Here is a 140,673-nt window from a genome sequence, read left to right as displayed (position 1 = left end):
GCACTCGGGTTTTTAATGAACACTAAGCTCGAAAGGAAGGTCGTAGTCTGAGAGCGAAGGGGAACTTGAAGCTTGGAGAGGACTGCTGCTTAGAGATGTCGTGTCCTGGAGTGAACGCGACTCGCGACTTGCTATAAAGGGCACTACAAACGCACAGACTTTCAATCAGACTTGTCTGCACAGACCAAATCTGAACAAATAAATCTGCCCACAGGTTTTGCCTCCACACTATTCAGACAAGTCTGTGTAAACAGTTCAGTTAGCTTTGGTTCAGGTTAACGGGAGCAAGTATACAACCAAGGAAGACCTCCTAGCTGGTTTGGCTGTGACATTAATAGCAAGAAAAAGAAAACTAGACAAGAAGAAATTGAAAAGAAAGTGGTGTAAACAATGGATTTTACAGAGGGATCAGTTTTCACATATAAATCTGCTGTCAGAACTACGGCTGGAGTCGAATGACTGGTTTAACTATCTACGTATGGATGAAGAAAGGTATCGGAACCTCCTGTCACTAGTTGCACCTCTCATAGAGAAGCAAGATACTTGTATGAGAAAAGCCATTAGTCCCCATGAGCGCTTACTGCAACTCTCAGGTTTTTAGCAACAGGAAGAAGCTATAAAGATATAAAGTTTTCAACAATAATTTCCCCCCAAGCATTAAGTGCTGCAATACCAGAAACATGTCAAGCAATCTACAGGACATTATATATAAACTTTATGAAGGTAAGAACTTTATTGAAGTTGCCAAAAATGCGAAACCAGTGGAATGCAGTGAAAACAAAGAATATGCGTCATTGTAGTTTTACTTTTTCGTGAACCTGTCAACTGAAAAACCATATGAAAATAGGAAACTTAAACTAGGCTTTGTTCTGAAGAATACAAACTCTTCGGTACTCCTTACAATAGGATACTTCGCTAATAGCGCAAATATTTCTACCGCTAAATTAAAATCCTCACTCTGTGGGTCTGGGCAACGCTTATCCTCAGTAAGGGGCCCTATTGGGGCAAGGGGGACCCTTGCCCTCCACCACAAGTCTCGCACACTATACTTCATTTTCTTCGCGGTAGTCAACGAGTCAACATCTCTCTACTATACCTATTTAGTTTTTATCGGTTTCCCCCTTATTGGACCGATTTTCAGTCAAAAACCCTTATTAGCACGGCAGCGAACCGTTAATTAATCAACGGTTCAATATTTACGTTGTGTGCCGAAAATCAAGCAACCCGCTTCGATTGTCGCCAGCTCACTCCCAGGACGCTAAGGAGTTAGTCGTCCTTCAATTTCATCGAGGTTTCCCTACGCCATCCTGTGTCCTGGAATTTCTTGATTGCCCTCTCCTTTTCCTGCATTATTCCCCTAACCGCCACCGGGTATCCTACCCTTCACTGTAGGTATGGAATCTGGTTCCAGTATTGTTGTTGTTCAAGATAGGTTGTGTGCCTTCGCCGAAGGGAGATACCCTTGTCTCACCCCCTTACCGCCAGCCCAAGCGGATCCTCACATTTGGTGTATCTAGTGTAGAGCTCTCAGGTGTTCACCTTCATCCTCGTGTGAGACGTGCATTCAGTGGGATGATAGTCAGTGGTCCGTGTACTTTCATGTTCACAGGAAAGTGCATGCAGGGAAAAAGGTGCGCAAGCATAGGAAATGGCTTCCACCTTCACCCCCCAAAAAACAAGAGAAGGCAGACTACGGCTTCAGAGGAGACGAGCAATTCTCTCCCTCCAAAGCGTAGTAGACAGGAAAGTTGTACAACTTCCACCTCGAGTCATTCTCAGGCCAAGTTGTCCTCTATTCCTTAACCAGGACGGTTAGCGTAGACGGACATGCGCCTCCGGCCACCTCTAGCTACCGCTCCTGTACGAGAATTTTTCCCGGGTGAGGTCGTTTGCGGCTTGCCCTCGACCCATCCCGGAAACTCGACGCCGACACGGACAAAGAACCGGGTTCGAAGACAAAGAGCCCCTCAGCCTCTTCTACGCAGGAATCCCGCAGTACGCATAAAACCCATCCTAGGAAGAGACGGGTGATCAACGGAGACCTTTCCATGCCCTTTGATCACGAGGACAGAGGTGGGCCTACGCGCACGTTACTTGCGGATAAACCCACCTCTACCAGAAGAGAGAGCCTCTCCTTAGGGTCCCCCGGACCATCTGAACCTAATCGCGACTCTCCAAGCGGGCATTTACAGGAACTTCTCCCCACTATCTATTCCCTCTTTAACACAATGAGAGAACAGATGATGGATGAACAACGCGAATTCATCCGGGCAACTCAGGAAAAGTTCCTGATGAACTTCGAAGTTCGCAAGGATTCAACGCCCACAAGAGCCCCCCTCCCCTAGAACATGTTCCAGCTGATCGGAGCCCCCCCCCCCCCCGAACCGATCAGGGACGAGGATGAAGACGCGGTGTTTCTCGCTGACCGGACAGACGCCAGCTACGACGACGATGACGTACACAGCACCGGGGATGAGAGGGCAAGTTACCAAACTTCGCAGGATTCCCAGTCGGAATCCCCGATGGTTGTTAAACCCTCCTTCTCAGAGATCCTCTCTAAAGTTAGGAGAGCTAATCAACTGAGCCCTCCACAAGAAGAGGAAGCCACGTTCGAGTCGGAAATCTTCAGGACGGGCAATTCTCAAACAACAAAACCACCTCCAATCCAACTCCCATGGAGTACACAGACGGTAAGAGCCATGAACCAGGCCTCCGACGCACTCACAAACCGGACAACCGAGAAACCGCGCTGGCGCTCTGTTCCAGTGGAACAGCAAAAACGCTTCTACATCCCATCAGGGACAAACCTTAAAGAAGCCTTGATCCCGGCTCGGTTACCAGAGCTTGTCAAAGCGGACGTGGATTCCCTGCTCAGAAGAAACGTCATCCTTTCCGGCAGAGAATCCAGGGACCTCGCTCAGGGCCTGGCTCTCTCGCGGTGAACTCCTGGCTGGAACGCGTCTTGGCTTCAGTAAGGGAGTTTTTACCCGAGCTGCAACCCCAGGAGGAATGCAACCTCCAGGCTCTATTGGAAAGCTCGAGCAGAGCCCTGAAGCATCAAGCGGCCTGCCTCTCAACGTCTTGGGCCAACATCGAGTCACGCAGGAGAGACACCATCCTAGGAGACCCCAGTGATCCCCTCCTCAGAGAAATTTATGCTCCATTGAAGAGGGTCCCCCTTCTAACCCGTATGCTGATTCCCCCGGACATGGTGGATTCAGCAATCACAAACAAAAACCAACTGATGCATAACAGAGCCATCGAGAGAGTAGCCGTCCCTACCTCGAGACCAAGGCCAACCCCTCCCTATCAGCCCCGAGGACCCCTCAGACGCAAAGATAGCCGTTTCCTCACTCGAAGAAAGAAGAATGGTCACCCCTCCACTCCAAGTCGAAAATGCAGACAGAAAAGCTCCGCCCCTTTCCGACTAGAGAACCTAGACGCAAACACAGAGGCTCCGGACCCCCCCCCCCCACCAGAAAATTCTAGGAATTCGCCAGCCCGTCCGCACAAGATAGGGGGTTGCCTCTCCCTCTACTGGAGAGCATGAGAAGAGGCCGGGGCGGAAGACTGGACCCTACAAGTCATCAAGGCAGGCTATCGTCTTCCCTTTCACACTGTCCCAAACCTCTCTCCCTATCCCATCCAAGTCAGCAGCTACCACCCAGACTCGGCTCGCGGGCGGGCCCTAGCGGAGGAAATCTCCGTTCTACTCCAGAAAGGAGCTTTAGAGGAAGTCTCGACTCCGAACCCAGGGTTCTACTCAGGCTATTCCTAGTAGAAAAGACAACAGGGGGGTGGAGACCAGTCATCGATTTGTCTACACTCAACAAGTTCCTTTCCCTGACGAAGGTCCGAATGGACACCCCAGAGTCCGTAAGGGCGTCTATCAGGGAAGGGGACTTCATGGTGTCGCTGGACCTCCAAGATGCCTATTTCCAAATACCAGTGCATCCCTCCTCCAGGAAATTCCTCAGAATCGTCCACAGGGGCAACACCTTCCAGTTCACCTGCCTATGCTTCGGACTTTCCACAGCACCCCAAGTCTTCACCAGAGTGTTCAAACTCGTTTCAGCGTGGTCCCACTCCAGGGGAATTCGCCTACTCCGTTACCTGGACGACTGGCTGATCCTTGCACATTCCGCCCAGCTATGCCAAGAACACCTGAGAATGGTCCTAACCTTCGTCCGGAAATTGGGCACCGTAGTCAACCCGGAGAAGTCAGATTTCTTACCAAGACAGAGAGTCACGTACCTGGGTATGGTCCTGGACTCCTCCCTAATGAAGTCCTTCCCAGTAGAAAAGAGGATCCAGAATCTCACTTCTCTAGTTGCACAGGCACTATCGACCGGGTTCCTGACGGCGAAACAATGCCAAATCCTCCTGGGCCATATGGCCTCCGTAGAGAGACCAATCCCCAGGAGCAGACAAAGAATGCGACCGCTACAGTGGCTCCTCAAGTTTCAGTGGGCCCCGCAAGAGGGAGAACCCCTACAACACATCTCCCTCACCGAAGAAATCAAGGAGTCTCTTCTCTGGTGGAAGGACCCGTGCAACCTGCTCGTGAAGATGCCCCTCGGCCCATCTCCCCCCGAAGTCCTCCTGTTCTCCGATGCCTCCAAGGAGGGCTGGGGAACCCACCTCAACGACGATCACATCAGCGGTTCCTGGTCCACAGTCGAGCGGACAGCCCATATCAACTGGCTAGAGTTGAAACAGTACTCCTGGCTCTCCGTCACTTTAAGGATCAAATCTCGGGGAAAGTAGTGGGCATAATGTCGGACAATTCCTCGGTAGTAGCCTACCTGAACAAGCAAGGGGGCACAGTCTCCCAGGAACTATGCCTTCTGACGATGGACATCCTCAACCTAGCCGAGAATCTCCAAGTGTCACTCAAAGCCCGCTACATCCCAGGGAAGAGGAATGTCTGGGCGGACCACCTCAGCAGGAAGAATCAGATAATCAGCACAGAATGGTCCCTCCATCAAGAAGTAGCGAACTTCATCCTCAGCAAATGGGGCTCCCCTCTAGTGGACCTTTTCGCCACGAGATGGAATCACCAACTCCCAATATATTTCAGCCCTCTCCCGGATCCTCTGGCAGCAGGAGAAGACGCTCTTCTGCAAAGTTGGGACAACCTGGACACCTACGCTTTCCCACCGTTTCCCTTGCTCCACAAGGTACTCCAGAGAGCAAGAAACGCATCCAACCTTCGGATGACTTTGATCGCTCCTTGGTGGCCCGAAGCCCCATGGTTTCCAGACGCCCTCGATCTAGCAGTAGAAGAGCCTCTGGCCCTTCAGGGAAGACCAGATCTTCTACATCAACCCATCAACGGGGCTTGGCACAAGAACCCTTCAGCACTCAATCTTCACGCGTTCAGACTATGGTCCGGATCCTCCTAAAGAAGGGTTTTCCCAGAGAAGTGGCGGAGGATATGTCCGCTCCTATTCGCTCTTCCTCAGCTAACCTTTATCAAGGGAAATGGAATGCCTTTGCAGAATGGTGCCACTCCAGGAAGATAGTCCCACATCAAGCCACCATTCCTGAGATCGCCTCCTTCTTCCACTTCCTCAGGAATTCCAAAAAGACCTCCCTCTCGGCAGTACAAGGCTATAGGGCAGCTCTAAATCAGGTGTTTTCTCTGAAGGGAATGGACCCAGCCCTTTCACCGGAAATTTCCATGCTCTCCAGGCACTTCAAAGATCATGCCCCCCCCCCAGGGAAATCAGTTCTCCTCCGTGGGATATGGCATTAGTCCTGAACCCCTCCGAGAGGCACATCTGAAGGACCTCACCTTGAAGACAGTTTTTCTGCTAGCCCTGGCATCTTCCAAGAGAGTAGGGGAGTTACACGCCATCTCTTATAGAGTCGCCCATTCCAAAGGATGGAAAGAGGTCTCCTTCACTTTCATGCCTCAATTCATTGCCAAAAACCAAGATCCTGCCAAATCCGACCCTAGATTCTGGTCCTTTAGTGTTCCGTCCTTAGACGAATTTGTAGGGGGAGAACAGACTGAAACAGTACTATGCCCGGTACGAGCCATCCGGACCTACCTCAAGAGAACCGAACATCTTAGACCAGAATTAAAGAGGTTGTTCGTCTCTACTAAAGGTAAACCGAAGCCCATCACTAAGAATTCCATTTCTTACTGGATCAAGGAAGTCATCCGCAGAGCCTACGACATGAACCACACAGATTGCCCTAAGGCGAAAGCCCATGACCTGAGGGCAGTGGGGACCTCCCTAGTCTTCAGAAAAAATCTGTCAGTCAACCAGGCTTTTCAAGCAGATATATGGAAGAGCCAGAATACGTTCACTTCCTTTTACCTCAAAGAAGTTATGTGGGAATCTTTAGGGAACTTCTCTTTGGGCCCCATAGTGGCCGCCCAAGAAGTCCTGAAATGATATGCCCCTCCCCAAGAGCACACAGCCGACCCTGACAACTCATCCAGGTTCTGGCTCGGCAACCGCAGGGATAACTTTCCAAAGTCCTTTTTATTCTCCTACATTCCCTTACCTCACCCGAGGGCTCTCAAGCATTCCAAGGGAATCAATTCAAGCCCTTCAGTGAGTATAACCTGTCTGTCTCCACTCCAGGGAACAGAAAAGGGTGCACTTCAAAGTGAGGGGAATGTATAGGGGTCTGGTCAACGTAGTCTTAGCACACTAAATTTTCCTTACGGGGGTTTTCCAGGCTATATAACAACTTCCTTCCTAAGTCCGAGTCTCCTATTGAAAGGAGTACCGAAGAGTTTGTATTCTTCGGAGCAAATGTAATTTTCGCAGGAAAATTAATTTTTCCCTGATACAAACCTGAGGTACTCCTTACCTCTAATGGCCCTCCTCAACCACCCCTCTAAACAGTTCCTTCTCCTTGCCTGACAAACCTTGTGCTTAATTTCATACCTGGCTCAGAGAATGGAGTATAGTGTGCGAGGCTTGTGGTGGAGGGCAAGGGTCCCCCTTGCCCCAATAGGGCCCATTGAGGATAAGCGTTGCCCAGACCCACCGAGTGAGGATTTTAATTTAGCGGTAGAAATATCTTCGCTAAAAAATAATTTTCCTGCGAAAATCACATTTTGCATCGAGCTTGTCTGGTCAAAAAACATGATTGATAGTCTTAAAACTACATTGGATAAAATTAACTGAAATACTCACTAGCAGACAGTGACTGAGACATCACGCCTGTTGTGAGTGACGAGTTTTGAGGAAGGTATTCAGGCTGGGGAAATGTACCTTCCAACTGTTTATTAGGCTTGGATAATGTCCAGTGCCTATTCAAGTTGCCAAGTTGAGCCTCAAACAGTACATCATTCATGATTTTCACTACATATAATCGCTGATCTTTTGCAACATGTCTAAGTGTTGTAGCAAAGTACTTCCCCATAATATCAAAATCATCTTCTGGACGGGATGATTTAAAATGTTCTCCAATCAATGACAAAATAGCATCAGTCTGATCCACTTTGCGCTTTCGTTGAGGCTTCTTGCTTTTGGTTAATACCCCAGATTCTGTACAGTTGGAGATTAATGTTAGTTCATTGGTTTGACAGCTGGTGCTAGCTTCCAGTGATGTCTTGGGTGTCTTGGGTCGACTGTCGCCTCATAGTCACTGATTTCCACTTCTTGTGAACAAGTAATGAAATTATCGTCAGTAACTTAGTACAGGACAAGTGTGGGGTTGGCCAGTACTGGCCTAATGCAATATCAGTGTATTTAGTTGTTTTTTTCTTATTGTTTCCGTTTCCCACGTCGGAAGAAGAATGGAGAGATGTTGCAAAGGGATTTGAAGACAAATGGCATTTTCCTCACTGTTTAGGAGCAGTGGATGGGAAACACGTCCAGATCATTCCACCACCAGGCTCATTTTATTACAATTACAAAGGCTACCATAGTTTGGTGTTGATGGGAATAGCAAATGCTAGTTATGAGTTTATCATGTGTGACTTTGGTACAAATTGTAGAATCTCAGATGGTGGAGTCTTGGACAACACTAAATTTTACGATAAACTTGTTGGTGGTCTCTTGTGTGTACCTGTTGCAGACAAAGTGCATAATAGTGAGAAAGTGCTACCCAATGTATTTCTTGGTGACGAAGCTTTCGCTATGAAAAAGATTTTCTTAAACCCTTTGGTCAAAAAGACTTAACGGATGAGCGCAGAGTGTTTAATGGGACCTTTCGCAGTCAGGCTCGTAGTTTCCTATTAGCGCTAGAATTTTCAATTGTCTCAGATTTCATGAGGCAAAGGGGTGACTTAGCTAATTTGGAAACCGATATTTAAAAAAAATACGACATAAATTGCTGCATAAGTGTATTTAGAATTAAAAACATGACTCTTAATGTTATAGATTTTACTTACTGGTGTGTGATAAGGCTTTGTTAATTTAATTATAAGATAAAACTAAAAATAGGTAATTATTTTTACTGTCTTCCTTGGCGTTTCACAGTTTTCTTCAGTGTTTCACAAAGAGAAAACGGACCCAGCCTAATGACGTCAGAAGCTGCGCAAAATAATTCAAACGGTCTGACCTGTATATTTAGACCTTGGCATCATGAAAGCAGTCATGGGGCGTACCGATTTCTAACAGTGTGGCCACTCCTTGGCTTTTTTTCCCAATATCTTGGCATTTTTGCCATCAACTTGGAATCTTGGAAATAAACTATAAAAAATTAACAAATCTTGGATTTTTTCGCCAAATTGTAGACAATTGCTTAAAATATTAGTTTAATAATAAAATATTCTCTTTGCCACCTAATAAAGTATGAGGTACACTATGTTAACAACAGAGGACAAATTAAGTTTTGAATTTTAATTCATGAGATTGTTGAAAAGTTAAGGCTGGAAACCACGACTTGCCAACTAAGTTGTCTTCTTTGAGTTGACGCGTCCATAACACGTTCAATACGTCTGAGACGTTTCTCTCCTAGTCCGCCAGTCTTCTCTAGCTCATAAGTCGTGCGTGTGTGGTATGTGAGACCTGTTGATAGTTATTCAACCCTACATGATTTAATTAGAAATCATTATGAGTGACTGAAGAACCAGGGTATAGTGGTGATGTTACCCCACCAAAGAGAAAAGCGAAAGTGACGTGGTATCAGCAGGCATTTAGAAAGGAATGGATGGAGGAGGATGAACTGAAAGATTGGGTACAACCAGATCCTACTGACAAATATACTGTCTTGTGTACTGTATGTAGCAGCAAACTCAAGCATTGCAATAAGTCGTCTCTGATGGCACACATAGTTTCCATTAAGCATGGAAAGTGAACCTCTTCAGGAAAAGGAAGAGCTTTTTCGATATGACTGCAAGCAGTTTCTAATAGAATTGTGCATGCAGATGAAAAAGAGATTTCCTTTTGAAGAAAATAGCCTCATTGCTATGTTAAAGGTAGCGGAACCAGCTGAAGCTCTTTCTACAAAGAGGGACTTAAAATCTCTTTGAAAACTTGCTGTACATTTTCCAACATTGATAAAGTAGGATGAGCTAGATTTGCTGCAAGAGCAATGGCGAGATCTTCTATATGCAAGAGACACACTTAAAGGCATAAATTAAGTCAGTCTGCAACTGTTTTCTGGAATTATTTACTTTCAGTGAAAGATGGGAATAATAAAGAATAGTTTAATCTTCTTGCAACATTTATGTGCATTTTATTAGCTCTGCCACACTCGACTGCATGTAATGAAAGAAATTATTCCCAAATAAACCAAGTTAAAACTAAGCAAAGCAACAGACTACACACAAATACAGTTGCAAACCGTCTATAGGCCAAGCAAGCCATCACAAGACAAGAAGTGACTTGCCAAAAGTGGGAACCATCTATTTCATTAATCAAAGATGTAAAGTTGGGTCACTGTCACAAGAAGAGATATAAAGAGAGGGAAGAGTCCAGGAAGAAGAGTAACACAGGAACTTTATATCATGGTGAAGCCGATGATGTTGATGATGAGGAATTAGAGGAGGACCCTATGCCAGTATCCTTCTTCCTGCAATAATACCATTGTCTGTAAAGTATTTGGTGAGTAGAACTTCCTCTTCTAGCTAAATTTCCTATTTTAAATAAGCCACAATCCATTTCAAGAGCCATGTCACCTTGTTTTTCGCAAGTATCTATAAAAAATAATCCTTGGATTTTCTTGGATTTTTTCGTAGGGTCATCTTGGCATTTTTACATTTTGTGAGTGGCAACACTGATTTCTAATTGCTGCGCAGTGTCAATAACAGTCGAAGGGAGAGGATATACGCGCTCTGCTTCGCTCTTCTAGTTTCATACTGTGGTAAATTGAGATTAATTGTCTTATTATTAGTTTTATATACATGTAGATGGTGTTAAAGAATTGTATACTGGTGCTGTAGAATCCTTATATATGTGATTCTCATATTACAAATTTCCTGGACAGTGGAAGGAGGAGGAGGTGGTTGAGGGGGCGTGGGGAAATACGTACCTCAAGGGAGTGAAGAATGGAGGAGGATGATAATCTCAGTGGGGAAGCCGAAGTCCAGGAGTTCGCATTACCACACGGGACCACGCGTGCTTCCTCACAGCAAGCGTGTATGTACGTAAATCAAAGAGGGGTGTGGGGACAACTCATAAAGATAACCGTCTTTGGGTAATGAAACCCAGAATTCCTATTGTGAGTTTTAATGAATTGAATAATTAAACACTAAAATTAAGCTACTTGACATTAAATAAGGGTTTTAACAGTTGGATTCACACATACATCCTATCTATCCTATCTCCCTGCGCGCCTATCTAGGGGTCCTATCTATTAAATACTCCTTGTTACTTGCTATTATCCTTAGAGGGTCTCTGCTGGTTGAGGGGATGACTTTCATGGGGTATTGTTCCTCGTTCTGGCAGGATGCTTTTGAAGTATATCATTGTTGTCGATCACGGCGGGAACCCAGGTCATCCTTTGTGATTAGCCTCGTGGAGGGGGAGCAGGATTGAACACGTAGGAGGCTTCTCGTGTACGCTATCCAGTTCCTTTCAGGTCAGCGTCCCGAGGAAAGGGGGTACAGATACGTACGTGACCCCTTGATACACAAATGTTTGGTTCACTGGAGGCTGGAGGCCTCTAGTCACTATGATAGTCGGGATGATACACACAGCACTCCACCTGATAAGTTCGGAGGGGGATTTGACCCGCTAATACTCCTTTAACGTTCACGCACTCACTTAAGGATGCAAATCCTTAATAACCACATGAGGGAGGATAGGGCGCGATTTGGCTCTCCAGGACGTGAGCGGCCCGAACCTCCCTGATCGACTTTAATGGGTAGACTGCTTGTGTCCTGCGGTAGGTCAGGTCACGATGTCCGCTAGCCGGCTTCCGACGTTGCCAATAGTACTATGTCTCCGTCCCTAGTTGCGAAGGGTACTACGAATAATGTTCATGCGGGAGGGTGACACAGTTCCAAGTGTTCTTTGAGGTAGACACTGTTCACGAGCGGGTTAAACACAATCCTAATTATTCTAATTGCCTAGCTTAAACAAATATGTGGCAGCGCGCAGGGGGGGGGAGGGGTGTGTTTGAGCGCTTTGTGTGGGCGCGAAAACCGTTGAGCATGGCTCTGAGAACACAAATCAAAAGGGGGGGGGGGTGTTTCTAGATAATTAGAAGTCTCTCCCTTCGTTAAGGCATTGAATTGATTGTCAAAAATGGCATGACAGATGAAGAGGATAACGAGGAGAAAGGACAGGATGCAGCTACTAGAAGTCTTAAGGACTGGAAATTCCCCCGTGTATGGGGAATGAAGGGCTGATACGGAGAGAAAACAGACGAGAAAATGGGAAGGGAGACAACGAGCTGGGTGTCACAATTTAAAAAATTGTGACATCTCATATGTTTTATACTTTGTAATAGTTTTAGATCCTATACAGCACCGTTAGTCGTGTGTATCTAATTGAATCCTATGTAGACATTTTTTGTTTATGTAAAATTATTGATACGAAGACGTTCTAGACGTCGCTTGTTTGTTTACATCCGCTTGCTAATAAACGCAAGAAAGCAAGACCCCGTTTTTCAACTTTCCTCACCGACACAATGCTACAGTGGCGACGAGGATTTGTGGATTAGTGTGCTAAAGGACTGATTTAAGTTTTAGAAGACAGAAATAGCTGCCTTTCCTACCGATTGTGGAGAAATCGAAGGATGAAGATATACTCGCCTATTCACTCCATCGGAACCGTCCTGGCCACTCTGGATTCGAAAATAGCCTTGGTTTAGCAGGCTACGAGTCATTAGTTTCACAAGAAAACAGGATTTAATGCAAGTAGATTTACAATGGCAAATAACTCAGGTAAGATTGACTGTTTTGACCCCAATAAGATTAGATGGGAGATATGGCTTAGTATGCTGCAAGCTCATTTTGCATACAATGGAATCACTGATGATAACAAGAAGAGAAATTCTTTATTAGTATCATTAGGAAGTGATACGTATAGCACCCTTGCCACCCTGACTTCACCTGATTTGCCACATGTGAAAACCTATAATGATTTAGTGAAGCTTTTAGCACATTACAAGGTAAAACCGAGCTATCATCGGAGTTTAATCAAATTTCAGAATAGAAAGAAAAAATCTGATGAAAGTTTAAGAGACTTGTATGCTGACTTGAAAAGTCTAGCCAAGGATTGTAGTTTTGATACCTTATTTGATGCTCAAGTGAGAGACCAACTATTCATGGCAATAGAAACTGAAGTGTATTTCCCGAACTTAGTTGCTGAGAATTTGGATTTACAAACTATGTCTTCAACGGACATTTTAGAGAAAATTCTAAATTTGGAAAAAGCTTTTGTTGGAGAAAAGCTCCCGACTACTGAAGTGAGGAAAGTGGGGGTTAGTTCTGAATATTTTAATAGTCAGAAAAAAGAAAGTTGCAAGCATTGCGGGTATCCACACAAAAGTGAGAACTGTAGGTTTAAGCACCTAACTTGTTCAGTTTGTAACACGAGAGGACACCTAAAACGAGTGTGCCGTCTTGATAAGTCTGTGTCTGCTAAACACACAGGGACTCATGGTAAGCCACACAGTGCCCAGAAAGGATCTTTTGGAAAATTTACCAACAAGAAGACGTTTGGAAAAAAGAAAACTAATATGGTTTTCGAGGGAATTTCTCAGGAAGAGAGAGATACTGGTAGTGATGATAACCAATTGTTACATTTAGTGGATCGACCTAGCCTTCCAGAAGTGGTTAGTGTTGATATTTCTCATGAACCTGTACACAGTGTTGTAGGTAAGGTTTTGCCAGTGAGAAATAAGGTTGATATTAATATTGAAGGTCATAATGTGCCGTACGAAGTTGATTGTGGTGCCAGTGTGTCTACCCTAACCTTACATTGGGTTAAGACATTAAATTTATCTTTGGAGCCTAGTGATAAAATTTTGAAGGCTTATGGTAATAATGATTTGCATGTTTTGGGTAAGGTTTATGCTAATATATTTTATAATGGTCACAATGTAATTCAAAGTTTGTATGTAGTTGAATCTAATAACTCTAACTTATGTGGAAGAGATTTAATGCCTAAAATTGGTATTGCACTCACAGGTATAGAGGAAGGAGTTAATGTTTTGGATTCCAAGGTACAATTAGATAATTTTTCAGCTGATTCTAGATTGCCAATTTCATGTCACTGTCTAAAGTTCTTTTCTGGTCAGGATGTCCCGAAAGGCGATTCTGCACACACTAAGCGCGGCCTGTTCACTGGAGGCTGACCTCGTCGTGACACCGTTCAAACCCATTCCCACGAGGGTCGGGGCGTCACTCGCATCACTGTCCTCAATTAGATAGGTCTCCGGGGGAATTTACACATGAATCACTCGTGTAGGGTCGTATGGAGGGGTAAAATCCTCGATAGCCACCCTATGGGAGGGTGGGGCGCGTTTGATCTTCCGAGAGCACGTGAGGCCCACCTCTCCCTGTGGGAACCCAGGGGTTAACTGCCGGTGCCCAGCACTGTAGGGTCAACTGCCTATGTCTATGGCATACACTGTTGCCGGTACTTCGAATTTCAAATCACTAGTTCTGAAGGGACTGCAGTGCAACGTTTACGTGGGAGTTGAATAATTTCTAGTTGTCCTTTGAGGTAGTCACTAGTCACGAGGGAGGACGATATGATTCTAACTAGCCTAAACATTAAATGGCAAGTGCGCAGGGGGGGGGGACCGTTAGAACCAATTCGAACGGTAACTGCAATTCTAATCCTAAAGTAGCAAATTACAACTGCAACATGGACAAACAGTAAAACTGAGAGGTTGTGGAATCCCACACTTAATATTAAACATTCGTGTCTTTGCTCGCAGGTATATGTAGACACCTAGAACGAAAGGGAGGGGGGAGGGTTTTCCTGAGCAGTTGGAAGTCTCTCTCAAACTCGTTAAGGCACTGTAATTGACTGCCAAATTGGCGCAACAGTTAATGAAGATAAGGAGAAGGAAAAATATCAAGAAGTAGTTGCCAGAGGCCTTAAGAGTTCCGGCAATTCCATAGAGTAAAGGGAATTGATAGTTGAAAAGGGCTGAAAGCAGACGAAAAAATGTGAAGCCTGCGGTGTCGGCGAGTCCTTTGAGCGAAAGCATTTGGTAACTGTGGTTTGAAACCAGTCGCAAGAAAATGAGAAGAAATAATAGGCCGTGTGACGTGTGTCACAACCCAAAGTTGTGACAATAAAAGGAAATAAAATAAGAATGAAACAGAAAAACAAAAAGGGGAAGAGATTATGAAAAATGTAAACAAAGAGAAAGATGAGTGAAAGAGAATGAGAAAATAAATAAGAAAAAAAATAGAGATAAACAAAATAATAGGAGACTTTAATATACCACAAATAAACTGGGAAAACAGTACCATTAACAGAGCACCAGAAAACAGACAAGTCAAGATGTTGCTAGATCTAGTAGAAGAACTAAGCCCAGCACATTCCTTCACCAACTAGCAAAGAAAACATACTAGACATAACCTTAGCGAGTTACCACGCCTTTTTTCACAGTTGCGAGATCCAAGATAGGACCACAGAATCTTGATGAGAACATACAAGCCTGGGGAGAATAATCCCTCTCCTCCATCCTGGCAGATCTTGTTGAGTAGGCTAAATAATCTGAACTTTCTCAGTGACAAAATCAACTGGAATGAGATCAAGAAGAAAATTAGAGATGAAAACTGACAGGGGCGTCTTGACGGTAAATCTAAACAGCAAATGATCCAGATCCTTCTGAAGATGTGCTACAGCATATGCAGCTTTTATGTCCCGCTCAGGGGGGGGGGGGTAAGAAGGACAACACCACAAATCCGGCAAAGCAATCAACCTTAAAAAACAAGCTAATTAAGATTGAAAGTGGGGTACTAAAGTCACACGAGGAAGAACGTAAACCTAACGAAATAAAAGTTGTTATGGCGGGATAATTCCCAAACAAACATTGTTTTTCTTAGCTTTAATCTTCACCATGTTTACATGTGCCCGCCATGGCTCAAAATCATAAGTACTGATATCTCTATGCCAGGCGTCAGTGGGTAGTAACAAAACATAAACATTCAAGTAATATAAAAGAGAATCAGAACACATATAATTTAGGATCAAACTCTAAGTAGTAAATGAAACACAAACATGAATCCTTACATCCCTTTTTCCTAAATTTTGTATGACATAACCAATTAGGGTGTCACACAATACAGCACTACAAATCAAGGCGATCTGAAGGCTTTATAAGTCTACCAGATTTGGTTCTATTCTCAGGTTCCCTGATAGGAGATTTAACCTGAGAATTGTTAATGTGAACATTGTCTTTAGCCGGGTCATCAGGAAAATTAACATCAGTGTTAGGAATATCGTATGAAGGTTTGTTATGAGTATCAGAATGGCAAGACTCATCAACAGAACTATTATCCATTACTACAGGAGTTATAGGCTTCTTAACATTCTGAGCCACTGTGGTTACATATCTTGGCATAATCTGATCAGCATGCCTTCTCCAAAATACATTTCCATGATCTGTTAATTGAATCATATAATTATGTACACCTAACTCTTCAATTACTTTTCCTGGGAACCATTTCTCTCCCTTTCCATAATTTCTTACAAACACAGCATCCTCTAACTTATATTTGGATACACCTACAACCTCTTCCTCAATCTTACTTCTCTTCTTTTCCTTTTGAAGGAAGTGCAAAGGTCCCTTAAAAGTTCTACCCATTAACATCTCTGAGGGTGTTTTGCCTGTGGAAGCACTAACAGTTCTTCTCTGATTATATAAAAATCTACATATTCTAAGATGAATATCCCCACTTTCAAATTTATGCAATCCACTTTTAAAGGTTCTCACTGCACATTCTGCTAACCCATTTGAGGAAGGATTGTATGGTGCTGGCGTCACATGTTTAACACCATTCTTAGACAAAAATTCCTCCATTTCTGCCGAACAAAAATTTGCAGCATTATCTGACAATATTTGGTCAGGTAAGCCAAAATTTGCAAATGTTCTTCGCAACAACTTAATAGTAGCTTTTGAAGAAATGGTTTCAGTAACATGCACATCCATGAATTTGAAAAATGAATCAACAATTACTAAAAAATATTGTCCATCTATAGGTCCTGCATAGTCAATGTGTAATCTTGACCATGGTATGCCCGAATCTGGCCAAGCAGACTGAGATTGGGGCTGCTGGTGATTAGAAATAGAACAAATAGAACAACTTTTGATAACTTTCAACAGATCTTGATCCAGCTTAGGCCACCATACCCATTTTCTTGCTTCAGCTTTCATCGCATTTACTCCAATATGACCTAAATGCAAATTATCCAACACTACTTTCCTTAATTCCGACGGAATTACCACTATTTCTGAACAGAACAACACAATTTCATCATGAAGGCTAAGATAATTTTTTATCTTGGAGTACTCTGACACATTTGGGTTATTTTGCCAACCAAATTTAAGGTTATTTACAACATGTTTAAGAACTGGGTCCTTTCTGGTATACAGTTTGACTTTGTCCAAAACAATATCACTATATGCCATTACCTTGATTAAATTGACATATTCAACAGGTACACTACAGTAGATTCATTGTCCGAATCTACTATGGGTAATCTACTTAAAGCATCCACAATCTGATTTTCTCTGCCTGCTCTGAACACCAGATCAAAGTTAAACTGTGATAACAACAGAGCCCAACGCTGCAATCTGGCATTGGCATGAATTGGAATTTGTTTCTGTTTACCAAATAAACCTAACAATGGTTTGTGATCTGTTTTTACAACAAATTCTCTTCCTAGTAAGAAATATTTCAACTTAACTACTCCATAAACCACCGCAAGAGCCTCTCGATCCAGCTGAGAGTAATTCTTTTCAGCGGAAGATAACTTCTTACTGGCAAAATACACAGTCTGTTCTTCCTTATTCACAACTTGTTTTAAAACACATCCAACTCCAACTGGGGATGCATCAACCTCTAAGATAAGGGGAGAACAGCCATCAAAATTTGACAAAATTCTTGAGCTACACAATTCTTTCTTAATAGTCAAAAAAGAATTTTCTTCTACCTTAGTTCACTTAAAGGTTGCATTTTTCTGTTGAATATCATACAAAGGAGCAAGAATTGTAGCAAATTGTGGAACAAACCTACAATAATAAGTTACTAAGCCAACAAATGACTTTACTTCTGCCACTGAGGTAGGAGCTGGGGCTTGAGCAATTGCTCTTATTTTACATTCAGAAGGCTTTATACCCTTCCCACTCACATCATATCCTAGATATTCAATTGAATCAGCTTTAAGTACAGATTTACTTTTATTTACCTTGACATTATTTTCTTGAAGTATGCCTAGTACTTTTAAAAGTCTTTCATCATGTTCCTGTTCAGTGGAACCAGTTACAAGAATGTCATCCAAAAATACTGCTACTCCTGGAATTTTACTCATTAACTGAACCATGAAGCGCTGAAAAATAGCAGGAGAGGAAGCAAGCCCAAAAGGTAATCTGTTGTATTTAAATAGACCTTTTGGAGTGTTAATCACTAAGTACTTCTGAGCCTCTTCATCTACTGCCATTTGCAGATAAGCATTTTTTAAGTCCAACTTGGAAAAGAGTTGTCCCTTTCCAACCACAGACAAAAGTTCATCCACTTTTGGTAATGGATACTGAACTACTAGCAAAAACTGATTGAGGTATTTAAAGTCTGCACATATGCGGGGCTGCCCATTCACTGAATTCTACAGGGGAAATGATACCCTCCTTAACTAGGTTGTCCAACTCGTCTTCCACTAACTTTCGAAAATGGAATGATACTGTACGAGTTTTGTTACACTTAGATACAGCTTCAGGTTTAAGATGTATTGCTGTTATGGGTTTTGTTGAATCAACTGTGTACTCATCTAATAAGGTACTAGCATTCACAATATTTACTCTAGACACTCTAGAGCAGTGGTTCTTAACCTTTTTTGGCAGCGACCCAAAATTTTGCACAAATCAAGCATCGCGACCCAAAATTTTGCACAAATTAAGCATCGCGACCCAAGCCTACAAATAAATTTTCTGCTTTGGAGTTTTTATTTAATCATGGTCTGCTTAGAATCCTAAAACTAGGCATCATGTATTTTAATTATTACAATATATAATTATAATATATTTGTAGTGGGAAAATAATTATTTTCTGCAAACCCTTAGCGACCCAATAAATTGGCTTGGCGACCCAAATTTGGGTCGCGACCCAGGGGTTAAGAACCACTGCTCTAGAGGCATCAGGAATACCTGTAAGAGAAATTCCTACTTTCTTCTGTAAATCTTTACCACATAAATTAATATTACCAGAAGCTACAACACAAAAGGTATGTTCCAAGACATAATTATTATATGATACTGTAACATCCACTTTTCCTAAAACATCAATGGCTGTGTGACCATAAGCACGCAACACTTTATTAACAGGTGACATGGATAGTTTTAAGGAATGTACCCAATTTTCTGATAATGTGGAAACACAAGCACCTGTATCAATCTCAAATGGTATTAAATTGTCATTAATCTTGAAGTTGACTAACTCAGATTTCACAGAAAAGACATCTGATTTAACACCAAACAAATTATTATCTGCACTGTCTGAATCTGAAGAAATTCCAGTCTGTTTGCATCTGATTTAACACCAAACAAATTGTTATCTGCACTGTCTGAATCTGAAGAATCTACCAGTCTGTTTGCAGCTGCAATTCCTTTTCCCTTACTTTTCTTTTCAAGCTTTGAATTTGTGAATCTACAGACTGCTTTCAAATGTCCCTTTTTACCACACATGTTGCAATGTCTTTCTTGAAACCTGCATTTTTCGCTTGCATGGGGAAAACCACAGTGTTTGCATGTAAGCTTAGGCTTACTATTATCTGACTGATAATAACTAGAGGTCTTAGGGTCATGTCTACTTCCTTTTTTCTTGTGGAAATTTTGACTCTCTGATACCGCTCTTATACTGTTATTTTCACCCACAAATGCCTGTTCCATATTTAATATTCTATCAAAAGTTGTCAAACTAATTAGCGAAACTACAGTCTTTGGCCAGAGCCTTTAACTCTGCATATAGATTATTCAAACTTTCACCTGGCCGTTTTTTCCTTTGTTGAAATGCTAAAAGACTTCTATGGTAGGATGGAGTGACTATATAGTACTGCTTTAACGCTTTCACTAAATGATTTTGTATGAGGGAGATCAGGAGCACAGATCCTTCCCAACTCTGCGTACACAACACTTCCAACAGACACTAATAATAAGTTTTTCTTCTTCACTAAATCTTCATCACTGGTGCCAGTTATTCCTATATATTGGAAGTGAGCTTCCAAAAGACTCAGCCATAGGTCTAGTGAAATCCTATCTGGCTCAAATCTGTCAATCTGTCTATCCTTAGACATCTTTTTGTGCAAACACTAAGAATCACTGCCGATGCAAAAGCCGGTGCCTAATCTGAGGCTAATAATGTATTGTAGACATACTTACAGTCGTGTAATTTCAATGTCCACTTAACCATAGCACTCATTATCCAATTTTTGTCCTCGTCGCCACTTGTTATGGCGGGATAATTCCCAAACAAACATTGTTTTTCTTAGCTTTAATCTTCACCATGTGTACATGTGTCCGCCATGGCTCAAAATCATAAGTACTGGTATCTCTATGCCAGGCGTCAGTGGGCAGTAACAAAACATAAACATTCAAGTAATATAAAAGAGAATCAAAACACATATAATTTAGGATCAAACTCTAAGTAGTAAATGAAACACAAACATGAATCCTTACAAAAGTAATAAACGTAATAAAACCAACAGTAAATAATTTCTACGTACGCAAAGAAAATACAGAAAATAATTTCTCAGGTTGGTCCATTAATAGATGAAAGTGGTGATATGATACAGGACCACTATCTGATAGCCGAACAACAAGGAAAACAGTACGAACCTTCCTTCAGCATACCCATCGCCAACACGGTGATAGACTCTCCAGTAATGTTCTTTGCTGAATCAAGGGAAGATACATTGTGTAACCTCGGCTTCTTCAGTAAGGACATTGAAAGGGCTATAGAGGGACTCAGATCCTCATCCTCAGTTGGGCTAAATGGCATGGTAGCGCCCCTTCTAAAAGCCTGCAAGGAAGAACTCTAGCTTATAGGCTACTGCACAGAATATGAAGACAATCCCTAGATGAAGGCATAGTCCCAGACATTATGAAACAAGGACTAATAACACCCACACAAAAGAGGTACAAGAGAGGAGAAAACACAAATTATAGACCTGTCACCTTAGCATCATTCATCTAAAAAATTTCGAAGCTGTATTTAGAAAACGCCTAGTTGATTTTTTTTAAAGAAGAAAATACTCTTCAATAATGGACGACACGGTTTCCGGAAAGGCCGTTCCCGCCTATCCCATATGCTAGCCCACCAGGAATACATATGGAAAAACTAGAAAGCAGTAAATGTTGTAAACCTGGATTTTGCTAAGGCCTTCGATAAGTAGTTTATAGCATCCTACTACATAAGCTGAAGGCCTTGGGATTAACAGGCAAATTGGGTCAATGGTTGCACAGCTTCCTTCATGACAGAGAGCAACACGTAGCCATCAATGGGGCAGCCTCAGAGCCACCAAAGAAATAAGGGGGATCGAAGATGGCAACCTCCTCCAGAAGGACCTTCCTTGAAAATGTGTACAGCTGGGCTGTTGACAACAACATGAAATTCAACGAAACCAATTTCGAACTGATGATATATGGCAAAAGCCTCACAAACAACATCCAACACTACACCGCAGCTTACGGAGAGATCGTAAACAAGGCGACTTAGAAATCTGGGAGTAAAGTTGAGTCGAGATGGCAATTTTACATTGACAACATTGTAACTGACAGCGCCAGAAAAATATCAGGTTGGATCCTTAAAACATTTACATGTGGAAGACCCTTGTATTACCTAAACTTGAATACTGCTGCCAAATGTGGAATCCAGAGTAGAGGGGAGATACAGGAATTTGAGAGTATCCAAAGAATCTTCACCAGCAAGATTCAGTGTGTAAAAGCCGAAAAAGACATAAACTACTGGAACAGACTCAATCATCTCAAACTCTATTCACTCCAAAGGCACAGAGAACGGTACTGGATTGTTTACATGTGAAAAATGTTGGAGGGTCACGTCCCCAACATTGGAATGACACTCATCCAAGAAAGAGTGAGAGGGAGATCTTGCTATGTTTAAAGAATAGCCAGCAGTACAAGAAGCACAATGTCTTCTCCAAACAAACTCCCCAACATCTTCAATAATCTTCTCAAGTACTTGAAGAACACCACATCCTGCACAGTGTAAGTATTCAAAAGATGGCTGGGTGCCTCCCTAGAAGAAATTGAAGACACATCTCCCACACCACTACAACAAGCTAGTACATCACTCCACTAGAGGCAACAAGGCCAGAGAGGAAGCAGTGGCAGTTCCTGTAGATAAGGAGGTCGGCGAGTTCGCCGAGATTTCCAAGTAACATAGTGTTACGAACACGTAAAAGTGCTTCTCGTAAACAACATAGTTCGGGTAGTTTATGATTAGCAGAGGTAGTTAGGCAGGCAGACAAGGAGGAGGAGGTGGTGGAGAAGAGGCGATGTCGTAACCAAAATACAGTGGGACAGTCAGATCGTGCTTTAAGAGGTTCAATGCTGAGAATCAACACAGCACTCCTAGAGGTCGGACGTCTCTCCACTCCAGCTCACTCAACAAGCACCCAGCAATCTTCGCCGGCCGGTAGTGGCGAGGAGATATATCTCCTTTGGTGCTGCCGGTCTGGCACAGGCCGAACTCTTCGTTGACGACGGCAGGCGGGTTTACACCAAGACAAATACACACATTTCCCAAGTCACGTAATTCTCTGTTTTCAGAGTAGTGCTTGGAAGAAAAGAGGCACACGCACATTTGCTCGCTGGCTTAGCAGAGGCCCAACCCAACTCTTAATCAGAACCCTTATCTAATCGCCGGCTGGTCGACGGAGGGGAATTGGGGAGCCTCTCTGTCCAACCGGCCCGCCACCTAACGCTGGTCTCTTCGCTGACGCTGGCGAGCGAGTTTACACTTCTGACATTTACACACAATTCCCAATCACGTAATTCTCTGCTTTCAGAGTTGTGATTGGAAGGAGAGAGATAGTACAACACCTGCCCGCCTGCCCCCCCCCCTCGCACCGCCACTGAATCAACTCTACAGACTCTCAAACCCAACCTGGGGAAAAGCAGGAACAGCTCAGGCCTTACCTGGGGCTAAACAGGAACGCGCTCTACACGCGGGAAGTGAACTCTACTCACTTCCCGTAAGATACATACACAGACCTCTCACAAACATAGCCACGACCCACGCACAAACATCTACTCTTACTTTTTCTTCGACTAAAATTCGCTTCCTTTCTAACTTTCTCTTATACTACATCTTCTCATTTCAGATTACCTCCCACTAAAGATTTTTCCGTTTTCCCGCCTTTCTCTACTACTACGCCTCCTACCATTTTCTGAACTTTTGGTGATTTTGATCCCGGCGTCGGCGCCGCCGTCCGAGTTCCCTGTCCATTTCTCCCGAGCCACGACCACCAGCAGTCCCTGAACGCTCGCTTAATCGCTCGGTGACGATAGCCCTCTTTTTTTTTTTTTTTTAAACACTACTATCTTTTCATTTTCTCACAGACATTCTTCCCCTCCCACAAAAACCGATTCCTCGCAAGCGAGTGGTCTTTCCTAGGAAATCAGAAATCAGATCGTGCTTGTAGCTTAACCGAACTGTGTCGTTAGACTGTTGTAGACATCGTCTCAAGCCGGTGGATTCTTGCACCCCCTTTGCCCACTATTGATAATCTTGTTACATTACCTGCATACGAACTGGAACAGTTGAATTGTGCTATTTATAATTACGTGAATGTGTATATTTTCATTGTGTAGAGGAATACCCAATTTGTTTGCCCTGCATTGATATAAGTGACCAAGGAAGATCGTGTGTTTTTGTTCACTCATACCATCTTTGTCGTTGCTACTGGGCTTGGCGAATCTTAGATGTTGTATTTGAACGACACTGTCCGGAGCCGTTCGAAGGAGCCCGGGTTGTTCGCAAGAAACGCAAAAATAAGAAAATAATGAGAAAAGAAAAAATAAACCAGAAGGAAGGTAAAAAAAAACTGAAAAGAATGCCAATAATAATAATAATAATAATAATAATAATAATTAATAATAATAATAATAATGATAATAATAATAATGATAATGATAATAATAATAATAATGATAATAATAATAATAATAATAATAATAATAATAATAATAATAATAATAAAAACACAGAAATTTATATATTTTTTATATACAGCGATAGGAAGGCAAAACTATCGTAGAAAAACATGTAAACCGTCCATATTTATTACACGTGACGACTGTAGTGTAAACAAACGTGGAGAAGAGGAAACTAAATGTAGAAGTTAAATAAGCACATTGTTTCAGACTAGATTTTTATTGAAAAATACACTTCATCACCAAAAGAAAAGGGAGAAATATAAATGTGAATATTCCCTTTATTACTATTTCTCAAATGTGAGGATGTTATCATGTTTTCTTTCATTTGAAAGTGTTATAATATTTCGTCCATTTGCTTTTATCATTGTTCCGAAGCATCATTTGCCGTGGGAATGAGTAATAATAATTATATAGAACCAGTTTCAAGGTATAGTTCCAAGTGGTCCTATCCAGAAACATGGGTGATGGGACCACCAGGAAACGTATTTCCAAACTTATGGCAATGCCCTAGTAACTAGTTGCGAGTGGTAGTTTAATAGTTAAACTTACTTAGTTACGAGACATGGGAGTCAGTGCTTCTAATGACTAATCTATGTGACTATGACTATGTCTATGAATTTATGTAAATGTTTGAATGATTGAAGTTATTTCGACTATTATTTTAGACGCAGCTGAGATGGATCTCCAGTGATAGCTAGGTCAACACAAAAATGGAATTCCTAATATTTGAGCTGAAGTTGTTCTCATGGGATGCAAAAAGTCGCTATGAGTACAATGCAATTTGAATTATCCATCTAGCTGTCCTAGTTCTCGAGATATTGCATTTTGAATGGAATTAAATCGGGCCTATTTTGTCCCAGGAAATCGGGCCAAAACGCGCTGTCTGACTAATCGCCGATCAAACGTAAACAATGACGGATTTTAGCGACAGGCACAATTTTATATAAAAAAATTAGCTTATGGTTGCATTACTTGACCTATTTTCTTTAAGATGTGTGATTTCCATGTAATTTGATAAAAGAATTACATTTTTATCCTCTGCAAAATTTAAATTACCCACCACAGCTACAAATACTGTCAAATTACATGAAAATCACACATTTTAAAGAAAATAGTTTGAATAATTCAACTAAATTTATATACAATCTATTACACTAATAACACAATAGTAACAAACTTAATAGTGTAGTTTGATCCATACCACCGTTCGAAGGAGCCCGGGTTGTTCGCAAGAAACGCAAAAATAAGAAAATAATGAGAAAAGAAAAAATAAACCAGAAGGAAGGTAAAAAAAAACTGAAAAGAATGCCAATAATAATAATAATAATAATAATAATAATAATAATTAATAATAATGATAATGATAATGATAATAATAATAATGATAATAATAATAATGATAATAATAATAATAATAATAATAATAATAATAATAATAATAATAATAATAATAATAATAAAAACACAGAAATTTATATATTTTTTATATACAGCGATAGGAAGGCAAAACTATCGTAGAAAAACATGTAAACCGTCCATATTTATTACACGTGACGACTGTAGTGTAAACAAACGTGGAGAAGAGGAAACTAAATGTAGAAGTTAAATAAGCACATTGTTTCAGACTAGATTTTTATTGAAAAATACACTTCATCACCAAAAGAAAAGGGAGAAATATAAATGTGAATATTCCCTTTATTACTATTTCTCAAATGTGAGGATGTTATCATGTTTTCTTTCATTTGAAAGTGTTATAATATTTCGTCCATTTGCTTTTATCATTGTTCCGAAGCATCATTTGCCGTGGGAATGAGTAATAATAATTATATAGAACCAGTTTCAAGGTATAGTTCCAAGTGGTCCTATCCAGAAACATGGGTGATGGGACCACCAGGAAACGTATTTCCAAACTTATGGCAATGCCCTAGTAACTAGTTGCGAGTGGTAGTTTAATAGTTAAACTTACTTAGTTACGAGACATGGGAGTCAGTGCTTCTAATGACTAATCTATGTGACTATGACTATGTCTATGAATTTATGTAAATGTTTGAATGATTGAAGTTATTTCGACTATTATTTTAGACGCAGCTGAGATGGATCTCCAGTGATAGCTAGGTCAACACAAAAATGGAATTCCTAATATTTGAGCTGAAGTTGTTCTCATGGGATGCAAAAAGTCGCTATGAGTACAATGCAATTTGAATTATCCATCTAGCTGTCCTAGTTCTCGAGATATTGCATTTTGAATGGAATTAAATCGGGCCTATTTTGTCCCAGGAAATCGGACCGAAACGTGCGGTCTAACTAATCGCAGATCAAACGTAAACAATGACGGTTTTTACTGACAGGCACAATTTTATATAAAAAAATTAGCTTATGGTTGCATTACTTGACCTATTTTCTTTAAGATGTGTGATTTCCATGTAATTTGATAAAAGAATTACATTTTTATCCTCTGCAAAATTTAAATTACCCACCACAGCTACAAATACTGTCAAATTACATGAAAATCACACATTTTAAAGAAAATAGTTTGAATAATTCAACTAAATTTATATACAATCTATTACACTAATAACACAATAGTAACAAACTTAATAGTGTAGTTTGATCCATACCACCAGTGATCATAGATAGCTGGCAGGACGAATCATAGCTGTGGTCCGTAATATTACGGAGGATAAAAATGTAACCTCTTTGATCAAATTACATGAAAATCACACATTTTAAAGAAAATAGTTCAAATAATTCAACTATAAGTCTATTACACTAATAACATAATAGTAAGAAACTTAATAGAGTGAAGTTTGATCCATACCACCAGGGATAGATAAGATGGCGGGATGGATGTTGATGTTGTTGTTATCCGATAATCCGACCCAATAGAAAAAAACTAATTAGTACCACCGATTTCTCAGCTCTACCGTAACACGCTGCCTTTATTTTGTTATTAGAATAATCCGCGAGACTAGTAGTTTTTGTTTATTTTGGTCAGTTGCCAAAACACTGAATTTATTTAGCTCATTTTTTACGCTGAAACATAAACCAATTTTCGATTTACTGCCATGTTTATCTTATGTTTTTATGTACCAACATGTAACTGATGATGTAATTGTTTGAAATTTACTACAATCATAGTAAATACACTCGCATAACATTTGTATGAATGAAATTTCCCGCGGTATGTAAATTTGGCCGTTTGCATGGTGTGCACATAAAATGACGCGCTATTGTGCTCGACATCGACGGCGGCGCCTCTGGTGGTGTTTGACCTACCTACCAGTGAGGACCCATGATGGACAATGTAGCCTCTGTACCTCACCACGGTGGCTTAATCCTGCTTGTAAGGTTGTATTCATGGTGAAAAGTGCATATGTGATATGTGAGATGTTGGCATAAGTGCATAACTTCAATATTTAATTACTTCAAAAGTACGCATTTGCAACGGAAATGATGTACACCATCATTCATATCTCAACATTTCTCACCAGAAACACATAAGCCACATATCAAATTCTATGGTTGGGTGAAACTATAAATTGTCTGATTTGGTCAATTTTTAGAAGTGCACACCTATGTGATATAGCAATAGAAAATTAATGATTAATTTTGTTAATTATAATTATATATATTGTAATATGCCACTTTCTTGGTGGAAATCAATAATAAAAAAGTTTTTAACCCTCTCACTACGGGGCACATCACACGTCTGGCAGCATTATCTGCCAGATGTGCGATGTTGTCATAATAATCGCATTATGAAAAATAAAGTCACTGCTCAATTGCTCGTTCTCTTTCATCTGTGAATTTTGATAACCATAGAAAATATGATGAAGCCAGTTTAGAGAGAATGAGGGTCACGCAGGTACGACTACAATAAATATAATCAAGATGCCGACGTCGGCATCATCGCATACCCGCTTGCTCCTCATGACGCCTACATAGGTGTCACCGTATGGAAGTGGTTAAAATGATTTATTAAGGAATGAAGTCACGGCGGTTGAATGATACGCCATGTTTGTTTTGATAGATGCTGAGGTCGAAGAAATAAAAGGATAAATTCATTTCTTCTAACCTAACTAAACTACGTAACCTAACCTATATTTAGTAATTCGGTACCTCAAATTCTAAAGATCATCCAGGCCGTTGTCGTCATGGATGGTGACATACATACATACATACATATACCAAGGCTTTTTCCCCCTTCCAAGGGAGGTAGCCAAAAAGGGAAAGGCATAAAAACACTCCCACCCATTTCATCCCTAAAAAAACTCCACACCCCTCCCACCCTCCCTCTCATCTGAGCACCCCCTGGATGACGGGTCATCCCTGCACCTTGCCCACGGCCCTGGGTCAGAAGCAGTGTCGCAAGACACAGCACATCCACAGCAAGGCCGCTTCATTTAATCGGTGACCCCCCTCTCCGTCCCCCCTTGCATATAAGGAGAGGATGGGGAGAAATCCCTTCGGGCTGCGTCAAAATTTACTGATGGTGACAGCTTGATTATTATTGTACCTTGGGTAATTAACCACTTCCATATGGTGACGCCTTCGTAGACAGCATGAAGAGCAAGTGAGTACTCGATGATGCCGACATTGGCATCTTGATTATATTTATTGTAGTCATACCTACGTAACCTCTATTCTCTCTAAACTGGCTTCACCATATTTTCTATGGTTATCAAAATACACAGGTGAAAGAGAACGAACAATTAAGCACTGACTTTGTTTTTTAAAATGCGATTACTATGACGCAACATTGCACGTTGGGCAGCTAATGCTGCCAGACGTGCGATGTGCCCCGGAATGAAGAGGTTAACAGATGACAGCAGAACCCAGTGTTCTTTCAAAAAGTCCAAGGAAACCGTATTGTCTTTGTAACCGGGCTTATTAATGTCACCTGTAGTTGGAGAACACCTGGTCCACAATATGAAAGCCATTGTCTAATTGACAGTGACTGGACTGGACAGATGACAACATGGTGTCTGGACTGTATCCTAGCGGCTTTGTTCTTTAATAGATTTGCTTGTGGCAAGTATTTTTTGTTATTTATTTCCACCATGAAATTTGCATATCACGTTCATGTATTATAATTTACAAAATTAATATTTAATTTTCTAATGCTATATTGCATAGGTGTGCACAACTAAATACCAAACAGTGTAATCAGCTCAATCGTACTGATTAGGTTCTAACATTTGTATGCAACACTAATCTGGGTATTTTTTTTAGAAGTGCACACTGAAGTATAGCATTAGAAGATTAAATATTATTTTTATAAGTTATAATACATTAATGTAATAGGTAATAGATATTTTTCTTGATGGAAAGCATCATCAAAAAAATTTGCTAAAACCTATGGAGAAATGAATGAAGTTGTGTAGACTTCTTTAGATCCCATCTTTGTTTTGATAGATTTGGAGGATGGAGATGAAGATGATGGCCTGACAATATCCATTATTAGATGCAGGTTAGGTTGGGTTAGAATAGATGAATTTAGCATACATTAATTTCTTTGACTTCCGCCTTTACCAAAACAAAGATGGCATCTCAAGTAGTCAAAGTGGTTTTGTTTGTTTATAGCTTTTAGCAACTGTTTCTATTATTAATTTCTGCCAAGAATAATTTATATTATATTGATGTATTATAATTTACAAAATTATCATTATTTAATTTTCTATTACTATATTGCATAGTTATGCACTTCTTAAAATTTACTATAATATGTTGCATCTCTGGAGTTTGCCATTGTGGAGGGGGGTTGGAAAGCTGTGAAAATATTTTTGCACTTACCAGGGATCAAACCTGGGCCTTCCGTGTTCTGAGGCAGGACCATTACCCACTGCTCTGTGGAGGCACAACATATGTTGCCTCTCTATTTTTCAGTCTCAATATATGGTATTATTCCAGTACCATGCAAACACATTTATCACTTATCTCGTTTTTTCCCATTTCAAAGATATATACTTCCTGTGGAATGGTTGCATTAGGAGGTATTAGACATTTTGAATATCATGTTAGATATCCATGTTTACATGATGATGTAATTTTATATAATATACTTTTCAAAATTAGTCTTAAAAAAAATCACATTTCTGCTCATGACTGCTTGTGGCAGTCTACTCCATTGATTTACTATCCTGATATTTGAAAATTCCAACCAGCCTCTTCATGGTTGTGTGGCTAGGTTTTGTAAGATTTAGGCAGTCCCCTCTGGTGTTCAGGTGATCCTCTTATTGCAAGGTATAAAGGGTTATTGTGCTTGACTGTGTCAATACTATGCATTATCTTATAAACCAGAATCATGTTAGCTAGGTCAATATGAAAATGGAATTCCTGATATTTGAGCTGAAGTAGTTCTCATGGGATGGAAAAAGTCGCTATGAGTATAATGCAATTTGATTTATCCATCTAGCTGTCCTAGTTCTCGAGATATTGCATTTTGAATGGAATTAAATCGGGCCTATTTTGTCCGAGGAAATCGGGCCGAAACGTGCGGTCTGACTGATCGCCGATCAAACGTAAACAATGACGGTTTTTACTGACAGGCACAATTTTATATAAAAAATTAGCATATGGTTGCATTATTTGACCTATTTTCTATAAGATGTGTGATTTCCATGTAATTTGATCATATAATTACGTTTTTATCCTCTGCAAAATTACCCACCACAGCTACGAATACCGTAAAATTACATGAAAATCACACATTTTAAAGAAAATAATTTGAATAATTCAATTATATGCAAGGTATTACGCTAATAACCCAATAGTAACAAACTTAATAGTGTAGTTTGATCCATACCACCAGTGATCATAGATAGCGGGCAGGACGAATCGTAGCTGTGGTCCGTAATATTACGGAGGATGAAAACGTAACTTCTCTTCGATCAAATTACATGAAAATCACACATTTTAAAGGAAATATTTAAAATAATTCAACTATAAGTCTATTACACTAATAACATAATAGTAAGAAACTTAATAGAGTGAAGTTTGGTCCATATCACCAGTGATAGATAAGATGGCGGGATGGATGTTGATGTTGTTATCCGATAATCCGACCCGATAGAAAAAAAAACTAATTTAAACAACCAATTTCTCAGCTCTACCGTAACATACTGACTTTATTTTGGTATTAGAATAATCCACGATACTAGTAGTTTTGGTTCATTATGGTCAGTTGCCCGCACGATAAATTTATTAGCTCATTTTTTACGTTGAAACATATACCAATTTTTGATCTACTGCTGAATGCAGGCCGCCATGTTTATCTAATGTTTTTATTGACCGACATGTAACTGATGATGTGAATGTTTGAAATTTATTACGATCGTAGTAAATACACTCACACAACATTTTTATTAATTAAATTTCCCGCGGTATGTAAATTTGGCCGTTTGAACGGTGTGCGCATAAAATGACGCGCTATTGTGCTCGTCATCGACGGTAGCGCCTCTGGTGGTGTTTGACCTACCTAATCATGTCAATGTAATCTCTCTTCCAGTGTAGTAAGTATGGGTCATCCTCTTTTCTTGTGATTTTTCAGCCAATTCCAGAACCAGTTTTGTAGCTTTCTATTGAACTTATAGTTTGTTGATATAAGAGCATGACAATATTGACACTGCAACCCCCCACTGTTCTCCATGGTAGATGGAAGGGCTGTAATGATCAGGGAAAATGTAGATTAAAAAATGAAATGAAGAAAAATAGGTTAATAGAACCCAATGTAATTAATCAAATAATATTAACTCAACCTAACGTAAGTGCTGTAGATTAACCTAACCTAACCATACTTAAGCTGAGCTAACTTAACATAACCTAATGTGGGTGAAAACTGAGGTTGTTGCTAAGGAGTCAGACCCCCAGTTTTATAGTGAAATATATCCCTGTGATTGACTAGCATGTCACAAAAAAATAGAAATATTAATGTAGAAAGGAATATTTATTTGCATGTTGAAAACATATAAGCATATACTGTGTAATGCTAAAAAAACAGAGAGTATAGCAGAATTGCCTAATAAAGGCAGTTTCGAGATTAGATAATACCTTGTGATTGTGTGATGTTATATACAACAGAAATATTAATAAGGAATGAAGATTCAGTTAATCAGTTAACAACTGATTCTATCTTAGTGCTTTCTGTTCTTGTGGGATGTCAATGTGAGTTCTAACAAAGGTTGCTTTCCTTCCTAGTACACTTCCAACTTCATCCAGACCCCACCATTATCATCATTGGTGCAGACCACATTTTTTTCATATGTCTTCCCCATGACTGAATAAAATGACCTCAGGCAGAAGCAGACATACTACTTTCAGTGGAATATTTTTCATTTACTTTTATTTGATTAATTTATTCATTTCTGATTTGTATTTATCCTCAGATTCAGAAATGGGGAAGCCTTCAGCACCAGTTAAAGGAAACAAACCCCACAAGAGGGGCAAATTGCCTTCCAAACAGGGTGGTAAGAAAGTGCCCCAAAGTTTTACAAATGCTGATGGTGTTAAAATAAAAGAAATGGAGATTAACAATGATGATATGAAAAGACCGGGTGGTGTGAAGAAAAAAAAGAAACTTTTCCCTGGAAGGAAACCAGTAGATCCCAAATTGGTTGAGAAGTACACAAAAGGTGAAGGAGTCAGAGTAAGTACGATATGAGTTCCTTGACAGTGTTGTGTGTATATCTCTCTGTCTTCACTCACTGTATCTCTTTTCAGTCATCTGTTTCCTCTATCTCCCATTTTTTCTGTTTTTTTCATCTGTGCACTGTATGGGGCAGAAACATGGAACATAAGAGAGGAAGAGTTTGAATGTGTTTGAGATGAAATGTCTGAGAAGTATGATAGGGGTTACTAGGCTGGATAAAGTGAGAAATGAGGAGGTGAGAAGGAGAGAGGTGGGAAAGGAGTTGGGAGATAGGGCTGATGAAAGAGTATTGTGATGGTTTGGACACATGGAAATAATGAGTGAAGAAAGATTAGTAAAAGAAGTGTGGAAGGCAGAGGTGGATGGAGTGAACATGGGGGCAACCAAGGATGAGATGGATGGATGGGAGTAAAAGGGGCATTGAGAAAGAGGGGGATGTCTATTGAAGAAGGGAAAAGACAGAAGATAGGGGTGAGTGGAGAATGGTTGTGTATGAATGATGCTGTGATGCATGGAGTGGGTAGGGGATGGGGGCTTAGGGAATTGTTATGCGTGAATGATATTTTGACACAGCCTGAAGGAATTTCTCCCTATCTTCTCGTATTCTGCATGAGGGGGATGGAGAGGGGGAGTCACTGATTAAATGAAGTGGCCTTGCTGTTGATGTGCTGTATCTTGCTGCATTGCTTCTGACCCAGGGCAATGGGGGAGATACAGGGATGAACCCTCATCCAGGAGGAGCCAAGAAAAGGGGGAGGAAGGGATAGTGAATGGTAGTGGAGTGGGTGGGGATGAAATGGGTAGGAGTGAATTTATGTCATTTGACTTTGGCTACCTCCCTTGTAAGCGGGGAAAAGCTCATTGTGTGTGTGTGTATATGTTTTTTCATTATTTACCCTGCCATCATACACCCAACATTCTCGAGTTCTTCATTCATATTTTTTTCATTGGTTATTTTGTGTTCAATTGGGAGTGTTTTTGATGGTTTTGGCATTAGAGGTATTGAAATTTATTAATATGCCTTCAGGTGATTATTTCTTTGTGTATAAGCTTGGCTTAGCAATGATTGTATGCCCTTTAACCCCCACAAATTTCAAGGGTCAGGTTTGTGTGTGTGTATTTACCTAGTTGTATTTTGTGGGAAGAGCTATGCATGTAGTGGTCTGCTATTGTATCTTTCCACATCCAGTTTTTTCTTAAAGTCATGTATAATTTTAGCACTCACTGTTTCCTCTTTCAGTTTGTTCCAGATATCTATCACTCTGTGTGGGAAACTATTCTTTTTCAGATGTCTTCTGTACCTGTCTTTCTTAAGTTTCTTCTCATCTCCTCTTGTATTCCTTCTGTCCCATTTTAGTAGGTCATCCCTATCAAGAATTTCCATCCCTTTCATAATACTATAATGGTTATCAAATCACCTCTTTCTGTTCTTTGTTCCAGGTTTGTTAAATTTAGTTTATCCAATCTTTGTATGTCAAATTGCAAAGTGTTGGTGCCATCTTTGTCATTGCTCTTTGAATTCTTTCCAATTTTTTTATTTTTTTTTTAGTGTTATTATTATTATTATTTTTTTTTTACTAGGTGTCCTTAGTGATGCTACATATTCCAATTTTGGTCTTATCAGTGTAACTAGTATTTTCTTTACCATTTCTTCATCCGTGTAATCAAAGGCTACTTTCATTGATCTTAATAAGTTAAAAGTTTCTTCAACTAATTTGTTGACATGTTTGTCTGGTGTCATGTCATTTGAGATAGTTGCTCCTAGGTCCCTTTCAGAGTTTACTTTTTTAACTTTGTACCAATTTTATATTGACCCAAGATTCTATTTTTGCTTTTACCAAATTCCATTATACTATATTTCTTAATGTTGAGGTTCACTTCACTTTTTTGACTCCATTTCCAGACTTTGTCCAAGTCTTCTTGAAAAGATTTGCAGTATTCCTCTACTTACTCTCTTCAATAGTTTCGCATCATCTGCAAGGAAGTTCATATAACATTCCATGCCTTCATCCATATCATTTATTTAAATAGCAAACATTTTTTTGAGCCAATACTGACCCTTGGGGGACTCTGCTTATCATATCTTCCCAATTTGAGTTCTTGTCTCTAAGTACCAACCCCATTTTTCTTTTGTTCAAGAAATCTTTCATCCATTCCAATAATATTCCTTGTATTCTACCTATTATTAAAAAAAAATAATAATAGCTTTTTGTGTGGTACTTTGTCAAAAGCCTTTTGTAAATCCAAGAAAGCACAATATGCCCATCTGTCTCTTTCTTGTATTATTTCTATTAATCATGAGTAAAACCAGATTGTTTAGGAATTAGTATATTGTTCTCTTCCAAGTGTTTAATCCATTTATTTTTAATAACTTTTTTGCTATTGTGCTTGTAAGGGATACCAGTTTATAGTTTGTTGGATTTTCTTTGTCTCCTTTGTATATTGGTACAATATTTGCATTTTTCTAATCTTATGGTACCTTTTCTTCTTTGAGTGAGAAGTCAATTATCTTGTGTATTATGTCCAGTTTACAATTCCATCAGGCCTGTTTGATTTTCTAACATCAAGGTTTTTTATTTGGTCCCTTATCTCTTTCTTTATCACCATTATTTCTTTCATTTTGGGAGATCTCCCTTGTTGTCCTTCATCCCAAATTTGTGAGCTTTCAATTGTAAATACAGACCTAAAATGCCTGGTCATTACTTTAGCCATTTCTACATCATCTATATATTCTTTATTTCCTTCACACAGTTTCATTTTTTCGTGTGTGTATTTTAGTTTATAATTTACATATATGTAAGATAGGTTAGGTTGGTCCTTGCATTTATCTATTATATCTTTTTTTGTAGTTTCTTTTTTTCTCCCTGTGTATATCCACATATTCATTTCTCAGTTTGATGTATGTTTGCCATTCGGTAATTTTTTTTGTCTTTTTTCCATTTTTTCCAGGCTTTGTCTCTTCTGTCTTTAATGTCACTACACTTTTTGTTATATCAACATTTTATGTAAACCCCTTTTTTGTTTCTTCTTTGGTACATGTTTATCTGTTCCCCTCTTATATTTTTCTTTAAATATGTACCACTCTTCCATCTTTGTTTCTTCATTTGAAAATTTTTCCCAGTTTGTATTTTGAATTTTTTTTCTAAGTTTTGCAAAGTCCGTTTTGTTGTATATTAATCTTCCTTCTCTGTGTTTCTCATTTCTTCTTACATTTTGTTATTTAAGTTTGAACTCTTTTAGTGCGTGGTCACTCTTCCCAATTGGTGTCTTATAATTCATTTTGTCCACGATTTCAGGCTTAGATGTGAATAATAGGTCTAGTCTTAACAGTTCTTCATTGTTTCTATATCTGGTGTGTGTGTATTTACCTAGTTGTAATATACGGGAAAGGAGCTATGCTCGTGGTGACCCATCTTTGTATCTTTCAGCATTGAGGTTTTTCTTAAAATCTTGAAAAGTGTTTGCACACACTGTTTCTTTATCAAAATTATTCCAAGTATCCAGCACTCTGTGTGGGAAACTTTTTTTTTCAGATCTATAATTATCCTTTTTTGAGTTTCTTTTTGTGTCCTCTTGTTTTTCCATTGTCTCATTTTAGTAAATCATTCCTATCAAGAATTTCCATTCCTTTCATGATTTTATAGATAGATCTCCTCTTTCTCTTCTCTGCTCTGGTGTTGGTAATTCCAATTTGGATAATCTTTGTTTATTTGGAAAGAGCTGGTGCCAACTTTGTTGTTGCTCTTTGTATTCTTTCTAATTTCTTTATATTCTTTTTTAGTACTGGGTGTCCATAATGTTGCTGCATATTCCATTTTGGTCTTATTAATGTAACTAGTATTTTTTAAAAATAATTTCTTCATCCAAATAGTCAAATGCCACTTTCATTGACCTTAATTGGTTGAAGGTTTCTCCGACTATTTTGTTGATATCTTTGTCCGGTGTCATGTCTTTGCTGATTATTACTCCAAGGTCTCTTTCCGAGTTCACTTTTTTGACTTCTTCACCAATTTTATAATTATTTGATATTCTGTTTTTACTTTTTCCAAACTTCATTATACTACATTTCTTGATATTGAAGTTCACTTCTCATTTTTGAGTCCATTTCTAGATTTTGTCCAGGTTTGACTGTAATGATTCACAATCCTCCTCTGTTCTTACTTTCTTTAGTATTTTTGTGTCATCTGCAAAGAAATTCATATAACACTCTACTCCTTCATCCATGTCATTTATATATATGGCAAACACGATTGGAGCCATCACCAAACCTTGCGGGACACCACTTATCATTTCCCGTTTCGAGTATTTATCTATAATTACTACCCTCATTTTTCTCCCAGTCAGGAAGTCTTCCATCCACTCCAATGATTTTCCTCTGATGCCACCTATTGATTCTATTTTTCTTGTTAATTTCTTGTGTGGTACCTTATCAAATGCTTTTTGTAGGTCTGGATAGGCACAGTCTGCCCATCCATCCCTCTCTTGTATTATTTCTATTAGTCTTGAATAGAAGCAGATCAGGTTTGTTGTACACAATCTTCCTTGTCTAAATCCAAATTGATTTGGATTCAGTATGGTTTTTTCTTCCATCTACTTTTGATAACTTTTTCACATTTTTGCTATTGTGCTTGTAAGGGAGACCGGTCTGTATTTAGTTGGATTTTCCTTGTTTCCTCCTCTATATATTGGTACAATATTTGCATTTTGTGGTACCTTTCCTTCTTTGAGGGAGCATTTGATTATATTGTATATTTTATCTGTTAACTCCTTTATGCATTCTTTTAGTATCCAATTTGCAATTCCCTCTGGACCATGCGATTTTCTGACATCAAGGTTTTTTATTTGGTCACTGATTTCCTTCTGAATTACAGTTATTTCCTTCATTGGGGGAGGATTTCTGTCTATTCGCTCACAGTTAGGTGAGCTCTCAATTGTGAATACCGATTTGAAATTATTGCTCATAATTTCTGCCATTTCTTGTTGTTCTGTATATTCATAGTTTCCCTGGTGCAGCTTTTCTATTTCTTGTTTGTTATTTAGTTTACCATTTACATACCTGTAAAATAGTTTAGGTTCCTTGCATTTTTCTATTATTTCTTTTTCATAGTTTCTCTTTTCATCTCTGCATATTTTTACATAATCATTTCTTAGTTTGATGTATATTTGCCATTTGCTCTTTTTTTTTTCCTATTTTTTCCAAGCTTTGTCTCTTTTAGACTTACCTTCACTACATTTTTTGTTGTACCAGTTTTTTATGTATGCTCTTTCTTGCTTTTGTTGTGGTACATATTTATTCACTCCCTCATTATAAATTTCTTTTTGTATATTCCATTTCTCTTCCATCCTTGTTTCTTCCTTTAGGAATTTTTCCCAGTTTGCATTATGAATTTTTTTTTTAAGTTTCTCGAAATTAGTTTTGTTGTACATTGGTCTTCCTATTCTATGTTTCTCATTTCTTCTTAGGTCTATTTGTTCTTTTAGCTCGAATTGTATTAGTACATGGTCACATTTTACTATTGGTGTTCTGTAATCTATTCTGTCCACAATTTCAGGTTCTGACGTAAGTATTAAATCCAGTCTTGATGGTTTCTTATTGTTTTTGTATCTGGTATTTTCCTTTATCCACTGAGTCATGGTCATATCGAACAGCATGTTGCCCCAGATGTCATTTCTTCCCAACATATTTTGAACTAAAATCACCCATAATTACTATATTTCCTCTTTCCTTCAGTATATCAGTTGGTTCAGACTTAGTATCTTCCAACAGTTTGGAATGATTGCTTTTTGTACAGGACTGTGTTTTGGGGGGCACATACACTACTATAAATTTTCTACTTTTCATGTGCTTGCTTTCAACTTTCATCATAAGTGATTCTATATTGTTTTTTCCCTCTGTTATTTTTGTCACATTTAAGTCTTTCCTAGTCAAAAATGATACTTCCCCACCCTGTTTTTCCTTTCTATTCTTCGTCCAACAGTTGTATAGACCTTGTCCCACAGTATTTGGTGGTAGATTACTTTTTAATTTAGTTTCTACTATTCCCATTATGTCTGGTTTTTCTAATGCCAGATAGTCATTTAGTTCATTCAATCCTGAAATCATTCCATCTATGTTGGTATAGGTTACCTTTAATTTTTTTTATTTGTTGTCTTTTTCTGTCTACTTTGTTTCCTTTTTCCTGATATACCATTTTCTCAGCCCCAGTTCTTCTATCAAAAAAGAAAAGAAAACAAAAATCATTCTTTTCAGTCTTTTTTTTTTTCATTTGCTTCATTTCTAAGTTCCATTTCTTTTTCTTCATTGCTCATTTCTTTCTTTATCCATACATTTTTGTGTTGTTCACTGCTTGCTAGTTTTGTTGTTCTAGATAGTACTTCCTCTGCAATAATTTGTACATACATATATCAAAGGCTTTTTCCCCCTACATGGGGGGTAGCCAAAAAGAAAAAGGCATAGAAACTACTCCCACCCATTCCATTTCCTAATTTGTGACCTAAATTTTACTTTTAGTGGCCTATATTTTTTCTTTTGAGTATCTACCTATTCTCTATGTTTCAGTTTCTTTATCTAAACTTTGTCCCTCCTCTTGAATCTCAGAATTTCTTTAGCAATCTCTTTTTCCTCTTTTTCTCTGATATCTAGGAACATTATGCTTTTCTTTGATGCCATAGATTACAATGCATCTTTTTTTGTCCACTGTGTCCCTAACCAAATTACCTTTCTCTTTAATCACTTGGATTACCATTTCTGTAGCATTCTCCTTGACCTGCTGTTCCACTATTTCTTTAAAAGATAATTTTTGCTTTCCTGTTCTACTTTCCACTGTTTCATTATTTCTTGGAAGTAATTTTCTTTCATATTTTCTTCCACTTTCTCGATCATTGCCTGCATTTGATCCTTCAGCTCTTTCTTTAATGCCTCATTCCTATTCATATCTTCATTTTTCAATCTTTCATTTTCTCCCTTTATCCTAATTTGTTCCATTTTCAACTCATCTATTTCCCTGTTATTTTTTTCATTGGCCTTTTTAATAGGGCTACTTCTTTGTATATACTTATGCATTTACTTTTAAGTTTGATTATTTCATCTAACAATTCGTTGATTTCCCTATTTCTTATTATATTTTTAAACCTGGGTTCTCTATACATATTATTATTATCCCTATCAAATTCCGAAAATACATTCCTTTCAAACCTTTGGTTTGTCTTTGATGTCTTGTTCAGGCACGTCCTTTTCTGTATAACCCCAAGCAACGACTCGATTGTACTCATGTGTAGGCATCTTTTTGCTGGTTCCTTGTCCCTATGTCCTTCATTTTTCCTTCCATTTTTAGTAACTGATCATGAAAAAGAATAAAGATACAAAGACAGTTACATTGTTAGATACTTGAATTACATATCTCCCTTCTCGTTTTGTGTGAACAAGTAGGTAGGTGTTGGTTGGTTCCAAATTTATCCGTTGGTGAATCACTAGCTAGCGGTCTGGAGCATGTTTTCAATACATCTTGCTTTAATTGCTGCTCGTGTAATGTGTGTATTTACCTAGTTGTATTTTACAGGAAGGGGAGCTATGCTCGTGGTGTCCCGTCTTCATATCTCATTTTATCAAACCTGTTTTTAGATTCATGTATCATTTTTGCACACACCACATTTTCATCTAATTTCTTATGTGGCACCTTATCAAAAGCTTTTTTCAGGTCTAGAAATGCACAATCAGCCCATCCATCTCTTTCTTGTATTACATCTATGAGTCTTGAATACGAACACATGCATGGAAGAATTAACTGACAAAATATATGATATAATTAAATCATCAATTAAAGAAGGAAAAGTACCATTGGACTGGAAAAAAGCAAACATTGTACCAATTTATAAGGGAGGTGATAAGGAAGATCCATCTAACTACAGACCGGTCTCACTAACAAGCACAATAGCAAAAATTTGTGAAAGAGTGATCAAAAACAGATGGGTTAAGTACCTGGAAGAAAAATCTATACTGAACCCAAATCAATTTGGATTTAGACAAGGGAGATCCTGTACAACAAATCTGATTTGCTTTTACTCAAGATTAGTAGACATAATAGAAGAAAGAGATGGATGGGCAGACTGTGCTTTTCTGGACCTGCAAAAGGCATTCGATAAGGTACCTCATAGGAAACTAATAAATAAGATAGAGTCAAAAGGTGGCATCAGAGGAAAATTATTGGAATGGATGAAAGACTTTCTGATTGGGAGGAAAATGAGAGTTGTAATTAGAGAAAAATTCTCCAACTGGGAAGAAGTAAAAAGCGGGGTCCCGCAAGGATCAGTACTGGCACCGATCATGTTCGCTGTATACATTAATGACATGAATGAAGGCGTGGAGTGCTATATATATTTTTTTGCAGATGATGCAAAATTACTTAAGAAGGTAAAAACGGAAGAGGACTGCAACTCATTGCAACAAGATCTGGACACAATATGGAATTGGACTCAAAAATGGGAAGTAAAATTCAATATTAAGAAATGCAGCATAATGGAATTTGGAAAGAGTAAAACTAGAATATCAAAAGATTACTGAATTGGGGAAGAAAAAATAAATAAAACAAACTATGAAAAAGATCTTGGAGTGATGATTGGAAAGGACATGAAACCAGATAAGCATATAAACAAGATGTTCGGAGAAACCTACAACTTATTGAGAGCAATCAAAGTGGCATTTACCTATATGGACGAAGAAATGATATGGAAAATACTTACTACACTAATAAGACCAAAACTCGAGTACGCAGCATCACTTTGGACACCCAGTACCAAAAAGAATATTAAGAAACTAGAAAGATTACAAAGAGCGACAACAAAACTAGCACCGACACTCGCCGAACTAACATATGAGCAAAGACTATCCAAATTGAACCTACCAACTCTGGAACAAAGAAGAGAAAGAGGAGATTTGCTAACTATCTACAGAATAATGAAAGGAATGGAAGTTTTAGACAGGAACGACCTATTAATGTGTGACAACGGTAAAACAAGAGGACATGGAAAAAAACTGAAAAAGGACAGTTATAGAAAATACTTGAAAAGGAAGAGTTTCTCACACAGAGTGATAAATACATGGAACAAATTAGACAACAAAACAGTATGTGCAAACACTACAAGATTTTATGATAAAACTTGATACAGAGAGATACAAAGACGGGTCACCACGGTCATAGCTCCTCTCCCATATATTACAACTAGGTAAATACATGATCTTCCTTGTCCAAATTCAAACTGCCTCGGATTTAGTACATTATTTTTTTCCAAATGCTTTACCCAAATTTTAGCTACCGTACTTGTAAGAGAGACTAGTCTATAGTTAGTAGGGTCTTCCTTGTTTCCCCCTTTATATATTGGTACTATATTTGCTCTTTTCCAATCTTCTGGAACTTTTCCTTCTTTCAATGAACTGCTTATTAGACTATGCATTTTTGTCTGTTAGTCCAGTTTGCCATTTCATCTGGTCCATGTGATTTTCAAACATTGAGATTACTCAAGTGATTCATTATTTCTTTCCTTGTTACTTCTATCTCTTTCATAGGGGGGACTTTCTCCTCCCACTCGACATCTCTAAGTTGTATGTTCTCCCTTGTAAACACTGATTTAAAATGCTTGTTCATAATTTCTGCCATTTCTATTTCCTCTGTGTATTCTATTCCTCCTTGTCATAGTTTCACTAATTCTTATTTGTTTTTCAATTTGTTGTTTACAAATCTATAAAATAGTTTTGGTTGCTCTTTACATTTTTCTATAACATCCTTTTTGTATTTTCTCTTTTCTTCACTGTGCACTTGTACATATTCATTTCTATAATCAGTATATATTTTCCATTTTTCAGGTTTTTTGTTTTTCCTCCATTTTGTCCAAGCTTTATCCCGTTTATCTTTTAACTCTCTACATCTTTAGTTGTACCAACATTCTACATATCCTTTTTCTTGTTTTTGTCTTGGAACATACTTTTCCACTCTTTTATAAATTTTTGTCAAAATTTTCCATTTCTACTGTTGTTTCCTCTTGTATATCCTTTCCAGTCTGTTTTTTTATATATTTTTTTCTCATCTTTTGATTTTTTTCCCATACATCATTCTTTCCTTTCTATATTGTTCGTTTTTTCTCATGTATTTTTCTTCATTTAGCTCCAGTTCTGCTAATTTGTGGTCACTTTTATTAGTGGTGTCTTATATTCAATCTTTTCCATTATTTCAGGATCAGATGTGATTATTAGATCTAGTCTCTATGGTATTTCTTCATTGTGTCATTGTATGTTCTATAATCAAATCAAGAAGTACATTTCCCCATAGGTCGTCTACACCCTTCACTGTCATTTCTTCCCAACAGATTTCTTTACAATTAAAGTCACCCATTGTAACTATTCTGCCTCCATCTTCCATGATTTTATTTTGTGTTATCCTTGTGTCTTCTAACATATTCTTGTGTTCTCTCTTTTCCCACAAAGCTGTTTTAGGAGGCACATAATTTACCACAAACTTCCTGTTCTTTCCCTGTCCTCTATTTCCCTCATAACAATTTCCACTCTATTCTTTCCATATGTAACATTCCTCATATTTATATCCTTCTTAGTCAGGAGCATAAATCCACCACCTTGTTTCACTTCTCTGTTTCTAATCAAATAATTATATACACCATGCCCTACATGTTTGGTGGTAATGGACTTTTCAATTTTCTCTCCACAATTCCCGTTATGTCGGGTTATTTTTCCATCAGGTAACCATTCAGTTCATTCAAGCCTGTTATTAATACATCCATATTTGTGAAGGACATTTTTAATTTTCTGTTATCTCCATCCTGTTTTCTGTTTCCCTTCCATTTTTTCTCCTATGAACCATTTCCTCACTTTCATATCCACTACTCATCCATAGAATTTCTCTTTGTCTGTCTCTGTTCTGTTCTCGTTTTTTTTTTCCTTAGCTTCAATTCTTTTTGTTTTCTCTTCCTCTCTTTCCTCTTTGTCCATCTCTATTTTTATCCATACCTGTTTGCACTGATCACTTTCTGCTTATTTTCCTGTTTTTGATAAGACATTCTCTGCTGTCGTTTGTGACCTGAATTTAATCTCAATTGGTCTGGTCTTGTCTATACTGTATTTACCTAGTCTATATATTCAATTTCTTTCCCTATTTCCTGTTCACCTTCTTGAAATATTTTTAGTACCTTGTTCACTCTTTTTCTTCTCTTACTCCTGTAGTCCTATTTGGATTATGTATCTCTTCCATTCCTAATATAATTATACATTTCTTTTTATCTGCTAAATCTCTTACTATATTCTCCTTCTCTCTCATCACTTTAATAACTGTGTCCTTAGTGTGTTCCTTCATCTTTTGTTTCACTATATCTCTAAATTCAGTTTTGCTATTCTCCTGAACCTTTTTCCAACCACTTACCTCTTTTGCTATGGACTCTTTATTCTCTTTATTATTCCTCTTTAATTCCTCATTCTCATCCTTTACTTCTTTTAATTGTCTTTTTAATTCTTCTATTTCTTTATTTAGGTTTTGATTCTCCTTCTTTAGTTCTTCCAATTTATCAACTCTTTGTGTTATCAGCACAAATTGACTGAACATAAGCTCCCATGATTTGTTAATTTTTGTTAGGTTTTCCTGTAGACTTGCTAATCTGGGCAGTTGTCATCTCCCTCATTAAATCCATAGAAATAATTGTCTCCACTTTCTGTTGTGCTGCTCTTATCTATATTTCTAATTTTTATGCCTTTACTGATTTATTCGACCTCACCTATGTCGTCTGCACATCTCTTGCTTACATTCCTTCTGGCATCCAGGGCCCATTTGTCCCCTTCCTCATTTTCTTCTGTTTTCCTCAATAATCCCTCCCCTTCTTTTTCTTCACCTTCCCACTACACCACGAGCTTTCCCCTTCCCTACTAATACAACACAGGTACTCCCCCATTGAAATCCACGAAAATTGTGTTTTTTCCAGAGTTCCTATCTTCGCTGTCAATTCGACGATCGTGTGTGTGTGTGTGTGTTTACCTAATTGTAGTATACAGGAAAGGAGCAGCACTTATTGGGTCCTGTCTCTTACTCTCCATTTATCACATGTGTATGTATAAAGCATGCTGAGACAGTTCCACTTAGTAATGGGTTTCTTTGGAGTCCTAACATTAAAATTGTCATAGTAGTAATTAGATTATTTTTGGCCTGCAGGTGAAAAAATTTAAGAACCCTGTAAAGCGTTACAAAATGAAGAGGAAAGAAGCCATGATCAAAGCAGGAGAGAAGGACACGGCTCGAACAGAAATTCTTTTGACAGGTATGAAGCAAGTAATTGATATGTATATATTTTTTCATATACTGTATATAAGTGGCAATTGCTGGTTACCTGAAGGCCAAGGGTCTTCTGCAAGAGAGACAAGGGGGGAATAGTTTGATTTGATACTTTCCAATTCCATTTTAAGGTAATAGTTGAAATGGACTGGATAGTAGTTTGGCAAACACCACAAAACAGCTTGAATTTATATCTTTATGGTTTCTTCTTTAATTATTAAGTGCTACATATAATTTTTCTGGTTTATATTAAGAGAGATTACTTCATTTAACTGTTTTTTATTTCCATGATCTTTGATTCTTGATCAGAATTTTGATCTTGATATTTTGATATCTTTTCTACCCTACTCCCATAAAAAAATCTATTCAACTGTGTCATTTCTCCATGCCTGATTCTGGTGGCTGTTGTACATGTATACAAATATTTTTGTCATATAGTTATGAGTACTTTATTCCATAGAATCAAGTGGTCATCTAGAAGCTGAGGAAGGGACCTATTCTTCTCGTATCACTCAGCAGGAAATTCGAGAAGCTGTTGATATCACAACAGCAGCTAAATCATTTGACCTCACACTTCATGAATTTGGACCTTACAAGTATGTACTTTTATTTAAACATTACTATATTTCTATGGAGAATTATTACAGGAACTTTAAATATGGTCTGTAGAAAGGAATTGAGACTGAAGAACATGTGGGTAAAATTTATAGTGCGGTAGTCTGCTATTTTTCTGTGTGAGGGGGCGGAGAAGGGGGGTTGCCAGTTAAATGAAGCAGCCTTGCTGTGTATGTGCTGTGTCTTGCTGCATTGCTTCTGACTCAGGATAGTGGGTGAGATACAGGGATGATCTGTCACCCATGAGGAGTTAAGATGAGAGGGAGGAAAGGGTGGTGGATGGAAGTGAAATGGGATAGCATGCATATATGCCTTTTGACTTTGGCTACCTCCCTGGTAAGGGGAAAACGACCCTTGGTGTATAGATAAATAATCTAGAGCATTATCTTTGATTATCTCTGAAAATGAGTTTTATGATTTGGAATATAGAAAAGGGTTAACACAACCAAGAAGCAATATCCTCACATTACAATGTGTTCACCCTCAGTTTATTCACAGGTAACACAAAATTCATTATCTCTTCTCTGATAACTTCCCAAAGGTTGACATCTTCCCACCATAGATTTTGCAGAGAAAAATAAACCCACCCACAAAAAGACATACATGGACTACAACAAAGAAAATAGCCAGATTATAAATGAATCAGTGCATTGCTTCAGGTCTCTCTTGCAGGGAACCCACAACTTCCCCCAAGTTCACTCCATCCACATCAGCCTTCCACTTTTTTTTTTTTTTCTTTTTTTTTTGTTGCGCTAGTCTTTCTTCATTCAGTCTTTTCATATGCTCAGACCCTTACAGTATTCTTTTATCAACCCTATGGGCCAGCTCCCTTTCCACCTCTGCTCTTCTCATCTTATTTCTCACTATATCCATCTTTATAACTCCTACCATACTTCTTCACATGACACTTCATTCCCACTAGGCATTTACTTGCTTCCCTCACTTATCCATTCCTTGTTCCATGTGATCCAAAATAATTAAAACTATCCTCCTCCTTAAGCCACTCTTTCAGACTCATCTCTAGCTCACTGCCATTCTCATCCCTTGTACATCTTTTCACTATACTTTTACCCAAAATTACCTTCAGCTTCCTATTATCACATGCCTTCCCAAATTCCATCACTAACTGCCTTAGACCATCCCCTGACCCAGCCAAAAGCATTGTCATCAGCAAACAACTGTTTCACCTCCCACTTACCTCTACTCTCACTAACCATCTCTAATACCCAGCCCATCACCCTCAAATTACCTTCCATGCCATCCCTTCCATGTACACATTGAACAACCATGTTAACCTTACACAGCTGTGGCACATCCCTACCTTCTCCTCAAACCACTCTCACTTATCATTCTCAATCCTAACACAAGCTCTATTCTATCTATTTACCAAGGGCTTCTTCCCCCTTATAAGTGAGGTAGTCAAGTCAAAGGCACGCACCCATTCCCGCCCATTTGAACACCCTTGTTTCCTGTATATCTTAGCTCCTTTTGAATAAAGGGTCATCCCTGTCTCCTGCCCGCTGCCGGGGTAGGAAGCAATGTAGCAAGACACAACACATGCACTGCAGGGCAGCTTCACTTACATGGTGGTTCCCCTTCCTATCCCCTCATGTGGAAAATTGAGAAGATAGGGAGAAATCCCTTCAGGCTTCATCAAAATATCATTCATACATAATCATCCTTCACTTGCCCCAATCCTCTGCATTCTCCCTTGCTCAATAAGACATTCCCCACTTGCTGAAAGCCTCTTTCACCCCACCCATCCATCTCATCCTCAGTTGTCCCCTCAAGTACTCCATCCATCTCTGCTTTCCACACCTCTTTTGGTAATCTTTCTTCACTCATATGTCCAACCCATCCATATAATTTTTCATCAGTTCCATCTGCCAGCTCCTTTTCCATCACTGCTCTCCTACTCACCTCCTCACCTCGTTTCTCACTCTTTCCAACCTTGTAAACTTTACCATTCGCCAGCCTCATAAACAAAGTGCCTAAGTCATTTGTCCAACTTTTCAGGAAATGGAAAAATATATATATCTATTTTGTAAATGTACGTAATGTTCCTCCTAAGGTACTTTTAACCTACTCAGACACTAAATAACACATTGGAAATTGTACCACAAGGAGCAATGAAAAATTGATTAGAAAAAAAAAAAATCCAGAAATTGATGAAGAATTACTTAGGCAATTTCTTTAGGAGGGTGATGATATACTTCTTAGACAGTTCATGTCAAACACTTCCGAGCTTCCAAGCTGTCAACACCTCTCAACTAGAGCTTCGAAGGCTGCTGAATAAGATTAAAATTCTCAATAGTGCAAGGAAAACAAGAGGCATGGTTTGTATTGGATGGGAGAGGGAGCACTTGTGGTTACCCAAAATGATTTCTCTGTAGTGTTAAATTGATCTAATGAAAAAAAATAAAAACAATGATTTTGAGCTGAATGTCTACTCAAACGCAGAGCCCTCTGAAGGGGCTACACTGAAAGTTAATGTAAACAGAAGCCTGGAGACACCAAAAGGGATGATTAGATTTTATAACAAAGACACCTTTTCTGGTTTTGGTAAGTACGAAAGAAAAAAATTGAGTTGAAGCTCAGACATGGAAAGGGAGATGAGTATTAATAGAAAATTATGGGAGAAAGAATTCATAGAACTAAGGAAGGAGATTGTGGATTTAACAAAAGGTCTTTTTGAAGCTAACGAGATATGTGAACTAAAGAAAATAAATTTCAAACTAAATAAAGAGCTAAAGGGATTAACATACATACATACATATACCAAAGCTTTTTCCCCCTTACCAGGGAGGTAGCCAAAAAGGACAAGGCATAAAATCATTCCCACCCATTCCATCCCCGAAAACACTCCACACCCCTCCACCCTCCCTCCCATCTTAGCACCTCCTAGATGACGGGTCATCCCTGCACCCTGTCCACTGCCCTGGGTCAGAAGCAGTGTCGCAGGACACAGCACATCCATAGCAAGGCCGCTTCATTAAATCGGCGACCCCCCTCTCCGTCCCCCCATATAGAGGAGAGGATGGGGAGAAATCCTTTTGGGCTGCATCAAAATTTTTGCTCACACACACTACCTCACCCCCCCATTCCCCCGTCCATTCCACCTCATGCATCACAACATTTTCCATGTACAACCATTCTCCATTCACCCCTGTCTTCTGTCCTCTCCCGTCCTTCCTCAACAGACATTCCCCTCTTCCCCAAAGCCCTCTTCACCCCATCCATCCATCTCATCCTAGGACGTCCCCTCATGTTCACTCCCTCCACGTCTGCCTTCCATACCTCCTTTACTAGTCTTTCTTCACTCATTCTTTCCATGTGTCCAAACCATCCTAATACTCTTTCATCAACCCTATCTCCCAACTCCCTTTCCACCCCTGTTCTCCTCTTCACCTCCTCATTTCTCACTCTATCAAGCCTAGTAACCCCCATCATACTTCTCAGACACGTCATATCAAACACATTCAAGTTCCTTCTCTCTACCTCTCTTATGTTCCATGTTTCTGCTCCACACAGTGCTGTTGGCACAATCACTCCTTCATACAGTCTCCTCTTAGCATCCATTCCCAAATTTCTATTCCTCATTACACTTTTTAAACCACCAAGGCATTTACTCGCTTCTCTCAATCTACATTCTACCTCCACCTTCACTCCACCTTTTCCTGCCACATTTGCACCCAAGTATCTAAAACTATCCACTTCCTCCAGTTGCTCTCCCATAATGCTCACTTCCAGATTACTGCCACTTTCACCCCTTGTACATCTCATCACCTTACTTTTACCCACATTTATCTTCAGCTTTCTTCTATCACACACTCTCCCAAACTCTGTCACCAACTTCCTCAATCCCTCCTCCGAACCTGCCACAAGCGCAGTGTCGTCCGCAAACAACAGCTGGCTCACCTCCCACTTTTGTCCATTTTCTTTAACCATCTCCAATCCCTGACCCACTACCCTTGCATTCACCTCTCGCACCACCCCATCCATGTACAGACGCTCCTCAACTTACGTTTTAGCTGTGTTCCGAACGGCCGAACGTAAGTTGAAAATGAACGTAAGTTGTTACTGTACTATACATCCGTAAATTCTATTACCGTATCTTATAAAACACCCCTAAATAATTAATTATACACATAACTTTGTAAAATACAGTAAACTTCCACTTATCCGAACTCCAAGGGGGATTAGAAATGTCCGATTAACCGAAATGTTCTGTTAATCCGACTTTGTATGTTTCATTCCCGTAGATTTTTATGTGGTAATGTATGCAATATACCTGTAAACTTAACATACACATGGAAATGCTTATAATAGTTCATAAACATATTCTATAGAGTATATACAGCCGATTAGGTGTAAACATGGAGTGTGCTGCCACCGTGTGAGCACTTAGTGAAGCTTGCGGGTGGCGGAAGAGGCGGCGGGGTGTTTGAATGCTCGGTTGAGATCCAAATACATTCGGTTGAAGTGATGGCTACCGTATTGAGAAAATATTCGGTTAATGCGATTATTCGGTTAAAATGCGTTCGGATAAGTGCGAGTTTAATGTAACATTAATTTCAAATATATTAAATTCAAGCAACATAAATTGAGATGGTGGTGGAGGAGGAGGCAAGGCACGTTCAGTCTGTCGTTTGTATCATGTAAACAATGGACGCAGCATCATGCGTAAGTATCGTTTGAACTATGGAGAGCGCGCTAAACTAAAAAATTCACTCAAAAAAAATTTACCATTTTTTTTTTACAGTCAGTTCAAATGTAAAATCGAAAAAACGTAAAACGAATGAACGTAAGTAGAGGAGCGTCTGTATAAGTTGAACAGCCAGGGTGACATAACGCATCCCTGACGAAGTCCCACCTTTACCTCAAACCACTCACTCTCTCCATTTCTAATCCTGACACAAGCTCTACTACTCTCATAAAAACTCTTGACAGCTCCGAGAAGCTTTCCTCCTATCCCATATATCCGCATAACCTCCCACAGTGCCTTTCTGTCTATCCTGTCGTAAGCCTTTTCCAGATCCATAAAGGCCCAGAAAACATCCTTCCCCTTTCCTATAGCTTTCTCACATATCTGTCTTACCACTAAAATCTGATCTACACAACCTCTACCTGTCCTAAACCCACACTGTTCCTCACCAATTACTCCCTCTGTTCCTCTCCTAATCCTCTCAATCAAGATCCTCCCATAAGCCTTCCCAACTACACTTAACAAGCTAATCCCTCTGAAACTGCTACAGACACACTTGTCCCCCTTTCCCTTGTAAAGTGGAACTATACAAGCACTCCTCCAGTCCTCTGGCACTCTACCCTCTCTCCAGCAAACATTAAATAACCTCACCAGCCAGTCCACCATCACTATACCTCCTTTTTTAAGACATTCTGCATGGCATCCATCCAGACCAGGTGGCTTACCTGCTTTCATCATCTTAACTGCTGCCTTCATCTCATCCTTCCTTATTTCTCCTCCATTTTCCTCACTCATTACGGTCATTTTCTTAGCATTTCCCACTGCAGCTATCTTTCCCTCCCTCTCCTCCTTCACATTAAGCAACTCCCTAAAATATTCTGCTCATCTTCCCCTTACTGCCTTCTCCTCCATTATCATCTCTCCATCTGCACCTTTTACCTTTTCTTCTCTACTTGATTCGCCTCCTCTTCCTCTTTTAATTTCTTTCCAAAACATCTTTTTATTACTTTCAAAATTTTCTGTCATACTCTTACCCCATTTTACATCTGCTCTCCTCTTTGCCTCCTTTACCTTTTTCTTTACTTCTCTTCTTTTCCCTGTATGTCTCATATGACTCCCTCGTCCTATTTTGTAACCAATCTGTGTAAGCTCGCTTCTTCTCTTCTACAACCTTCTTCAATTCCTCATCCCACCATTCACTACCCTTCCTATTTCCTCCTGTCCTTCTTGTTCCACACACCATCTTTGCACACTTTGTGACTCCCTCCTTGAACCATCCCCATTCCTCCTCCACAGAATGTAGAAGAAAGGGAGGCCTTTTGGATAGATTTAAATGAGTGCATAGAGGGTTTAGGGAGAAGTGTAAATGTAATAATACTGGGAGATCTTAATGCTAGGGTAGGAAAGGAGCCAATTGATGGAGTGGTTGGGAAATGTGGAGTTCCAGGAAAGAATCGTAGTGGAGAGTTGATGGTGGAAATGTGTCTAGAAAGAGAGTTGATGATAGCAAATACAGTATTTCGGAAGAAAGTCAAGCATAAGTACACATGGGAAAGGTGGTAGATAGAGCTTTAATGGACTATGTAGTGGTAAATAGGATTATGATAGGAAGAGTTAAGGATGTACATGTGCTAAGGGGAGAGGGTGGGGGAATATCAGATCATTTTCTGGTGGAAGGTAAGTTGAGAGTGGAGGAAGAGGAAAGGGACAAAAGGTATGGAGGTGCCTAGAGTGAACTCTTTAAACGAAGAGGAAAAGGAGAAGGAGTACAAGAGGAAGCTAAAGGAGGAGTGGGAGGGAGTGAAGGATAGAGAAAGGGATTAAAAAAATTATATATAATGGAGGTTAAATGTGAAAATGAAAAGATGAAAATCAATAGTGAAAGCTTAAAAAAAAGAGGTAAATCACAAAATACAGGCAATGTCTGAAAGAATTGAAGAAAACTTAGGTGAGGAAAATTTGTAGAAGATTAAGAAAAAGAATGAAAATAAAGAAAACAAAGAAATAGATTTTAAAGAAATAGTACAACAACAGATGCAGGAAAATGCAAAAGAAACAAGAGTTTTTATGAGAGTAGTAGAGCTTGTGTTAGGATTAGAAATGGAGAGAGTGAATTGTTTGAGGTAAAGGTGGGATTTCGTCAGTGATGTGTTATGTCGCCTGGCTGTTCAATCTATACATGGATGGGGTGGTGCGAGAGGTGAATGAAAAGGTGGTGGGTCAGGGGTTGGAGATGGTTAAAGAAAATGGAAAAAAGAGGGAAATAAGCCAGTTGTTTTTTGCTGACCCTTGTAGCAGGATCAGAGGAGGGATTGAGGAAGTTAGTGGCAGAGTTTGAAAAAGTATGTGAAAGAAGGAAACTGAGAATAAATGTGGGCAAAAGTAAGGTGATGAGATGTACAAGGGGAGAGAGTGACAGCAGACTGGAAGTGAGCATTAAGGGTGAAAGACTGGAGGAAGTGGATAGTGTTAGATACTTGGGTGAGAATGTGACAGGAAAGGGAGGAGTGAGGGAGGAGGTAGAATGTAGATTGAGAGAAGCGAGTAAATGCCTTGGTGGATTAAAAAGTATAATGAAAAATAGACATCTGGGAATGGAGGCTAAGAGGAGGTTATATGGAGGAGTGATTGTGCCAACAGCACTGTACATGGGAGAAACATGGAACATGAGAGAGGAAGAGAGAAGGAGTTTGAATGTGTTTGAGATGAAATGTCTGAGAAATATGATAGATGTTACTAGGGTAGATAGAGTGAGAAATAAGGAGGGGAGGAGGAGAACAGGGGTGGAAAGGGAGATGGGAGATAGGGTTGATGAAAGAGTTTTAGGGTGATTTGGACACATGGAAAGAATGAGTGAAGAAAGATTAGTAAAAGAGATGTGGAAGGCAGAGGTGGAAAGAGTGAATATGAGGGGGCATCCTAGGATGATATGGATGGATGGGGTAAAAGGGGCATTACAAAACAGAGGAATGTCTGTTGAGGAAGGATGGGAGAGGAAAGAAGATAGGGGTGAATGGAGAGGGGTTGTGTATGGATGAGGCTGTGATACATAAAGTGGGAGTGGGTGGGGGATGGGGGGGTGAGGAAGTCAGTATGAGAAATAATTTGATGCAGACCGAGGGGATTTCTCCTTGTCTTCTCCTTTTCTGCATGAGGGAACAGGGATGGGGGGTCGCCGAATTAATGAAGCGGCCTTGGTGTAGAGGTGTTGTGTTTTGCGACACTGCTTCTGACCCAGGGCAGTGGACAGGATGCAGGGATGACCCATCATCCAGGAGATGAGAGGGAGGGAGGAGGGTGGAAGGGAGTGGAATATGTAGGAGATGGAATGGGTGGGAGTGATTTCTATGCCTTTTTCTTATTGACTACCCCCTGTTTAAGGGGGAAGAGCCTTTGGTATATGAATGTATGTATTAAATGGGAAGAGAGCTATGCTAGTAGTGACCCGTCCTTGTATCTTTCAGCATCAAGTTTGTTCTTATGTTCTTTTATAGTTTTTGTACACACTTTTCTCTTCTAATTTGTGTGGGAAACTATTCTTCTTCAAATCTCTTCTATAACTATCCTTTTTGAGTTTCTTTTCATGTACTCTTTTTTATCCCCCTTTAATAAATCTTCTCTGTCGAGGACTCCATCCCTTTCATAATTCTGTAAATGGTGAGTAGATCTCCTCTTTCTCTTTATTCCATGGTTGGTAGTTCCATACATACATACATACACATACCAAAAGCTTTTTCCCCCTTACATGGGGGGGGTAGCCAAAAAAGAAAAAGGCATAGAAAACACTCCCACCCATTCCATTTCCTATATATTCCACTCCTCTCCACCCTCCTCCCTCCCTCTTATCTTGGGACCTCCTGGATGACGGGTCATCCCTGCATCCTGTCCACTGCCCTGGGTCAGAAGCAGTGTCGCAAGACACAGCACATCCACAGCAAGGCCGCTTCAGAAATTCGGCAACCCCCCTCTCCGTCCCCCCATGCAGAAAAGGAGAAGACTGGGAGAAATCCCTTTGGGCTGCGTCAGATTTTTTTCTCATACATACTTCCTCACCCCCCATCCCCCACTCACTCCCCCTCATGGATCACAGCATCATCCATACACAATCCCTTTCCATTCACCCCTATCTTCTGTCCTCTCCCATCCTTCCTCCAAAGATATTCCTCTCTTTTGTAATGCCCTTTTCACCCCATCCATCCATCTCATCCCCCCTCATATTCACCCACTCATTCTTCCCATGTGTCCAAACCATCCCAATACTCTTTCATCAACCCTATCTCCCAGCTCCCTTTCCACCCCTGTTCTCCTCCTCACCTCCTCATTTCTCACACTATCTAGCCTAGTAACCCCTATCATACTTCTCAGACATTTCATCTCAAACACATTGAAACTCCTCTATTCATCTCTCATGTTCCATGTCTCTGCCCTGTACATTGCTGTTGGCACAATCACTCCTTCATATAACTTCCTCCTAGCCTCCATTCCCAGATGTCTGTTTCTTGCACCACCCCATCCATGTAAAGATTGAACAGCCAGGGTGACATAACACATCCGTGATGAAGTCCCACCTTTACCTCAAACCATTCACTCTCTCCATTTCTAATCCTAACACAAGCTCTACTACTCTCGTAAAAACTCTTGACTGCTCTTAACAGCTTTCTTCCTATCCCATATATCTGCAGTACCTCCCACAGTGCCTTCCTGTCTACCCTGTCGTAAGCCTTTTCCAGATCCATACATACATACATATACCAAAGGCTTTTTCCCCCTTACACGGGGGGTAGCCAAAAAGAAAAAGGCATAGAAATCACTCCCACCCATTTCATTTCCCATATATTCCACTCCCCTCCACCCTCCTCCCTCTCTCCTATCTTGGCACCTCCTGGATGATGGGTCATCCCTGCATCCTGTCCACTGCCCTGGGTCAGAAGCAGTGTTGCAAGACACAGCACATCCACAGCAAGGCCGCTTCATAAATTCGGCGACCCCCCCTCTCTGTCCCCTCATGCAGAAAAGGAGAAGGTGGGGAGAAATCCCTATGGGCTGTGTCAATTTTTTTTTTTTTTTTTTCATACATACTTCCTCACCCCCCATCCCCCACCCACTCCCCCTCATGCATCACAGCCTCATCTATACACAACCCTTCTCCATTCACCCCTATCTTCTGTCTTCTCCCGTCCTTCCTCCACAGACATTCCTCTCTTTTGTAATGCCCCTTTCACCCCATCCATCCATCTCATCCTAGGACGCCTCCTCATATTCACTCCTTCCACCTCCACCTTCCACACTTCTTTTACTAATCTTCTTTTACTAATCTTTTACTAATCTTTCCATAAAAGCCCAAAAAACATCCTTACCTTTTCCTATAGCTTTCTCACATATCTGTCTTACCACAAAAATCTGATCTACACCACCCCTACCTGTCCTAAACCCACACTGTTCCTCACCAATTACTCCCTCTGTTCCTCTCCTAATCCTCTCATTCAAGACCCTCCCATAAGCTTTCCCAACTACACTGAACAAGCTAATCCCTCTGAAACTACTAAACTCACACTTGTCCCCCTTTCCCTTGTAAAACGGAACTATACAGGCACTCCTCCAGACCTCCAGCACTCTACCATCTCTTAAACAAACATTAAATAACCTCACCAGCCAGTCCACCATAACTGTACCTCCTTTCTTCAGACATTGTGCATGGCATACATCCAACCCAGGTGCCTTACCTGCTCTCATCATCTTAACAGCTGCTTTCACTTCATCCCTCCCTATTTCTCCTCCATTTTTCCTTACTCATCCAGTTTGGATAATCTTTGTTCGTATGTCAATACAGTGTTGGTGCCATCTTTGTCGTTGCTCTTTGGATTCTTTCTAACTTCTTTATATTCTTTTTTGTACTGGATGTCCATAATGTCGCAATGTACTCCAATCTTAGTCTTATCAGCACTGTATGGGGCAGAAACATGGAATGTAAGAGAGGAGTTTGAGTGTGTTTGAGATGAGGTCCCTGAGGAGTATGGTAGGCGTCACTAGGCTGGATAGAGTGAGAAATGAGGAGGTGAGGAGGAGAACAGGGGTGAAAAGGAAGTTGGGAGGTAGGGATGATGAAAGAGTATTGGGATGGTTAGGACACATGGAAAGAGTGAATGAAGAAAGACTAGTAAAAGAGGTGTGGAAGGCAGAGGTGGAAGGAGTGATGAGATGGATAGATGGGGTAAAAGGGGCATTGGGAAAGAGGGGAAGGTCTGTTGAGAAAGGACGGGAGAGGACAGAAGATAGGGGTGAATGGAGAGGGGTTGTGTATAGATGATGCTGTGATGCATGAGGGGGAATGAGTAGAGGATAGGGGGTGAGGGAGTGTGTGTGAGAAATAAATTGATGCAGCCCGAAGGGATTTCTCCCCATCTCCTTTTCTGCATGAGGGGATGGAGAAGGAGGTCGCCAATTTAATGAAGTAGCCTTGCCATAGATGTGCTGTGTCTTGCGACCCTGTTTCTGACCCAGGATAGTGGGCTAGATACAGTGAGACCTCTCATTAACGGACGTTAATTAGCTGTGTTTGTGGTGTTTTCGCTGTGTTTTTGGTGCTGTTGTTTAGTGCGTGCAATCACTGACATGTCTTCCAGGAGGTGCCAAGATAAGAGGGTGGAGGGGAGTGGAGTATGTTAGGGATGGAATTGGTTGGATTGGTTTTTATGCCTTTGTTTTATGCCCCTTGTAAGGGGGAAAAAGCCTTTGATATATGTATGTATATAGAAAGAATCCAAAGAGGAATGACAAAGATGGCCCCAACACTTTCAAAATTGACATATACGCAAAGATTGTCCAAACTGGAGCTTCCAACCCTGGAACAAAGAAGAGAAAGAGGCAATCTATTGGCCATTTACAGAATCATGAAAGGCAAGGAAGTCCTTGAGAGAGAAGACCTATTAAAGTGGGATAGAAGAAAAACAAGGGGACATGAAAAGAAACTAAAAAAAAGGACAGTTATAGAAAAAATCTGGAAAAAAAACAGCTTTCCACACAGAGTGGTGGATGTCTGGAACAAATTGGATGAAACAATAGTATGCAAGCACCATACAAGAATATAAGAACATAGCTCCCTTTTCCATATAATACAACTAGGTAAATACAAACTCCTTAGCATCCATTACCAAATGTGTTTCTCATGACACTTTTTAATCCCCCAAGGCATTTACTTGCTTCTATAGATCTGCATTCTACCTCCATCTCCACTCCTCCCTTTCCCACCACATTTACCCCCAAGTATCTAAAGTTATCCACATCCTCCAGTGTCTCTCCATTTATACTTCCAATTTGCTGCCATCCCCTTGTACATCTTGTCACCATACTTTTACCCACATTTATCTTCAACTTCCTTCTTTTGCACACCTTCCCAAACTCTGTCACTAACTTCCTTATCCCTCCTCTGATCCTGCTACAAGTGGAGTGTCATCGGCAAACAGCAACTGGATTAACGCCCATTTTTCTCCATTTTCTTTAACCATCACCAATCCCTGGCCCATTACCCTTGTATTTACCAAGGTGACATAACACATCCCTGGTGAAGTGCCACCTTTACCTCAGACCACTCACTCTCTCCATTTCAAATTCTAAAACAGGTTCTACTACTCTTGTAAAAACTTATGACTGCTCTTAACAGCTTTCCTCCTATCCCATATATCTGTAGTACCTCCCACAGTGCCTTCCTGTCATCCCAGTCATAAGCCTTTTCCAAATCCATAAAGGCCCATAAAACATCCTTACCCTTTCCTAAAGCTTTCTCATATATGTCTTACCACAAAAATCTGATCCACGCAACCCCTACCTTTCCTAAACCCACACTGTTCCTCACCAATTACTCCTGTTCCTCTCCTAATCCTCTCAGTTAAAACCCTCCCATAAGGCTATCCAACTACACTTAACAAACTGATCCTTCTGAAACCACTAGACTTGCATGTGTTTCCTTTTCTCTTGTAAACTGGAACTATACAGGCACTCCTCCAGTCCTCCAGCATTTTACCCTCTTTTAGACAAATATTAAACAACCTCACCGGTCAGCCTATCATCACTGTATCTCCCTTTTTTAGAAACTTCATGACATCCATCTAACCCAGCTGGCTTACCTGCTCTCATCATTTTAATAACTGCTTTCAACCCATCTTTCCTTATTTCTCCTCCAATTTATTCATTTATCACTGTCATTTTCTTGGAGCTTCCCACTGCAACTACCTTTCCCTACCTGTCTTTCTTCACATTTGCAACTTTCTAAAATTGCCCATCATCCTCTTACTACCTTCTCTTACATTATTATCTCTCCATCTGCACCTTTTACCTTTTCTCTACTTGATTTACCTCCTCTTCATCTATTGATTTCCTTCCAAAACATCTTTTTATTACTTAAAATTTTCTGTCATACTCTTATCCGATTTCATATCTTTTTCTTCTTCCTCTTCTTTTCAAAGGATTACAAAGGCAGAACATGCCATCAGGAGACCTTTTGGTTCATATCAAGGTTGGATGGAAAAAAATGATAATAATGATAAATAAATAAATAAACAAATGAATAAATAAAAACTATAAAAAATAAAATAATAAAATAAATGCATAGGTATAGTTAAATAATAAACAAACAGGTAAATAATGAATGACAATAAATTCACAACAAACAGACAAATGATAACTGTAGCCTTTGTTTTGAGTAGCTACATAAGGGGGACTTAATGTGGGCAAAATAAAGTCCAAGCCGGAGTTTCTTCTGTTTATTAACAATAAATCTGGGTCTTCAAACAACAAATTATCAATAGGCCCTTTGGGCAAAATACAGTAAGTGCTAGGCCTTGACCTCGGGCACACCTGCGTCTGGCAGGTACTTGACTTGGCCAGCTCTGGCTGGCAGGCGCTTGACCTGCCCAGCTCTGCTGTCTTGGTTACAAAACATTCTCATATAAAAGGGGTTAGTGGGTTGTCGTAAGTAAAGGTGTTAGTTTTGCCATTGTTAAGCATTGGAGTTAGTTTTATGTATAGGGGTTAATTGTATGGTTGTTGTTGTCGTTCCCTAGACTGTCTGTCCGAGCAGTCCTGTCTCCTCAAGGAATGCCACAGCCGATTGGTGGGTGTGGTTAGACATGTTATGTATATGTTAGCTTATGGGTAATATAATAGGGGTGTTATAATAAATGGGGTTTAATGGGTTTCTCTGGTGACATTAGGCATCTTCGTGTGGCGATATCCTGTTTGTCTGAATTAGTGCTGAGTTAAAGTGCTTGTTCTGGGAGAGCAAAGTCGGCAAATGAGGCAAGTCTCGCTCTGGATGAATGCCATGTTGCATGTCTGTGGATCACGTGTGTGGTTGGTGTGGTTAGACTAGATTACATAGCAAAACAAACAAATAATATAAAATAAATGACAGTCATTACAGCATCTTGCTTAGGTGCTTATCTAAATGATAAAGCTTTGAACTGAACTACATTGCACTGCATCTGCAGGAAGTTTATTCCATTCATTAACTACATAGTTGCCGAAGTTGTTTCTACCCACTCAGTGTGAAAATTTTGTCACTTTTGATGTTATCATTTCCCTTTAGAGTCTTAATAACCTGTATCAAGTCACCTCTGAATCTATGCTTTTTTAGGGAAAATAGTTTCATATGTTTTAGTCAATTTTCGTATGATTTATATTTTATATTTGGAATCGGTTTTGTGGCTCACCGTTGTACTTTTTCTATTCTGTCAATGTCTTTGATAAGATTTGGTAACCATACAGAAACAGCATATTCCAAATGTGGACGAACTAACGATTTATATAGCTTGTTAATGAGTGATGGACTTTTGAAGTCAAAAGATCGTGCAATCTGTCCTAGAATCTTATTTGCTTTCTCAGAGGCTGAAATACACTGCTTAGATGATATGAGATCATTATTGATAATTACACCGAGATCCTTTTCATTATTCACTTTTGCTAATGAATTTCCAAATAACTTGTAATCATACTGTTATTTTTACCTATATGCATTACCGTGCATTTACTTGTGTTAAATTTCATTAGCCACTTTTCAGACCATTGCTGTAATTTATTTAAATCTTCTTGAATAACAAATTGGTATAAGTGGTCATTTGTCATTCTGCACAGTTGTGTAACATCAGCAGATTTTGAAACAATAGATTTTAGTCCATGGTCTATTTCATATATACTATGAATAGAAGTGGCCAAAGAATGGAATCTTGATGAACTCCACTTGTAACATTTTTCCAGCTAGAAGCTTTTCCATCTAAAATAACTATCTGTTTTTGATCATTCTTCTACTTGTACCCCATTTCATATCTGCTTTTCTTTTTGCCTTCTTTATCTTATGCTTTACTTCTCTTTTCTTTGTACCTCTCATCTGCTTCATTTTTTTGTAACCAATCTACGAATGCTCATTTCTTCTCTTCTACAACCTTCTTTGCTTCATCCCACCAATCACTACTCTTGCTTCTATTTCCTCCTCTCCTTGTTCCACACACTATCTTTGCACACCTTGCAACTCCCTCCTTGAAACATCCCATTCCTCCTCCATTCCTAGTTCTACTCTATCCTTCACTCCCTCCCACTCTTCTCTCAGCTTCTTGTACTCCTCTTTTTCATTTAAGTAGTTTACTCTAAATATCTTCCTACCTTCTGTCCCTTTCCTCCTCCATCTATCCTCCACTCTCAATTTACCTTCCACCAAAAAATGATCTGATATTCTCCCACTCTTTCCCCTTAGAACATGTACATCCAAAATTCTTCCTACTCTTATCTGGTTACCACTATCCCATTAATGCCCTATCTACCACCCTTCCATCCACCACCCTCTTCCATGTGTACTTATGCTTGACTTTCTTCCTAAACACTGTATTTACTATCATCAACTCTCTTGACACACTTCCCAACCACTCTTTTGGTTTGTCTCCTACCCTAGCATTGAGATTTCCCAATACCACTACATTGACATTTATCCCTAAGCCCTCTATGCATTCATTTAAATATATCCAAAAACCTCCATTTCCTGTACACTTCTCACTACCAGGCCTACACTTAAAAACCCACATCTCCCTTCCCAGTTTCACCTTCATCCATATTAACCTTGAAGAAACCTCCTTCCATTCCACACTCTTCACTTACAAGTATAACCACCCCTTCTCTCCCTCATCCTCTCTTCACCCCTGACACCCTCCCAACCACACTCCCAAACTCAACCTTGCCCCTCCCTTTCAACTTAGTTTCACTCAATGGGAACACATTTTCTTTTCACAAACATACTGCCTATCCCCCCTTTTACTCTCATCTGTACCTCATCCATTTACATTAAAAGACCCAAACGTTAGAGTTCTGATTTTTTTTCTCTCTTTGGGGCTACAGAGAGTAGGATGTCTAGTCCTATAATGCCCTGATTTTAAGAGCAAATTAGACATGGTGAGATACAGAGATGGGACACCATGAGTGTAGCTCCTCTTCCTATAAGATACAACTAGGTAAATACTAGGTGGCAGTATCCTTTCTCCCCTACCACAGGGTTTGGCAAAAAAAGGAAAAGAATGTTCAGAAAAGTGGTACAGGACAGTATTTAACCTCTTCACTCCGGGGCACATCGCACGTGTGGCAGCATTAGCTGCCCGACGTGCGATGTTGTGTCATAATAATCACATTATAAAAAATAAAGTCAGTGCTCAATCGTTCGTTCTCTTTCACCCGTGAATTTTGATAACCATAGAAAATATAATGAAACCAGTTTAGAGAGAATGGAGGTTACGTAGATACGACTACAATAAATATAATCAAGATGGTGACGTCGGCATCATCGAGTACCCAATTGCTCCTCATGCCGCCTACGTAGGCGTCACCGTATGGAAATGGTTAAACAAACCTTGACCTCACTAGCTAGTCCACCATCAGTGTACCTCCTTTTTTCAGACATTCTGCATGACATCCATCCAGACCAGGTGCCTTACCTGCTCTCATCATCTTAACCACTTCAATACGGGACTTAAATCTCGCGGGCAGCAGCCAATGCCAGCCGTACGACGTAACGAAATAATATTCGCATCATAAAATATAGTCGCCGCTTATATCGATCGTTCTCTCTTTCACCCGCGAATTTTGAAAACCACAGAGAATGGGATTAAGGGCGCATTTGGGAGAATGTAAAAACACAGGGGCGACTACAATAAATATAATCAAGACGCCGATATGGCAGCGTCGCGAATCCACTTGCTCCTCATGACGCCTACGTGTGCGGCACCGTATGGAAGGGGTTAACAACTGCCTTCACTTCATCTTTCCTTATTTTTCCTCCATTTTCCTCACGCATCTCTCTCATTTTCTTAGCATTTGCCACTGCAATTATCTTTCCCTCCCTATCCTCCTTCACATTTAGCAACTCCCTAAAATATTCTGCCCATCTTCCCCTTACTGCCTTCTCTTCCATTATTATCTCTCCATCTGCACCTTTTACCTTTTCTTCTCTACTTAATTTGCCTCCTCTTCCTCTTGTAATTTCTTTCCAAAACATTTCTTTCCACTACATAATCCATTAACATTATTTAGTCCATTAACATTATCTACCACCCTCTCCCATGTGTACTTATGTTTGTCTTTCTTCCAAAACACTGTATTTGCTATCATCAACTCTCTAGACACATCTCCACCATCAACTCTACTGTGATTATTTCCTTGCGCTCCATATTTCCCAACCACTCCATTTATTGGTTCATTTCCTACCCTAGCATTAAGGTCTCCCAATACTACTACATTGATGTTTCTCCCTAATCCCTCCATGCACTCATTTAAATCTATCCAAAAAGCCTCCCTTTCTTCTACACTCTTCTCAATACCAGGCCCATATGCACTTACAAAGACCCACATCTCCTTTCCCAGTTTCACCTTCATCCACATAAACAGTGAAGAAACCTCCTTCCACTCCACTACACATTTACCTATCACTTTACAAAGGATTACAAAGGCGGAGCATACCGACAGGAGACCTTTTGGTCCATATCTAGGTCGGATGCAAAAAAAAAATCATAAAAAAACAATAATAATGTAAATAACAAATAAAATACATAAATAAATGCATAGGTATAGTTAAATAATAAACAGGTAAATAGTAAATAATAATAAATTGACATATAACTAATAATAAATTAAAATCAGACAGACAAATTATAACAAAACAAAAACAAATAATATAAGATAAATTATAATCATTACAGCATCTTACTTAGGTATTTATCTAAATGATTCTTAAAGCTTCGAACTGAACTACATTGCACTACCTGTGCAGGAAGTTTATTCCATTCATTAACTACACGGTTGGCACAAATTGTTTCTACCTACTTCCAAATTGAATCTATTTCCGGACAGTTTGAGACCATTGTTTCTTGTCTGATTCTTATTCAATGTGAAAATTTTGTCACTTTTGATGTTGTCAATTCCCTTTAACCCCTTCCATACGGTGCCGCACACGTAGGCGTCTTGGGGAGCGAGTGTATTCACGAGGCTGCCATATCGGCGTCTTGATTATATTTATTGTAGTCGCCCCTCCATAATGACATTCTTTCTAATTCTTTTGTAATCGCATTTTCTATGGTTATCAAAATTCACGGGTGAAGAGAGAACGATCGATATAAGCGGTGACTATATTTTATGATGCGAGTATTATTATGACACGTCGTACGGCTGGCATTGGCTGCTGCCACCGAGATCCAAGTCCATGACGCCTACGTGTGCGGCACCGTATGGAAGGGGTTAAAATCTTAAAGACCTGTATCAAGTCACCTCTGAGTCTACGCTTTTTTAGGGAAAACAGATTCATGTGTTTTAGTCGATTTTCGTATGATTTATTTTTGATATTTGGAATCAGTTTTGTGGCTCGCCATTGTACTTTTTCCAGTCTGTCAATGTCTTTAATGAGATTCGGTGACCATACGGAAACAGCATATTCCACATGTGGACGAACTAACGATTTATATAGCTTGTTAATGAGTGATGGACTTTTGAAATCAAAAGATCGCGCAATCAGTCCCAGAATCTTATTTGCTTTCTCAGAGGCTGAAATACACTGATTGGATGATTTGAGGTCGTTACTGATAATTACGCCGAGATCTTTTTCACTATCCACTTTCGTTAAGGAATTTCCAAATAACTTGTAATCGTACTTACTGTTATTTTTACCCATGTGCATTACCTTGCATTTACTTGTGTTAAATTTCATTAGCCACTTTTCAGACCATTGCTGAAATTTATCTAAATCTTCTTGAATAACTAATTGGTTTGAGTGATCATTAGCCACTCCGCACAGTTTTGTATCATCAGCAAATTTGGAAACAGTAGACTTTAGTCCATGGTCTATATCATTTATATATACTATGAATAGAAGTGGCCCAAGAACGGAACCCTGAGGAACTCCATTTGCAACACTTTTCCATCCAGAAGTTTTTCCATTTAAAACAACTCTCTGTTTTCTACCATTCAACCAATTACTAGTCCAACCTAATAGGCTACCACTTATTCCATGCAAAACTAATTTAGTAAGTAGTCTTTCGTGTGGGACGGTATCAAAAGCTTTTGCAAAGTCTAGATATATTAAATCTATATTGTTTCTTTTGTCATAATTCGAGATAACTGTGTTGTAGAATTCGAGTAAGTTAGTCGCGCAAGAACTTTTCCGTCTGAAACCATGCTGGCTATCATTTATCAAATGGTTACTTTCTAAATGATGTTCGATAGCATCTCAGATGATGTTTCCATTATTTTTCACGATTGAAGTCAAACTTATAGGCCTATAGTTATTTGGTTTCTTTTTGTCACCTTTTTTGAATATGGGAGTAACGTTAGCTAGCTTCCATTCTCTTGGGACATCTCCGGATATGATGGATTTCTTGAAAATAATTTCTAATGGAACAACAATCTCATTTTTAATTTCCTTTAAAATTCTTGGATGCCAACTGTCAGGCCCTGGTGTTTTATTAACTTTGAGTTTGTCTATACACCTTTTAATTGTTTCTTTTGTTATATTTACCATAGTGAGTAAGTTTACCCCAGACTTTTCACAGGTTTCAGTTTGGAGTTCACTTTGAGGTGTTTCGTTTACAAATACCGAGCTAAAATAATTGTTTAAGATATTATACATTCCTTCATTTGAATATTCAAGTTGACCGTCAGCAGATAATAGTGGACCAATGTGATTCCTAACAACCTTTTTATCTCTAATGTAACTATAGAATTCTTTGGGATTCTCTTTGGATTTCTCAGCGATGTTCATTTCGTATTGTCGTTTTCTTTTTGTTATTGTCTTTTTTAAATCTCTCTGTATTGATACATAACTTTCATAGTCATTAGATGCACCCGAGCACTTATATTTTTTTATAAGCCTGTTTCTTTTTAGCTATACTTTTTTCAGTTTCTTTGTCGAGCCACTTTGGGCGAGCCTGATTTGGGGGACGTCTGTCCTTAAAAGGAATGTAAGTTTGAATCATCTTAGTGAGCGTATTTTGAAATATTTCCCACATCTGATCTACAGGTCTTTCGTTTAATTTTGCCTCCCAATCTGTAAGCTGAAGCTCCTGACATAGTCCTATGAACTGAGCTTTACTGAAATCAGGTATTTTAGAAACACAAGTATCTATTCTAAAATTGTTTAGGAGTTTGAATCTAACTAAGTTGTGATCGTTATTTGCAACAGATTCACCGACTTCTACATCAGTTACCATGCTTTCGCGGCTAGTGATCAAAAGATCGAGTAAGTTTCCATATCTTGTGGGCTCTTTTACATGCTGAATTAAGTAATTGTCACCAAGAAAATCAATCAAGCGACTACCTATATGGCCATGTTCAAGGGTCATCCAATCAATGTCAGTAAAATTGAAATCACCCATTATCAATAAATCCCGGTTGCAGAAACTAGACAGTTCTTGAAATAACAGTTTGTCGTCTGCTAATGATAATGTCTTTGGCCTATATATTACACCTATATTCATTTTTTGTCCATTTGTTTGGGTTAACTCAACCCACAAACTATCATATGCATCCTGTTTCACTTTCTCTAAAACACAAGCATGAACATTATTTTTAACGTACAATAGAACACCCCCACCTTTCTTGTGGTTTCTATCCTGATGAAAGTGTTTAAATCCCGCAATATTAAATTCAGCTTAGAACTCTGTACCATTTAACCATGTCTCAGTTATTCCTATCATTTAGAGATTTTCACTTTTGACATACGCTTGTATTTCTTGAAATTTGTTCCTAATACTACGAGCATTAAAGTACATGGTTTTAATAAACTTGTGATTATTTCTTTTTGACACATTTTGAGTTTCAATATCATGTCTTATATTATCATTTTGTTTTTTATTTATACCTTGCTCTATATTATTATTTGGTCCTTCATTGACATTCAATGCCTCATTAACATTTCTTCTATCAAAATTAACATTTCACCCATCACGGACATCTGGTCGATCACGGTCATCCGATCTCTTTTGTACATTTTGTCCCCCTACGTCACCGTGATTCACGCCGGCCTCCTGTCGTTCAGTGACATTATGTCCGACATCCCTTTCTAAAATTATATTTTGTCCTCCAGTTACATTATATCCTACCATGATATTTTTTCCTCCACTATAATTACATCCCATCGTGATCTTTTGTCTTCCACTGTTATTACATCCTATCCTGATATTTTGGCCTTCATTGATATTTTGTCCGGTATCCCTTCCTAAAATTATATTTTGTCCTTCACTGACATTATATCCTACCGTGATATTTTCTCCTCCATTATCATTACATCCTATCGTGATATTTAGTTCTCCACTATCATTACTTCCCATCGTGATCTTTTGTCCTCCACTGTCATTACATCCCATTGCGACATTTTGTCCTATGACATTACATCCTAATGTGACATTTCGTCCTCTAGCGACATTAGATCCTATCATGATATTTTGGCCTTCATTGACATTCTGTGCGGTATCCATTCCTAAAATTTTACTTACTAGTATAGCCACCCCTTCTTTCACTTGCCCTCTCTTCACTCCTGAGAACCTCCCAATTACACTCGCAAACTCACATTCGCCCCTCCCTCTCAACTTAATTTCACTCAAAGCCAACACATCCATCATTCTTCTCACAAACATACTACCTATCTCTTCCCTTTTACTCTCATCTGTACTACATCCATGCACATTAAAAGACCCAAACCTTAGGGTGCTGGTTGGAAAACTCTTAGACCATCTTATGCCTTTACTTTTTTTTTAGGAATGTCCCCAGTGGGGGCTACTGGGAGAAGGATGCCTAGTCCTAATCCCCATCTTGTTTTTTCTCATCTCTTATGATTCAAGTGGGAAGACTTGGTGGCAGCATGCTATCCCCCACCACAGGGTAGGCAAAAAAAGGAAATGAATATTCATAGAAATGGTACAAGGGGTTGGGGGAAAGCATAATGGAGGGACAGTCACAGTATATCGAAAGTGTCATCATTTCTCTGTGAACAGAGCCCACTTTTATCACAGACAAAATTATATTTGGCTCTGGTCCGTAGGGGTGCCCCATATAGACCCTAAAGTATCAACTGCATGCTACTTTGCCACAGTAACATGCAGCCAATACCCCAGACGGGGATAGTAGGTGTAGGTTATGAAATTTGATCATGGGCTCATTCTGGAGGATTAGGTCTCAGGTTCTTAAAGTCGCATCTTTGGTGGAGGTGAGGTAGGTGATGGGGCTTTGGTTGGAGATCTGGTGGTGGGTGTCCACTCTACTTAGGGGTGCTTTTTTGGGAAGTCTGTCTCTCATGAACATGGGTCCAATTAGTTATTGGCAAATTTCTCCTTTGTCTTGCCTATGTATAGAATGAATTGTGAAAAGATGGTAGTCTTGTACGATGAAACAAAGTTATGAGCATACTTGCTGCTGTATTTGTCTATGCAATATTCAATAATTTTTAATCCCCATTTCTCTGCAGGCATCAGTATACCCGAAATGGTCGACATTTACTTATTGGTGGTAAGAAGGGTCACCTTGCTGCATTTGACTGGCTTACAAAGAATCTTCACTTTGAAATCAATGTTATGGAATCTATACATGACATTTGCTGGCTTCATACTGAACAGATGATTGCAGTAGCCCAGAAAAAGTGGACGTATATATATGACAACCAAGGAATTGAGCTTCATTGCTTGAAGAGAATGGACAATGTATTGAAACTAGAATTCCTGCCATATCATTTTCTCTTGTGTTCTGCAGTAAGTATTTTGATCTACTTAGGCCTTTTCCAGACAGCATGTAGCTGTGCATAGAAGTTGTTGTGGAAGTAGTCTTTTTCTGATGCACTTTAATTGAAAATGCATGCTGTGTTACACAAGACTTTGTCATTTATTACCTTGAACAATCTTCCTTCTATATATTTATTAAATCTTGGCTTCTTTCACATTTTACTAATAGTCTTTAACCAACATCCCCCTTATTAGGGAGAGGAAGCCTCTTACTATATGTATATATATATACCCCATCTGGGGTATTGGCTGCATGTTATTGTGGCAAAGTAGCATGTAGTTGATACTTTAGGGTATATTATGGGGTGCCCCTACAGACCAGAGCCATGCATCATTTTGTCTGTGATAGAGGAAAACTCTGTTCATAGAGAAATGATGACATTTTTATACTACGACTATCCCTCCATTATGCTGTCCCCCAACCCCTTGTTACTGTCCTGTACCATCTCTCTGAATATTCATTTCCTTTTTTTGCGAACCCTGTGGTGGGGGAAGAGAATGCTACCACCAAGTCTTTCCACTTGAGTCTTAAAAGGCGACAAAAAACGGGACGGGGATAGGATTAGGAGTCCTACTACCTGTAGCCCCAAAAGGGGACATCCCCCCCCCCCCAAAAAAAAAAAAAAAAAAAAAAAGGCACAAGAGAGTCTGGGAGTTTTTCAATCAGTACCCTAAGGTTTGGGTCTTTTAATGTGCGTGGATGTGGTACAGATGAGAGTAAAAGTGAATAGATAGGCAGTATGTTTGAGAAGAAAGATGGATGTGCTGGCTTTGAGTGAAACTAAAATGAAAGGAAAGGGCAACTGTGAGTTTGGGAGTGTAGCTGGGAGGTACTCAGGAGTGAAGAGGGGACGAGGGTGAGAAGGGGTGGCTATACTAGTAAGTGAAGAGATAAGTAAGCGGGTAGTGGAGTGGAAGGAGGTTTCATCAAGGTTGATGTGGATGAAGGTGAAGCTGGGAAAGGAGATGTGGGTTTTTGTAAGTGCATATGGACCTGGTAGTGAGAAGAGCGTAGAGGAAAGAGAGGCTTTTTGGGTAGATATAAATGAGTGCATAGAGGGATTAGGGAGAAATGTCAATGTAGTTGTATTGGGAGACCTAAATGCTAGGGTAGGAAATGAACCAATAGACGGAGTAAAAATTGTACTGGAGAAATGATGATGGAGATGTGTCTTGAAAGAGAGTTGATGATAGCAAATACCGTATATACTCGTCTATAGGTCGAAATCTTAAGGAACATTTTTTCGGCCAAAACCTAGGGGTCGACCTATACACAAGGTTGAAATCCAGACATGACAAGAAAGGCTAAGAAGAACTCTTACCTTTTCTTTAGGTTCAGAAATCAAAATATTTACCTACTAGTTACTACCAGTAAACAATGGGGACACAAAATACACGGTATGTACCAAAACATGGGACATTCCTTCTAGATACAGTAACCCCATACTGTGGTTTTACCTGTTTGTTAAAATTCTTAGCACAGGCAAGATTATTATATCATGTGTACTATTATAGTACCCATATTTGTTTAGAAAATAATAAAATGCTGTGATATTCTCAAATTTAGCTTTCTATATGGTATATATTATTGTTACTATTACTAAAACAATGCAACACAAGACGTCTTGTGCTGTCCTGCTGCACAACAAGACGTCTCTTGTTGCTAACCAGCGATGTTGTCACCAACATGACACAAATCTTAAGAACCACCAATTTGGAAGTAGTGTGCCAGACAAGCAGGACAATAAAAGACACCACAAAGACGAAAATACACAACAACCAAACACCGGGCACAAAAGCTGGTGTTTATCATATTCCGTGTTCAGGACGTGATAAAGTTTACATCGGAGAAATGTCACGCGACCTGAATACACGAATACGTGAACACCATTACGACATCAGGCATGAAAGAATGCAAGCTGCTGATATGAGAACCAGAAAAAATCCGCAGGAAGTGTTTAGAAGCAGCGATCATTCAAGGAACGAACACTATTGAACAAAATAAGCGAAACGTCGTACAATAAAGGCTCCGTCCTCATATGGTATTTAACTCGTCAGTCTTGTCGGCAACTGCTACTTTCATGAAAAAAAATCTTTGTAATCTGTTCAAGTTTTTCACTCTGCTGAAATGGCAACTTCAGTGAAACTTATTTAATATTAAAATCAGTGAACTTGAAAAAAAACATAAGCCAAAATACATCAGAATTAGTGAAGTGAAAAAACCATGATAATCAATTGCTATACCAGGCAAGCCATGCCACTTTATAGCATAAAGACAGTGGAATGCTCACAGCACCAAAACAAAAACAAGCCACTCGACCTATACATGAGGTATATGGAAAATTCCAGATTTTTTGGCCAAAAATGGGGGGTCGACCTTTACACGAGATCGACCTATAGACGAGTATATACGGTACAGTGATTAGGAAGAAGGTCAAGCATAAGTACACATGGGAGAGGGTGGTGGATGGAAGAGTGGCAGAGCGTTAATGGACTATATAGTGGTGACCAGGAGTATGGTAGGAAGAGTTAAGGATGTACATGTTCTAAGGGGAGAGAGTGGGGTAATATCAGATCATTTCCTAGTGGAAGGTAAATTGAGAGTGGAGAATAGGTGGAGAAAGAGGAAAAGGGCAGAAGGTAAGGAGGTTCTTAGAGTGAACTGCTTAAATGAGGAAAAAAAGGAGAGTGAGTATAAGAAGAAGCTGAAAGAGGAGTGGGAGGGAGTAAAGGATAGAGTAGAACTAGGAGTGGAGGTGGAATGGGGATGGTTCAGAGAGGGAGTTATAAGGTGTGCAAAGATGGTATGTGGAACAAGGAGGGCAGGAGGAAATAGATGGAAGGGTAGTGAGTGGTGGGATGAGGAAGCAAAGAAATGTGTAGAAGAGAAGAAGCAGACATTCATAGATTGGCTGCAAATTAGGATGAGGGAATCATATGAGAGATACAAAGTAAAGATAAGGGAAGTTAAGCATAAGATAAAGGAAGCAAAGGGGAGAGCAAATGTGAAATGGGGTAAGAGTATGACAGAAAATTTTGAAAGCAATAAAAAGATGTTTTGGAAGGATATTAAAAGAGAAAGAGGAGGCAAATCAAGTAGAGAAGAAAAGGTAAAAGGTGCAGATTGAGAGATGATAATGGAAGAGAAGGCAGTGAGAGGAAGATGGGCAGAGTATTTTAGGGAGTTGCTAATTGTGAAGGAGGATAGGGAGGGAAAGGTAGTTGCAGTGGGAAGTGCAAAGAAAATGAGAGTGATGAGTGAGGAAAATGGAGGAGAAATAGGGAAGGATGAAGTGAAAGCAGCTGTTAACCTCTTCAGTACGGGCCAAAATCTCGCGGGCAGCATTATCTGCCAGACGTAATGTGTCGTAATAATACTCGCATCATAAAATATAATCACCGCTTATATCGATCGTTCTCTCTTTCTCCCGTGAATTTTGATAACCATAGAAAATGTGATGAAGACAGTTTAGAGAGTATGTCATTATGCAGGGGCAACTACAATAAATATAATCAAGACACCGATATGGCAGCCTCGCATATCCACTTGCTCCTCATGCCGCGTACGTATGCGGCACTGTATGGAAGGGGTTAAGATGATGACAGCAGGTAAGGCACCTGGTCTGGATGGATGCCATGCAGAATGTCTAAAAAAAGGAGGTACAGTGATGGTGGACTGGCTGGTGAGGTTACTTAATGTTTGTTTAAGAGATGGTAGAGTGCTGGAGGATTGGAGGAGTGCCTGTATAGTTCCGCTTTACAAGGGAAAGGGGGACAAGTGTGAGTATAGTAGTTTCAGAGGGATTAGCTTGTTGAGTGTAGTTGGGAAGGCTTATAGGAGGGTCATGATTGAGAGGATCAGGAGAGGAACAGAAGGAGTAATTGGTGAGGAACAGTGTGGGTTTAGGACGGGTAGGGGTTGTGTAGATCAGATTTTTGTGATAGGACAGATATGAGAGAAAGCTATAGGAAAAGGTAAGGATGTCTTTTGGGCTTTTATGGATCTGTAAAAGGCTTATGACAGGGTAGACAGGAAGGCACTGTGGGAGGTACTGCAGATATATGGGATAGGAGGAAAGCTGTTAAGAGCAGTCAAGAGTTTTTACGAGTGTTGTAGAGCTTGTGTCAGGATTAGAAATGGAGAGAGAGAATGGTTTGAGGTAAAGGTGGGACTTCGTCAGGGATGTGTTATGTCACCCTGGCTGTTCAATCTTTACATGGATAGGGTGGTGCGAAAGGTGAATGCAAGGGTAGTGGGTTAGGGGTTGGAGATGATTAAAGAAAATGGAGAAAAGTGGTTGGTGAGCCAGTTGTTGTTTGCTGACGACACTGCGCTTGTAGCAGGATCAGAGGAGGGATTGAGGAAGTTAGTGACAGAGTTTGAGAAGGTGTGTGAAAGAAGGAAGCTGAAGATAGATGTTGGTAAAAGTAAGGTGATGAGATGTACAAGGGGAGAGAGTGACAGCAGGCTGGATGTGAGCATTAAGGGTGAAAGACCGGAGGAAGTGGATAGTTTTAGATATTTGGGTGGGAATGTGGCAGGAAAGGGAGAAGTGGTGGTGGAGGTAGAATGTAGATTGAGAGAAGCAAATAAATGCCTTGGTAGATTTAAAAGTGTAATGAGAAATAGACATCTAGGAATGGATGCTAAGAGGAGGTTATATGAAGGAGTGATTGTGCCAACAGCACTGTACATGGGAGAAACATGGAACATGAGAGAGGAAGAGAGAAGGAGTTTGAATGTGTTTGAGATGAAATGTCTGAGAAGTATGATAGGGGTTACTAGACTAGATAGTGTGAGAAATGAGGAGGTGAGGAGTAGAATAGGGGTGGAAAGGGAACTGGGAGATAGGGTTGATGAAAGAGTATTAGGATGGTTTGGACACATATAAAGAATGAGTAAAGAAAGATTGGTAAAAGAAGTGTAGAAGACATAGGTGGAATGAGTGAATATGAGGGGGCGTCCTATGATGAAATGGATGGATGGGGTGAAAGGGGTATTACTAAAGAAAAGAATATCTGTGGAGGAAGGACGGGAGAAGACAGACGATAGAGGTGAATGGAGAGGGGTTGTGTATAGATGATGCTGTGATGCATGAGGGGAAATGGGTGGGGGATGGGGGGTGAGGAAGTATGTATGAGAAAAATTTAACGCAGCCCAAAGGGATTTCTCCCTGTCTTCTTTTCTGCATGAGGGGACGGAGAGGGGGGATCGCCAAATTTCTGAAGCGGCCTTGCTGTGGATGTGCTGTGTCTTGCGACACTGCTTCTGACCCAGGGCAGTGGACAGGATGCAGGGATGACTCGTCATCTAAGAGGTGCCAAGATAAGAAGGAGGGTGGAGGGGAGTGGAATATATAGGAAATGGAATGGGTGGGAGTGGTTTCTGTGCCTTTTTCTTTTTGGCTAACACCCCCCACCCCCACCCCCGTGTTGGGGGAAAAGCCTTTGGTTACAAAATAGGATGAGGGAGTCATATGAGAGGTACAAAGAAAAGAAAAGAGAAGTAAAGCAAAAGGTAAAGGAGGCAAAGAGGAGAGCAGATGTGAAGTGGGGTAAGAGTATGACAGAAATTTTTTAAAGTAATAAAAAGATGTTTTGGAAAGAAATTAAGAGAGGAAGAGGAGGCGAATCAGGTAGAGAAGAAAAGGTAAAAGGTGCAGAAGGAGAGATGATAATGGAAGAGAAGGCAGTAATGGGAAGATGGGCAGAATATTTTAGGGAGTTGCTAAATGTGAAGGAGGATAGGGAGGGAAAGATAATTGCAGTGGCAAATGCTAAGAAAATGAGAGTGATGAGTGAGGAAAATGGAGGAGAAATAAGGAAGGATGAAGTGAAGGCAGTTGTTAAGATGATGAAAGCAGGTAAGACACCTGGTCTGGATGGATGCCATGCAGAATGTCTAAAAAAAGGAGGTACAGTGATGGTGGACTGGTTGGTGAGGTTATTTAATGTTTGCTGGAGAGAGGGTAGAGTGCCGGAGGACTGGAGGAGTGCCTGTATAGTTCCACTTTACAAGGGAAAAGGGGACAAGTGTGAATGTAGTAGTTTCAGAGGGATTAGCTTGTTAAGGGGATCGTCCATCAGAAAATCACGAAAAAATAAAAAATAAAAAACGAAATTCTGAAAATATTTCCTCTAAAAGTGTTGCTCATAAGCTATCTCGTGGCTGAGTATGGAAGCTGTATCTTGATTTTTACTATAAAAAAAAAAATAATACAGTACCCCCCCCCACCCTACTGTGGCTGGATCGTGTGCGCTGCGTACTACATATTATGTTTTCTGTTGTTACATATATTTGCTAACAAAAGAAGCTTTGTTTTTTGCACAATATTTATGCTTTTGTATGATAAATAATAGCATATGAGCTAATATGTTGACAGATGCTGTGACAGTTGACACAGTATTATGGGAAGGCAATATGTGATTGTGTGAATACTGACGTTCAGACAATGCGTAAAGCTATTATGGCCTCCTACCTGCCATCTGTCAGCACAGATGAGAAGTCATTGCATTCTTACTGTCCTAAGGGAGAAGACTCGTGGTGTTTTTTTGCAGAGAGCACTAGCCAGGCAAGAGGAACCCGAGTCTCACAGAGTCAAGAAGCCGTTCCTGGCGAAGATTCCCACTGAGAAGCGGAAATCCATCCTGGCAATATATCAAGACCTCACCTCTACAGAGCTTTTAGAGAAATGCCTCAAGGGAAGGACACAAAACCAAAATGAAAGCTTCCATGCAAAGATCTGGGCTTTGAGTTCAAAGAGGAAGTTTGCATCAGCAGCTATAGTTCAATTCTGTGCTCAAGTTGCAGTTCTGAACCACATCTTTGGTTATGAACTTGCATATATGCCATCAGCAAGAGGGACAACAACCAGTGATGCCATAAAACAGCTTAGGATGGCAGATAAAGATCGTCTGTCGCCAAAGATGCATCGCGCCAAGAAAGGGAAAAGTGCAATATAACCCTGGTGGATACTAACTGGATTCATCATATAAACCTGTAATTAATCAAAAGCTGGCAACAAAGAGTAGGGTTGTGCCTATGATACCCTTTCAACACCATAACATCCTAAATGATGAAAGGGGACCAGTAACCATGAACAAAAAAACTATGACACTCATTCCTGAAAAACTTGATTTTTGCACATTTAACTTGATTCATATCCAAAACGCCTTCACTGATTTTTAACTGCAAATCCTTTTCGGATTCAGCATAATTGGGAGAACATTTGGAGGCAGATTTATGTCCTGTCAAGGACTAGTCGGATTTTCTCATATATACATTTTTTTTGTTTTTTTTTTCTTTTTTCATCAACTTTGGATTTTTTTTTTCTCTTAACAGAATGATCAGAACATCATAATTCTGCCTCTGTTTCTTCATCTATCCTAGCCCATTATAAAGGAAAAAAAAAAAATCAATATCCAGTCAAAGGTCTATCTATCCTCTGAATCAATTTCAAAATTTTCAAAAATTACCCCTCGAAAAAAAAAAAAAAAAAAAAAATCACAATGTAAAAAAACTCGGTGGTATCTTCTCTGAGACAAGATAGTTACTAGGAAAAAATCTCAGCCACTTTCATCCCAAACTAAAAAAGTTCAATTTTCTAATGGACAATCCCCATAAGTGTAGTTGGGAAGGCTTATGGGAGGATCTTGATTGAGAGGATTAGGAGAGGAACAGAGGGAGTAATTGGTGAGGAACAGTGTGGATTTAGGACGGGTAGAGGTTGTGTAGATCAGATCTTTGTGGTAAGACAAATATGTGAGAAAGCTATAGGAAAGGGGAAGGATGTTTTTTGGGCTTTTATGGATCTGGAAAAGGCTTACGATAGGGTAGACAGAAAGGCACTGTGGGAGGTTATGCAGATATACGGGATAGGAGGAAAGCTTCTAGGAGCTGTCAAGAGTTTTTATGAGAGTAGTAGAGCTTGTGTCAGGATTAGAAATGGAGAGAGTGAGTGGGACTTTGTCAAGGATGCGTTATGTCGCCCTGGCTGTTCAACTTATACATGGATGGGGTAGTGCGAGAGGTAAATGCAAGGGTAGTGGGTCAGGGATTGGAGATGGTTAAAGAAAATGGAGGAAAGTGGGAGGTGAGCCAACTGTTGTTTGCGGACGACACTGCACTTGTGGCATGATCGGAGGAGGGATTGAGGAAGTTGGTGACAGGGTTTGGGAGAGTATGTGATAGAAGAAAACTAAAGATAAATGTGGGTAAAAGTAAGGTGATGAGATGTACAAGGGGTGAAAGTGGTAGTAGACTGGAAGTGAGCATTAAGGGAGAGCGACTGGAGGAAGTGGATAGTTTTAGATACTTGGGTGCAATTGTGGCAGGAAAAGGTGGAGTGAAGGTGGAGGTAGAATGTAGATTGAGAGAAGCGAGTAAATGCTTTGGTGGATTGAAGAGTGTAATGAGGAATAGAAATTTGGGAATGGATGCTAAGAGGAGACTATATGAAGGAGTGATTGTGCCAACAGCACTGTATGGGGCAGAAACATGGAACATGAGAGAGGAAGAGAGAAGGAGTTTGAGATGAGGTGTCTGAGAAGTATGATGGGGGTTACTAGGCTGGATAGAGTGAGAAATGAGGAGAAGAACGGGGGTGGAAAGGGAGTTGGGAGATAGGGTTGATGAAAGAGTATTAGGATGGTTTGGACACATGGAAAGAATAAGAGAAGAAAGACTAGTAAAAGAGGTGTGGAAGGCAGATGTGGGGGGAGTGAACATGAGGAGACGTCCTAGGATGAGGTGGATGGATGGGGTAAAGGGGGCTTTGTGGAAGAGGGGAATGTCTGTTGAGGAAGGATGGGAGAGGACAGAAGACAGGGGTGAATGGAGAATGGTTGTATATGGATGATGTTGTGATGCATGAGGTTGAATGGGCGGGGGGATGGGGGGTGAGGTAGTATGTGTGAGCAAAATTTGACGCAGCCCGAAGGGATTTCTCCCCGTCTTCTCCTTTTATACATGGGGGGACGGAGACGGGGGTCGCCGATCTAATGAAGCGGCCTTGCTGTGGATGTGCTGTGTCTTGCGACACTGCTTCTGACCCAGGGTAGTGGACAAGGTGCAGGGATGACCCGTCATCCAGGAGGTGCAAAGGTAAGAGGGAGGGTGGAGGGGTGTGGAATGTATTCAAGGATGAAATGGGTGGGAATGATTTTATGCCTTTCCTTTTTGGCTACCTCCCTTGTAAGGGGGAAAAAGCCTTACGACTGAGTTCGGTTCCGACAGACAGGTCGTAAGTCGATCTGGACGCAAGTCGGAATTTATATATATACGGTATATATTACCCTTTAAATATTATTTTTGTTACTGTATACATGTATATTCTATATTTAGCATACTGAAATAATCTTAGCATCTTTCAACTATGTTGTATAGTATTTTTTAAACCTTTTTTATAATTTTATCTGATTTTCTTTGAGAAACGTAGCATACTGAATAAAATCCTATCATCTTTGACCCATGATATTTAATACTATATTTTTTAAATTTTTTATTATTCTATCATCAGATTTTCTTTAGGAAACGTATGCATACTGAATAAAATCTTATCATCTTTGAGCTACATTGTTTAATATTTATTATTCTTTTTATAATTGTCGTTAGGAAACGTAGCCTAGGCCTATGCATACTGAATAAAGTCCTGTCATCTTTGACCTACAAGTACTTTTTTGTTGGTTAAATTAAAATCATTGTACTGTATAATTTACATCTTATTAATTGCAAAAAATTAAAAATACTAAATGCAAGGCAAAATTAGGAAAAAAATATTTCAAAACACATTCTTTTCATTTACGTACTGTACCGAAAATATTGTTATCGACAACAGACTAGGCTAACAAAGTTTACTGTTACATTTTATTAATTGCAAAACATAAAAATACATAATGCAAGGCAAAATTAGGAAAAAAATATTTCAAAACATTGTTTTCGTTTACGTACTATACCAAAAATATTGCAAAACATAAAAATACAAAATGCTGTACTGAACATATTGTTATCGACAACAGACTAGGCATAAAAAAGTTTTACTGTTACATTTTATTAATTGCAAAACATATTAAAATATAAAATCCAAGGCAAAATTGAGATCCTCTCTTTGTCTTTTAAAATTATCGACACTAGAATGTGATAACTGAAGTTCACGTGCTATCACATAACTTTCTTCCTTCCGGAATTTATATATATACGGTATATATTACCCTTTAAATATTATTTTTGTTACTGTATACATGTATATTCTATATTTAGCATACTGAAATAATCTTAGCATCTTTCAACTATGTTGTATAGTATTTTTTAAACCTTTTTTATAATTTTATCTGATTTTCTTTGAGAAACGTAGCATACTGAATAAAATCCTATCATCTTTGACCCATGATATTTAATACTATATTTTTTAAAATTTTTATTATTCTATCATCAGATTTTCTTTAGGAAACGTATGCATACTGAATAAAATGTTATCATCTTTGAGCTACATTGTTTAATATTTATTATTCTTTTTATAATTGTCGTTAGGAAACGTAGCCTAGGCCTACGCATACTGAATAAAGCCCTGTCATCTTTGACCTACAAATACTTTTTTGTTGGTTAAATTAAAATCATTGTACTGTATAATTTACATCTTATTAATTGCAAAAAATTAAAAATACTAAATGCAAGGCAAAATTAGGAAAAAAATATTTCAAAACACATTCTTTTCATTTACGTACTGTACCGAAAATATTGTTATCGACAACAGACTAGGCTAACAAAGTTTACTGTTACATTTTATTAATTGCAAAACATAAAAATACATAATGCAAGGCAAAATTAGGAAAAAAATATTTCAAAACATTGTTTTCGTTTACGTACTATACCAAAAATATTGCAAAACATAAAAATACAAAATGCTGTACTGAACATATTGTTATCGACAACAGACTAGGCATAAAAAAGTTTTACTGTTACATTTTATTAATTGCAAAACATATTAAAATATAAAATCCAAGGCAAAATTGAGATCCTCTCTTTGTCTTTTAAAATTATCGACACTAGAATGTGATAACTGAAGTTCACGTGCTATCACATAACTTTCTTCCTTCCTTCATAATGTTTTATCACTTTCATTTTCGTGTCAAGTTCAATAACCTTTCTTTGTTTCTTGGCAGGCTTGGAAATATCTAAAGATAATTTTCTTTTAGACATCTTCATGGGGGTTTCAAGCACAAAAAAATTAAAGATATAATCCTTGTCATGAATGAAGTCAGAAATACCACATGCTCCTGAATGAGAGGGAAGCTGACGCTGCCAGTAACCTGCCAAAACTATCGTACTCGCGTCTCGCGGCGTGCAAAGTAATTGTACTGCATTGCCAGGCATAACATTGCAATTCTATTACTCTATTAAATGTTAAATATTATTGCACTATCTCGTGGTCGTAAAGTCGATCAGTCGTAAGTCGCATAGGTCGTAAGTCGACGACTACCTGCATATATGTATATGTATATATATATATGTATATGTATATATATATATGTATATATATGTATATATATATCAATATACAGACGCTCCTCTACTTACGTTCATTTGTTTTACGTTTTTCGATTTTACGTTTGAAGTGACAGTAAAAAAAAAAGTGAAATATATATATTTTTTTTTTAGTGAATTTTTTTGTTTAGCGCGCTCTCCGTAGTACAAATGATACTTACGCATGACGCTGCGTCCATTGTTTACATGACACAAACGACAGACTGAATATGCCTTGCCTCCTCCTCCACCATTTCAATTTATGTTGCTTGAATTTAATTTATTTGAAATTAATGTTACAGTAAACTCGCGCTTATCCAAAAGCGTTTTAACCGAATAATCGCATTAACCGAACATTTTCTCAATACGGTAGCCATCACTTCAACCGAACTTATTTGGATCTCAACCGAACATTCAAACACCCCGCCGCCTCTTCCTCCACCCCCGCAAGCTTCACCAAGTGCTCACACGGTGGCAGCACACTCCATGTTTACACCTGATCTGCTGTTTATACTCTATAGAATATGTTTATGAACTATTATAAGCATTTCCATGCGTATGTTAAGTTTACAAGAAAGAATATTGCAGCGGACATTACCGCACAAACTCTACGGGAATGAAACACACAAAGTCGGATTAACCGAACATTTCGGTTAATCGGACATTTCTAATCCCCCTTGGAGTTCGGATAAGTGGAAGTTTACTGTATTTTACAATGTTATGTGTATAATTAATGATTTAGGGGTGTTTTATAAGATACGGTAACAGAATTTACGGATGTAAAGTACAGTATGAACGGTCATACATTACTAGAACGTACAGTGACAACTTACGTTCGGCCGTTCGGAACGTAAGTTGAGGAGCGTCTGTATACCATATATATATATATATATATATATATATATATATATATATACATATACATATACATATATATATTATATATATATATACAGACGCTCCTCAATTTACGTTTTAGTTAGGTTCCGAACGGCCGTACGTAACGTGAAAATGAACGTAAGTTGTTACTTTACTATACATCCATAAATTCTATTACCGTATCTTATAAAACACCCCTAAATCATTAATTATAAACATAACATTGTAAAATAACAACATTAATTTCAAATAAATTAAATTCAAGCAACATAAATTGAGATGGTGGAGGAGGGGGAGGAGGAGGAGGCAAGGCACATTCAGTCTGTTGTTTGTGCCATGTAAACAATGGACGCAGCATCATGCGTAAGTATCGTTTGAACTACGGAGAGTGCGCTAAACTAAAAAATTCACTCGAAATTTTTTTTTTTTTTTTTTTTTTACTTTTTTTTTTTTACAGTCCAAACGTAAAATCGAAAAAAACGTAAAACGAATGAACGTAAGTAGAGGAGCGTCTGTATATAAATATACATATATATATATATTTATATATATATTATATATATATATTTGTATGTATATATCTATATTTATATATATATATATATTTACATATATTTACATATGTATATATATGTGTGTATATTTATGTATATATATATGTGTATATATATGTGTATATGTATATATATGTATATGTGTATATATATATATATATATTTTGGAAGGAGGCCATTTATGATGCATGCGTTGTTGAAGTCAACAGCTGCGATAGCATTATTATGCTTGTAGAAATGCTTTTCTAAGTTGCGCACCAACGTGCGGTCGTCTGGAAGCAGGTTCTTAAGCAGATTGCTGAAGTCCATGGTGTATATCTCTCGAGACGTCTTTCGGCCTTAACTGGCCATCTTCAGGAGGTGTGGGCTGGTCAAATTGATGACGGAGAATGAATCGAAGTGGCTATGGGACGGTATATAGCGGTGGGGAGTGGATCACCGGGCAGTGCCCGGGGCGGTGGAGTCAGCCAATCAGCGCACGGGAATCATTCTCTGCCTTCTGGTTGGTAAAGACATTTCGGGCTGTTGCTGGATGTTGATAGCGGGTTTTTGGTTGAAAATGAGCACCGCTTCTGTCATTCTTAGTCGTCTGGTGTCGTTGTTTCTCTCGATGATGGTGGTGGTGTTGTTTTCCATGTGGTGCCTTTTGAGTACGAGCCCATGTTCGTACAGGTAATGCCTCCTTATGGCCGTCCTGCAAATGGGCTGAGATCCTCTTCGACAGTGTTGTGGTGGTTACGCCGATGTACTTGGAGTTAGGGCGACTGCAGTTGCCACTGGAGCATGTGTGTTCGTACACGGTATTCACCTCTTGCATATCACTTGTCTTGGGTAGGCAGCTGTTCTTTATGACCAAGTTGGATGTCTTCCGTGTCTTGTAGTAGATGACGAGGTCAATTTTTAAAGCCGGGTCGGTGGGTGTGACATTCTTGTAGATTATATTCCTGAGGGAATACAATACAATCTACAAGAATGTCACACCCACCGACCCGGCTTTAAAAATTGACCTCGTCATCTACTACAAGACACGGAAGACATCCTCATCATTTCCAAATGTCTATTCTTCATTACACTTTTTAATCCACCAAGGCATTTACTCACTTCTCTCAATCTACATTGTACCTCCACTCCACCCTCTTCTGCCACATTCACAAAAAAGTATCTAAAACTGTCCACTTCCCCCTGTCACTTACCCTTTATGCTCACTTCCAGTCTACTACCACTTTCACCCCTTGTACATCTCATCACCTTACATTTACCCACATTTATCTTGAACTTTCTTCTTTCACACTCCCAAATTCTGTCACCAGCTTCCTCAATCCCTCCATTTTCTTTAAACATCTCCAATCCCTGACCCACCACTCTTGCATTTACCTCTCGTACCACCCCATCTATGTATAATTTGAACAGCCAGGAGTGACAAAACACATCCCTGACGAAGTCCCACCTTTACCTTGAGCCACTCACTCGCTCCATTTCTAATGCTGACACATGCTCTACTACTCTTGTAAAAACTCTTGACAGGTCCTAGAAGCTTTCCTCCTATCCCGTACATTTGCAATACCTCCCACAGTGCCTTCTTGTCTACCCTGTCATAAGCCTTTTCCAGATCCATAAAAGCCCAAAAAACATCCTTACCTTTTCCTATAGCTTTCTCACATATCTGTCTTACCACAAAAATCTGATCTACGCAACCTCTACTTGTCCTAAACCCACACTGTTCTTTGCCAATTACTCCCTCTGTTCCTCTTCTAATCCTCTCAATCAAGATCCTCCTATAAGCCTTCCCAACTACACTCAACAAACTAATCCCTCTGAAACTACACTCACACTTGTCCCACTTTCCCTTGTAAAGTGAAACTATACAGGTACTCCCCCACTCTACCCTTTCTCCAGCAAACATTAAATAACCTCACCAGCCAGTCCACCATCACTGTACCTTCCTTTTTTTTTTTTAGACATTCTGCATGGCATCCATCCAGACCAGGTGCCTTACCTGCTCTCATCATCTTAACTGCCTTCACTTCATCCATCCTTTTTTCTCCATTTTCCTCACTAATCACGGTTATTTTCTCAGCACTTCCCTCTGCAACTATCTTTCCCTCCTTATCCTCTTTCACATTTAGCAACTCCTTAAAATACTCTGCCCATCTTCCCCTTACTGCCTTCTCTTCCATTATTATCTCTCCATCTGCACCTTTTTCCTTTTCTTCTGTACTTGATTTGCCTCCTCTTCCTCTCTTAATTTCTTTCCAAAACATCTTTTTATTACTTTCAAAATTTTCTGTCATACTTTTACCCCATTTCACATCTGCTCTCCTCTTTGCCTCCTTTACCTTGTGCTCTACTTCTCTTTTCTTTTCTTTGTACCTCTCATATGACTCCCTCATCCTATTTTGTAACCAATCTCTGAAAGCTTGCTTCTCTTCTACAACCTTCTTTGTTTCCTCATCCCACCACTCACTACCCTTCCTTCTATTTCCTCCTGTCCTTCTTGTTCCACACACCATCTTTGCACACTTTGTGACTCCCTCCTTGAACCATTCCCATTCCTCCTTCACTCCCGTTCTACTCTATCCTTCACTCCCTTCAGTTCCTGAGCTTGTTCTTGTACTACATCTCCTTTTCCTTTTCATTTAAAGAGTTCACTCTAAGCACCTCCCTATCTTCTGCCCTTTTCCTCTTTCTCCATCTATCCTCCACTTTCAACTTACCTTCCAGAAAATGATCTGATATTACCCCACTCTCTCCCCTTAGCACATGTACATCCTTAACTCTTCCTATTATACTCCTATCTAACACTACATAGTCCATTATTGCTCCATCCACCACCCTGTACCATGTTTACTTATGCTCGACTTTCTTCCAAAACACTGTATTTGCTATCATCAACTCCCTTTGTAGACATATCTCCACCATCAACTCTCCACCACAATTCTTTCCTGGAACTGCACATTTCCCAACCACTCCATTTATTAGTTCATTTCCTACCCTAGCATTAAGGTCTCCCAACACTACTACATTGACGTTCCTCCCTAATCCCTCTAAGCACTCATTTATATCTACCCAAAAAGCCTCCCTTTCCTCTACACTCTTCTCACTACCAGGTCCATATGCACTTACAAAAACACCCACATCTCCTTTCCCAGCTTCACCTTCATCCACATCAACCTTGATGAAACCTCTTTCCACTCCACTACTCGCTTACTCATCTCTTCACTCACTAGTATAGCCACCCCTTCTCACCCTCGTCCCCTCTTCACTCCTGAGTACCTCCCAGCTACACTCCCAAACTCACAGTTGCCCTTTCCTTTCATTTTAGTTTCACTCAAAGCCAGCACATCCATCTTCTCACAAACATACTGCCTATCTCTTCCCTTTTACTCTCATCTGTACCACATCCATGCACATTAAAAGACCCAAACCTTAGGGTACTGGTTGGAAAACTCCCAGACACTCTTATGCCTTTTTATTCTTTTTTTTAGGAATGTCCCCTTTTGGGGCTACAGGTAGGAGGACTCCTAATCCCATCCCCCGTCCCGTTTTTTGTCGCCTTTTACGACTCAAGTGGAAAGACTTGGTGGTAGCATTCTCTTCCCCCACCACAGGGTAGGCGAAAAAAGGAAATGAATATTCAGAGAAATGGTACAGGACAGTAACAAGGGGTTGGGGGACAGCATAATGGAGGGATAGTTGTAGTATAAAAGTGTCATCATTTCTCTATGAACAGAGTTTTCCTCTATCACAGACAAAATGATGTGTGGCTCTGGTCTGTAGGGGCACCCCATATAGACCCTAAAGTATCAACTGCATGCTACTTTGCCACAATAACATGCAGCCAATACCCCAGACGGGGTATATACATATACACACACATATATATAGATATACATATATATATATATATATATATATACATACATATATATATATATATATTCACAGAAAACCACTTGGGAAATAAGACACTGATCCGAACGTTTTCATCTATTCAGACATTTTCAAGGATGGGGTAGGCTGTGTTTATAGCATTCCGTGTCACAAGTGTGATAAATACTACATTGGTCAAATTAGAAATGAGTTAATTACCAGAATCAATCAACACAGGTATAGTGTGAGATCGGGTCTATTGTCCAGTGGGATTTTTGTACACGTTAGAGATTGGAACCATCCCATTGATTGGAATAATTCTGAAGAAATTGTCTATTGTAGTTCTTTGCTAGATAGAAACATTATTGAATCTAGTTTGATTAAAATTCTTTTAATAACTTTATGAATGTAAATTTAGGTTTATATAAACTTGATAATTTCAAGTCCCACACGAAAGACTACTTACTAAATTAGCTTTGCATGGAATAAGTGGTAGCCTATTAGGTTGGACTAGTAATTGGTTGAATGGTAGAAAACAGAGAGTTGTTTTAAATGGAAAAACTTCTGGATGGAAAAGTGTTGCAAGTGGAGTTCCTCAGGGTTCCGTTCTTGGGCCACTTCTATTCATAGTATATATAAATGATATAGACCATGCTGTTTCCAAATTTGCTGATGATACAAAACTGTGCGGAGTGGCAAATGATCACTCAAACCAATTAGATATTCAAGAAGATTTAGATAAATTACAGCAATGGTCTGAAAAGTGGCTAATGAAATTTAACACTAAGTAAATGCAAGGTAATGCACATAGGTAAAAATAACAGTAAGTATGATTACAAGTTATTTGGTAATTCCTTAACAAAAGTGGATAGTGAAAAAGATCTTGGCGTAATTATCAGTAACGACCTCAAATCATCCAAGCAGTGTATTTCAGCCTCTGAGAAAGCAAATAAGGTTCTGGGACTGATTGCGCGATCTTTTGATTTCAAAAGTCCATCACTCATTAACAAGCTATATAAATCGTTAGTTCGTCCACATTTGGAATATGCTGTTTCCGTATGGTCACCGAATCTCATTAAAGACATTGACAGACTGGAAAAAGTACAACGGCGAGCCACAAAACTGATTCCAAATATCAAAAATAAATCATACAAAAATCGACTAAAACACATGAATCTGTTTTCCCTAAAAAAGCGTAGACTCAGAGGTGACTTGATACAGGTCTTTAAGATTTTAAAGGGAATTGACAACATCAAAAGTGACAAAATTTTCACATTGAATGAGAATCAGACAAGAAACAATGGTCTCAAACTGTCCAGAAATAGATTCAATTTGGAAGTAGGTAGAAACAACTTGTGCCAACCGTGTAGTTAATGAATGGAATAAACTTCCTGCACAGGTAGTGCAATGTAGTTCAGTTCGAAGCTTTAAGAATCATTTAGATAAATACCTAAGTAAGATGCTGTAATGATTATGATTTATATTATATTATTTGTTTTTGTTTTGTTATCATTTGTCTGTCTGATTTTTATTTATTATTATATGTCAATTTATTATTATTTACTATTTACCTGTTTGTTTATTATTTAACTATACCTATGCATTTATTTATGTATTTTATTTGTTATTTACATTATTATAGTTTTTATTTATTGTTTTATTATTATGATTTTTTTCGCATTTGACCTAGATATGGATCAAAAGGTCTCCTGTCGGCATGCTCCGCCTTTGTGATCCTTTGTAATATTGGCTATTATGTAGCAGCTCACTGTGTGTCCCTGCCTTGATACACTCTGAAAAATTGTCTTGTGTGACCTCACATTCTTGTCTTGTCCACTACTTTTCTGTATATACGTTCCCACCTTTTATCATTCTGTATTCCTTGAAAATGTCTGAATAGACGAAAACATTCGGATCATAGTGTCTTATTTCCCAAGTGGTTTTCTGCAAATTCTTACATTGACACGTTTTAGTGATTTGTTTATATATATATATATATATATATATATATATATATATATATATATATATATATATATATATATATATATATATATATATATATATATACACACAGACACACCATGTTTTAAAATGTAAACAAAGATAGGATATATATTTGTTTTATTTTGTAGAATGAAACAGGATTCCTGAGCTGGCTAGATATTACTTTGGGTGAGGAAATTATTCAATACCCTACTCACAAAGGTCGAATAGAAGCCATGTGCCAAAATCCATACAATGCAGTTTTGTGTTGTGGTCATTCAAAAGGTACTGTGACAATGTGGACTCCAAACAGCAAAGAGCCTGTTGCAACAATGCTGTGTCACCCACATCCTATCAAAGCTATCACCATAGATCCATCTGGCAGGTAATATTCTTTCATGTGTTCTTAGATTTAGAGGGAGGTTTCAACCAGGGACTGTTGTACAAGGGTGTGGAACAAGTGAGAATGAAAAGGAGGCTATTGGTAGTATGTGAGAAAAAAATGGATACATTAGCATTGAGTGAACCAAAAGTGAAAGAGAAAGGTGAGTTTGAATTTGGAAGTGTGGCAGGTAGGGTGTTGAGTGAAAAGAGGAGAAGGGAGGGAAGTAGTGGCTTTGTTGGTGAGTGATGAGATGTGTGCATGTGGTTTGAAGGAAGTGTCATTAAGGATTATTTGTCAACATACCAATAGGCTTCTTCCTCATTATAAGGGAGGTAGCTAATCAAGGATGCACCCATTCCACTCCCATCTATCACCCATTTCACTTTTATCTTAGCACCTTATGGATGAAGGATCATCCTTAGCTCCTGCCTGTTGCCCAGGTCAGAGGCAATGTTGCAAGACACAACACATCCACAGCAAAGTCAGCCACTTAATTTACATGGTGACCTACAACCCTTGTTTCCTCATGAAAAAAGAAGACAAAAAGAAATTCCTTGTCTTTTCATAGAGGATACTGTTGATGAAAAACTAAGAGTAAGTTGGGAATCATGGGTGTTTTTGAGTGTATATGGATGTGATAATGAGAAAAATAAGAAGAGAGAAGAGCTTTGGAATGATTTGTATGAGTGTGTGGATAGTTTCAGAAGGAATCTAAATTTGACATGAGGGCTCTAAATAATAAAAGTAGAAAATTAGCTAATGGATAAGTAATACAGAGGTATGATTTGCCAGTAACAAAAATGAAAAAACAATGTTGGAGATGTTTATTGAAAGAGAGCTGATGATAGTGAATACATTATTTAAGAAGAAAGAGGTATGCAGTGCACATGGGCCTGGGTAGTTGGTGGGAAGGTAGGCAAAAGTGTATTGATGGATTATATAGTGATGTCTATGAAGGTATAACACTTATCAGTGTGGTCAAGCTGATTATACTGGTTTCAGATATTGTTCATAACCACAAATACTCTATAATGCTCAACATTCCACATGTACTTCACCTTCCATACAACCTTATCAAACCAGATTAAGTCACCTTGGTGGGGTATAAAGGGTGTATCATTGTCAGGACTAACTGGAAGGTGATGACTGTGGTTTTCAAGTCGTGTTCCAAGGTGGTCTCCAGTGAGGGAGGGGAGGGAGTAGGAGACTGCAACAAATGCAATGAAGTAGGCATGCAGCATGATGCTCTGAGGCAATCTGAGTCTTTGGTGATTCCGTCCAGCTTATATACCTGGGTTAGGTGCCCTTTATTGGTGTAAGGGCAAGTGTCAATGTCTGGAAAACCAGATGAAGTACATTCTCAGGCTTTTGATTTTACCGTATTGCAATGTATGGCTTGGTACTGCACCTGCTTTCCTTAAAGAACCATTGCCTGTCACAATGCAGCTGGCAGAGGCACAGGTTAGTCATTGTGGGAGCCAACAGGGTTCATTCGTAGGCTTGTGAAATGCATGTGCATTTCCTCAAAGAACTGCTTGTGCGGCTCACATGGCTGGATGCCTTGCAACTCACCTGGGACATCCTACAGGTCAAGGGGTCATGAGAAGAGGTGAGGACAACTTCCCTAACATGCCCCCATAGAAGTCAAGGCTGGAAGTGAAGTCGTGTGGAGCCTCAACAAGAAATTGTCAAGGGGAGTTGTCCTCATTCCAGACATGATGGGGCCGGTGCTTGAAGGTGGGGAGGGAGCTGACCAGTAGACTGGAGGAGCAGTAGCAGGTAGTGGTCCATTTCTCACAGGGTAGCAAGCCTCGGGGTGCTCGGCTACTCTTGTAGCACTGGAGTTGACCTCTATGTCTTGGATGACATCAAGGAGGTTGGTAGATCTCAGGAGGCTGCTGGAAAGAACTTATAATTGGAATATATCCTAAGATCATGTATGGTGACATCAGTAGTGTGAGTGTAACACCTCCCTGAAAAGATAGACACTTGAGAATGGTCGTTGTTAGTGGGTGGGGCATGAGGCCACCCAGGGCATTGTAGACCTTGACAGTCAAGGTTGTTAGTCATTAGCTTTACCAAGGTGAAGTTGCAGGACCTTGTAATCCCTGTTGAGCATGAAGGTGGGTCAAGGTGGGGATGCTCACAGCTCTAGTTTGCTAGATGATCTAGTGGTGGTGGTGGTAAGCCTGTGGTAGGCGGGAGTGTAGGCAGGTTAGTTGGCTGTTAGCAAACCTTGCAAGCGGTTGTGGCAGTTGAGCTGGCAATCAACAGATCTGGCAGGGAGCAGCAGCAGTTGAGCTGATAGTCAAGCAGCAGCAATTGATCTGGCAGGCAAATGGCGGCAGTTGATCTGGCAGACAAGCGGCAGCAGTCGAACTGGCAGTCAAGTGGTGGCAGTTGATCTGGAAGGTAGTTGGTGGCAGGCAAGTGGCAACAGTCAAGCTGGTGGGCAGGCTAGATGGCAGTCAGCAGACTTGGCAGGCAGTGGCGGCAATGAAGCTAGTGGACAGGCAAGCTGGGAGTTGGCAGAGCTGGGGATCAGGGCCCCATGCTGAACCCCAATGTCAGGACTGGCTGGAAGGCAAACTCTGGGAGAATAGTGGGTTTTATTAGAGTGGAAGCTGGGCACCAATAGTAATATGGCTAGCTCTAATTGTGAGAAGAGGGGCAGGGAGAGATGGTGAGGGAGATGATGACTGAGCTTTTCAAGTTGTGTCCCAAGGTGGTCTTCATTGAAGGGGGATGGGGGAGGAGACTGCTACGGAGTCAGCAAGCTAGACTCGCAATGTGATGATCTGAGGCAATATGAGTCTTTGGCAATTCCATCCAGCTTATATACCAAGGTCAGGTCATGACCTTTGCCCTTAATTGGCTCAAGGGCAAGTGTCAATGCCTGAGAAGCCAGAAGCAGTACATTATCAGGCTGCAGATATACTTGGTACTTCACATGCATTCCTCAAAGAATCAATGTCTGTTCTGATGCAGCTGGCTAAGACATAGGTTAGTCATCACGGGAGCCAACAGGGTCTGCTCTTAGACTGGTGAATTGCACATGCACTTCCTCAAAGAATCGCTTATGCAGCTCATGTGGCTGGGCAGCATGCAACTCTCCTGGGACATTGTGCAGGGTTAGGGGTCATGAGAAGAGTTGAGTTAAGTACAACTTCCCTAACAGTCATCCCTCAGGATAGACCAACAGTTGTGTAATATACCTTCAAGACTGAACACTTTCTTACTGTTTGGAGGAGATTATGCTCAAGACATATAAGATGGAATAATAATATACATATACATATCCCTTACAAGGGAGGTAGCCAAAGTCAAAGGCATGAATCCACTCCCACCCATTTCATCCCCACTTACTCCACTTCCATTCACCATCCCTCCCTACCTCTTTTCTTGGCTCCTCCTGGAATAATAATTATATTGGAAATTGTAGAAATTGGTTTTACAGTTAAGATGACAGGAATGGGAAGTCAAATTGAATTCAGTGAATTTCATAAAGCATGACTTTTATTTTCTACAGGTACATGGCAACAGCAGGAGTTGACCGAATGCTTAAAATATGGGATGCACGTAACCTTGGTGAAAGTCTGAGTTCATATAAAATTCGTACTGGAGCTTCAAATTTAGCATTTTCTCAGAAGAAACTTCTTGCTGTTTCCTATGGAAGCATGGTAGAGGTATGTACCATTTTGATTGATAATTGTTGCCCTGAGTTTGACAAACAGGAAACCCACAGTCCGAGGGCCCTCCTATATATCTCTGGAAAAAATCTTTGACTGTTCTGTAGGTTGTATCAGTGTGGGACAGAAACTAGGACCACTCTCATTTTTAACTTCTGTTTTTTTCACATAAGGAGACTGGTACTCCAGTGCTTGCCCTCCCATGCCTTCCTCAAGCTGGAGACAAAAAACAAAAGTCCCATACACATGTCATATATACACAAAACCAATCAATTTCTTGCACATCTATTGAGTGCACACATTCTATATATGGGTCCACCTTATATGCACTACATTTATCAAAACAGAGTTGGAGCTGCAACTATTATACATCAATGCACTCTCAGAAACGCCCCAGCACAAAAACACACTAAATATACTTCAAATAGATATCAACAGTATAAGAAAAAAACACATGTGTAAATATATTGTGAAATATTATAACTTGCTACAACCCAAAGAACAGATAAACAGAGGATGTGGAGAATATTATGACTTCCGACAGATTTCCCATCTCTTTTAATACGAATGTTGACGGTGTAAGTTAATCTAGGTGACCGTCCCACCGAGTTAATACTGGGATACTCTGTGTGAACTTGTATACAACTTTCAACACTACAAAACTACTTACCTGTGAACGGCAGGGAACTCATCGAACCCTGAAACGTATAATGGCATCACAAAGCATCATGTATCTTTATGAATATATAATTATTTCAATTATTCATATTGTTTTGGATATTTCATGTAACTCAATTTATGACTTACCATTACCTTGGGGCCAGTTGGAAATCTTCTTCGTCTTTGTTCTGGTTAATGGCGGTGATGTGCGCGACGAACTTCGGGCGTGGCATGGAGGGTGAGTATGGGAATGGGAAAGGATAAAGGTATGTTGAGGGGAATGGTTCTCTCACAGAATACCCTCACTGGTTTAAGACACACTTCGTCGTATATGCACTTCACACATGATATATATGAGGTCTGTGATTGGTGTGAATTCATATCATTCCCTAGTCACGAATCACTAACACTTTGGTCAATTACATTTCTTGTCTTGGACTTGTCTTGTCCTCAATTAGTACTCAACTCCTATTCAACTACTACTCAACTGCGTATATGGGCGAGAGGGGCCTCTCTTGGTCCCGAATGCCTAGTGACCTTTGACCTCTCATTGCCAAAGGTCTATGGGAAGTACAACTTCACCTTAACTGAAGTGAAAATGTTGCACAATACATATTATATAATCCCCATGCATAGGAACTATAGATGGGTAATGCACCAGAACCAATACTCAAGACGGAGAAGACACCAAGTGGTAAATAAAATGATTAATATTGAAAATGACATATTGGTAACTCGACATTCCTGAGAGGGGTTAGAACAACCGGCTTGGTAACTAAGGGTGTCAAGTCCTTACATAATGCTTTATATAATATTTTCGTATATAGAAACAAAAATGATAGGCCACTCTATCTAAATGGAAAAAGTAAGACTGTATAATTTGTTATGCATGTTTTCATATACTAAGTTTCTAGAATACAAATTTCATACAGCTTGATATGCTTTTGCTGTATTTCAAACTTAATCCTAATTCTACAGCTATCAATTCACTAAATTAATTTGTAATAATAGTTTATTTACTCAAAAAAATGCCTCTGTCGGGATTTATTCCCGACACCCTCTGGGCGGCAAAGGAGCACATCTAATTACAATTGTGCATTGTCAATCAGGGATTGCCTTAATCTAATTGCCCTTCGAGCTGCTTGTCTCATAGGACGTACTGAAGGTGTCTCATCCTCACCAATGGATTCTCCACCTGTTAAGGGTGTTGGCTCTTGGGAATGAATTTCCAAGGGAACTAGTTTGTCTAGGGTTATTCTACTAATCATCCCGTTGCATAACACATCTACAATGCGTACATTATCTTCTTCATCTGGGTATAGTTTAACAATGCGTCCTAATGGCCACTCATGTTGTGGTCCAAGTCTCTCCACTATCACCACTTCTCCCACCTTGGGTGGTTTCATTTGCATTGGTTTCGAGGAGCCATAATGTTTTTCTCTCAGGGAAGTCAAATAATCCTTTTTCCAAATTCTTTCAAAATGTTTGATAATTATTGATGATAGACAGCTGTGTCTTGCAATTAATTCTGTATGTCCCAAGAAATCGGGGTCGGATGTGTCCGGCGTTACCAGTGGTGGATAGGGGTTTATGGTTCTTCCATACAAAGGGTGATTAGGAGTTAAGGATTCTACGGGTCCTTCTTCGTTGAGGTAGGTTAAGGGGCGATTGTTCAACCACGTTTGTACTTCCCGCAGAATTGTTTCCAACTCCTCCCGAGTCACTCTCTTCTTATACAAGACCTTCTTCAGACATGACTTAGTTAAACTGATCATGCGTTCATAAAAGCCTCCCTTCCACGGTGCTCTGGGGGCTATGAATTTCCATGTTATGCTATTTCCTGTCATATATTCAGAGACGTTAGTATGGTCTAACATCTCCTTGAAGAACTTGGCTCCAGCAACAAAATTGGACTCATTGTCCGAAATTACTGTTCTCGGGAATGAATACATTGCACAAAATCTCCAAAAGAGGTTCAGAAATGTCAGAGCCGACATATCTGAGGCTAACTCTAAGTGCACCAGTCTAGTTGCTGTGCATGTGAATAAACATATGTAATATTTGTGGGGGTTTCCATCCTCCGTCCTTGTGAGTGTTATAGGTCCTGAATAATCTATTCCTATGTGAAGGAAAGGACACTCAATTGTCACACGCTCAACAGGCAATGGAGGTGGACCAGGGTATTAAATTTTCCTACCTTCAACCCTCTTACAAGTCACACAACGACCCAGTATGGTCTTGATGGTTTGACGGCACTTTGGCATCCAATAATACATTCTAACATGTAACATTGTTTCCTGAGTGCCTCCATGCAGGCACCTTTCATGTGCATGGGTGATAAACAAATATGCTAAGTGACTTTTAGTTGGGATGAGGATAGAGAACTTGGTATCATGATCAATAGAAGCATAATTCAAACGGCCTCTGGAGCGGATAAGACCAGAATACTCCTCTTTGTACAGACCTAAGTCTTTGATAAATTGTCTATTATTCTTATTGAGAGTATCCCTCCCATTCATCAGAAAATTATGAATACTAGGATAATGAGTCTTCTGAGCTATCTGCATCCAATACACACTAGCCGTTGGTAATGAAATATTGGGATTACACTTTCTTATAAACCTGAATATATAATTGGCTATCCTAAGCATCATATTAAGAGATGAGTATTTTGTATAGTCAAATAAGGGTGTAACCTCTGGTAATTCTTGGGTTCTCTTTGAGATTATTTCACACACCAACACAATTGGTCTCTGTGTAGGCCAGTGTTCTCTGAAGGGTAGCCATTCCGGGCCTCCAGTCCATATATTGGCTTTCTTGAATTGTCCGATGCTAATTCCGATTGTAACTAAATCCACTTGTTTTTCCTTGGAGGGCGCATGCCGGTACCCGAAAGATGACTCTGGACTGCGGATATCCGCTACTCTGTTTTGCACATATGGGATTTTGCTTTTGTAATTCCTGATTCATCGGAGGGCTGCTTCTGAATCAGACCAGATGATTACCTCTTTGATACTTTCTCTTAAGAGATTCTGTAGGTTGTAGGCAAGTTGTGTGCCTAGTTGTAGAGCTGTCAATTCTAGTTACGGTAAAGTAGTTGTAGTTTTGTTCTTCAATTTAGCAACCCTGGCCTTTGAGGTCAAAATAACCGATTGCTTTTCATCAGTAAGATAACTGACTGCACCATAGGCTAAGGTGCTAGCATCAACAAATACATGTAATGTCACTTTATCAAAGTTACATACATATACCAAGGCTTTTTCCCCCTTACAAGGGGGGTAGCCAAAAATAAAAAGGCATAAAATCATTCCCACCCATTCCATCCCTGAATACACTCCACACCCCTCCACCCTCCCTCTTATCTTAGCACCTCCTGAATGACGGGTCATCCCTGCACCTTGTCCACTGCCCTGGGTCAGAAGCAGTGTTGCAAGACACAGCACATCCACAGCAAGGCCGCTTCATTAAATCGGCGACCCCCCCCTCTCCGTCCCCCCATTGCATAAAAGGAGAGGACGGGGAGAAATCCCTTTGGGCTGCGTCAAATTTTGCTCACACATACTACCTCACCCCCCATCCCCCCGCCCATTCCACCTCATGCATTACAACATCATCCATATACAACCATTCTCCATTCACCCCTGTCTTCTGTCCTCTCCCGTCCTTCCTCAACAGACATTCCCCTCTTCCTCAAAGCCCCCTTCACCCCATCCATCCACCTCATCCTAGGACGTCCCCTCATGTTCACTCCCTCCACATCTGCCTTCCACACCTCTTTTACTAGTCTTTCTTCACTCATTCTTTCCATGTGTCCAAACCATCCTAATATTCTTTCATCAACCCTATCTCCCAGTTCCTTTTCCACCCCTGTTCTCCTCCTCACCTCCTCATTTCTCACTCTATCTAGCCTAGTAACCCCCATCATACTTCTCAGACACCTCATCTCAAACACATTCAAAACCTCTCTTCTTCTCTTATCCATGTTTCTGCCCCATACAGTGCTGCTGGCACAATCACTCCTTCATACAGTCTCCTCTTAGCATCCATTCCCAAATGTCTATTCCTCATTACACTCTTTAATCCACCAAGGCATTTACTCGCTTCTCTCAATCTACATTCTACCTCCACTTTCACTCCACCTTTCCCTGCCACATTTGCACCCAAGTATCTAAAACTATCCACTTCCTCCAGTCGCTCTCCCTTAATGCTCACTTCCAGTCTACTGCCACTTTCACCCCTTGTACATCTCATCACCTTACTTTTACTCACATTTATCTTTAGCTTTCTTCTATCACACTCTCCCAAACTCTGCCACCAACTTCCTCAATCCCTCCTCCGATCCTGCCACAAGCGCAGTGTCGTCCGCAAACAACAGCTGGCTCACCTCCCACTTTTCTCCATTTTCTTTAACCATCTCCAATCCCTTGCCCACTACCCTTGCATTTACCTCTCGCACCACCACATCCATGTATAAGTTGAACAGCCAGGGCGACATAATGCATCCCTGACGAAGTCCCACCTTTACCTCGAACCACTCACTCTCTCCATTTCCAATCCTGACACAAGCTCTACTACTCTCATAAAAACTCTTGACAGCTCCCAGAAGCTTTCCTCCTATCCCGTATATCTGCATAACCTCCCACAGTGCCTTCCTGTCTACCCTATCATAAGCCTTTTCCAGATCCATAAAAGCCAAAAAAACATCCTTCCCCTTTCCTATAGCTTTCTCACATATCTGTCTTACCACAAAGATCTGATCTACACAACCTCTACCTGTCCTAAATCCACACTGTTCCTCACCAATTATTCCTTCTGTTCCTCTCCTAATCCTCTCAACCAAGATCCTCCCATAAGCCTTCCCAACTACATTCAACAAGCTAATCCCTCTGAAACTACTACATTCACACTTGTCCCCTTTTCCCTTGTAAAGAGGAACTATACAGGCACACCTCCAGTCCTCTGGCACTCTACCCTCTCTCCAACAAACATTAAATAACCTCACCAACCAGTCCACCATCACTGTACCTCTCTTTTTCAGACATTCCGCATGGCATCCATCCAGACCAGGTGCCTTACCTGCTTTCATCATCTTAACGGCTGCCTTCACCTCATCCTTCCTTATTTCTCCTCCATTTTCCTCATTCATCACTCTCATTTTTTTCGCACTTCCCACTGCAGCAGTCTTTCCTTCCCTATCCTCCTTCACATTTAGCAACTCCCTAAAATATTCTGCCCATCTTCCCCTTACTGCCTTCTCTTCCATTATCATCTCTCCATCTGCACCTTTTACCTTTTCTTCTCTACTTGATTTGCCTCCTCTTCCTCTCTTAATTTCTTTCCAAAACATCTTTTTATTACTTTCAAAATTTTCTATCAAACTCTTACCCCATTTCACATTTGCTCTCCTCTTTGCAACCTTTACCTTTGCTTTACTTCTCTTTTCTTTTCTTTGTACCTCTCATATGACTCCCTCGTCCTATTTTGTAACCAATCTGTGAAAGCTCGCTTCTTCTCTTCTACAACCTTTTTTGTTTCCTCATCCCACCATTCACTACCCTTTCTTCTATTTCCCCCTGTCCTTTTTGTTCCACACACCATCCTTGCACACTTTATGACTCCCTCCTTGAACCATCCCCATTCCTCCTCCACACCCAGCTCTACTCTACCCTTTACTCCCTCCCACTCCTCCTTCAGCTTCTTTCCGTACTCCTTCTCCTTTTCCTTCTCATTCAAAGAGTTCACTCTAAGAACCTCCCTACCTTTTGTCCCTTTCCTCTTCCTCTTCCTCCAAGCTTATAAGTTTACATTATGTCATCGGTCGGGTGCACTCCTTGGTACCGCCGACGCACTTAGTCGTCTTCCTTTGATGTCTACTACAGATTCTACTCCAATGCCTGCTGATTGGACTAACTTAGTACATTTTCTAGAATCTTCACCCATAGGTAGTGGAGATATCAAGGAACATACTCGGAAAAGACCCTACTCTATCGAAGGTCATGCGCTTTTGTGAATTAGGTTGGCCTTCTAATACTAAGACTTTGAATAGTTTGGAATTTACTCCTTTTATCAGAAGAAGGGATGAACTTTCTATCCAAGATGGTTGTGTTTTGTGGGGTTCTCGTGTGGTTGTTCCTCCAAAATTGAGAACTAGGCTAATGGAAGAACTTCACATGGGTCACTCAGGCTCATCACGCATGAAGGAACTTGCCCGTAGCTATGTGTGGTGGCCAAATTTGGATAAGGATTTAGAAGAATTGACAAATTCTTGTCAAGTGTGTTTAGTTCTCAGAACTATGCCTTCTGAGGCAGAGCTACACCCTTGGGAATGGCCTGATCGCCCATGGCATCGTCTTCATGTTGACTATGCAGGTCCTGTAGATGGTCACTATTTTATAGTAATAGTGGACACTCACTCGAAGTGGGTAGACATTTATCCTACTTCTGGTACTACAAGTAAGGAAACTATCAAGTGCTTGCGACACTCCTTTTCTAGATTTGGACTTCCAGTGTCAATTGTATCGGACAATGGTCCATGTTTTTTATCTCAGGAGTTCAAAGAATTTTGTAATAATTCAGGTATTAGGCACATCACTACAGCAGTATACAAACCTTCTACCAATGGTTTGGCAGAGATAATGGTACAAACACCCAAGAAGGCCATACGTACCTCTAAGTCAGCTATTCAGGATACTCTGGATAGATTTCTATTTAATTATAGATTAACTCCGCATTCTACGACTGGTGTCTCACCAGCCGAGTTGATGTTTGGCAGATGCCTCCGCTCGCGTCTGGACCTTTTATGGCCTGCAGATGGTATGTCTTCTAGAGTATCTAAGAAACAGCAAGCACAAAAGAAAGAACATACTAACGCTCCTCGATCCATACACCTCTCACCTGAATCACCAGTGATGATTCGCAACTATGTCCCTGATGGTTCTAAGTGGATCCCTTCCACAGTCGTAAAACAAACTGGTCCTTTGTCCTATCAGTGTTCAGTCCCTTCTGGTAAGATAGTAAAGAGGCATCAAGACCAAATTATAACTAGAACAATTACTCCTCCACCTGAACAAAGTTCACCAGTGACTACTTCAATTAGTTCCCCTGCAAAACTTCCTATTTCAGAAGCAACTATGATAGCTCATCCTTCTCCATCTAGACAAGAAAATGTCAAACCTAATAGTATATCTTCCCCGTCTCCTAAGTTGCAACGGTCCTCTAGGGATAGGAGACCTGTTGTGAAATTAGATTTGTAACTTGTTACTAAAAATGGGGGAAGGGAAGGGATGGGAGTATTTTAAATGGGGAAATTTTTGCATCTAAAGGGAGGGAGAGATATTTTGACTAAGGGTGGAGGGGTGCAGTAACGTCATTTAAACTCGTTACTAAAAACACGAAACAAATGAACGACGCTTTCGGACGTAGAGAGCGCGCGGACGACAGCCCGGCATTAGCAGGTCGGATCGGTCAGTCGAGTATAGTAAGTTGGGTAGCACTCACCGACTAGAACGGATCGGTAGCAGGATATTGCCAATCAAAAGAACTTATACTTAACTACTTAAACTTTGACACATAAGACGCCGGTGAGACAATCCGGAGACAGGTACGTAAGACATTGTTGACGATTATGACTAAACAGACTTACACTTTTGCGTACCGGCTTTCCGTGATTGCTCCTACCGGCCCCTACCTCATCTATGGGACCTGTGCCTACCGTAAGTAATTGGTACCTATCGTTAAAATGTTTCCTAATCCTATTCATTATATGCGGGTACAATCCTGCACTTTTGAGCATATCAATTTTGCTCTTTAGGTCAATTCTTTAATCGTTTGCTCATTACTCTTATGCAAAGTAATCAGTTCCCTAAGTGCAGCTCGGTAGTCCAATTTTAAATCTGATTTCTTCCAATAATTCGTTTACTTCACAATTTCTTAATGCATTGTTATATCTAACTTCTCTATCTATATCTAAGCCTTTACCTAATTCTCCTGGATTTCTTGGAAAACTTGAAAAACTGTTGTTCTCCCATGTTTGATTTATTCTTGGTGTGTCAATTAACCCCTTCCATACGGTGCCGCACACGTAGGCGTCATGGGGAGCGAGTGTATTCGCGAGGCTGCCATATCGGCGTCTTGATTATATTTATTGTAGTCGCCCCTCCATAATGACATTCTTTCTAATTCTTTTGTAATCGCATTTTCTATGGTTATCAAAATTCACGGGTGAAGAGAGAACGATCGATATAAGCGGTGACTATATTTTATGATGCGAGTATTATTACGACACGTCGTACGGCTGGCATTGGCTGCTGCCACCGAGATCTAAGTCCATGACGCCTACGTGTGCGGCACCGTATGGAAGGGGTTAAGCATGTCTTCTTGGGAGTTACTCCTCTTGGTGGCTCAGCCTTACTTATATCTAGGCCTCTCTTTGTTGGTTCATTCAATATTTTTTCGTCTTTTTCCTTCTCCATTGTTCCAACTATACTTATTTCAAAAACTGGATTTAACCTTATCGGTCATATGAGAAATATAGCCTACACATCCTGCACAATAACAACTAGTCGTTTCCTTTGTGTCAGCGACAAAACTGCTAGATCGTAGCCTGTGTGTGTGTATTTATGTAGTTGTATTTACCCTGTTGTATTATATGGGAAGGCAGCTATGCTCATGGTGACCCGTCTTTGTATCTTTCAGCATCAAGTTTTTTCTTAAAATTTTGAATAGTGTTTGCACATACTGTTTCTTTATCTAATTTATTCCAGGTATCCACCACTGTGTGGGAAGCTATTCTTTTTCAGATCTCTTCAATAATTATCCATTTTGAGTTTCTTTTCATGTCCTCATGTTTTTCCATTGTTCCATTTGAATAAATCATCTCTAGGATTTCCATTCCTTTCATGATTCTATAGTCAGTAGATCTCCTCTTTCTCTTCTTAGTTCCAGAGTTGGTAGTTCCAATTTGGACAATCTTTGTCCGTATGTTAATTTGGAGAGAGTTGGTGCCATCTTTGTATTCTTTCTAATTTCTTTATATTCTTTTTAGTACTGGGTGTCCATAGTGTTACTGTGTACTCCAGTTTTGGTCTTATTAGTGTAATTAATATTTTTAAAATCATTTCCTCATCCTAATAGTCAAATGCCTTTCATTTACCTTCATAGGTTGAAGGTTTCTCCGACTATTTTATTGATATGTTTGTCTTTGCTGATTATTACTCCAAGGTCTCTTTCCGAGTTCACGTTTTTTACTTCTTCACCAATTTTATAATTTCTCTATATTCTATTTTTACTTTTTCAAACTCCATTATACTACACTTCTTGATATTAAAGTTTACTTCCTACTTTTGACTCCTTTCCAGATTTTGTCAAGGATCTATCTGTAATGATTCACAATCCTCCTCTGTACTTACTTTCTTTAGTATTTTTGCATCATCTGCAAAGAAATTCATATAACATTCCACTCCTTCATCCATGTCATTTATATATATGGCAAACATGATTGGGGCCAATACTGAACCTTGCGGGACACCACTTAAAATTTCTTCCCAGGTCGAGTATTTGTCTTTAATTAACCTTATTTTCCTCCCAGTCAAGAAGTCTTTACAAAGGTGGAGCATGCCGACAGAAGACCTTTTGGTCCATAGCTATGTTGGATGTGGAAAAAATGTAATAATGATAAATAAATTAAAGAAAAATAAATAAATGCATAGGTATAATTAAATAATAAACTGATAAACAGTAAATAATAGTGAATTGCCAGAGAACTAATACCAAGAGACATTCCTCTCTTTTGTAATGCCCCTTATACCCCATCTATCCATCTCATCCTAGGTTGCCCCCTCATATTCACTCCTTCCACCTCTGCCTTCCACACCTCTTATACTAATCTTTCTTCACTCATTCTTTCCATGTGTCCAAACCATCCTAATACTCTTGCACCAACCCTATCTCCCAACTCCCTTTCTGAGGTCCCCTGTTCTCCTCCTCACCTCATTTCTCACTCTAGCCTAGTAACCCCCTATCATACTTCTCAGACATTTCATCTCAAACACATTCAAACTCCTTCTCTCTTCCTGTCTTATGTTCCATGTTTCTGCCCTGTACAGTGCTGTTGGCACAATCACTCCTTCATATAACCTCCTCTTAGCTTCATTGTTGGTGTTGTGTGGCGGGTTGAAGCAAAAAGAGTTTTGTTTTTTTTTGTTTTTATTCTTCACCTAGCCTAGTCTAATCTCTCACAACAGTTGCAGGCCAGCTCCGAAGAAACCTTTGAAGGATTGCCAGACTTTCCTAGCTAAATTATACATGGCAAAAAGAATGTTAAAAAGGGGTGTTCCCTACGAAGGAGTGTCCAATGAAAAACATTGAGAAGGGTGGCACTCTTGAGTGTTGCCAAAAAGGGGATGTCGAAGTGAAGACTGTTGTCGATGACCTTTGACCCTGTTCTTGGCGCGTCGCTTTGAGTTTGTCTAAAATGTCCTGTGGGCGCTCTGATATATTGGCCTAGTGATCTGCTCTTGCTGTCTTATGCTTGGCTGAGAGGCCTCTTTGTTGTCTCTTCATGTTGGAGTGAAAGAAATCGTCCGCCGCCTCACATTGGAAAGAAATTGTCCGCCGCCTCACATTGGCTCGGCCATGATACTGTCACTGTCCTGGTGACTCTATACTCATAGAAAACAAAAGAAAAGGAGAGAAAATGCAAACAAGGTCCTTGTTCAAGGCCTTGGCATGAAGGGTATATCATATAATTTTGGCATATGGGTGCTGTAAGGGGAATTATACAAGAACAGAACATATGAATAATGTGAGGAAACTTAATTGTACGGATAGGCGGAAAGTAGATAGTTTGAACAGTTGTGCTAGAATTACTTGACGTTAAATCAGGCTCTACCTGCTTGGTCACATTGAGGTGGTTGACTTTAGGAGAATTTGTGGATGGCAATGCAGGGAGGAAGTGATTCGCATAAATGATGCCATGTTGAACAGGATAAATAATAATATTATGTTGCTTCATCAATGTTAAGCCTGAGGATATCAGCAGGGAAGTGAACATCAGCTACGTAAGTGGAAAGTGAAATGGATGCACTTGTCTTTGAAGCTAATGTCAAGAGAATTTTCCAATGATAAGGAAAGGGACTCAATCCACATTGCACAAATTTAGGTCTGGGGGTTCCAAAATGGCTACTCGCTTTGTTTGGGTGCGGAATTTATGAAAACTTCACTGACATGATGTTCACTGGTGAACCCGTGTTGAGAAAAACAGGTTGGTGTTTCCAGACCTGGCGTTGAAGGTTAATGTATGGGGAGATGTGTCTGGGATGTTCAGTGTGTATACAGGTAATGTTGACATCTGTATATCAGTGTAAGGGTTCACTGACCTTGAATGGCATTGAGACTTCGTAGTACGGAGTCATGCGGGAAAGGGGTCACATGACTGACCTGAGGGGGAGGAGTTACGTGCACATCTCATCGGAGATGTGTGACGTGAATATGTAGATGGGTTATGTGAGTACCTTGCAGGGAATGTTGATCCTCATTTGTTCTGTGTCTGTGAGCGCAATATACGACATTTGTCAGAAGAATGAAAACAGGTCCCGTGGAAGTTGCAGTGATGGTTTGGCTGTGTTGGGTATTTGTGGTAGCACGTGCTTTCCATGTGGCCTGGTTTTTGGCAATATATGCAAAACTTACATGTTCTGTGGCGTGAATGGTAGAGGGTGCGAGATGTATTTCTCGATCTCATGTTATGGGGAGATGCCTGTGTGACCTGAGCTACTGTGTGTTTGGGTGTGATGGGTATGGACTGGCTCTGTATTTGAGCGATCACCTTGTCAGAGTCCTGCAGCTTCCTAGCAAATCTGGCTACCTTGTCATCTGGTGTGGGAGCTAGAGTGCTGGCCCTTTGTTATGTTTCTGGGTGCAACTGAGAGAGGAATCGGAGATACGCCATTATAGATACTACATGTTCCAATGCAATCTTTTTGTCAACAACTCACTTTGACTGCTTAAGGCTTTCTCTTAATTCACTTTTGAATGTGAATGCTATTTTAGCTGCTCTGTCCTTAGTGGTGTATGGCCCGTGATTCAAAGTCTTGACAAGAGAGTATACAGGGACAGTGCTCCAAGTGGTTCAAAGATGGCAAAGGCTTTTTTCAATTCTGTGATGAAATCCACATAGATATCCGTCTCCAAGAAGACGTCAGACTGAATGATATCCCCAGCTAAGGTGTCGTGTTTATCCTAGATGTTACATACATATACCAAGGCTTTTTCCCCCTTTCAAGGGAGGTAGCCAAAAAGGGAAAGGCATAAAAACACTCCCACCCATTTCATCCCTAAATACACTCCAAACCCCTCCCACCCTCCCTCTCATCTGAGCACCTCCTGGATGACGGGTCATCCCTGCACCTTGCCCACCGCCCTGGGTCAGAAGCAGTGTCGCAAGACACAGCACATCCACAGCAAGGCCGCTTCATTTAATCGGCGACCCCTCCTCTCCGTCCCCCCTTGCATATAAGGAGAGGATGGGGGAGAAATCCCTTCGGGCTGCGTCAAAATTTACTCACACATACTACACCACCCCCCACCCTCCTCATGCAATCACAACATCATCCATATACAACCATTCTCCACTCACCTCTGTCTTCCGTCCTCTCCCTTCCTTCCTCAACAGACATTCCCCTCTTCCCCAAAACCCCCATCACCCCATCCATCCACCTCATCCTAGGACGTCCCCTCATGTTCACTCCCTCCACATCTGCCTTCCACACCTCTTTTACTAGTCTTTCTTCACTCATTCTTTCCATGTGTCCAAACCATCCTAATATTCTTTCATCAACCCTATCTCCCAGCTCCTTTTTCACCCCTGTTCTCCTCCTCACCTCCTCATTTCTCACTCTATCCAGCCTAGTAACCCCCACCATACTTCTCAGACACCTCATCTCAAACACATTCAAACTCCTTCTCTCTTCTTCTCTTATGTTCCACGTTTCTGCCCCATACAGTGCTGTTGGCACAATCACTCCTTCATACAGTCTCCTCTTCGCATCCATTCCTAAATGTCTATTCCTCATTACACTCTTTAATCCACCAAGGCATTTACTCGCTTCTCGCAATCTACATTCTACCTCCACCTTCACTCCACCTTTTCCTGCTACACTTGCACCCAAGTATCTAAAACTATCCACTTCCTCCAGTCGCTCTCCCTTAATGCTCACTTCCAGTCAACTGCCACTTTCACCCCTTGTACATCTCATCACCTTACTTTTACCCACATTTATCTTTAGCTTTCTTCTATCACATACTCTCCCAAACTGCCACCAGCTTCCTCAATCCCTCCTCCGACCCTGCCACAAGTGCAGTGTCGTTCGCAAACAACAGCTGGCTCACCTCCCACTTTTCTCCATTTTCTTTAACCATCTCCAATCCCTGACCCACTACCCTAGCATTCACCTCTTGCACCACCCCTAGATGTTAAAATGGATATTTTAGTTTTGTCATCAGTGGCACCTCTACGTGTTATCTCTGCTTCAACCTCCATGAGGAAGTTGTTGTTGTTGTTGTCGTTCCCTAGACTGTCTGTCCGAGCAGTCCCGTCTCCCCAAGGAAGGCCACAGCCGAGACTGGGTTTTCCCACAAATCCTTTATAGAGTGTATGTTGTGTTGTTTGCGTGCATGATTGTGTATAATGCAGTCTTCCATTATGTGTTGTATGGTATGGGGTGAAGTGTTACATCCTGGGCAGCTGTTCACAACACGGTCGTCCAGCCTCCTCTGGTAGCTTAGAAGTGCTGGGTGGTGACCGCATCGCAGTCTGGCCAAGTGGACTCTGTCCTTACGTGGGAGAGAGGATTCAGAAGGGTGGATATCAGGGGGTCTGGCATGCAGCAGTGTGTTGTCTTTCAGTGTGTTAATGGAGCGGTGAGTGATATGATTATGAATATGTTTCCGGAGGCTGGTATTTGGTGGTTGTGGAGGAAGAGAAGAGAGTATCTTTGTGTAATAAAGGTCTTTGGGTGTAGTTTTAATGTTTCTTGGTGTGTGTGGGTGTTCTGCTATGTAGTGTAACGGGTGTGATGTGTTTGTGGTGGCTGCAGCAAGTGTTTGTGTGCCTCTCATGTCGAGGTGTTCCTTGACTTTGAGGACTTTTGTTTCATGGTGTAAATGGTCTGTAGGTGATGTATTTGTGCAGCCTGTAATTGTTTTTAGGGCTTTGTTTTGTATGATTTGAAGGGTGTTGTGGTGTGTCTCACTGAGATTAGGAGCCCATGCAGGACTCGCATAATTCATCACTGAGCGTATACATTGTTTGTATATTGTTATATTAGTTTCTTTGTTTTGTCCAAATGTTGTTCCAGTGATTGACTTAAGCGCGTTAAGTCTAGGTGTGCATTTGTTTTTTATGTTTGTGAGGTGTTGTTTGAAAGACATGGATGTATCGTATGTTACACCAAGAATTTTCGGTGTGTTTGTGTGTGGTATTAGAGTGTTGTTGATGTAGAGATGAGGTATGTATTTGTGTTCTTTTGTCCAGTTGGTGAGAAGTGTTGCTGTAGATTTGGTTGGAGCTATTTTGAGTCTGTTTGTGATGAACCATGTGTTGAGTGTGTCAAGGTAAGGCTGGATTATTTCTGCAGCTTTGTCTGTGTTACGATGTGTGCATGTGATTGTTATGTCGTCTGCGTAAGAAGAGATTTGTATTTCTGAGGTGTCTGGCGTGGGTAAGTCATGCATGTATAGATTAAATAATGTGGGGGATAGAACTGAGCCCTGCGGTACTCCGTTCTTAATGTTTCTGATGTGCGATGATTGGCCATTATATGACACATGAGCATTCCTGCCTGCCAGATAATTGGCCAGCCATCTTTTGGTGTTATTGTGCATGTCTGTGTTATATATTTTATTTGTTAGGTTGTGGCGGGGGATAGCATCAAAAGCTTTACTAATGTCCAATGTTATAAGAAGTGTTCTGTGGTAGGGCCTATCTGAATTGATGCCATCAAAAATTCTTTGTGTGAGGTTTGTCAGAAGAGTGTTTGTGGAGTGTAGTGGCCTAAAACCGTGTTGTGAGTCAGCAAGGGGAATATATGGTGTGACAAGTTTAAGTATTAGGCGTTCAATGACTTTAGAGGGGGTGCAGAGAAGTGTGATTGGGCGGTGCGATGATGGGATTGTTGGGTCTTTGTTCGGTTTTGGGATGGTGATTATTTTACCATGCTTCCAGATGTCGGGTATAGTGTTGTGTGAATAGCTGTAGTTTGCAATGTTTGTGAGTGCGTGTATACCTTGTGGTCCAATGTGTTTTAGGTGGATGTTGCTTATGTTATCAGGGCCACAGGCAGATGAGTGCTTGAGACTATGCATTATGAGTTTTGTCTGACTGTCTATGAAGGGTGTATAGTCTGAGTCTGTGGGAAAGTCTTTCTTACGTCGAATGGTGCGTCGGTCGTCAGGGTGAGATGTAAGATGGCTCGTCTGTGCAAAATGACGTATGAGTGCGTTTGCTTGTTGTCTGTTTGAGGGTAGATTATCTGTTGTTGTGATTATTGCTGCGTGAGAGCGTGTAGTGTTAGTGTTGGATAGTGTGATGCTGTTGAGTGTTTTGTACAATTTGCTGGTGTTTGTTTTGTGATCAAGTGTATTGATAAAGTTTTGCCAATTTTGTGTTTTTTGTTCATGTATTTTATTGGCAATCACAGTGTTTAGTGTTTGTATTTGGTCTGCTATATTTTGAGGGATAGGTGTGGGGGTATCGTGTTTAAGTGTGTCACGTTGTCTGATGAGGCCTTGGATTTCTGGTGTGAAGTTGGGGTTGTGTGATTTTCTGTTGCCTCTAGGGATGTATCTCTTGTCTGCGTTTTGTATGATTGTATTAAAAGCGTGCACAGCATTGTTTATGTTTGTGATTGGTGTACTGTTAAGTGTTTCAAAATGTTGTTCTGTCTCTTCATTAAAGGCTTCCCAGTTAGCTCTCTTGTAATTGGTGTAAGTGTGTCTGTGGCCAGCTGGGGTGCATCTTGTTTTGGTGGTGATGATGATTGGAAGGTGGTCAGAACCAAGGGCTCCGACCACTCTCCATGATGTTGTTGGGGTTAGGCAGGGGGAGCAAAAGGTGATATCAGGAGAGGAGGGAGTGTAGAGGGCTTGGTATGGGATATGTGTATGATTATGCGTGTTGTTCATGATAGTCAATGAGTCGAGTTGAGTCTGTATATCAAGAGTTGGGGGCCAAACTGCAGCATTTACCCCTGGCCATCAGCTCTAAGCTGATGGCACCGATCCCCATGAGGAAGTTATGTACAGGGATGTTCATACCATTGAAAAGGGACAAGGTCATCTCGTCCTTTATAACTGTAATTAGATTTTGGGTAGTCATGTTGCTTTGCAATGTGTTTCCCCCTTGTGACGAGTTGTTAGATTACTGAGTGGCCATGTCCTGTGTCTCAGACATTCACGCAAAGTGGCTTCTTGTGATGGGTCTGTCACGTCAGAATGGTGTTCGGTCCTATTCATTAAAAAAAACTAAAGAGAAAAATTAAACGAAAGGCCTGTAGATCAGATGTGGGAAATATTTCAAAATACGCTCACTAAGATGATTCAAACTTACATTCCTTTTAAGGACAGACGTCCCCCAAATCAGGCTCGCCCAAAGTGGCTCGACAAAGAAACTGAAAAAAGTATTGCTAAAAAGAGACAGGCTTATAAGAAATATAAGTGCTCGGGTGCATCTAATGACTATGAAAGTTATGTATCAATACAGAGAGATTTAAAAAAGACAATAAGAAAAAGAAAACGACAATACGAAATGAACATCGCTGAGAAATCCAAAGAGAATCCCAAAGAATTCTATAGTTACATTAGAGATAAAAAGGTTGTTAGGAATCACATTGGTCCACTATTATCTGCTGACGGTCAACTTGAATATTCAAATGAAGGAATGTGTAATCTCTTAAACAATTATTTTAGCTCGGTATTCGTAAACGAAACACCTCAAAGTGAATTCCAAACTGAAACCTGTGAAAAGTCTGGGGTAAACTTACTACGGTAAATATAACAAAAGAAACAATTAAAAGGTGTATAGACAAACTCAAAGTTAATAAAACACCAGGGCCTGACGGTTGGCATCCAAGAATCTTAAAGGAAATGAAAAATGAGATTGTTGTTCCATTAGAAATTATTTTCAAGAAATCCATCATATCCGGAGATGTCCCAAGAGAATGGAAGCTAGCTAACGTTACTCCCATATTCAAAAAAGGTGACAAAAAGAAACCAAATAACTATAGGCCTATTAGTTTGACTTCGATCGTAGGAAAAATAATGGAAACTATCATCAGAGATGCTATCGAATATCATTTAGAAAGTAACCGTTTGATAAATGATAGCCAACATGGTTTCAGACGGAAACGTTCTTGCGTGACTAACTTACTCGAATTCTACAACACAGTTGTCTCGAATTATGACAAAAGAAACAATATAGATTTAATATATCTAGACTTTGCAAAAGCTTTTGATACCGTCCCACACGAAAGACTACTTACTAAATTAGCTTTGCATGGAATAAGTGGTAGCCTATTAGGTTGGACTAGTAATTGGTTGAAAGGTCGAAAACAGAGAGTTGTTTTAAATGGAAAAACTTCTGGATGGAAAAGTGTTGCAAGTGGAGTTCCTCAGGGTTCCGTTCTTGGGCCACTTCTATTCATAGTATATATAAATGAACCATGGACTAAAATCTACTGTTTCCAAATTTGCTGATGATACAAAACTGTGTGGAGTGGCAAATGATCACTCAAACCAATTAGATATTCAAGAAGATTTAGATAAATTACAGGAATGGTCTGAAAAGTGGCTAATGAAATTTAACACAAGTAAATGCAAGGTAATGCACATAGGTAAAAATAACAGCAAGTACGATTACAAGTTATTTGGAAATTCGTTAACAAAAGTGGATAGTGAAAAAGATCTTGGCGTAATTATCAGTAACGACCTCAAATCATCCAAGCAGTGTATTTCAGCCTCTGAGAAAGCAAATAAGATTCTGGGATTGATTGCGCGATCTTTTGATTTCAAAAGTCCATCACTCATTAACAAGCTATATAAATCGTTAGTTCGTCCACATTTGGAATATGCTGTTTCCGTATGGTCACCGAATCTCATTAAAGACATTGACAGACTGGAAAAAGTACAACGGCGAGCCACAAAACTGATTCCAAATATCAAAAATAAATCATACAAAAATCGACTTAAGCACATGAATCTGTTTTCCCTAAAAAAGCGTAGACTCAGAGGTGACTTGATACAGGTCTTTAAGATTTTAAAGGGAATTGACAACATCAAAAGTGACCAAATTTTCACATTGAATGAGAATCAGACAAGAAACAATGGTCTCAAACTGTCCGGAAATAGATTCAATTTGGAAGTAGGTAGAAACAACTTTGCCAACCGTGTAGTTAATGAATGGAATAAACTTCCTGCACAGGTAGTGCAATGTAGTTCAGTTCGAAGCTTTAAGAATCATTTAGATAAATACCTAAGTAAGATGCTGTAATTATTATGATTTATGTTATATTATTTGTTTTTGTTTTGTTATAATTTGTCTGTCTGATTTTCATTTATTATTAGTTATATGTCAATTTATTATCATTTACTATTTACCTGTTTGTTATTCAACTATACCAATGCATTTATTTATGTATTTTAATTGTTATTTACATTGTTATAGTTTTAATTTATTATTAATATATATATATATATATATATATATATATATATATATATATATATATATATATGTATATATATGTATATATTTATATATTTTTTTTTTTTTTTTTTTTTTTTTTTTTTTTTTGCATCCGACCTAGATATGGATCAAAAGGTCTCCTGTCGGCATGCTTTGCCTTTGTAATCCTTTGTAATCCTTTGTTGCTACTAGGTGGCTAAATAAACGGAAAAATATCTACTTACCCAAGTTGATGTATGGAGGGAAGGGTGATAGAGAGTTGTGATCTCCGTCGTGAGATGGGTGCCGTTGGCAAGTTGCGGTTAAGGGCACCAGGTTAACATATGGAGGGAAGGGTGATGGCGAGTCGCAGTGAAGGGGGTGTTTCCATCGGTCGAAATTTGTGTTTAAGGGCACTGCTGCAATTAGTAGGGAAAGGTTAGTGTCTATGTTGGTTTTAGAATGTGTGAGGAGAGAATATTACGATTATATACATATATGTGTGCATGTGTGGGTATATAAACAAAACACAACAATAAAAAGGAGAGTATAGGAGGGCTTGTTGGCAATGTAGGTCTCTTGAAGGCTTGGTTGTGTCCCTCTGTTGGAGATTCATCTTGGTGTTGGAGGGCGTCATTGGCAACGTAGGTCTCTTGAAGGCTTGGTGGGCACTCTCTGGTGGAGATTCATCTTGGTGTTGGAGGGCGTCATTGGCGATGTAGGTCTCTTGAAGGATTGGTGGTGCTCTCTGTTGGAGATTCGTCTTGATGTTGGAGGGCGTCCTTGGTGACATAGTTCTCTTGAAGGCTTGGTGATGCTCCCTGGAGATTTGTCTTGGTGTTGGAGCGCGTCATTGGTGACATAGGTCTTTTGAAGGCTTGGTGGCACTCTCTGTTGGAGATTCGTCTTGATGTTGGAGGGCGCCATTGGCGCTGAAGAATATGTCTGTATGTTGACTTAATGGAGAAGCGAAGATCAAAGTTGTTGAATGTTTTCTTCGGTGTGGCGTGGGTTGTTGGTGATGGGCTAGAGCATCGGTGCTTTTTGGCATGGTTTAGCTGGTTGATGTAAACTTAATTAGTATTGCACTGCTTCTTCGATGTCCATGGCTGTAGAGTTAGTCTTGCTTCGCTATCCCACTTGGTGCCACCACTTTGTTGGCGTTGTGTGGTGGGTTGGAGCGAAAGGCATTTCGGTTTTTTGGTCTTTATTCTTTGCCTAGCTAGTCTAATCTCTCACAACAGCTGCCGGCTAGCTCTGAAGAAACCTTCGGAGGATTGCCAGACTTTCCTAGCTAAATTATACATGGCAAAAAGGGCGTTCTCTACAAAGGAGTGCCCAATGAAAAACATTGAGAAGGGTGGCACTCTTGAGATTGCCAAAAAGGGCAGACAGTTGTCGATGACCTTTGACCCTGTTCTTGGCGCGTCGCTTCGAGTTTGTCTAGAATGTCCTGCGGGCACTCTGATATATGGGCCTAGTGGTCTGCTCTTGCTGTCCTGTGCTTAGCTGAGAGGCCTCTTTGTTGTCTCTTCATGTTGGAGCGAAAGAAATCGTCCAGCGCCTCACATTGGAAAGAAATCGTCCACCGCCTCACACCATTCCCCGTTGTTTATTTCTCATTACACTTTTTAATCCACCAAGACATTTACTCGCTTTCTTGATCTACATTGTACCTCCACCCGTACTCCTCCCTTTCCTGCCACATTCGCACCCAAGTATCTAAAACTATCCACTTCCTCCAGTCTCTCTCCCTTTATAATTCCAGTCTGCTGCCACCATCTCCCCTTGTACATCTCATCACTTTACTTTTGCCTACATTTATCTTCAGCTTCCTTCTTTCACATACCCTCTCAAACTCTGTCACTAACTTCCTCAATCCCTCCTCTGATCCTGCTACAAGTGCAGTGTCATCAGCAAACAACAACTGGCTTATTTCCCACTTTTCTCCATTTTCTTTAAACATTTCCAGCCCCTGACCCACTACCTTTGCTTTCACCTCTCGCACCACCCCATCCATATATAGATTGAACAGCCAGGGCGATATAACACATCCCTAACGAAGTCCCACCTTTACTTCAAACCATTCATTCTCTCCATTTCTAATCCTAACACAAGCTCTACTACTCTTGTAAAAACTTTTGAGTGCTCCTAACAGCTTTCCTCCTATCCCATATATCTATGATTCCTCCTATAGTGCCTTCCTGTCTACCCTGTCGTAAGCCTTTTCCAAGTCCATAAAATCCCCCAAAACATCCTTACCTTTTCCTATAGCTTTCTCACATCTCTGTCTTACCACAAAAATCTGATCTACACAACCCCTACCTGTCCTAAAACCACACTGTTCCTCACCAATTACTCCCTCTGTTCCTCTCCTAATCATATCAATCAAGACCCTCCTATAAGCCTTCCCAACTACACTCAACAAACTGATACCTCTGAAACTACTACACTCACACTTGTTCCCCTTTCCCTTGTAAAGAGGAACTATGCAGGCACTCCTCCAGTCCTCCGGCACTCTACCCTCTCTTAAACAAACATTAAATAACCTCACCAGCCAGTCCATCATGACTGTACCTCCTTTCTTCAGACATTCTGCTTGGCATCCATCCAACCCAGGTGCCTTACCTGCTCTCATCATCTTAACAGCTGCTTTCACTTCATCCTTCCCTATTTCTCCTACATTTTCCTCACTCATCTCTCTCATTTTCTTAGTGCTTCTCACTGCAACTACCTTTCCCTCCCTATCCTCCTTCACATTTAGCAACTCCCCAAAATACTCTGCCCACCTTCCTCTCACTGCCTTCTCTTCCATTATCATCTCTCCATCTGCACCTTTTACCTTTTCTTCTCTACTTGATTTGCCTCCTCTCCTTCTTTTAATTTCTTTCCAAAACATCTTTTTATTACTTTCAATGTTTTCTGTCATACTCTTAACCCATTTCACATCTGCTCTCTTCTTTGCCTCCTTTGTCTTATACATGACTTCTCTTCTCTTTACTTTGTACCTCTCATATGATTCCCTTGTCCTAATTTGTAGCCAATATATGAAAGCCTGCTTCTTCTCTTCTACACCCTTCTTTGCTTCCTCATCCCACCATTCACTCCTTCCTTCCATTTCCTCCTGCCCAACTTGTTCAACATACCATCTTTGCACACCTTATGACTCCCTCCTTGAACCATCCCCATTCCTCCTCCACTCCTAGTTCTACTCTATCTTTCATTCCCTTCCACTCCTCTCTCAGCTTCTTATACTCCCTTTCTCATTTAAGCAGTTCACACTAAGAACCTCTCTACCTTCTGCCCTTTTCCTCTTTCTCCACCTATTCTCCACTCTCAATTTACCTTCCACCAGAAAATGGTCTGATATTCCCCTACTCTCTCCCCTTAGAACATGTACATCCTTAACTCTTCCTACCATACTCCTGGTCACCACTATATAGTCCATTAATGCTCTATCTGCCACCCTTCCAGCCACCACCCTCTCCCATATGTACTTATGTTTGACTTTCTTCATAAACACTGTATTTGCTATCATCAACTCTCTTTCTAGACACATCTCCACCATCATTTCTCCACTACGATTTTTATCTGGTACTCCATACTTCCCAATCACTCCGTCTATTGGTTCGTTTCCTACCCTAGCATTAATAATAATAATAATAAATAAACAATATAAAATAAATGGCAGTCATTACAGCATCTTGCTTAGGTGTTTAAATGAATCTTAAAGCTTCAAACTGAACTACATTGCTCTGCCTCTGCAGAAAGTTTGTTCCATTCTTTAACTACATGGTTGGTGAAGTTGTTTCTACCCACTTCCAAATCAAATCTATTTCCTGACAGTTTGAGGCCATTATTTCTTGTTGGATTCTCATTCAATGTGAAAATTTTGTCACTTTTGATGTTGTCAATTCCCTTTAGAATCTTAAAGACCTGTATCAAGTCCTCTGAGTCTACATTTTTTAGGGAAAACAGATTAATGTGTTTTAGTCAATTTTCATAAGATTTATTTTTGATATTTGGAATCAGTTTTGTGGCTGGCTGTTGTACTTTTTCCAATCTGTCGATGTTTTAAATGAGATTTGGTGATGATATGGAAGCAGCATATTCCAGATGTGGACGAACTAACAATTTATATAGCTTGTTAATGAGAGATGAACTTTTGAAGTCAAAAGATCGCTCAATCAGTCCTAGAATCTTATTTGCTTTCTTAGAGATTGAAATACACTGCTTAGATGATTTGAGATTGTTACTGATGATTATGCTGAGATCCTTTTCACTATCCACTTTTGTTAAAGAATTGCCAAATAACTTGTAATCATACTGTTATTTTTATCTATGTGCATAACCTTTTATTTACTTGTGTTAAATTTCATTATCCACTTTTCAGACCATTGCTGTAATTTATCTAAATCTTGAATATCTAATTAATTTAAGTGATCATTTGCCATTCCGCACAATTTTGTATCATCAGCAGATTTGGAGACATTAGATTTTAGTTTGTGGTCCATATCATTAATATATACTATAAATAGAAGTAGCCCAAGAACGGAACCCTTAGGAACTCCACTTGTAACATTTTTCCAGCTAGATGTTTTGCCATTTAAAACGACTCTGTTTTCAATCATTCAACCAATTTCTAGTCCAACTTAATAGGCTACCACTTACTCCGTGTGAAGCTAATTTAGTAAGTAGTCTTTTGTGGGGAACAGTATCAAAAACTTTGCCATAATTTGAGATAACTGTGTTGTAGAATTCAAGTAAGTTAGTCATGCAAGAACGTTTCTGTCTGAATCCATGGTGGCTATCATTTATCAAACAGTTACTTTCTAAATGATGTTCGATAGCATCTCTGATGATAGTTTACATAATGTTTCCTTAGATTGAAGTCAAGCTTATAGGCCTGTAGTTATTTGGTTTCTTTTTGTCACCAGTTTTGAATATCGGAATGATGCTAGCTAGCATCCATTCTCTTGGCACATCTCCGGATATGATGGAGTTCTTGAAAATAACTTTTAATGGAACAACAACTTATTTTTCATTTCCTTTAAGATTCATGGATGCCAACCATCAGGCCCGTGGTTTATTAATTTTGAGTTTTTCTATACACCTTTTAATTTTTTCTTTTGTTATATTTACTGTAGTAAGGTTACCCTAGACTTTTCACAGGTTTCAGTTTGGAGTTCACTTTGAGGTGTTTTGTTTATGAATACTGAGCTAAAATAGTTATTTAAAATATTACACATTCCTTCATTTGAATATTCAAGTTGACTCAGCAGATATTAGTGGGCCAATGTGACTCCTGATAACCTTTTTATCTGTAATGTAACTATAGAATTCTTTGGGATTATCGTTGGATTTATTAGCAATATTCATTTTGTATTGTCATTTTCGTATTTCATTGCCTTTTTTAAATCTGTATTATTACATAAGTTTGATAGTCATGAAGTGAACCCGAGCACTTGTATTTTTTATAAGCCAGTCTCTTTTTATCAATACTTTTTTCAGTTTCTTTGTTGAGCTATTTTTTGCAAGCCCGATTTGGGGACGTTTGTCCTCAAATAGGATGTAAGTATGAATCATCTTAGTAAGTATATTTTGAAATATTTCCCACATCTGATCTACAGGTCTTTCACTTAATTTTACCTTCCAATCTGTAAGCTGAAGCTGCTGACATAGTCATATGAACTGAGCTTTACTAAAATTGGGTATTTTAGGTACACAAGTATCTATTAAATTTTTTTTTAGCACTTTGAATATAACAAAGTTGTGATCGCTATTTGCAATAGTTTCACCAACTTCTACATCGGTTATCGTGCTTTCATGGCTAGTGATCAATAGATTGAGTAAGTTTCCATGTCTTATGGGCTCTTTTACATGCTGAACTAAGTAATTGTCGCCAAGAAAATCCATCAAGCGACTACCTATATGGCCATGTTCAAGGGTCATCCAATCATTGTCAGTAAAATTGAAATCACACATTATCAATAGGTCCCGGTTGCAGAAACTAGAGAGTTCTTGAAACAGTTTGTCGTCTGCTAACGATAATGTTCTTGGCTTATACATTACACCATTTGTTTGGATTAATTCTACCCACAAACTATCATATGCATCCTGTTTCACTTTCTCTAAAACACAAGCATGGACATTGTTTTTAACATACAACAGAACACCCCCACCTTTCTTGTGGTTTCTCTCCTGATGAAAGTGTTTATATCCTGCAATATTAAATTCAGCTTCAAACTCTTTACCATTCAACCATGTCTCAGTTATTCCTATCATATCAAGATTTTCCCTTTTGACATACACCAGTATTTCTTGAAATTTATTCCTAATACTACGAGTATTAAAGTACATGGTATTTGTATTTCAACATCATGCCTTACATTATAATTTTGTTCTTTATTGACACCTTGCTCTATATTGACATTTGGTCCTTCATTGGAATTCAGTATCTCATGGACATTTGCCTCATCACGGATATCTGGTCCCTCACGGTCATTCAATCTCTTTATATACCTTGCCCCCATATGTTACTGCGTTCCACACCGGCCACCTGTTGTTCACTGACATTCTGTCTGGCATCCCTTCCTAAAATGATATTCTGTCCTCCACTTACATTATATCCTATCGTGATATTTTGCCCTCCACTAACATTATATCCTACAGTGATATTTTGTCCTCCACTAACATTCCATACCGTCATGATATTTTGTCTACTATTATCCTACAGTGATATTTTGTCCACCACTAACATTCCATACCGTCATGATATTTTGTCCACTATATCCAATTGTGATATTTTGTCCTCCATTATTACATCCCATCTTGATATTTTGTCCTACACTGACGTATTGCTCTACGTTATTGCTATACCCTACTCTAGTTTCCCCAATACACCCTATTTCCCCTTGCCTTCTAGTTTCTACCCCAAAAAAGGAACGAGTTTATTACAAACTCCCACAATGAGGTTTTAAGAACATCTTTGCCTCTGTAAGGTGGATGCCATCAGAAGCGTAAAGGTGATGACGCCTGGAAAAGAGATACCAAGGATCAAGAAAGTGGTATCCCAGTTGCGTGCACAATCACGATATCCTCTCATTGATCCCTATGGTTCTACTGTTCTGACACAAGCCTGCTTAGATCCTTGGAAGGATCCCACAGACTACGTGACAACTCCCATGCTCCTTTATATCCTGAAGAAGGACTTTGTAATTCTGAACAAGTTCCTCTGATCTCACCCTACCCATATCTTTACTTTCCGTATGAACAATCGTAACCGTGTTTGTCCGCCTTTGCTTCCTGATGGTCTGGGTACAATCGGCGATCCCACTGCCCAGTTGACATAAAGATTGCAACTTCGTTTAGTCTTCTACTGTAGGATAGTCTCACACCATGGAGTCCCCCACCACCAAGAACTGATGTTCAGCCACTTCATCCTCCATTCCAATAATTTTCCTTCGATGCCACCTATTGATTCTATTTTTCTTATTAGGTTTTTGTGTGGTACTTTATCAGATGCTTTTTGTAGGTCTAGAAAAGTACAGTCCGCCCATCCATCCTTTTCTTTTATTATTTCTATTAGTCTCGAGTAGAAGCAGATCAAGTTTGTTGTACATGATCTTCCTTGTCTAAATCCAAATTGATTTGGATTCAGTATATTTTTTCTTCCAGATGTAACCCATCAACTTTTGATAACTTTTTCACATATTTTTGCTATTGTGCTTGTGTATGTGTGTATATTTATCTATGTATAGTAAAGGAAACTGTATAGTACAATGAGTATAATTTTTTAGGATTAGAAATTTGAATTTTCATTAGAATAAATGATGACATGTGACAGTGCTGTTCCCCCATGTTGCCATATCAAGGTTTTACTGGTGAGACAAGTGGCATGGAGTGGGTAATCATTATTATAATCCTAAAAATGATACTCATACTGTAGAGCATCCTCTACTGTATACAGAATATATATAAAAAAAAAGAAAAATAGCACATACATGGGAAATAAGAAAGAAAAAGAGAGGGTTGATCTGGTGCGATGTAAGTCACCCTGAATGGACTCTTTGGGGCACACAGATGATAGTCACCTTGCTTTGCAGGTAATGACCTATATCTTCATAGAAAGAGGAGCCTCTTGGCTTTAAAACACTAATAAGAATATTAAGGGAGATGTGGAGGAAGGTCAGAAGGAAAGATATATTTTAAGGGGGGACTGAACACCTTTATAAAAAAAATAATTCATATAAAAGAAAGTTTATAGTCTTTCAACTTGAAACTTTCAGGTTTTGTTTAGAATATAGATAGAAATATATTGTAAACCCAAGAACTTGCTACGTCTTGACGTCATAACGTTTTTTTTTATGTAATCGAATATGTACATTGTAATTTTTGTACTACAGACTTCTGCTTTTTTATCCTATAAGCACTTTCATGCCTGCTTTTTTAAAATTTTGCTATAGAACGTGAGATATAGGTGTCATAAGTATGGTCACTTACGTCACCCCTTTTTTCCTCGTTTTTTTCCCACTTAGATGGAGCCCATCGCTGTTTTTCAAGATAAAAAAAAAAAAAAAAAAAAAAAAAAAAAAAAAAAACAGATATGGAAATAAAAATATACCTATTATACACTAAGAGAAGCATTTTCAGGCTGCTACAATTGATTAAATTTTTTTGGCATATTTTTAATTGCAAATATTTGGTACCCATCTGTGGTATTGGCTGCTTGTTATTGTGGCAAAGTAGCATGCAGTTGATACTTTAGGGTCTATATGGGGCGCCCCTACGGACCAGAGCCACACAGCATTTTGTCTATGATAGAGGAAAACTCTGTTCATAGAGAAATGATGACACTTTTATACTACGACTCTCCCTCCTTTATGCTGTCCTCCAGCCCCTTGTTGCTGTACTGTACCATTTCTCTGAGTATTCCTTTTCTGTGATGGAATTCCCTGTGGTGGGGGAAAAGAATACTGCCACCAAGTATTCCCACTTGGATCGTAAGAGGTGAGAAGAAAGGGACGGGGATTGGGACTAGGCATCCTTTTCCTTGTAGCCCCACAGGGGAAATTCCTAAAAGAAAAAAAGAAGGCATAAGAGGGGCTGGAAATCCTCGGACCAGCACCCTAAGGTTTGGGTCTTTTAATATGTGTGGATGTGGTACAGTTGAGAGTAAAAGGGAAGAGATAGGTAGTATGTTTGTGAGAAGAAAGATGGATGTGTTGGCTTTGAGTGAAACTAAGTTGAAAGGGAAGGGTGAGTGTAAGTTTGGGAGTGTAAGTGGGAGGTTATCAGGAGTGAAGAGAGGGTGAGGGAGGGAAGGGGTGGCTATTTTAGTAAGTGAAGAGATAGGTAAACGGGTAGTGGAGTGGAAGGAGGTTTCCTCAAGGATAATGTGGATGAAGGTGAAACTGGGGAAGGAGATGTGGGTCTTTGTAAGTGCATATGGGCCTGGCAGTGAGAAGAGTGTAGAAGAAAGGGAGGCCTTTTGGATAGATCTAAATGAGTGCATAGAGGATTTGGGAAGAAATGTCAATGTGATAGTACTGGGAGACCTTAATGCTAGGGTGGGAAATGGTCCAATTGATGGAGTGGTTGGGAAATGTGGAGTTCCAGGAAAGAATCGTAGTGGAGAGTTGATAGTGGAAATGTGTCTAGAGAGTTGATGATAGCAAATACAGTGTTTCGGAAGAAAGTCAAGCATAAGTACACATGGGAGAGGGTGGTGGAGGGAAGGGTGGTAGATAGAGCGCTAATGGATTATGTAGTGGTAAATAGGATTATGATAGGAAGAGTTAAGAATGTACATGTGCTAAGGGGAGAGGGTGGGGGAATATCAGATCATTTTTTGGTGGAAGGTAAGTTGAAAGTGGAGGATAGATGGAGGAAGAGGAAAGGGACAGAAGGTAGGGAGGTTCTTAGAGTGAACTCTTTGAATGAGAAGGAAAAGGAGGAGTACGGAAAGAAGCTGAAGGAGTGGGAGGGAGTAAAGGGTAGAGTAGAGCTGGGTGTGGAGGAGGAATGGGGATGGTTCAAGGAGGGAGTCATAAAGTGTGCAAGGATGGTGTGTGGAACAAGAAGGACAGGGGGAAATAGAAGAAAGGGTAGTGAATGGTGGGATGAGGAAACAAAGAAGGTTGTAGAAGAGAAGAAGCGAGCTTTCACAGATTGGTTACAAAATAGGATGAGGGAGTCATATGAGAGGTACAAAGAAAAGAAAAGAGAAGTAAAGCAAAAGGTAAAGGTTGCAAAGAGGAGAGCAGATGTGAAATGGGGTAAGAGTTTGATAGAAAATTTTGAAAGTAATAAAAAGATGTTTTGGAAAGAAATTAACCCATATTGCCCGGAGCACATATGTAAACAAAGCATTTGCTATGCGTTCATAAAAACAATGGATACAATGGCCCATACTCTCACATTTTAATTTTATTTACAAATGTACTTGTTATTAAACATAATATGGATGATTATACATCAAAATAAAGCTTAGAGTCTGTATTTTCTTTTGATGAAAAGGAAACTAAGAAAAATTAATATGGATAATGAAAAAAAAAATTAAATATGACACTAAATCTGGAAAAGAAAACGTACATTTTATGTAACTGACTGTAGGGAAAGTACTTACATTTATTTGAAGGCAGTGATGATTAGAGGCTTGTAGAGTGTTTGTACTTTACTTGGATGAAAATACATGGTGCTTGAAGAAGCAATCTATGCAAAATCCACTGTCACATTTAGGACAGTACCTGCGGGATCGTACACGCTTGCTATGGTCCCCTACACACACACACTCTTTACCATCTGGCACCTGTTTGAGCTGGTGTACACTCACTGCACGTAGTGAATGTGATGGAGACGATATCGATGTTGTTATATTTCTGCTTTCCTGAATCTGCTCTTGAGTACGTGGCCTCTTGAGGAATTTTGGAGGAGAATTTTTTTGAACAAGGTCCCTTATGACAGAGTTGATGAACTGGAGCCTGGTTAGAATAGGTCTCTGGGATGTATTCTTGTTGTACAGAATATAGCTGTTGAGAGTAGCTGTGCCAAAGAGAGAAAAGGCAGCTTTAGTCGTCCATTTGATGGTCTTTCTCTCTGCAAGATAGATAGGTGTAGAGCTGGGTATCCTTCAGATCGACGCCACCCATTACTTGATTATAATGAGCAACAATACAAGGCAACTCCTTTTCAGGTTTCCTCTCTGTCTTTACAGTAGTGTAGCCGCCACCTTTGGTAACTGTCTGTTGACAGGAGTACAGGAGTCTTTTTTCCATCTGTATAGGCAACACACAGTAAAGGTCCTTTCCTGCGCTGTGATACATGATGGTTTTCTAATTTTTCCTTTACTGCTTCCTGTGGCAGGCCTTTCCTGTTTGTTCTGACAGTCCCTGTTGCTGTTGTCTGCTTTTCCCAGAGATCTAAAAAAAGTTTGGGCGAGGAGGAGAAATAGTTATCTAGGCCCAGATGATATCCATGATGCAGGAGGTCTGCCTGGGTCAGTAGGTGCATCACTAGGTCATATGTTGCACCTTGTACACTCTTGGAGAACCCTTTGTACAGTTCAAATGTCACAGTATAGCCTGTTGCTGCCTCACACAAGCACCATAACTTCAGACCAAAACGAGCATGGCGCTTATTAGGCATATACTGGCGTAAGTGAGGGGTCTTACCTCGATACCCAATGATACTTTCGTTAATTGAGATGGCCCTCTCAGGATTATAATGGGCTTTGAATGCTTTTATAAAATGATCCAGTAGTGGTTGCACTTTATACAACTTGTATGCAGGGTCTTGCTGGTCAGGCATCTTACTATTATCACTGAAGTGCAAGAATTTCAGGAGAAGTTCAAAACGCCCCCTACTAAAATTGGTTCCAAACCATGGTGTGGCCATAGAAAGATCTGAGGTGTTCCAGTAGGTTTTGATAGTAGGTTTTCTTACAATCCCCATATTTAGAATAACTGCCAGAAATGCATATAACTCTTCCACTGATGTCTTACCTTGCTTCAACCAAAGATGTACAAGAGACCTGGGTTTATCCTTCAAATATTGTTTGTTACTTTCAACCCACTGATCTGCATACCTGTTAGTCTCCGTAGCAATTCCATTCATGAATTGCTCGTTGAAAAAAAGTTTGAAATACTCCACAGGCTTGCTTGGCATCAGTTTTAGGGGGATGCTTCAGCCCACTAACACCTGTAAAAGGCACTGTTGCAGGGCCTGGATCATTTCCTGGGACAAGCATCCATTCATCTGCTCCACTCGACAACACTGCACTTCTATCATCACCATCACTTTCACATTCACTTGCACTAAGCGTATCACAACTCGCATCACCTTCATCATCACTAGATTCTTCCTCACTTGTAAGGCACTCATCCATTGGAAACACTTCAAACGAATCAGAAAGTTGAAAGACAATTTCATCTTCACCACTAAAACACGCAGACGCCATGACTTTTGCAATGAGGCCGTCTTATATTTGCCTATTTCAAAGGTATTACGCACTGTATAACAATATCTATTATAAGTATTGTTCCTCAGATACTTATCTATTTTTCTATAAAATTTTTTTTTCTGATTACGGCACTAATCACAAGAAAAAAAATGGGCAAAATATGTAAACGTTTCCGACGCACTTTGATCAGGAAAGCGAATGTGCCGCTACTGCTGATAAGATTCAATTTATAAGCCACCCTGTGATTGGTTGGCTGGACCACCTTGTGGAAATGATAGGCCAATGGTTGGTCTAGATACATCAAGTCTCGGCTCAGTGTAAACAAAGACGAATATCTTTAAGAACCGCGAAATTTAAACGGAGCCGAAATATCGTCATTAGGACACTGTCGAACAAACCGATATCTCGGCTCCGTGTCCAATATGGGTTAAGAGAGGAAGAGGAGGCGAATCAAGTAGAGAAGAAAAGGTAAAAGGTGCAGATGGAGAGATGATAATGGAAGAGAAGGCAGTAAGGGGAAGATGGGCAGAATATTTTAGGGAGTTGCTAAATGTGAAGGAGGATAGGGAAGGAAAGATTGCTGCAGTGGGAAGTGCGAAGAAATTGAGAGTGATGAATGAGGAGAATGGAGGAGAAATAAGGAAGGATGAGGTGAAGGCAGTTGTTGAGATGATGAAAGCAGGTAAGGCACCTGGGTTGGATGGATGCCATGCAGAATGTCTGAAAAAGGGAGGTACAGTGATGGTGGACTGGTTGGTGAGATTATTTAATGTTTGTTGGAGAGAGGGTAGAGTGCTGTAGGACTGGAGGAGTGCCTTTATAGTTTCTTTTTACAAGGGAAAAGGGGACAAGTGTGAATGTAGTAGTTTCAGAGGGATTAGCTTGTTGAGTGTAGTTGGGAAGGCTTATGGGAGGATCTTGGTTGAGAGGATTAGGAGAGGAACAGAAGGAGTAATTGGTGAGGAACAGTGTGGATTTAGGACAGGTAGAGGTTGTGTAGATCAGATCTTTGTGGTAAGACAGATATGTGAGAAAGCTATAGGAAAGGGGAAGGATGTTTTTTTGGCTTTTATGGATCTGGAAAAGGCTTATGATAGGGTAGACAGGAAGGCACTGTGGGAGGTTATGCAGATATACGGGATAGGAGGAAAGCCTCTGGGAGCTGTCAAGAGTTTTTATGAGAGTAGAAGAGCTTGTGTCAGGATTGGAAATGGAGAGAGTGAGTGGTTCGAGGTAAAGGTGGGACTTCGTCAAGGATGCGTTATGTCGCCCTGGCTGTTCAACTTATACATGGATGTGGTGGTGCGAGAGGTAAATGCAAGGGTAGTGGGCAAGGGATTGGAGATGGTTAAAGAAAATGGAGAAAAGTGGGAGGTGAGCCAACTGTTGTTTGCGAATGACACTGAGCTTGTGGCAGGATCGGAGGAGGGATTGAGGAAGTTGGTGGCAGAGTTTGGGAGAGTATGTGATAGAAGAAAGCTAAAGATAAATGTGGGTAAAAGTAAGGTGATGAGATGTACAAGGGGTGAAAGTGGCAGTAGACTGGAAGTGAGCATTAAGGGAGAGCGACTGGAGGAAGTGGATAGTTTTAGATACTTGGGTGCAAATGTGGCAGGGAAAGGTGGAGTGAAAGTGGAGGTAAAATGTAGATTGAGAGAAGCGAGTAAATGCCTTGGTGGATTAAAGAGTGTAATGAGGAATAGACATTTGGGAATGGATGCTAAGAGGAGACTGTATGAAGGAGTGATTGTGCCAACAGCACTGTATGGGGCAGAAACATGGAACATAAGAGAAGAAGAGAGAAGGTTTTTGAATGTGTTTGAGATGAGATGTCTGAGAAGTATGATGGGGGTTACTAGGCTAGATAGAGTGAGAAATGAGGAGGTGAGGAGGAGAACAGGGGTGGAAAAGGAGCTGGGAGATAGGGTTGATGAAAGAATATTAGGATGGTTTGGACACATGGAAAGAATGAGTGAAGAAAGACTAGTAAAAGAGGTATGGAAGGCAGATGTGGAGGGAGTGAACATGAGGGGACGTCCTAGGATGAGGTGGATGAATGGGGTGAAGGAGGCTTTGGGGAAGAGGGGAATGTCTGTTGAGGAAGGACGGGAGAGGACAGAAGACGGGTGAATGGAGAATGGTTGTATATGGATGATGTTGTGATTGCATGAAGTGGAATGGGCGGGTGGATGGGGGGTGAGGTAGTATGTGTGAGCAAAATTTGACGCAGCCCGAAGGGATTTCTCCCCATCCTCTCCTTTTTATGCAATGGGGGGATGGAGAGGGAGGGTTGCCGATTTAATGAAGCAGCCTTGCTGTGGATGTGCTGTGTCTTGCGACACTGCTTCTGACCCAGGGCAGTGGACAAGGTGCAGGGATGACCCGTCATTCAGGAGGTGCTAAGATAAGAGGGAGGGTGGAGGGGTGGTGTGGAGTGTATTCAGGGATGGAATGGGTGGGAATGATTTTATGCCATTTTCTTTTTTGCTACCCCCCTTGTAAGGGGGGAAAAGCCTTGGTATATGTATGTATGTAAATATTTGGTTTTGAGATACGAGCGTTTATAGTTTTCAGCATTGTATATCTGTTATTTATTGTGTGATTTTTATTATATTAACACACATTATTATGTAATGTATATTGAATAAGTTGTCAGTAAATATTTATCTATATATATATATTTATATATATATATATATATATATATATATATATATATATATATATATATATATCTACACTGAATGGTTCCCAGCGATCAATTGATATCTTTATTCAACCACAAACAACTTTTAATTCCATGCCATCGCAATCGAGACTGAAGAATCGCTCGATGGCGACATTTTGTTGGAAATTGAAACGTGGACGAGCCAAGGATTCGAACCCAGCTAACCCGTAACAAAGTTACAGTGACTTAAACCAATGCGCTATCTCTCTTGATAGCGCATTGGTTTAAGTCACTGTAACTTTGTTATGGGTTAGCTGGGTTCGAATCCTCGGCTCGTCCACGTTTCAATTTCCAACAAAATGTCTCCATCAAGCGATTCTTCAGTTTCGATTGCGATGGCATGGAATTAAAAGTTGTTTGTGGTTGAATAAAAAAAAAAAAAAAAAAAAAAAAAAAAAAAAAAATATATATATATATATATATATATATATATATATATATGTATATGTATGTATATATATATATATCCGAGTTACGACCTGTGCGACTTACGTCCACCCGTACTTATGACCACATTCAGCAGATGCCTACATGCATATATTATGAGTTTACTGGTTTACTGTACGTTTGCACGTGGCGTCCAGCATCCCGTACGACAGTAACGGCAGCACAGCATCTCACCAAGGTTGCGCTGTCTGCCATAGTTATGGTATTTCTACCACAATTTAGTGTGTGTCTACCATCTACCATACGATGTCTACCATGTGCCATAATTTTACTGGAATTGATATTATACCGTATTTCGATTCCCAGTTCCCACCGATAATCAGGGCAGGTGGGAATGGTCAGAAAGAGCAGTTTTGCCAGATCGGTGATACACGCTTCCCCGAAAGCCAAGACAGAGAGTCGGTTTACAGTAGTCCTGCATTCGTACTTTTCATTCTGGTTCGAGTTCTCTATTGGTCGAAAGTCGAAAGCTGTAGTGTACGAACAGGGATATAAATAGCTTTAACCCAAGTCTATGATATTCCTGGAGTTCTGAAGTATAATATCTTATATTCAATAAGACAATATATCTCACTGTACTATTCCATGCATAGAATATTTATTTGATGAAAGAGAGACCAAACGTTTTCGCATGGGAGGCGACGATTGAGCCCAGTGCATAGAAGCGAATCTTGTACTTGTTTTCATGTACATTTGAGGGAATTATTTTAAATGTTATTAAGCCTTTATTACTTCAACCTCTTTTTATTAATTATGCCTCGACCAGCGGATACCAAGGGATCCCCCTAGTTACGACCGTTTCGACTTACGACCGGTTGGTCGGAACCAATCTAGGTCGTAATTCGGATAGTGAGTGTATATATATATCTACTATACATTACAACCACTCCTTGTTTAACGACCTACTCGGTTAGCGATGACGCGGAGTTACGACGGGCCTTATGACAGACCAATATTTGTTTAACATAAATCTCCCGAAGTTACGGCGTCGTGTACGATAATTAAGTTGGCTGAGGCAAATTTGTATGATGTTATAATTGAACTTGTATGGTGGATATTAGCTGTGAGGTAAAATGTTCTGAAGCTTAGGTCTACGTTACCATCCTGCAAGCTGCAAAAACTACCTGGGGTACAGTATATACCGGTAGTGGTAAATTTTTAGTTTCGACCATGGGCGCAATATAGCAATAGAAAATTAATTATTAATTTTGTAAATTATAATGTATCAAAGTAATATGCAATTTTGTGAGCGGAAATAAAAAAAAGGTGCTAAAAACAAATTTCGTAAGTGACGAAGTCATGTCGGACGAATGGTACACCATGTTTGTTATGATAGATGCCGATGTCGAAGAAATAAAAGGATGATAAATTCCTCCAACCTAAACTAAACTAACCTAACCTGTGTTTGATAAATCATTACCTGCAAATTAAATGTCATCCGGCTCGTCCTCGTTGTCGTCGTCGTGAGAGACGTTGGCAGACGACAAGATGGCGTCCCAATCCTATGCTACCGACTTCGTTTATTAGCATATTTTCTTGTAGCATGGTATTTTTTACTTTCATTTCCGCCCACAAAATTGCATATTACGTTGATACATTTTAATTTACAAAATTAATAATTAATTTTCTATTGCTATATTGCGCCCATGGTCGAAACAAAAAAAATACCCCAGTATTTAATATGGAATGTCAGCATACGCGGATTTGGTCATATACGGTAATTTCAGGAACCTAACCACCATAAATAAACAGTAAACAAAGCTTTAATGTACTGTATAAAAGAGGGAAAATACACGAAAATAAAGACACATGTATTGCTGGACATTGTACATACAGTACATGTACATATATGTATACACTTTTGCTTAACGACCAATTCGGTTAACGACAGCGCACTGGTCCCAATTGTCGTTGTTAAATGAGGAGTGGTTGTACATTAAAATGTTTTTGTTACTTGCCAAGCAGTGTTTTTCATAATTGAAGATTTTGCGCTTTTACTTGAAACCTCACTGCTGGGGTGTCATCACTTTCTCAAATCATTGCAGAGTGGTTCATTTTTACCAGCAATGAGCACCTTCTCTATGCTAGATGACAAAGCTAATCAAATATGTTTGCTTTTCCTATACAGGCGCAATCCCAGCCCCATATGTTTCTCCTTCGCCAGCTATTTTCTCTTCCTCTTCCTGAATTTTCCTCATCTTCTTCTCTACATCTGGAAGAAAGCACTTTGTCAGCTGTGTTGTCAGGTGTGGTGGTATTTGGTGGTGGAGATAGTGTTGGCAGTGGAGGTGGTGGTGGTGACGAGCAAGGGAGTGATGTCCTTCCTCCAGGCCTCTCATGGCTTGCTCTCCTTCTAGCACAACTTTCATTCCAATTTTGGCTCCATTTTTTCATAATTTCTTTGGTTTTCCTCTTCATCATGATGCAGTTGATGATTGGACATCTAGTAAGTGTAGTAATGTCCAGGATATAAGGCAAACAGTGGCACAGGAACACAATATTGCCATAGTCAGTGATGTGTTTATGCATCAGTCTATTCTGATGTTTGATGGATAACTGGCTTGAGGTGTGCTGTGCACACCACATGGAAGAAGAAGTCAAGCTGATGCCAAATATACAAAAATATAGCTGTTTCATGGAATTAGACAAGCGAAAACAAGACATACATGTACAGTATTTATAGATATTTAAGGCCTATTCTTGTGTGAGCCATTTAAATTGACATGCCTCCCGGGCCCTTTAAACTCCCTCCATTAAGCTTGGGAGAAAAAAAAGTCATTCATATTTTGCTTTTAGGATGTTTATATTATTCAAATATGCTCATATCTAAAATTCGATTTTTGGATGAAAATTTCATAATTCTAGGTGTTCAGTCCCCCCTTAATGTCTCAGCTACTTCAAAACACAAATGTATGTGATGATTTAGTTTAACATTACAAACTCCCCTAATCAAGAGGCTAGAACAGTACCCTTTACAGAAGACTTTGTAGTGTGGTATTTAATAAATCATACCCTTAGTCCAACTCACTGGCAGCTGGGTTGGAACTGCCAAAACCTCAACCTCTGCCATAAATAGCAACACTCAGCCAGCAAGCATCCAAAAATATATGTGATACCATAGTAATTCACATTTTTGTTCTTTGATAATCACAGGTCTATAAGGATATAACTACTGATGGAGCATTGGATCCATACATGCATCACAATGGAAAAGGTTATATATCATCTCTTCAGTTTTGCCCTTATGAAGATGTTCTTGGGGTAGGGGCCTACGGTGGAGTATCCAGTCTTATCATTCCAGGTAGGATTCCAGATAAGGTAAAAAATTAGGGGTTTGGGGAAAGGTATAACATAGAAGATTTGTTTGTTTGTTATTGTTACCTTCATTTTTGTAGCTGTCATTGGAATTCAAGCAGAATGATAAAACAGTATTGTTGTAGTTTCTAAGATAAGCATGACATGATTATTTATATTTAATTTTTTGATAGATCGGGTTGATGAGAGTGTTGAGATGGTTTAGGCACATGGATAGAATAAGTGCATTGAAGTATACAAAATGAAAAAACAGTATTGTTAGAGTTCCTAAGATAAGCATGACATGGTTCTTTACATTTTATTTTTTGGTGGATTGGGTTAGTCATGGAGTGCTGAAATGGTTTAAGCACATGGTAGGAATGAGTGGGGGAGACTAGTAAATAAGACTGGAAAATGGAAATGAAGAGGACACTGGATGTAAGAGGAATGTCTTGTCAGGCAGGGAAGAGAAAGTATAAAAGATAGGAGTGAATGGAGAGTGGTTGTGGATAGATGAAGGAATGATGCAGCCCAAAGGGAAGGTTTAGTCTGTTGTATAAATTTCTTGTGTAATGTCTGTCAAGCAAAGAAGGGGGAGGATGGGGGAAGTGGGGATTAAGTGTGTGTTTTCTGTAATGTCTGCTTGAGAGAATTTAGAAAAGGGTTTGTCATTAAATGAAATGGCCTTATTGTGAATGTGCTGTGTCTTGCTGCATTGTCTCTAACCCAGGCAGTGGACAGGAGACAGGAATGACCCATCATCCACGAGGAGCTAAGATGAGAGAAAAACATGGGTGGTGGATGGTAGTGGGTGCATGTCTTTAACTTGGCTACCTCCCATGTAAGGGAGAAAAAACCCTTGGTGTATAGATAGATAATAAATTTCTCAAGTGGACAAGGAGCGCGTGGTGCGGGGAGTTTGCCATATAATGAAGAGGTGGAAGTAAACCTGAATTGGAAGTACTGTGTCTTCCTGCATTGTCTTTGACCCAAGCAGTGTGGCAGGGGACAGAAATGACCCTAAAATGGAGGGACAGTATTTGGGTTTTTGAGGGGTGTACTTTGGCTTGGCCACCCCATTTAATGAAGGAAAAAAGATTTTTGGTATGTGCAAGTTTGTATCTCTCACTCTCTGGATTGGCCATTGCTGACTGTGAGTGTAAATACAACCGCAATTGACCTACAATTCTAAGTAATTATAGAAGATCCAGCGAGCTACTGTCTTCCAGCCTTAGCTGAGCACAGCAGTAAGCACCAGACATCAGTCTTGTGGTATAAGTAGTTATGAGGAATAAAGAACTTAGTCAATATTTGCCACAAGACAATCCTATCCTTGGCTAAAAACCCCTCTGTCCAGTGCTCCATCCTTGTGTGCATGCGCAGTATGAGGAGTATGACGTATCTTAACGTCATACCCATGTCACTGCAGCCCCATTAACACCATTTGTCCCCATTCTGCCATATTGCTGAGGCAACATGGCTTATTCAGGACCGGCCACCCTCACCGATATAGATGCTGACCTTGCCCTAAACATGGAAGAGGATATTGCTGAACAACATTGGCCTTCATTGCCAGTGCACGAGCAACACATTAGTAGCACACCATGGCAGCCGCTGCTCTCAGCTACCCAGCCTACCACCACTATTGCCACCACAGCTGCCACTGCTGTTGCCACCCCCACCCACACCACTGCCACCAAACGATCTGTGGACCAGACTTCGAACACAGGCGAACCCTATTCTCCAGCCCTCAAGTTGTTCAGGCACGACAAGAACTCCCAACCCATGGCTTCTGATAACTCCTCCTCTCACCCTCACCCTCTCCCCTGTAGCTCACCTCCCTATCCCCTAGTTACCAATACCTCCCCTGCTTTTGCCCCCAGAACTGATTATGTTAAACTCGTCTTCCGTGAGAACCTGACCGTGGATGTGAAACTTCACTGGCTTGCTGAAATTACCAAGTCATTCAGACTTTATCCTGAATTAGCTGGAATTGGCTGGAATACTTATGGCATCAACAGTTATCCGAAAATTACTTCCCTTAAGACCTATGTAGGCCACCACCAACCACAAGTTATATTTATCCAAGAAGCTTTTGTTGGCCACCACGATCCTGGGACAGAGGCACCTCCGCTCTCAGGCTACGTCTCGTATGTCCATCATGTCAGGAATGGCCTTCTAAGTTACATTCACTCTTCCATCCCCCATCAACTCCTGCGCTGCTCTATCCATGATGACATGACATTTCAATGTTTTGAGATATCCATAGACATTGGGAAGCTGAGACTCTGCAATGTTTACTCTGCTCCAGGAAAAATCAATCTCTCTGCCCTCCCCCCACCCACATTCCATGGTGTGATCTACATGGGGGACTTCAATGCCCGGCACCCTGTTCAAGAGATATCTCTCCCTCCCCAAACCGCAGTGGGTTACCTCTCCTTGAATACATCCACTGCCACCTCCTCACTCACTGGCCCACTGGGGGTGCCACATACTCCAGAGGAGGCATGCTTAACCACATCATCACATCTGGTCTAGCAGTGACATACGTTAAGTGCTTTCCCAAACAGATGCTCTTCTCTGACCACATTGCACTTGGACTACAATACTACCTACCTACAGTAGAGGGCCTTCCCCTCTTCACACCTGACTCCGCATCTCCATTCCTCCGAAGTACTACCCCAATTATGTCTCTTATATCTCCACTCTTGTACCAATATTTGATCTCCAGTCACCTGAGAATCTGTACTCATCCCTCGGTGCTTCAACTCATGATTTTTACACCTGTTACATCACAAGACCCCACATCAAAAGATGCCGCGAGGTCCATGCCTGGATGCTGGACCGATGCATCCTACAGGCGGAAAAGAAGGCTGAAAGAGGTGGTCTCGTCTTTCAAAGGCAGCCAACTGCCAAGTGTGGGCCTTATGGTCTCATGCAGTCTTCCTTTCTCATGCTCTTATGTTCTTACTATTGCCGTACAGCTTCACTGTACATAGTAACATGACCTGCACATCACGCACACTATGTATAAATAGAAATTACCTACTGTACTAGGTTTGTTGCTCTAAGAACATAATAAATTTATACAAACAAATATCTTCTTGAAACCTTTATACACATTTTCTAAACATTTTAGAAAGTGGTTCTTTGTCCTAATCAGAACCACTCAAAGATAGAATGTTTATAGTTTTGACATTTTTGTCAGGCTTGAGAAATGTAGTCATTAATATCAATATTTAAACAAATCTCAAGAGGTTTTAGTATCCTTGCATGAGGCAATTTACCATAATTACTATCTTTCCTAGGGTATTGACTGGATGATGAAATGCAATCAGCACATTAGGGACTTTATGGGGCTTACAGACCAGAGTCTTTGTTCATCTATGCAAAAGCAAAAACTTTATTCATAAAAAAATGAGATGATTTGCACTACTACTGGCCCTTTGACCCTGTTCTTTACCACATCTGTGTTTGCCTCTCTTCTGTAATCCTCCTGTGGTGGTGGTGATGTTTTTGGTGGTAGGGGAGAAGAATGTCATCAACATGTCCCATGCATATTTTAGGAGGCAAATGAAGGGGATGGAGTAAGGGGACTAAAGTTATAATACATTTTATTTTTTCTCCTGGGAAAACTCAATGGATAAGAGGGTCTGGGAGAATGCTAGCCAGAATCCTAATAATTGGGTCATTAAGTGTGTGGATGTGGTACAAATGAGAGTAAAGGGGAAGTAATTGGTAGTACAAGTATGTTTGTGAAAAGAAAGATAGATATGTTAGCACTGAGTGAAAAGGAAAGGTGAAATAAAGTTTATGTGCATGGTGGGTAGGTTGAGGGGATGAGAGAGGGAATGAGTGGCATTATTGGCAAGAAATAAGATAAGTAAATGTGTGGCGTTGTGAAGTCATTAAAGATAATTAATGTGAGGGAAGGTAAAATAGGGATGGGAGATTTGGAATTCCATGAGTGTATAGGGTCCTGGTAACAAGAAAAGTGGATGAGAGGGAAGAAAATTGGATGAATAGTTGGTAGAATGCAAATATTTACATAATTGCCTATCCTTTCTCAGTTATACTGTATATGTATTGTTTTGTGACTTTTTGAAAGGTTGAAAATAATCCCAACAATTACTGTTTACAGGTGCTGGGGAACCAAACTTTGATGCATTGGAATCCAATCCCTACATTAGTGTCTCTGGGCGACGTGAAGCCGAGGTGAAATCCCTTCTCGCCAAACTGCCAGCATCACTCATTACTCTTGACCCCAAAACTATTGCTCAGGTAACTGTCTTTCTTCTGGTTTGTATTTTGACCTGCTAGATAGTCCTGCAAGATGAACAAGGCAGAGAATCATCTCTGTTGCCCATTCTCAAAAGTTATCAACTGTCTTACTTTCATCTGAATGCACATGTTACTCAGTCTCTAGTCAGAGCCCAACATCTCTCTCTATCAACTTAACCTCTTCACTCCGAGGCACATCGCACGTCTGGCAGCATTAGCTGCCCGACGTGCGATGTTGCGTCATAATAATCGCATTATAAAAAATAAAGTCGGTGCTCAATTGTTTGTTCTCTTTCACCTGTGTATTTTGATAACCATAGAAAATTGATGAACAGTTTAGAGAGAATGGAAATTACATAGGTACGACTACAATAAATGTAATCAAGATGGCGACGTCGGCATCATCGAGTATCCACTTGCTCCTCTTGCCGCCTACGTAGGCGTCACCGTAGGGAAGTGGTTAAACTGTATTTATTTCACTGTATCGCATAAGGAGAACTGACAGACAGAAACTGCCTCCCTCCTACTACTTTCAGCTAGTGACAGAAACAATCCAAATTTTCTTTCCAAAGACATCTGTGGGAGGGCCTGAGGACTGTTGCCAGCCATTACTGGGCATTAGGTTTTTAGTCAGTGGAACTCAAGGCAATGGTTGTTACCTACCTTATAAGGGTGAAGAGGCCCTTGGAATATAGTCTTTATTACTAGTTATTTTTATTTTTATATTGGAAAAAATGGGGTAAAAGGGGCTTTGGGAAAGGGGAATGTCTGTTGAGGAAGGATGGGAGAGGACAGAAGAGAGGGTGAATGGAGGATGGTTGTATATGGATGATGCTGTGATACATGAGGTGGAATGGGTGGGGGGGAGGCAAGAGAGTATGTGTGAGAAATAATTTGATAAAGCCCGAAGGGATTTCTCCGTCTTCTCTTTTTCTGCATGAGGGGATGGAGAGCAGAGGTCGCTGACTTAATGAAGTGGCATTGCTGTGGATGTACTGTCTTGTGACACTGTTTCTGACCCAGGGCAGTTGGCGAGATGCAGGGATGACCCGTCATCCAGGAAGTACCAAGATAAGAGGGAGGGAAGAGAGTGGAGTGTGATAGGGATGGAATGGGTGGGACTGGTTTTTATGCCTTTGTTTTTTAGCTACCTCCCTTATAAGGGGAAAAAAGCCTTTGGTATATGGTATGGAAAAATCTGTCTTACATTTTGATGACTATTTTGTATATTGTAGCCTTATAATGTGGAGCATCATTGGAGTGCATTTTCATGCCTGTTTAGATTGAAGGTGTAAACAACATTTTATGATAAGGAAATGTAAGCAGCTATTGTCAGCTGATATCACCATATGATATCATGTTGGTAATGTAGCATTTCTTCAGGACAAATGATTGGAAGATATACAATATCTTTCATATAGGTATATCGTACTACATAACTTGTGAGTAAACAGTGTAGCTACTCACCCTCCATCAAAATACAAATAACATGGAAACCACAAGTAACCTCCCCTCACACTACTTTTCAATAAAAATTAAAACCTGCATGTGCAAAAACATTTGAAAAAAAGCAAGAATACATAAAGCACTTACCCAGTAAGAAATATGTTCTTGATACTTCATCAGGGATGTGTTATGTCGCCCTGGCTGTTCAATCTATACATGGATGGGGGTGGTGCGAGAGGTGAATGCAAGGGTGGTGGGTCAGGGATTGGAGATGGTTAAAGAAAATGGAGAAAAGTGGGAAATAAGTCAGTTGTTGTTTGCTTGTAGCAGGATCAGAGGAGGGATTGAGGAAGTTAGTGACAGAGTTTGAGGTGTGTGAAAGAAGGAAGCTGAAGATAAATGTGGGCAAAAGTAAGGTGATGAGATGTACAAGGGGAGAGAGTGACAGCAGACTGGAAGTGAGCATTAAGGGAGAGAGACTGGAGGAAGTGGATAGTTTTAGATACTTGGGTGCGAATGTGGCAGGAAAGGGAGGAGTGGAGGTGGAGGTACAATGTAGATTGAGAGAAGCGAATACCGTATTTTTCGGACCATAAGGCGCTTCGTACCATAAGGCGCACCCGTAATTTGTTATTCCCCGTCCTTACATAAGGCACACCTGACCATAAGGCGCAGCTGGTCTCGTCATCGGATAATCATGCTTATGTGAGTGCATTCAGAACTGATCATTTTCATTGTCGAATGAGAAAAATCGTTTGGGATTTAGCAAAATTACAAAAATAAATGATATATTTTTTTATTTTGGTCAGTGAAATCAGACCACCTCCTTGGATGGTCTGCCCTACCAATACCCCTAAAAAACAACATAAACACGTTACGGGAATTGTAGGGAATAAAACCAGCATTAGCAGTTTTATTCCCGGAATTCTCTATTCACTTAAAAACACAAGATTACAAATGAAGGTAAATTTTTAGTTTCGACCATGGGCGCAATATCGCAATAGAAAATTAATTATTAATTTTGTAAATTGTAATGTATCAACGTAATATACAATTTTTTGAGCGGAAATAAAAAACAAAAAAAGTTACTAAAACAGATTTTGTAAGTAACGAAGTCTTGTCGGACGAATGGTACGCCATGTTTGTTATGATAGATGCTGACGTCAAACCTAACCTGTGTTTAATAAATCGTTACCTGCAAATTAAATGTCATCCGGCTCGTCCTCGTTGTCGTCGTCGTGAGAGACGTTGGCGGGCTTTTCAACCACTCTCTCAGCTTGCGGGGTATACAGTTCCTATGCTACCGACTTAGTTCATTAGCATATTTGCTTGTAGCAAGGTATATGTATTTTTTTCATTTCCGCCCACAGAATTGCATATTACGTTGATACATTCTAATTTACAAAATTAATAATTAATTTTCTATTGCTATATTGTGCCCATGGTCGAAACTTGAAAAATACCCAAATGACTACAGTCGGAGTGGAGCGAGACTAGACCAATGTAAAATGGCTGTTTTTGTTGTAGACGCTATCATGTCATAGCCATGATAGCATTAATGAATGCGGTGGCATGGACTCGAAAACTGTTGAAGTTTTCGCAATTTTCTTGTCAAGATACATGCATCTTGGTTATAACTTGGTTGTAACTTTTGCTAGGCCTATGCACTGTCGCCATCGGCAGGCTAGCTACGAAATGTGTGAAAATAGTACGTCACTGACCAAGGCATTTTTTTGCAATGAAGCCACACATAAGGCGCACCTCACGATAAGGAGCACCATCCAATTTTGGCTGATTTTAAGGATTTTGCCCGTGCCTTATGGTCCGAAAAATACGGTAAATGCCTTGGTGGATTAAAAAGTGTAATGAGAAATAGACATCTGGGAATGGATGCTAAGAGGAGGTTATATGAAGGAGTGATTGTGCCAACAGCACTGTACGGGGCAGAAACATGGAACATGAGAGAGGAAGAGAGAAGGAGTTTGAATGTGTTTGAGATGAAACGTCTGAGTAAATATGATGGGGGTTACTAGGCTAGGTAGAGTGAGAAACGAAGAGGTGTGGAGGAGAACAGGAGTGGAAAGGGAGCTGGGAGATAGGATTGATGAAAGAGTATTAGGATGGTTTGGACACATGGAAAGAATAAGTGAAGAAATTTTATTAAAAGAGGTGTGGAACGAGTGAATATAAGGGGGTGTCCTAGGATGAGGTGGATGGATGGGGTAAAAAGGGCATTACAAAAGAGAGGAATGTCTGTTGAGGAAGGACAGGAGAGGTCAGAAGATAGGGGTGAATGGAGAAGGGTTGTGTATGGATGATACTGTGATGCATGAGGGGGAGTGGATGTGGGATGGGGTGTGAGGAAGTATGTATGAGAAATAAATTGATGCTGCCCGAAGGGATTTCTCCCCAATCTTCTTTTCTGCATGAGGGGACGGAGAGGGGGGGGTCACCGAATTAATGAAGCGGCCTTGCTGTGGATGTGCTGTGTCTTGTGACACTGCTTCTGACCCAGGGTAGTGGGCAGGATGCAGGGATGACCTGTCATCCAGAAGGTGCCAAGATGAGATGGAGGGAGGAGGGTGGAGGGGAGTGGAATATGTAGGGGATGGAATGGGTGGGAGTGGTTTCTATGTCTTTTTCTTTTTGGCTAAACCCCCCCCCCCCTCCAAAGGCCTTTTGGTATATGTATGTATTTACTTTTGATTTTATTTGTGGAATGTTGAAGCCAATGTTCTCTTTGTAAGGGTGCTCAGTGCTGTAAGTGTGTTTGAACATCAGGTCCAGACTTCACTGCAGTGTTTTTCAATGCTGTGCAGTTATTGTGGTTCCATGAATTATGTCTGTTGTATTGTTATGATGAGCCTGTTTTATATGTGCCCTAACATAAGTTGGCCCAGACTTAGAAATGTAAATATTATTTTGATACACATTGACATTTTATATTAATATTTGATCCAAGTGGCTTAACCACTTCCCTCCGGGCCAAAATCTCGCGGGCAGCAGTAGCTGCCAGATGTACGATGTTGCATCATAATACTTGCATCATAAAAAATAGTCACCGCTTATATCGATCGTTCTCTCTTTCACCCGTGAATTTTGATAACCATAGAAAATGTGATGAAGCCAGTTTAGAGAGTATGTCAGTTATGCAGGGACAACTACAATAAATATAATCAAGACGTCAATATGGCAGCCTCGCGTATCCACTTGCTCCTCATGCCGCCTACGTAGGCGGCACCGTATAGAAGAGGTTAAGGGAGTGTTGCATCACTTTATAGAGTAGGTGAAATTAAATTTTCAAATATGTATTTAATGAACTTAGGTATAATTACCCCTTACATTAGTGTATAATTCCTCAGGGTATTGTGTTCCTCCCATGTATATATAAAGCATAGTGAAGATATAGTGAAGCTCTGATCACTTAATGGAAAATCTTTCCACATCATTCAGCTTGGTATGAAATGAAAGCTTGTCTGGGGAACAAAAATTATTGAATACATTTTATCAAACTAATACCTCTAATTTTTTTTTAGTAATTTGTTTCTCCGAATAATTAAAAAAGGTTGCAAAATTCAGGTTTCATGAATAAAAAAAAAAAAAAAATCTTTTTTTTTTTTACTGTAGAAAATAAAGAGCATGATGTTTTCTTTCAAATGAAACAAAAATTACAAAAATCCATAAAGAGCAACCGAAGGTATTACAACAGAAAGAACAAAAACATAAACTTTACAGGATGGGGATTTAAATTTTCGTGACCGTTTGTTAGATGGTTGCGATGTAGCAAAACTCCAATTTCCTCTTTGCTGATGAGGTGTGAGGTAAGGGTGAGTTGTGTGGTGTGGGTGGAGGAGGTGTAAGGTGGGTGTGGCTAGTAGATGCTTGCAGAGTGCTGGGTGGAGCTGTGATGATTTTCTCCTATTTCTTTTTCCTTCTTGTTTCTTTTTCAGGCACTCACAGGTCCTCTTTATATTCTGCTGCTTTACTCTCTTCTTTCTTGTTAATTTTTCCATGATCACAGCATCAATACAGGGTGAGGAATCAAATTGGGGTGTACGGTGAGAGCGCCAGGAGCGACATCATCTTTACAAGAGTACTGATGCCCTGTCCACTGTCTTTGTGGGGTATGCTGGTGGGAGGAGTTGCTAAATGTCTCCATAAACATAATTCTGTGGCAAAAAATGAAATGGCTATAGAAATGTTGACAGTATTTCAATATACAGGAGTTTTGTTATGTAATGGGGTTGCGAAAGGTTGCCAATATTTTATCTATTTTATTCTGTATAAAAAAGTAGAAATGAAATACAGCTGTATAACTTTGTATGAGTGTTGCCACCATCATAGAGATTCTTTTGAAACGTTTACCTAAAATTTGCTCACGTACCAGAATTTTTTGAATGATCGCTGGCATTGCTCACCCTTAACATAAGAACATAATCATGTTATATGGAATAAACTCATCTGTTATGGATCACTAAATTCTAATTTTTTTTACAGGTGGACATTCCAACACTTGAGGAGAAAATTGAAGCCAAGAAAAAGCTATTGTGGGTACGTCCACCCAAGTTTGATGTTGAGCCTCGATACAGAATGAAGGGAAAGAGTGGCTCAGCACAGAAATTCAAGCGTAAGCAAAGGGTGGTGCAAGAGGAACGGCAATCATACTTGAAAAACACACTGCAGCAGCAACAGATGCTTGGCTTGAAGGATGTGACCAAGAAAAAGCAGAACAGAAGTGATTTAACTCAGATTTTGGATAGATTTAAACCAAAAGTAAAGGGTTGATATGTTATCATGAATAGGTTATGAAAAGAGCTCTTTTTTTACTATTTTAAGCTGTCACTTTCAGTGAGGTGGTTAGGCATGAAAGCCATGTAAGAGCTTTGGAATTTAAGGTCTCATGAACTAATTGATGTCATGTGCTGACCATAGAGATTCAAACTGCCTGGTAATGGGTTGTTGCCTTCAGATGTGGCATTCTAGTCCACTTAGCCACCATGCTGTTCTGTTTATATTTTTTTCCATAAAATGTATTTTCTTTTGTTAAGTTTATTTCAAATAAATTAGAATAAAATTTTATTCTTTACCTTTTGAAATTTTTAATGCTGTCACTAGTTCACTAGTTGGAAGTGGTGAGTCACTCTACTTTAGAATTTCCCAAATGGAGTTTGGGAAGGTAAAATATTGAAGGTAAATGTGGATAAAAGTATGGTGATGAGATGTACAAGGGGAGAGGATGGCAGCAAGTTAGAAATGAGTCTTAAAGGAGAGAGGCTGGAGGAAGAGGATACTTTTAGTTATTTGGGATTACATGTGGCAGCAAAGGGAGGAGTGGAGGTAGAGGTAAATTGTTGATTGAGAAAAGCAAGCAAATGCTTTGGGGAGTTAAAAAGTTTCATGAGA

General features: G+C 39.9%; 1 protein-coding gene across 4 annotated transcripts; it reads left to right on the top strand.

The window, feature by feature from the left end:
• Positions 1–25,261: 25,261 nt before the first annotated feature.
• On the top strand, positions 25,262–140,356 carry LOC143041739 (WD repeat-containing protein 46-like). Of its 4 annotated transcripts, none has more exons than XM_076213749.1 (10): positions 25,262–25,370; positions 32,160–32,419; positions 44,626–44,731; positions 45,206–45,341; positions 68,046–68,325; positions 87,315–87,550; positions 91,080–91,236; positions 129,403–129,550; positions 133,685–133,824; positions 139,768–140,356. In XM_076213749.1, exons 2-10 carry the CDS (start codon positions 32,168–32,170, stop codon positions 140,053–140,055), a joined length of 1,743 nt encoding a protein of 580 aa, XP_076069864.1. In that variant the 5' UTR covers positions 25,262–25,370; positions 32,160–32,167; the 3' UTR covers positions 140,056–140,356. The 4 variants fall into 4 exon arrangements, with proteins under 4 accessions (XP_076069864.1, XP_076069865.1, XP_076069863.1 ...); XM_076213750.1 differs by having other exon boundaries at positions 25,284–25,376; XM_076213748.1 differs by having other exon boundaries at positions 25,311–25,457.
• The last annotated feature ends 317 nt before the right edge of the window (positions 140,357–140,673 follow it).

The sequence above is a fragment of the Oratosquilla oratoria genome, chromosome 32 (genome assembly GCF_046742065.1).
Source record: "Oratosquilla oratoria isolate Oo_2021 chromosome 32, ASM4674206v1, whole genome shotgun sequence".
Lineage (NCBI taxonomy): Eukaryota > Metazoa > Arthropoda > Malacostraca > Stomatopoda > Squillidae > Oratosquilla > Oratosquilla oratoria.
This window is presented reverse-complemented; position numbering and strand designations above follow the sequence as displayed.

Excerpts from the sequence above, each read along its gene's own strand:
- LOC143041739 (XM_076213749.1), top strand. The coding sequence starts at position 32,168 with ATGGGGAAGCCTTCAGCACCAGTTAAAGGAAACAAACCCCACAAGAGG. Across the intron at positions 32,420-44,625 it reads CAAAAGGTGAAGGAGTCAGA|GTGAAAAAATTTAAGAACCC; the intron begins GTAAGTACGATA and ends TTTGGCCTGCAG. Across the intron at positions 45,342-68,045 it reads CATGAATTTGGACCTTACAA|GCATCAGTATACCCGAAATG; the intron begins GTATGTACTTTT and ends ATTTCTCTGCAG.